This window comes from Pipra filicauda, unplaced genomic scaffold, assembly GCF_003945595.2.
Source record: "Pipra filicauda isolate LSUMZ 115617 unplaced genomic scaffold, ASM394559v2 scaffold176_size3548034_pilon, whole genome shotgun sequence".
Taxonomy (NCBI): Eukaryota; Metazoa; Chordata; class Aves; order Passeriformes; family Pipridae; genus Pipra; species Pipra filicauda.
In genome coordinates this window covers 1539320-1683498 of record NW_024104283.1, presented here as the reverse complement: position 1 = coordinate 1683498, position 144179 = coordinate 1539320, and the positions used below count along the sequence as shown (strand labels likewise).

General features: G+C 41.2%; 3 protein-coding genes across 3 annotated transcripts in view; all 3 read left to right on the top strand.

Annotated features, from left to right (window-relative positions):
* The first annotated feature begins 5714 nt into the window (after positions 1 to 5714).
* OSTM1 (osteoclastogenesis associated transmembrane protein 1) lies at positions 5715 to 15718 on the top strand. Its single transcript, XM_027747897.2, has 6 exons — positions 5715 to 6047; positions 8912 to 9026; positions 10488 to 10585; positions 11574 to 11738; positions 12555 to 12720; positions 13027 to 15718. Exons 1-6 carry the CDS (start codon positions 5715 to 5717, stop codon positions 13080 to 13082), a joined length of 933 nt encoding a protein of 310 aa, XP_027603698.1. The 3' UTR covers positions 13083 to 15718.
* A 25896-nt stretch (positions 15719 to 41614) lies between these two features.
* Positions 41615 to 102452, top strand: SEC63 (SEC63 homolog, protein translocation regulator). Its single transcript, XM_027747872.2, has 21 exons — positions 41615 to 41827; positions 60065 to 60164; positions 60995 to 61109; positions 64790 to 64902; positions 67194 to 67255; positions 70306 to 70364; positions 71082 to 71132; positions 73668 to 73776; positions 76286 to 76380; positions 79075 to 79207; positions 80350 to 80442; positions 86014 to 86168; positions 87983 to 88130; positions 89891 to 89973; positions 91622 to 91681; positions 91908 to 92066; positions 92906 to 93064; positions 93992 to 94093; positions 99167 to 99265; positions 100119 to 100223; positions 100796 to 102452. The coding sequence occupies exons 1-21, from the start codon at positions 41704 to 41706 to the stop codon at positions 100937 to 100939; spliced, it is 2268 nt and encodes a 755-aa protein (XP_027603673.1). The 5' UTR covers positions 41615 to 41703; the 3' UTR covers positions 100940 to 102452.
* A 13861-nt stretch (positions 102453 to 116313) lies between these two features.
* The window catches only part of SCML4 (Scm polycomb group protein like 4), a 79526-nt gene continuing 51660 nt past the window's right edge, over positions 116314 to 144179 (top strand). The window contains exons 1-3 of the mRNA XM_027748118.2: positions 116314 to 116575; positions 117241 to 117401; positions 140915 to 141115. Of these exons, the coding sequence (XP_027603919.2) occupies positions 140915 to 141115 (201 nt within the window). The 5' untranslated portion in view covers positions 116314 to 116575; positions 117241 to 117401. The remainder of the gene's footprint in view (positions 116576 to 117240; positions 117402 to 140914; positions 141116 to 144179) is intronic.

Sequence of the window (144179 nt, the reverse complement as noted above, 5' to 3'; positions counted from 1 at the left end):
AACAGCTTTGGATTGCTTCCTACTGAAGAGAAGACTAGGATGATAACTCACTGACTCCAGGGTTACTAAAAGCAGAATTTGGCTCACTGGGTATTTTTGAACATGGATAGTCATCCACACTATGAAAAGAATCTACCTTTTATATTATTTGCATCAATCAAGAAGTTATTCGCGTTAATTTCACTATTATGATGCTTCTAAAGTTTCTGCTGTGTTTTAAACATTATCTTCAAATGTCTCTTTTCCTTCCTTCATATTTCTTTTCCCTATACATTGGTTATTTCATCAGTATCATCCTGTTTTACTGCCATGAAAAATATGCAGTCTAACAGCTCTTCTTTCATTTCATAACAAACAGCACAATTAAGACTTAATTAGACTTAATATGAGTAAGGAAATGGCAATGCCACCCAGGACCTTAAATGTGATATCATTCAATTGCTCAAGCACAGCATCCTGGAAAAAAAAAAAAAGCCAAAGAAAAAACCCCATCAACTTATTTCTAACTATATCTTTACAGACTGGCATGATTGTCTACTGTCAATTATTGTTTTTCTAGTCATGATTCTAAAAATATAATGCACTTTTTTTTTTTTCCTTTCCACAGCAAAAAACTCTGACAGGTGCAAGGAAATGATATTTCTTTGTGCAATGGATTCATAGAGAAGATAATACGCAAACATTTAAGGTCTAAGCGAGGATCATACGGCACTATATATGATTTCTGAAGCTATCATGCTGTTATACACTTACAGAAAATAAGAGCCTTCATACAAAGATGTGGGGTTGTTTTCTCTCTTCAGAAATGTGCTGGTGTTAAGGAAGAGGTTTAGCTGATGTCTGTCTCGGTGTTCTCTCTCTGTCTCCTCGGAAATGGGGAAATTATTGATGGCTTTCTGGCTTACCATTACAGGTCACTTCAATGCCTTCTGATACCCTATCCACAGCGTCAGGACAGTGTCCAGGACTCCTTTGCTGAGCTTGTCCCAGATGTGGCCTGAGTATTCACAAGAGGCTACAAAAAACATAGGCTTCAGAAAAAGGTGGATATGGAAAATGGGTCCTGGGCAGGTCTCTGTGGACAGTCTCTAGAGGATATTGGGTGGAGGTTCATGATTCTCCAAAATGAGAACGTGGTGATTTGGCTTAGGTAAGCAAATAGTCTGCTTCACAATTTGCCATATAATTGCCCAAGACAAAAACATTGCAGTTCCTGGTTGAGTTGGACAGCCAGGCACAGTAGGTGTAGTCACACCTCTTTAGAAAACTGTGATGTTATTAGTCTTTCCTTGTTTCATTTGGCAATTCTGGGAATAAAATGATTTTTGCAGAACATTCTTAAAAAAGTATTCTGTATGAGTCACTGACACTCATTTTCCATAAGTCTAACATTGCTAAAGTTTTAGTTGGGGAAAGCAGTTTCTTGTACTCAACCAGAGAATGAGGTTCCTGAGTGTGTCTTCACATTTGGAATGGACTGCCAGGAAAAGTGGTGGAGTCACTGTCCCTGGACATGTTTGAGGAAAGACTGGATGTGGCACTCAGTCTAGCTGGCATGGTGATGATGGTCATAGGTTGGACTTGATGATCTCAGAGGTCTTTTCCAGTCTAAATGATTCTGTGATTCTGTGATTTCAAGTGTCTGGCCTTCCCTGATTCCCTAGCAGCCAATGTAACATTATTGCTCCCGAGTACTCAAGCTGGGATTTGGCATCTGATTTGCAAACTTCGGGGTTTTCTGAATTAAAGACTGAAATTATTGTAAATCAACTGTCTTTTTATTTTTTCTTGACTTTTGAGTTCTTTTGCTCATTCTTCAGAGATTAGTGCAGATGTGACTCTGTCTTCTTACCCTGAGTGAGAAGGCTTTCCTATTCTTAGCTATGCACATAGAAGAATAATGCTCCAATGGGTCAGTGCTAGCAGGCACAGTGGCTCAAGCTGGTCAGAAATGGTGCAGCTAGATAAATGTTTGTCAACTGCTTTTAAACTAAGATTACACAACCTTTGAAAATAAGAGTTGGCTCAGACCATTGTATGGTATTGCCAGGATGAGTCTGACTTGCAACTAACCAAAAATGTCTCAACATGATGAGTTTATTTAACATATATACTTCCTCTCAAGTTCATTGTCATGGGTGTGATGAAGATGCATTAATTAATTAATTAACTATTAATTACATATGTGGTACTGTTTTCTGGACCACTTTCCTATGCTCTGTGGAATCTGAAAAAAAGTCATTTTAATTGGGTTACTTGCTGTTGGGCTTTGACATCAGTCACAACCAGCACATGAGGGAGCCAGCACTGGCCCTGTGAATTAATAGGTACATGCAGAACTGTAATGGAGGTGGGGAAGAAAAACTTTCCATCGGCAGGGAATAGTTGCACAAAGAAGATATAATACACTGATCCTTTGTTCATGTTAAGCTTTGTCATCTTTGCAATGAAATTGGTCAAGAGATTTCCGTTTCCACAATGCCAGAAACAGCTCTCTGTGGACAACCTTCACACCTCCCTGTTCTTGCCAGCCCCTATTTCAGATGAAGAGTAGTCTGTCTTCTGTGCTGCAGTTTTGAATTTGGAGGCACAGCCTCTTCTCCCCTTTCATCCTGCCCTCTGAGCTGCTGCCTGCCCCAGTCTCCCTTTCTGAAGCAATACCACTCTCCAAGCACCCAGCCTCCCAGTCATGCCTGACTCCTTTCTCTCTTAGTCATCACTTAATTTTCTGTCACTACTTTGACATTTATGGTCTGATCCTCTTTTTCCAGCCCTTTGGTGAAAATGCTTTATCCAAGCCATGATCCTTTAAAGATAAAATAAAACTTGAAAAAAGAGTTCCGTTCTCAGCTCACAGTGGCATAAACCAGGAGAAAGAATACTGAAGGTAACAGGGAGACGATCAGAAGGGAGAACCAAGTTCACAGCTTCAAACTGTTAGTTTTCTCTGGTTCACACTGCCGTCTCCACAGATCCAACAAGATGACATAAGAAATCAATACTCATTTGCTGTGTTCAATTTCTGCACTGCTAAGGTAAGACTCTTCCTCCTGCTGAATGACATACTTTCTTGTAGTCAGGGCAGGTATTGAAACACTTGGATGTATTTTCAAGAATAATTGGGACTATAAACCTCAGAAGGTTTCTGATATTCTTAGATATTTCTGAGATTTGCAGGCCAAGGTCAAATTCTGCTTGCTTTATTTGTGAGTACAACCCCTTTGACAGGGTTGAGCAGAAAGGTAATGTCACCACTTCTGCCTGATAACAAAATTCATCTATTATCAGAGAAGGGGTCCATGCCTTCTTCAAGCCCTGGTTCTGAACCACAGCTGAAAAAGTTAGTGACTTGCTATTTTTACTTTGTAATATCATGTTTATTATTGATAAAAAGGAGAAGCATTTAATGACCAGACATCTTAGAGGTCTGCAGCAATGTATTTATTAATGCCAGAAATGTTTATACTCCAGTTATGCCTTGGAGATTTCATCTGAAAGTCTTGAGTTTGGTTGTTGGGGTTTTTTTAATTTTTCTCCCTCCCCTTTTTCTTTTTTCTATTTTTTCCTTCTCCTTTTTCCCTTTCTTTTTTTCCCTCGTCCCACCCCCCGAGACCAGTTTCCACTCGGAGGAAGAACACGTTCTCTCGCAGGAGAATATTTAAGTTTCTCAAGGCGTGGGAAAACGCATCCTCCTTGACCTGCGAAGATGAAGGCGCAGCTTTACGCTCTCCAGCCGGTCCTTCCCGGTGCCCGTGCAGACCCACGCGACAGATGCCTGTGGTGACGATGGTAAGCGACCAGTCCGGGGCGTTTTTCCATTGCTCCCTCGGGATGCGGCTGCTGTCAGGGCTGTATGGGACACTCCGAGGGCCCTTTCTAGCCCCCCGCCGCCCCTCGGTGGGCGATGTGCGGGAGTGCTGCTGCCCTCTCCCGGGGGGATGCGGGCAGCCCGGCCGTGTCCGGGGTCCGGGGACACCCCGCTCCCTGTGGCAGGACAACGGGGCTTTTTGGTCGCCGGCTGGGACGAGGGTAGTTTAGGGGCGGCAACCGGTCCCTGTTCCCGTCTCCGGGCTGCGGGCGCCGGCTTGCTACAGGCATTACCGCCGCCCCAGGCTTTCTCGGTGCTGAGGCTGCATCCCTGCTAGTGAGCTAAGGAAAGGTGACCATCTTCTGGCCCCGCGGCCACCCGGCCACACGCATCCTGCTAAGCAGCTTCAGGCTTCCACACGTAGCAGCCTTGCTAGACATGGTCCCCAAAACAGCAATCCCCGTGCAGGAGGGTACTGTCTGGCTTCGGACAAAGCCTCGGTGGGACCTGCTTGGAGACGGGGCAGGGGGGCTCAGGGAAGGTCCAGGACACAACCCAGGGCCCTTGCCCTGATCATTTGCAAGTACAGGAAATGTGATAATTTTTTGATCAACTCTCACATTTCTCTGTGTCAAACTCATGATGTGGTTTTAATTTGTTTTCATTCATTGCTTTGGAGGCCAGTTCTTCAGAGCTGAGGCATTCAGCCCACTCAGAGAAGTCAGATGCTTTCTGTTGGGTGCTCTTCCACTGCCTGATGGTATCTTTATTGCCTTTGTTGTTGTGTTTTCACAAATCTATCCTGGATATTTACATGCTGTGACATTTACTACATGGCTGGCACAAGTCAGCACTGGGTGGGCCAGGTGACGTGGAGCTGGTGGAGCTGGGTATGACTGAGGGTGTGGGGAGCTTCAAACAGTCACGAACTCCCAGCAGCTGCCACTGTTGTGGCACCGTCAGCCAGCACTGTCTACTGTCACCGGTGCCATGTGTGCAGTACTGAATCGGCTGCAATAAATGGATGGGGCCATTCCTGCTTGGCTCTGTTATTCCTGGAGGGACCATGCTATGGAATTGCAGGGCTCTGCTTTGTCTCTCTGGTGTGTCTGACCAGAGCACTATAAACCCCAGACTCAGTCAGAGGCCCATGGAAATGGCTGAAAAGAATTTTAGTCAGACGGGACTGGCATGGGGTCAAGGTCCTGCCAGATAGCCTGGCACTTCAACCCTCAGCGAGGGGTTACCTACTGCTCTACTCTCTTCTCCTGAGATGAGCAGAAGAGTTTTCCTTTGGTGGCTGCGGTTTAAATCAGAATCAGCCACGGGGAAGTTTGGAGCTAGGTACCAACAAAGGTGGTACCTGAACAAAGGTGTCCAGCTTCAGATAAGATGCGGGAAATACGTTGCCTGCAGAAAGTTGCAGTTTATTTCTCCATCATCAATTCTTTCTCTGTTTTGGGGATTTTTTTTTAATTGTTGCTGTATTTCAGCATATTTTAAAGTCACTTCCCATACCGCAGATACCCTTCGATTCCCTTTGCGGTGGGAGAGAGCGTGAAATAGATGAAACGCACGGCACAGACACCGCGCTTCCCGCGGAGCAGGACGCATCCGAGGCAGGTACATCCCCCGGGCACAGGTACAGCCCCTACCCGCTTCCGGCCCTGGGGACGCCCCAGCGCTGTGTCCCGGGACGAGATCCCGGGACGGGATGCAGGGACGGGATGCCGGGACGAGCCCCCGCCGCTCCCCGCCCCGCCCCGGGACGCGCCCCTGGGCCGGCCGGCTGCGGCCCCGCCCTTTGGGCCCGCCCCTTCCCCGCTGGGGCCAATGAGCGGCGGCGCCCCGCGGCGGGGGCGGGCCCTTCCCGGCGTGGCACTTCCGGTTCCTCGGCGAGGCCGCCATGGCGCCGCCGCAGTGCTTTTCTGGGGTGCTGCTGCTTGTCCTGGCGCTCGCTGTGCTCGGCCCTGCCGCCGCCGCCGAGGAGCCGCGCTGGGCTCCGGCACTGGAGGCGGCGGAGGGGCTGGCGGAGGAGCTGTGGGGCGCGGGGCTGCCCGGCGACCTGCCCGAGCTGGAGCCCGAGTGCCGCAGCCTGCTGGCCGCCTTCGCGGAGGGCTGCGCGGCGCTGACGGGCTGCCTGGGCCGGCGCGCCCGCCCGGTGCGGCTGTGCCAGGGCTGCCACGGGCTCTACCGCCGCCTGCTCACACTGTACGGCAGCATCGCCCGCGCCGTCGGGGTGCGTCCGGGGTGAGGGAGGTGCAGGGCTACCGGGGCGGGCTGAGGGCCTAGGCCCTTCTCTTGAGGCTTCCAGCCGTGGGAGTTCAGTGCCGGAGCACGTCGGGTGGAGGTGGGATCATCGGGAAGGCAAGCTAGAAGCCTCACCGGGGTGCGCAGGGCAGTTTGGCACAGGCTGGGAATGTGTGAGAATCGCTGCTGCCAGTGACGGCCACCTTCTGCTCCGTGGGGTGGCGTGGTCCGTGTAGCCAGCTCCTGGCATGGCCAGGGGCAAGTAGCTCCACCTGCAGAAAAAAGCTGTGCAAGTGGAAAAACTTGAGCTGTTCTTGCTGCTGTAGCAGTGGCTGAAGCAGTGCTCTGGCTTACATGTCGTATAGCACTAATGGGGAACACTGCCAGAGCTTAGTTGCCTGACACTTCTTGGAAAATGGATGGTCTGTGAAACTGTGGTGAGTGATGCACATCATCTGTAAGGAGCCGTGTCATGGTTTTCTTGGCTCCAAAGGTGATGGGAGTGTGTGGCAGCAAACTAGAAGTCTTGAGCACTGGCTGTAGTCAATGCACCCTCCTGGTGGGAGAACCTTGGCTGAAGCTGGGTTTTCAGACTTTAATCATACTTTGATTTGGTTTTGGTTTTCGGTGTTTTTTTTTTCTCTTTCATTTCTTAGTGTTGGATGTGGTTCATGGCTTGTTTTGTGTGTTCTCACCCAGTTTATCCATTTGTAAAAGTTAGTTCCTGGGACGATGCGAGGATGACATTAGTGGATCAGACCAAAGGACCTTTGATCTGTGATGAAGTGGGTGCCCCGGTAAGAGAGCACATTTATAGCAGTGCGTACCCTGGACTGTGCTTCCAGTCTTGGGATTTCTGAATCCCGAACTTTAGAATTGCCATGGACGAGAAAAATCTGTTGCTTTTTAAACGCAGGGAAACTTCAGGTGCTGCAGTGTCCAGCTGCAAAGCCTTTCACAGCTTAATTACCTGTTGTTGGAAAAGTGTTGCTTTTGGGTGATGTTGGGTTGTTTGCCCGGTTCTCCTCACCACCCCAGTGCTTGTATTGGAAAAGTGCATGGATGTTCACTTGGTAATTGCCCTTTCCAGGGCAAATATATAGCCACTGGTCTCGTGTTTTAGTTTGCAAACATGTAGTCTATTTTATCTGTTTCTCTTATGGAAGCTGTTTGTACGAGTGACTAGGTAGTGTGAAAGGGAAAAGTTTAGTATGCAATTCTCTTGGGTACTTTTAGCATGATATTTTGGCTAGGAATAGGCTGCCAAACATATTCCAGTACTTAGAATATGTATGAACACATTGTAGCTGCTATGCTTGAATACTGGCAGCTTGGGAGGACTGGTCCACTCTGTGGTCTGGAAGACAAATCTGTATGAGAGAACATTTGGCTTTCCTTCTGTGTGTGGATTAACTAACCAAGTAAATAAAGGAGATGACCTCTTGCAACCTCAATCCACATTTACAAGTGGTCAGGTATCTGATGTTTTTGTCTTAACAATAGTTAGAGTGCAGTGTGACAAGGGCAGCCAACTTAAGTGTTGGACATCTCTGAAATGTAAAATCCTCCTCCCTAGGCTAATTAAAGAATCAATTAGGCAAACATACATAAGGAATTATTTAGGTTTACTTGATTCAGTTTTGGTAAAGTGTTTTTTCCTACTCATGAGCCCAGGTGGTGAGGTAATTTCACAGTTAGAGCCTTTGTGAAGCAACTAGAGTTTCCCAGATAAGCAACATTCTTGTCTTCTCTAATTCAGTAGAAATGAAAGTCAGTGAATGTGGGAGTTACCAGATGTGGTAATATTTGACTTCTGCAGTTGAGCCTCCAAAGGAAAGGTCTTGTTTAACCCAGCCCCCACCCCATTTTAACAAAGAGAGGCAGAAAGTGGATCTCTTGTAAAGCTCCATAAGGAACAAATTTCTCATTAAAGAGATTATTTTTTTCTATGTTCCACGTCGCTTATCAAAGAGGCTTTTGGCAGCTTTGGCAATTTTGAGAAGTGCTTAAGTCAATTTAGCAGCCAGAAACCAGGAGCTAGAGCATGGCAGTCAGCTGACTGGAGGTCATGGTTCCGTATTTGAATTCTGACTGGGAGACTTCCTGTTCTGTAATTGCTTTTATAATTTATCTCCACTTTTTTACGAGCTTGGTCCAGAGAATAAGTTGCTATATGAGTTGTACCAGAGACTGCTGTGAGGTGTTGGGTGGCTCACTGAGAGAGATGAGCTTGGTGCCTGTGTGTGGGGAGGATGAGAGCCCAGCCTGGCCACAGGCCTGGGGGAGTGAGTGCAGGCACTGCTTTGCAGAGGACTGCTCCTGGTATTGCTGCACTGGGGGGAAGTTTGCTGTTGGTAGAGTACATTGGTACAGTGGTTTTGGAGGCTGTTTCTGTTGTTTGGTTTTGGTTTGTTTGAGACCACTTCATTGCTTCAGCTCCTTCAACTGTTCCTTCTGTCTAATGAGAACAACCCTGTCCTTTTCTCTGGCTGCACATGCCTTGAGCTGGCTCCTGTGGTAGCAACCCAGGAGTGGATGAATATGAGCCACCTGGAAGAGAAGGCCCTGTCTTGTGCTTGTTTTTTCTTTTTATGTTGTCGTGTGTTTTTGACTGACTTGTGTGCATTTCCTAGTAGATCTGCAGAGACCACTTGCAATAAGCTGTGTTGTTCACAGTATGAGTTGGAGGATCAAAAGATTTTTGTTCCATCAGTTCTGCTCTGCTTTTCTGGAAATATCGATGCGATGCGTTGTGTGATTGTTTAGCTGTGCTTGTGCAAACTGTGTTTCAAAATTTTCCCTCTGTATTTTTAACACTTGTTTGCTTCTTTTGTTGTTTCCTTTTGTTTCTAGAATTCTTCTGAGAGCCACAATTGTGCCAAAAGCATCTTGACCTCAGACAGGCTGCAGATAGTTGTGACCCTTTCGGAGTTCTTTAATGAAACCTGGGAGGCAGCCAACTGTGCAAGTATGTGACTCATTCTGTAGCTTTTGTGCTGCTGTTATGGCTTAGCCCCAGAATTTGCACAGGTCAGAATTGTACTTATTTGTTTGAATATCAGTAGATAACATGCAAATCCTAAACTATAGCCACTCCAAGAGGGTTTTCTTCTGTAAGGGCCAAAATTTGAGGGCAGTAATCTGTTGGAAAACTTAGTTGTTATATAAATATTTCTTTTAGATTAATCTTTCGAAAAGTAGTCTTGCTAGTTTTCCTTGTGATTTACTTTGCTGGAGAATTTTTTTAGCTTCATTGTGTTTTTTTGTCTGTCTTTCCATTTTTAAAAAAACTTGCATAAGAATCTTTTCCTTGTTTGTTAGGAAAGTTATTAACTCTGGGGTGCTTACATGTTGAACAGTATCTGCCTCCACAGCCATGATTTGATTTCCTTTTATGGGTGGAGAGTGTCCAAGTGCATACTTGCATCTCACGTCCCAATGCTGGTGCTGCTGTGCTGTGCTAACAGCTAAACTATGGCTGTTTGCTATTCCCCTGGTGTGCTTTGTGGGACTCTGCACTAACAGGTGCACTAGGAAAGAGTGGGAATACCACTATGGAGCTGAGTGTTAAAGATGCTGGATTTGTTGCAGAATCCCTTGAGAGCCCAGAAGAGTTTTGTTTTCGCTTGTCAGGGCTGGAAAGGCAGAACAGGAGCAGCTCTGTGGACTGTGCTGTCCTGCCATGCTTAGCCTGTGGACTGTGTGCTGCCTGCCCAGTGCCCAGCTGAATGCTTACCCTCACTGCTGCTGATGCTTGCTTCTTTCAGAAGAATTTTCTAGGATGTTGGCTTGCTCTCATGATGCTGTTGCTGAACAGCTAAATTCCCAAATACTCTTGTTTTCAAGGCTCTGGCTGGTTAGAGCACCTAAAGCAGGGTAGGATGGATGGAAGCAGTAACATGGTAGGGTTGAGCCTATGACTGGGAGGAAAGCCCCAGAGCTCCCCTCAAAGCTGGTGAAAAAGCTCAGCTCTTTTCTTAAAGAATAATAATCTACACTCTGATTTCTGCTATTGTGTTTGTGGTCTAGCTGTTTCCTGGGTGCTCACTGTTTCATCTCCACTGCTGGTGCACAAAATGGCTGCTACTGTTGCTGGGCAAAGCCAGATTTGCAGGCTGGAAAATAAAAGTAATGTCTTGTTTTATCTCAAAGTCCAAAGATAATTCAGTCCCCCTCTTCAGAAAGCTCTTGATGATAGTCTTCATCTTTCACTTAATCAAGGCCAATTAATTCTGAAAAGTGTTCTCGATGAAGAGTTAGGTCAGCAGGTCTGAGACATCAATGGCAGGCAGATAAGGAATCTCAGTGTTGACTAGACCTGTCCTTTATAGTCGAGAGCTCTTTTTACAGGAGTGGAGTGTCTGGGGCTTGCCAGCTGTGGAAATGTTAGGAATTAGAATATCCTGATGTTTTTCTTTCTCTTTGACAGATTGTTTAAAGAATAACAGTGAGGGATTATCAAATTCTACTGAAGAATTCCTGGATTTATTCAATAAATCTCTGACGTGTTTTGAACATAACCTTCAGGTACTTATGCTGTGTATTTAAGAGAAGCTCTAAATCCTCTAATTGCTACCAAAATCTTATTGATGTTGAATAAACTGCAGATACAAACCAGACAAATAAACTGCTGCTGAGTTTGTGAAAACAATGTTCTGTAAAACGCAGTTTACAGATTGAGAGCCTAAAATTAATTCTAACTGATACTTACCTTGACTTCATTTTGTATGTAATTGCAATGCTACTTTGCATCAGAATTTCTGGATTCACTGTAGTTGATAATTATACAGTAAGAAATATCATGTGTGCATGCTGTAAGTCTCTTTTTCTTTCTCTTTGTAGAATTTTTGTGTTTTGGCGTAGAAATTCAGTCTTTACATATCCTTTTGATAATGTGGACTAGTTCAGAAAGGCCAGATACCTTAAATTGTTGTAAAATTTCTTTTGACTCTTAAAATTACGAGTAGTTAAAATTTGGCCCTATTGCAAATATGGCCAAATATATCTTCCTTAGTGAAATAAATGCGGTAATCATCCTAAGAGAAAATGCCCTATATAGCCTGAGAAACTGTGCATATTCCATTTCAATCAGAAACTGGCCAAGTTACGGGATCATTCAGTAGTAGAAATGGGAAATGATGGGTACGGGACAATCTCTGAGGGAACTGCTTTTTTGTTATTAATGGTTTCTAGGAAATGTGCCTTTATAGGCCTTGTTCATTTTACAGGCCTTCTTCAGCCTACTGATCACTTCAAGTGTCTAAACTAGAACTTAACCCCGTGGTCAATGGGTTGCTGATACAGCCGTGACTGTGTTGAAATATCTTCAGAGATTGTAGTTTTGTTTTTGAGTGCATTGTGTTGCGTTCAGGAGGTGCTGAAGGCCACAAATGAAAAGGGTTGCTCAGTATGGCACCATCTGTCCCTGTCGATATAGCAGTAGCAACCTAACAAATCAAGCCAATTTTTTTGTAATGCCTTAAACCAGCATTCATGCAGATTTTTATAACCCTAGGGACAAACCGTTTATCTGTCACCAAATAACTACACAGAAGTGTGTAAAAACTGCAATGAAACCTACACAAAGTTGAATGACCTGTATAACAACTTGCAGAGGATGAACAGGCAAAGTGATGAGTCTGGGCACTCCGCACACTTATGTATCGACGTGGAAGATGCAGTAAGTGTTTATTAAGACTCAGCACGGAGGCCTTGTCATGGGGATCTTTATTAATCTCAGCCATTTGTGCTTGTCTTGCTAGGGATTGGCTTTTCCCTTTGGGTGTGGGGCAGTATGGGCAGCAGTGCCTTTGGCAGGCTGATGACCCATGGCGGGAATTTAGCTTGGTGGGGCTGCCTTGCTGGGTCTTGTCCTCAGCTGGGGCTGCAGGAGCGTGACTGAAGCTCCTGATCTCCCGAGTGCATTCCAGTTTGAGTAGCTGCACTTTTCGTTTCTTGTTACTGTGAAAGGGATGGATTTAAAAAAAAAAAATCTCCTAATCTTCTGGCTTTTAATATGAAGTTTTACTGCTATTGTTCTAGCTGGTGTATTAATTGATTCCTTATTGTAGCAGCTGTTTCTAGAGGTCCTCAGCACTGATGACATATGTTTGGAAAAAGCTTCTGTATATTGTGGGAGTTTAAGTGGCTGGGCTAAAGGAGTGCTTGTCAAAAGTGTGGGATTAGTCCTGTCCCCACAGGCTGTCAGTGAGCTCTTTGCCACATGCCTGTTTCCCAGTGTCTGCATGTATCTGAGTATAGTTGTGTTTTTGAAGCTTGTAAAAGTTTTTATATGAAATCTTGGCCTCGTCTACGTTGTCTGTTTCTACATTTCCAGGGATTTGCTTGGTTTTGGGGGGAGTTCTGTTAAAGTGCTGTTTTCTGAGGTGATATTTGAACACTTGAATGTCTTGAGGCCTGAGTGTTTGCCATGCCATGCTGCACAGAAAAAAATGCATGTGCTTGCTTTCATGGTTTGCTTATGTTTTCCTTTTAGATGAACATCACTCGGAAGCTTTGGAGCAGGACTTTCAACTGTTCTCTTCCCTGCAGTGATACAGTCCCAGTGATTGCAGTTTCATCCTTTATTCTCTTCCTACCTATTGTTTTTTATCTTAGTAGCTTCCTTCACTCAAAGCAGAAGAAACGGATACTCATTTTGCGTAAGTGGTGGTGTTGGCATTTCACTGTAAGAGCTGGGTGGTGCCAGGGATTTGCTTGGCTCGTGTGGGAGAGGAGCCCAGCCAGATCTGCCTGCAGCTGTGCTGACGGCGCTAATAGCAACTATTAGTCTGCTGCTGTCCCCTGAAGAAGGGTAGGAAAGAGCTTCAGCCGTATCTTTTCATTAAAGTTTCTGGACGTGAACAGAAAGCTGTTTGCGAGTCTGTGTCGGATAAATAGAGGGAGTGGAGAGACTAGTTTTAGGGAATTCTTAGTGTTTAATTTTCATATAATTTTTCCTTTTCTAGCCAAGCGCATCCAGTCAAATGCCAGTCTTGTGAACATCCAAGAAAAATACAGCTGAGCTGCAAAACAAAACCTGAGAACTGCTGCTGGTATACAGTGGGTACAATTGTGTTGGAATGAGGCCGGCACAAAAGAGGAGTTAATTATGGTTTAGTGTAATGATACAGAGCAACACAAGTTAAACAAAATGCTGTCTGACTTCTAAGCGAGGGTATTAACAAACATGACAAGGCAGGGCTGTGTGACACTGTATGGACTCTGGTTTTGAAAAATCTGTGGTGTTTTTTTTCAGTCTCGGACTGAAGCGGGTGTTTTTCTGTTTCTAAGCTTTTGTACTTCACATCAATAGAATAGCTACACTTTCCTTGCATGGTATTTTCCTGTATTCATCATATTTGTTTCACAAAAACATGAGATTTTGAATCTTTTTGAGGTGATTTTGATAGACAGACAAAAATTGAAATAATATTTGATGTTCCTGCTTAAAACATTACTTTTAATTTCACATAATATTCAGACTTAGGATGGACAGGAAACCTTTAAAAAAGAAAAAGTTCCCATCTTTCCTATACCACTGTAAAGTCATGCTGCTGGGATCTGTTAAAAAAAAACAACAAACCACAAACAAAAAGGCATGACAAATGAAGAGAAAGTGGTAATATGTAGTGTCCAAAACAGCAACAAAAGCAGCACAACTGCCAGTGCTGGACTTGAATAGTAATCGTTGATGGCTACAGTATTCAGTTATCTCTGGAACAGGTGGCATATTTAGTCTTTTGCACACTTTAACCACTAAAATAATTGCTTTTCAAATGCTATATTTTCAGAGGTTTATTTTACATGTCTGCTTGGGTTACAATGTTTCACTGTCTTTATCGTGCCATTTCCTTTCCTTTTTAATTATTAAGTGTTCAGGGGTTTTTTAAATGTTTTTGTAGAGGAGAAGTGAGGTAAAGTCAATTCACTGGAGATGCTGAATTTCCTGTTCTAGAACTTGCTATGGCTTAATACAGAGGTGTTTACAGGAACTTTGTAGGAGAGAAGTCGCCTTTGGGTTCTCTTAACTTAAAAACTGTTCTGAAGGACAACGAATATGCTGTGTTGGAAATTGGTGACTTTCAAGAAATAGTGTAAAAATATTATTCCTGTGAAATAGATGGATGTAAACAAATTTGAGCTTGCAGAATTCCAAAGCTGATGGAGAAATTCGTGCAATAACTGCAGGAATGGGTAGTGCTGCTGTCACTCTGTGGGCACAATTCAGTGGCTGCAGCAATACTGCCAGTTCGGTTTGTTTATTGTATTTCTGATTTGGGAGAGCGGTGGGATTGAAATGATTTATAGCAGTACCTGGGCTTAATGAATGCCAGAGTCTTTGCTCCAATTTTTAAATGTGTTTTCTAACCTTGAGATTAAAAAATAATGGCCATTACTAAATGGCTAAAAAAATTTAAATTTCTCTTGCAATCTGTGTCTGATGTCTGTCAAAACCCCGCATGAAATTGTCTTATGTATTTGATTTGCTTTGTTACATTTTTCCTTTATTTTAAGGCTCAAATAAATATATAACAGTGTAACAAAACAGTCCTAAATCTCTTCACATAATTGGTTTTCTTGGTTTTATTTTTTTTTTCTGTTAGGACATACTGTTTATTTTGAAGTCAAGTTGACAGTATGTTTAATAATAAGTAAAATACTGTGTTAGCAATTGGTCCCACCCACAATTACCTTTTTGTGTTTTATCAGTAAGAAGTATCTATCTCCTGCTACCTAATATGTGAATTATGAGATCAACAGTCACTTGGTTTTAGGTAGCTTACAACAATAACATAAAACTGTTTCTCTTGCTTATTGCATAAAGTTACCTTCATGTGGCTGGGAGAGGCGTGCTGCCTTTAAATTAAAAAAAGATTTTTTTTTTTTTTATATCTATTATTCTTAAACTTCAACTTTCTGGGACTTAATTCAGCTGCCTGCTCTAATAGCATTACATTGATTTGGGACATCATATGATTGAGAGCTGTTCAAAGGAATCTTTCATTCGTGCAGATAAAGCCAGTTTGAATGTGCAGCATTTCAGAATGACAGCTTTTATACTGTAAGCAGTGGCTTTTTGAGCACATTCATGTTAAGTAGGTCTGAAAGTCATTACTTTTGGATATGGTGCTTAAGCACTTTAAAAAAAAAATCAGCTTTTCTTATTTTCCTTGCTCCCAAGCCAAACGGAAATACTCATGTGACTTTTGTTTTTGATTTTAAAGCAGCAGCAAAGTTTACACTTGGGTTTTTTAATAATACATCTATTTTCTCCTTTTCTCTTTTTTTTTCCCCTGCCCCAAACTTTGTACTACTAACTTTCTTTACACAGTGTTATATTTTTGGTAGGATATTTCATATATAAATGGGTTGAATTCTCTTCGGACTCTATTTGCTAGAGAAATGTGGAAGCACAGAGACTGTGTTGAAAGAGAAATAGAATTCTTTTTGCTGCTACTCTTTCATCTTGGTTTATTTTTTACCTTTTTAGTATATATATTAAGTAGCATAAACTTTGAAATACTGATTGTTTGTATCTCTTTTGTGCAAATAAAGATTTCTTACTGTGGGATAGCACTTTGATTCATATTTGTACTTACTAGGAAACCTCTAAACATGGAAAGTCAGCTGTAATAAAGATTGTTGATAAACAATGAACAGTGTGGTTACTTACTTGCTTCATCTATAGTAGTTTTATACTCATGCTGTTCTGGGTTTGCGTTCAGAAGCACCTGCTTATTATTCCCCATTATTCCATTTGCAGGAGAACAGCATCAGAAAGATGTTTTCAAAGCAGTGCTGTACTGAATTACAGAACAAATGAATGGCAACTGCTGAGAAAGGGTGGAGTTTAGCTGGGTCAGAGCCTCCTGAAGTCTATGGAAAGGCTCCTGTTAGTTGCAATGGAGTTTCTTGGATGGGTGTGCCTGGCTGGTGGGGATAACTTACTGTCTTTGTGGGGAGGCTTCTGGTTGCCTGCACTGGCTGCTTTCAGTGTCAGCAGGCACGGAGTTGGTGTTGGATTGCTGTTGGACTGCAAGATTTTTTTAAAAACGGCAGTGCAGTGCGTCACCATGGAAAGAGCCCGGTGTCTCGCCTGAGGGCAGGAGCCTTCTGCACTAGTGGTGGGATGTGGATTTCTCAAAGGCAAATTTAAATCTCAGTGTATCCCTTGCAAGGGACTTCCAGGAAGGCTGGGGAAATTGTAATGCCGGTCCATGAGGTATGGCTTCAGCTGGAAAACTAGGGACTGTTCTGGTTGTCTGTATGCTTGGGGGAGGAGCTTGAAAGGGAATCAGCACAGGGGAAAGGCAAGTGGGAAGAGCGGAGGATTTACCTAATGAGTGGAGCAGAGGCTCTGAGAGTAATTGAGGGTGGAAATGGGGGTCTGTAAACACACATGGAACTAAGTGCTTCAGATGGAGACGCTGCTAAAGTGCACAGGTGGTTGAAATATTCTGAGAAAAGAGGGTATGAATGGGACCCTGATTGCAGCTGAGCTGGAAGGGGGATGCTCTGGCTTCTTGGTGGAGGTGGGCCTGGGTGAGGAAACAGTGCAGCTGAGCCCTGGGTCCCCCACTGGTCTGTGATGGGACATGCAGGGGGGCTGCCTGCATAGGTCAGGAATGGGAGGAAGTAGTAGGATGACAACAGGGACTTTCTTCTGAGTTACTTAAAAGCAACTGCTTTCTTCTGGTAGGACACCTGAATTGTGTGATGGTGTCAAAATAATCTTGGTTCGAAGGTTCTTTACAAAGCTCCTGTTCTATTTTGAGCTGAGTGAGGACTCTTGTTTAGTATTGAACAAGGGACTTCTTCAAAACAAACCAGAAATATATATTTTTTTGTGTAATGACTGTTTTTTCCATCTTTATTAAATACCTGCTACAATCACAAAATGGCTTCAGTTTCCTAATGTTTTGTTTCTAGTGCATTCTGTCCAGTTAATCAAGTACCATCAAATCTTTTTGTGTTTCTGCTAATTTATACTTTAGTTTTCGTGCCCTGAATATAGAGTTTCTCTGGAATGATAAACTGTGTGATTAGCAAAATTACTGCACTCCTAATCAGAATGTATGAGTAACTTACCAATTTTTGTTCATATTTCATTGTGAATTTTCCTTCTGAGACTGTTGTAAGCTTTTTTAGCCTGATATTCAAGTTTGTGCAGGATGCACATTCTCTGTCTTTGCCAGTGTAAAAAGTTACACATTGGAAGAGCTGATCCAGTAAATTCTGCAACTGCTCTGGAGCATTGCTTCTCCCAGCATTGTGATAGGTGTCTGTTGCTACTTGTTGGAGTCAGCCAGGATGATTTATGTGCAATTAGTGCGTTAATGTGGCCTTGTGTTGTGCTGAGAGTTGAAAAGCGCTTGCTGTCTTGGAGGCCCTGGTCTAATCTAAGGCAAAAATAGCATGGAAAGGAAGAAAACAAGAGGTGATCAGTGACCACAATCGGTTGTGTGATAACCTTTTGCAAGCACAGGTGTTTGTTGTAGATACTAGCATCTCTGTTGGCCATTGTGAGGGTTCCTGGCATGGTCTGTACCCAGGACTGTGTGTGGGCTTAGGGAGCTGTCAGACCAGTGTGTTCTGCTATTGCACACAGCTTCAGGGCTTTGCTCTGCTGGAAAGTTGGTGCTGCTCCAAGCTGGTTTCCCCCAGCATCTGCTTCAGGCCAGAGGTGGTGCTTGGGGCATTTCTGATTTGTGCTGGCTAAGGTGAGTGCATGGGAGCATCCGTGAGCAGGCACACTTCTCCAGAGGTGGAGTGGGCTAAGATGGACCTTCATACCTTGCACAGGTTGGAGGTGAAGGAAAAGGGAGGTTTTTGTCCTGCGAACAGATGTTGTTCCTTTCAGCCTTTTACAGAGAAGAAAATGCTGTCTTTTTTTTCCCCACAGATAAAACAACTTCCCACTGAATCCTTGCCTTGGTGTTTTGGTGTATGGTGTGTGGGACAGGAGCTTGATTACTGCAAATGTCATTGGTGTTCTACCCAGAGGTCTCCACTCTATGTGGACAAATTGCTGAGGCTGAGGGGAGGCCATCTGGCAATGGGGAGCCCTTTGCTCTTTTCCCTAAGCTTTAACTGTGTTTCTTCTCCTGCCAGCCCTACTTTGAGACCTCTTAAGGTCAACTATGTTGCTACTCAAATATGGCCATCGCCAAATGGATAGACTCCCAAAGGACTCATTTCTCTGAACTGTGGCAAGGATGCTGGTGCAATGTGGGAAAGCAATATGGGAATACTTTACAGTATAGCTTTGAAAGGAGCCTGTTGCTTGAAGTGTGAGATAGGTTTGGGCTTTTTGCTTCTGTGCATTGTTTGCAAAGGGGATTGGGCAGAATAGGGCTGACTGGGCACAGGGACTGCAGGGACACGGCTGCAATGTTTTGCAGTGTCAGAGAGGCAAAGTTGTGCCAAGTAAATGATAACAATTTTTAAAAAATAACTTAATTAGTTGTGATAGAAATAAGTTAAATAGTTACATGAACTCTGAAATCTTCCCTGCTCTCATCTGAAGTGAAAATATTGGAAAGCTCTTTCAAATATTTAATAAAAGGGAGATACTCGCTAGTAGCTTGGTTGAAGTTTTAACTTCTAATACTGAAAATTCCCCTCTGGTGCCAGCACAGTAAGTATCATGGATTGCTGCAATTAAACCAGTGCATTAAGTTATTCATAATACTCTTTCTGGGCAGTGTTCCCACCTGCTTAATCTCTGCTATACAAGCGTTTATTAGAACTGACTGTTGAAAAACGCCAAGCTAAATCGGACACTGAAAAAAAATATTGAAAAATCAATATGATGCCCTAAACTGGTTTAATATGTCTTTCCTCTTCAATAATCCTACATGTTACTGATTTATTTGCTGTAATGAACATGCCATTCAACCGAAACAAGATTAGCTGCTTAAACTGCAGCATTAAGCACGGAGCAACTTTAATGCTGCTTTATATTTCATTTTAATGCTCAGTGCTTACAGTGGTGTCTCTTTCTCTCCTCTGCAATAATGAGTTTGTGTGAGGATCATGGAAGGCTCTGGAATGATATTTTCATAAAGCATTTGAAACAGTAAATTTGAGTTGGGGGATTGCAGCGTGGCACCTCCTTCATCCAAACCTAAGTGGATCCAAACCAGTGAGCAGGATTAATGCACAAATTTATATTCCCTGCAGGATTTTTCCGGGGTTAACCATGAAATAAATGGCTTATGTCAAAATGATCTAGGTTAAGACAGAGAGAACAGCCACTGGCTATTCCTTTGGACTTCATTCAAAATTTTTTTTCAAGCATTTCAAAGGGTAGCAATTTACTGTGCTGCAGAAAAAAACAGACTGCAAGGAGCAGGCGTCTTGGCTTTGCAAGGAAGATTCCTAAGATAGATGTGGTAAAGACTTAAGGTTTTCAAAAGAGTCTATAGCAGGGGACAGGGAAATAAGGGTGATACGGGTATTTTATACCTGTCCCGTATTGTGTAATAGAAAATCTGTTCTATTGTATAATACTGGCCAGATCTGAAAAGCTTGAGCTCTCCAGTTTCCAGGTAAAACTGTGTGGTGTTCTCTTCCTTCTACAGGGGCAAACTTCAACTGGGAGTCTGTAAAGTCAGTGGGTTTTGGTTACTGTTTTGTTCTTTCCCTCTGTCATGAAAAGACATGCTTTAGATAATTAACTTCCCTTATTGTTGATTAAGAAACAAGTTGTATTTGTTAGGGCTTCAGTATATTCTCCATGGTTCTAAAAATTGCAATGAATTTTCTGTTTGCAATACAGTGTTACGTTTCTTTTTCTTTGAAAGATTGTGATGAGTTGCCAATATGTATTTCAGCAGCTTTTTAGGGTCTTGGAGTCAAACTTAGAATATCAAAACCAGAGAAATGGGTTTCAAAGTATTGCAGATGTGTGCTGAGTTGACAGCAATTACTTAAACATGTAGAAATGAGAAAGAATGTGAAAAGTAGTGCATTTGCACTGTGCTGGAGTTGGTTTTCAAATGCAGGTGGTGGTTCTCACTCTGGAAGGTGCACGTTATTTCCAGTGAATGCTGCTTTTCTCCGTGTGGTCAGAACAGAGAATTGAAAGTAATCTGGCAAAGGGAGAGTCGAGGGATTGAAGGAGGTTATTTCTGAAGAAGCAAATGCATTCTGGAAGTCTGTTAGGAGGAGCAGCATCACTTTGCATTTCTCCATTTAAAAAAAATAGCCTGAAGATGCTTTCAGAACGTTTGCTTGAAAGGTGAGTGCTGGGATGCACAGAAATTTGCTACGGATATGACACTTCTTCATGGAAAAGCAGAATCTCAAGGTGAATGTGATGGAGTGCCCTAAAAGGAATATGCATGCTTCAAGGGGAAAATAATGTCCTCAACAGCTCACATGAGCAACTTTAGGCCCACTCATAAGGTCCCACAGCCATACTTCATTCAAAGACTAAGTGATGTGTGCTCTAACTCACAGTGATGGAAACATTTGGACTCACCTGTTCGATGTCCAAGCAAGCAGCAGGAGAAAGGACAGTGAGAAGGAAGGAATGAGGGAGCAACAGTGAAACCGAGCAAGAGAAAGGAGGATTGAATAGTCCTGGGAAAGCCTCTGCCCTGCCTTGGCTTGTATAATGGGGGCTTATACAACACGTAACCCAATCTGACCCTGACCCTGCCAGTGCTCAGGGACTATATTTTTACTAAGATTAAGCTTTTCTTTTATTTTTTCCTGGAACAATTTCATTGGCTTTTAGCTTGCCTGTTGGCTGGCATGGCCAAAGCAACCTTGCCTGTTTATTTCTGTGATATTTAGCTGGCTGCTTTCTGCAAAAGGCATGCACACAGCTTGCCCCCTGGAGTTCCACAGCAGCATCTCATCAGGGAAGGCCGCTGGCAGCAGGTTCACTACCCACCAGAAATGCTGTCTGTTCTCTGCTGGTAACAGCATTGTTGGGGAAGGAAAGAAAAATGTGGTAAATATAACAGCACCCTCCAGTTTAGCAAAGCAACTGTAAACTCCCTAAATAAAATGGATCTCTTGTTCCTTGAAAGGCTACAGGAGTTGCCAGAGCTTAATTTCTCCAGAAGGCATAGGGTTTTCTGCCTCTTGGATTTTTACTCATGGTAACATGAGGGACTGGAGCCTCTGGCTTCAGCTTGGTGTCAGCAGTGCTGCTGCATCTTTCTGTACTGGGAAGCTGCTGGAGTCTAACACACTAATGGGCCATGCCAAAGCCCAGCAGCTTTCCCTGTGACAGCTGTCCCCCTATCTATTGCATCCATGAGGCAACAGCTAGGATTTCTGAGGGAACAAATGACAACCATTTTCCCCATTAGTGACTTGGAAGTCCACACCTAGCCTTCAGAAATGTAGTCAAACCCACTGACCCACAGAACAGTGTAGCATCCCAACAGTCAAGCCATTTTGAAAGCAGGACTTGGGCTCCTGTGAGACTTATTATTTCTGAATAATATTCCTTCTTTTTCAGCTGTAAGGTATTTTTGAAAATACTGGGTCAAGTTCAGCATTCAAATGGTCTTTAGTTTCTGTCTGTCAGCTTTATTTCAGTTGATAGTCTCCTGTTTTTTCACTAGTGGGGCTTTGAACTTGCTTTATTCAAAGTATGCTGTACAGGTATGTGAACTTGCTTTTCCTGGTCACCTCCCTGGAGACCTTCAGTGCAATGTGTGGCACTGCTGAGGCTGAAAACCAAAGCTCTAACTCAGTCAAGGCTGTTAGGGTCAATGCAAGGGGAAGCATCATGCCATCCCTGACTGGTGCTCCGTACCAGACCATCCTTCTCTGACAGTTTCTTCTGACTGTCAAATCTACAATCAACATCTTTCAGATGTTCTGTTCTCCCAGGACTTGGTGTCACATCTCCTAGGTCTAAAATCCATGATGTCTGGTGGTTCTTCTGCCTTTATACTACCACACTGCGATGGAGTACCCTCTACCATCTCAGAAAGGGTTTCTGCACCCTGTGATTACTGCTCTGTCTTTAAAATCTGCAATCCTGATTCAAGCAGGATGGGTGCAGCTTAGTACGGTTTCACCAGATGGGAGCTGGGTTCTCACAATGCTGCAAATAACTATGGCAGCATTCCCTGAGGATGTTATCCAGCTGACTGTGAGGGACGATTATCCAGCTGACTGTAAGATTCACGGTCACTAGGGTTGGAAAGAAAAGAGAAGCCCGTGACCTTAAAGGACAAGAAAGACTATTGGAGATGAAAGCAACTTTACACAGACTGTCTCCGAAAGACCATCTTAGAGCAGAATCCCTTTAACACTTGATGTTTCACAGCACAAGCAGATGGTGTTTTATTAAGAAGTGTTGTTTATCTCTGTCTGGTATCAAAATACTTCAAAAAGAGCTTTACACGTGAACACGGAGATTTTCTTCCCAGTAACACAAGTTCACAGCTGCTGAATGCTACAAGTCCTCAAGCTTTGCAGTGGGCTGCAGAGTGCTGGAGCCCTTAGTGAGCAGAGGCTGTTCCTGTGCACCCACAGGGCACAGGGCTGAAAGAAAAGCTGCCCACAAAGCTAGTAAGCAAACTTCAACATGGCTCTTCCTGAGCAGAGAGTAGGGAGGCTCTCCTCTCCTGCCTGTTATTGGTTCAGAGGCTGAAGCAGTACTGACAGATTCCATTTTCTCTGCAGAAGCACCTGGGCTCTCTTTGCAGTTTGCTCAGCTGGAGGTTCCTTTCCCTGTATGGCTGCTGCCAGGGCTCTAGCAATGATCCCACTGCCCATACATGAAGGAGGGTCACAAGCACCAGAGGTTCACTGTGCACTGTGCAGCACGTATCATAATGAGGTTCTGATATGTAAGCAGACGTCTCCAGGTCACTAATGGTAATGGTAATTGTTGGCTTTACATTTGAGTAGAGGCTTAGAAAGTCCTGAGAAGCTGTGCCATCACTGTACATGTTTATCTGCATCCTCTAAGAGCCATACAGCAGAGGCTGCTTTGACCCAGCGCCCCGTGTGTGTCAGCCTGGTTGGGGAGTGTGTGGCTGTCTCACAAAACAGCTGGCTAGCAAGGAACCACTCCAAAAATGGAGGAGGTGAAGGGGCTTCCCATGCCTAGTTTCTTTATATGGCTTCTCTCTCGCTTTCCTAGGCAGACTGTGTGCACAAGCTGATCCCCAGTGACTGGTAGCAGGGGCAGATTTCTGCTGCTTATGCATACAGATGTCAAGTGAAAGGAACCCTCTGTAATAGGAGGTTGGAAGTAAAACCACATGTTCTGCACTTTCTGACTATGATGCAGAGGAACTAGAGCTCTGCTCCCTAGGACAGGGAGCAGGCTTCTCCCTCGGGCTTGGGGGTTTATTCCCAGGTGGGATAACTGCCCTGCAGTGCACACCTTGCTGTACAGCAGTCAGCAGTCTTACATACAGGTAGGTGACCTCAAGGAAAAAGCAAAGCATATACAGTTGCGCTCTATCTGATCTCTCGCCTTCTCAAGGTTTTTGCTGCTGCCATGTCTAGAGGTCTGTAAGCAAAACGGCCACATCACAGGGATTTGGATACATGGCTGTTGAGCACAAGGCTGCCAGATGTGACCCATGTGCTCTGTGCTTGAACTAACTCTTCTCAATCAGCTATAAGATCTTGAAGGCACTTAAGCTGGGCAAAACTATGTTTTCTTCTCTGCTATGGTTTCTATTTCTGAACATTTTGATTCAAGATCCGCGCTTCTTTTTTCCCCCAAAAAATTTATATTCACCCAGCTGTGAGAGCTCAGTAAGGGAATAGCACCATCCTTTATGTGGTTGGGGCAGAAATCAAGCTGTAAGTTATCTTTATGGTCTGACATTATGAAATTCTCGTATTTTGACCCTGGAAACTCATTCCAAGGGGACAGTAAGCATAAGACAACATGGACAGGTATCCAAGTAACAGATGAAAATGTCTAAAATACATATATAAATATTTAGAATCTATTTCTTTTTCCTATTAAGTGCACCTTCTTGATTTCAGAGCACATTGCTTCATAGTTCCTATGCCATGAGTCAGTCTGTGAAATGGGGGTGCATAGACTGTCTCAGATGCTTCTGAGAGGGAAGATGAGGTAAAAGGGGAAAAAAAAAGCAGAGATTGTTAGACCTAAGACTAAGAGACCCCATCTTACTCACTGGTAGAAAAAAATGCGTATGCTGTTAAAAGAGGATAAAAAGAACATAAATTCCAGTCAGATGTGCCTCTTGTGCAAAATGACTAATTAAATGACATTGATAGCCTAAAAATAGACCTTGCTTTAATGGGAAAATAGTTTAGAGGTCATTTAAAAAGAAATCAAAAATCCAGGAAGGATGAAGAGAGTATGACTGCCTGCCTGGGTTTTGTTAGTTCTTAGAAGTAAATCTCATTTTGTGGGCAGCTTTCAGGAACAGCAGTTAAGCCCGGCACATGTACAATAGCCAAGCTCATACAAACAAGTGTGGTCCGGGGCTCACAAAGGGGCTGCAGAGGTCAGAAAACAAGTGCTGAGTCATTGGTAAATGAATTCAGCCTCTACCGACCTTCAGACAAACCCTACGGCACCTACCACTTTGAGAGAGGGACCCACACAAGATTTACCCCCCATGGAAGCAGGAGCCTTTCTGCCCTTGCCCCACTCAGGGAGGAGGAAAGCTGTTGGCTCCCTGCCCACAGTGGCAAACCCACACGGGCCTCAGCCTGGCATGAGCCCGGGAGCAGCCAGGCAGGATCACGGCTGCTGGAGCAGCCCAGCACCTCTCACACCACGTGTAAGCACAGTGGGGCCTCTGCGATACACTTCTTGTGTCATTGAAACATACCCCAGCCGTCTGTAACTTCCAGGGATGGGCTTTGGGGTGATAATGGCATAAAGACAATGCCCACTGAAGAACGTAAGAGCTGCTGTAGCGAGTCATCTCTAGTCCAGGAGCCTGTCTCCACTGTGCCTGCCAATCCTGGTACGATGGGGTAGGACTCATCATTTTTTGTTCTTGCTCTCTATGCTGGCTGGGATTTTCTAAACCTTTGCCGTTTCTTTTCAGTAGCACATATGCCCCAAATAACTGTTTCTCAAACCACGTGCTTGAACACCTGCAAGATGAGACTTTTAAAAATTAGTTTATATACTGAAAACATGAAAAGGATTAATGCAAAGGGGAAGTGTTTGATCTCTTTCACCAAATAACCATATCAAAAGCTCTTTTCAACGCCTTTTGTTGAAACATATAAAAGTCATGAACTCCTTGGCTGCTAGCCAATGCATCAGAACATTGCCTGGTGTAAACTAATGTTGCTCTGTTGATCTCCAAGGACATGAACTGACTCTTGCCATGCCCAGATTCAGCCTCTGGGGATTAACGAGGTGTTTGTATGACCGATGGTGCTGTATGTTCTGCAATGAAATGGGATAAATATGTATGAAAACCTGTGAATGTATTTGAGAAGACAAGCTAGCTCCTGAAGTACAACAGATATTATCTCCAAGAGACACAGATTGACAGACTATCTTTGAGGTGATTAATAAGAAAAGAAACCACACTTTAAAAAAAAAAAACCAACCAGAACTGAGAGTTTTTATTGAAAACCAGGCTTTGTTCCATATTCTACAATTTTCATGTCATGGTGTTTGCCAGGAAAGGCTGCTGCCCAGTAAAGAAGTTCCCTTCCAGTCTTGTTATAATAACAGCAAAACTAATTTATGGGAAATTCTCCTTCTCTTTGCCTAGGCTGATGGTTCAAACAGAAAGGAAAAGATTTCCTACTTTAATTTTTCACCCTGTATTTTACTTCAGTGCTTTTCCAGCTAATTTGGAGGGGTACTGCAAGTGACAAAGTTAAAATTACGGGGGTGCTTTGCAACTACAATGAAGTTTATTACCACGAGCAGGTAATGGCACGATCACTTGGTAAACATCAAGCAATCCAAGGAATCTCCAGAGTGCAGCCAGAAGAAGTTGGTGGGAGAGATTAACATTGATGGTTTTAAAGGTCCCAGAACAACCACAGTCACCATGGTCACATGCTGCCAGCCCAGGGGCTCTGACCAGGAACCAATGGGGAGCCCAGTGAGCTGTAATGCCAAGGAAATCACTGCAAAAATGGGCAAGCACACAGAGGGGAAGCAGAAGCTCTGAGAGGTGCACAGGTCACCCAGGATTGGGTGTCCCAGCAGTGTTCCACTTAGGGCAGGACAGCTGGCATAGCTCCTGGAGTCTGTAGGGTGGGAAGAACTCTTCACTATGTCCTATAAGCAGCTTCCTCTGCTTGCTTTTCAAACAAGTGCTTGGTTCTTCCCCCTAGTGCTTCCTTGCAGCACTTCAGCCATGTCTGTGAGTAGCCCTTCATTTGTGAGCACCCACAGTGGCTTTGAAGATTCATCCATCATTACTCATATGGTGGTTTGATTCTGGAATCACAGTCCTTACTTCATGCAGGCTATGAAATAAATCCACAGCTCACTATTGTTATACACATCAAATATGCACTGGTCCTCCTCACAGTATCACAGAATCACAGAATCCTTGATGATGGAAGGGACCTCTGCAAGTCACCTGGTCCAACCCCCCTGCTCAAGCAGAGTCATGCAGAGATCGCTGCCGCAAGGTAAGTCTACGCTGACCTTCTTAGTTACCTGCTTTTGCAGGGGCACCTCTGAAAGTGAGGTCAGTGGCTCCAGGAAGGTGCTGAGAAAGAACTGCTGGAGGTCAGACCCCATGCCCACCATGCTGGGGCAGTATGGTGTCCAATATAATCCTACAAAAATCTCTTCTGATCCACCCTGTGTCCTCCAGGAACTGTGACTTCTGATGCTGTGTCTGCACTGTATTTCTGATGACATTTGGCTCCAAACATAGGTGTCTCCAGGAAGGACACTGTGTGGGTTTGGTGTTGAAGCTCCTGCTCTGATCTCTGGATGTCTGGGCAGTCCACTGTGCAGGAGCCAGCAGCCCTGTGTCTGCTTCTGGCATGGCCAAACAGCTCCTTAAATGCTTGTTAACCCCAGTCCAGGGTGAGCATGAGGGCACCTGCATGACGGCATTCCTTAGTTTTGGGGCCAACCCTGACTCAGGTCCCTTCCTCAGCATGAGAGAAAAGCTGCTGCTGCTATTGCTGCTGAGCAACACAGTGCCTATTGTAAACATGGGATGGTTAAAATTGTGCTCTTTACATGGTATTTCAAGGAAAAAAAAGCTCTCAATGAATGGCAGGGCAAGCACATTCTGAGCTTGGCTTCCTGAGGAAAGTGAGCTTGTGTCTTATGGTGTTTGAATGAAGATTATGATCTCCTACATTTTGAATCTCTTGGCAAATCTTAATCAAACTGGACTCAAGGGAGAACATGCCATAGGAATTCTCACAAGTTTGATGATAAGGGCTGCTGATGAAAGAAATTACCCCTCAGAAAGGCAGGAGCCTGACCTCTCCATTGGTTAGCTATGACAAAATCCCACATGATGGAGCCTGCAAAAGCCCCAGCTGCAGGAAAAGCTACAGACAGATTTTGCATCTTCCTAGGCACCACCATCAATTGACCACAGAGCACAAATGTGGTTTTGTTAGTTCCAGTCCTTCAGGGCTACCTAAGCCAGCTTACCTGTTCTGATTTACCCCCAAGTCTTTCTGTGCCATGCTGGCAGCCCTGGGACCCTCCTGGCTTTGATGCAGCTGCCAGACTGGTGAGAGGGCAAAATAACCAGCCCAAAGTAGTGGTGGAACCACCTGTCTTTGGTAGGATCTCAGAAAGTTGCAGTCTGTCAGAAGTGTACGTGCCCACAGTGCTGACTACTACTGTGTCTCTCAAATACAAGAGGATTTTCTTTCCCCTTGGTACCAAGGAGTTCTATGCTGAGTTGACTGAATAAGACTTTTTGGCAGAATAATTTCCCTTAAAGAATAGGAAAGTCAAATATTTCTTAAGATCTCTATCACGTCTGAAATCTCTTTATCCCGCATATGAAGTACTGTTTTCCTTTTAAACTGACGCATGCACCAAAGCTGAACCCAATGTTTTCCCTCCCAGCTGTTGCTGTTTAGCTACTCCCCTCTCCACTTAGAAAATTTTTAGTTCATTTTTTTAAGGTGAGAGCCTGAGAGAGGTTAGCTGGAGCGCAAGTGCTCTGCTTTTCCCTTTAATTAGCAGAAGTGATGGCTACACATGGATTTCAAATTTGTTTCAGCTCTTACTGGGAGCTCTTTGCAACCTGAAGCAGAGATTGATTGTCTGTGAAGAGGCTCTGTGATAACAAAGGCAGAAGTCAGGCAGGGAAGGTCTGACATGTGAGCTGTCAGAGGTGGTGTCACTGCCAGCTGACCCATCATAAGACTACCGGGAACAGCCAATGGGTGCCCTGCTCGGGAGGTTCTAGTGCCCTGCTCCCTGCTAGCTTGTGCTTGGAAACAGATTGACTAACATAATAGAGTGATTTTGTAATCTGTCATAATACCATAAGCTACAGATCCACAGACTTTGACCCCTCACAGGTATAATGAGCTCCTTTATTCAGCTGCACATGCTCTCTCGATGGGGGAGAGAGAGGGGAGCCTTTTCCTAATTATATATCCAAAGCATATGTTTTGCCCAGAAACAAAGCATTATATTCATTAGTAAAATCCTATAAGCTAGGCTCTTTTTATTAGCCAGTTAACTAATTGACAGTTAAGAACACGTATTAATATCATGGTGTAACCATGCAGTCACTTAATCTGACAGCTTTATTAAAATCATAGCATTGCTCCTCTAAGTTGCTACAGTGAAGGGCTGTAGCATTTGCATTAGAAACCCTGGTGTTTGGAGATATATAGCTCAGCTGTGAAAAAAAAGTCAACATAACACACAAGTCTCAGCCTGGTGTTGGTCTCTGTTAATCCTTTCTCAGTGCTGGAGAAGAACGCTAAAGGTCCTTGCACTGATCTTTAAATATCTGCTCAATCAAAGTAAAGTAAGTTTAGGGGCATAAAAAACATATGTTAGTACAATATCCTTTTTCCTTACTGCATCAGAGAATTATCTTGCAGCAAAATGCAGAGCATTACACATCTGAAAGAATAATGTGAAACACTTGGTGCAGTTCGGGCAGGGTGTGTGTGTCATGCCAGTGAGAGGGGGAGCCCAAGTACAGCTGTGGTTGTGGCGCTGAACACAGCCCTTCCATTTCCTACGGGAGTTTAAAAAGGTAAATGACCTGTAAAAGGAAAAGCCTAGAAAATAAATAGCGGTAATGGAATTAATGTCATCACGGTATGACGGCATCATACAAATCAATCTTACATCCTCACCTCACCAAAGTAATAACTCTCTATAGTAGCCCCTGTCTGAAAAGGTTGAGGTAGCAGATTTTTGTCACGAAGTGCAGTGCTTTCATGAGGAATGATAATAAAAGATCTACAGAATCGCATTACTCCTTTCATTATGCTTGCACAGCCTCTGCATTTGGTTTACAGATCTTTATCAACTGGTTCCTGACATATAAGAAGGAGAGTACAAAACAGTTCTGGGTTTCTCAGATTGATAGCTACAGAGGAAAAAAAAAGGAAAAAAATTAAAATCAGAGAAGGAAAAATAAATATGAAAGCAGATCTTTACTTCATATACATCGATAGACATCAAGGCAAAAAAACCAAAATGCTTTAAAATGCACCCCTGCTAAGCAGCAAGGCTGCCCACTGTCTGAGCCTGCCTTCCCCATTGCAGCTGTGAGAGTTATGTTTGGCTGGGCTGGAGCTATTGTGTATTTATTGGCCCGGTGTGAATCCCTGTGTGGTCAGGACTGCCTGGAGTGGTGGTCTGGCACTATTCATAGCAAAGATATGCACTACCCCATCCTTGCTAGGCTGGGCAAAATCCCTCTGATTAAAACATTTACCTGCACTCCCCACCCTCTGAGCCTAAAATGCCCATGACCATTATTTTAGCTTAGCAAACAGAAGACCAGAGTCTGGCACGGAAGGCCATCTTACTCCTGACTCCCTGGGTGTGTGAGCCAGGCAGGCACTCGGTGTGCCCAGAGGTGAGCAGCTATAAGCTGCTCATGTTCTGTTCTATCACGTGTTAGCACCTCATCAGTAAATTACTGCTGCAGCTGCCCCATACTGGGAGAGTCACAGTCTGGTCTGCTGCTCTGGTGCACCAGGGCAGTTTTAGAACACTCCCTGGGTTCACTGCTTAGAAAAGAGGCTCCACTCCCTTCTTCATTTATTACAGACTTCCCATCTTTTACCGTGGGCATCACAGAAATACACATCACAGAACCTTGTAACCAGACTGATTTCACAGCCAATTCCTGTTGCATGAAAGAGCTCATCTGGAATGTTTGAGACCAAGTGAAAATCACGGTGGTTGAATAAGATGGATTTGGGCTGGACATTCCTGTTGCAGAAGCAGAGAAATCAAAGTGTTTACAAGAGATTATTGATTACACAGCAGACAAGAAGGTTGTTCATGAAAAAAAAGGTAATTTTTTGAAGCAAAGAAACCTCTCTACCAGAAGTAGGCTGAAGTCAGTGGGTACACACGGATACAAGCACACATGTCTGTTTTCACAGAGACTAACGGGAGAAAGCACGTGAGCCTTGCCATCTTCTATAGTCCATTGCCCCCCTTCTCTGCTGCATCTGGTGTTCCTGTGCTAGGGATATTCAGGGGTATGTCCTGGCCTAGTCCTTTTAGTATCCATCCATGGATCTATTGTCCATCTAATTCCTTTATCGACTTGCTGACAACATGTCCTTTCTAAGCCACTCCCTGTGCAGAGTCCCAGCCTGCTTTCTTGCTCCCTGTAAGATGATCTTCAGATGATCTTCTTGATCATTGCAGTTGTGCTTCCCTGTAACACTGTGACTCCTCTAGTTCTGCTTTCTGTCAAGAGTATATATCAACAGGTGTTTGCTCTAGCCACCAATGGTAGGTGTAGATCAGTTTAGCCAGAAGGTATGAATTTCAAAGAACCTTTTATTCTTGCCATGACTTCTATTAGGCATTAACTGCTTTTTAATCTTAATGAAAAATGGTTTTTATCCTTTGCATTCTGACATGTTCATCTAAACCCAGACACTCTTGCCTCTTAAAAATAAACAAAGACAAAGTAAATCAGGGAACTGTAATTAATTATAAATGGTTAATGAAAGCTGATAAAAACTCTCTGGAAGCCAGCAAAAGCCTCTGTGCATAACATTGGTTAAGAGTGACAAGACCTGAGGGAATGACATAAAGCTGTGTCAGAGGAGGTTTAGGTTAGATATCAGGAAAAGGTTTTTCACCCAAAGGGTGATCGGGCTCTGGAACAGGCTCCCCAGGGAAGTGGTCACAGTACCAAGCCTGACAGAGTTCAAGAAGTGTTTGGACAATGCTCTCAGGCACGTGGTGTGACTCTTGTGACTGTCTTGTGCAGGGCCAGGAGTTGGACGCTATGATCCTTATGGGTCCCCTCCAACTCAGGGTATTCTATGATTCATTGCACTGACGGTTTTATAACCATTTCTTCAACAAATCTTGCACTGGTAGCAGCCAGGCAATGGTATCAATGTGAATTTTGCCTGATCGCTGGCAGCATGATTGAGATTATTAAGGAATAAATAAAATGTCAAGGAAAGCCCCTCTTAAACATTCAAACAACATTCATCAACAAAGCCCAGATGTGGTGAACAGACAGCTGCTGTGTATTGGAAAAGGCTGGTGGGAAGGACCATAATATCACACTTCCTGAGCATTTTCAGAACAGCAGAGGAGTAAACAATACCTCTAATGCGAAATCAGAGGTAAAATGAATTAGGTGGTGATAACCCTTGAAAAAGAAAAGGTATTTTGTGAGTTTCTGTACAAAGACCTTTTGAGCTCTAAGCTTCATAATCAGCTTGGAAAATAGTTTAACTTGCAGGAATCTTTGTGACTTACTTCTGTCTTCCCCAGTTTGCAAGGTCAACCATCAAAACAGATGGTGTTTGGAGAGCTCTGAATGACAATTGTTAAGCATAATTTACAAATTATTTTCCATTTCTAAAGGCAGTGCTATTGCATCATTTTGGAGCCACGTTTAACAATAAGGCATAAATAGTTAATTTAAACAAAAATGGGAAATTCAGAGGGAAAAAGTGTGTGTGTGAACTTTTCAGATAATCCACTTACTGCATCTTTGTTGTGCCTATCCTTATAATACCCCTGAGTCCCAGTTGCTGGATTTAACCGTAACACCAATTTCCAGAGAAGCAGCAGCTGCGCTCTGGCTTTCATTGCTAATATTCCTGGCACTAGTGCCCTTGAAGCCCTGCAGCAAATCCTGCACCTCCTCAAGGGCAAAACCCTCATGTCCGCTCCCTGTGTGAAGAAAGAGGAGAAAGGGCAGCATTTTGGACCTAGGTCAGTGGAAACCCTCAACCTTCAAAGCACTGCTCAGCTTCAGTATTGCATCCCCACAGTTACTCCCTAGCATGCAACAGGAAAGAACAAAGTAGTCCAAAGTGCCAACCAGTTTGATTCCTGATGTAACTCAACCACTGGATTTCTGCTAAGGGTAAGAATCCAGGGAATCACAGCCCAAATGTCACGACGAACTTATGAGGTGTGTAAGCTCTTATTTTCCCACTTTCCTGGCTCTCTTGGCAGGACTTGATTCAGGAGCACTGTAGGGGTTTTGGACTGCCACTAACCTCTACAGTCTTGAGATACAAGCTGTCAGCAACTTGCTCTAGGACCTTTCTCCTGAATTTGTCACCTCTCAGCAGGAACAGCTAGTTTTATCCCCATCAAAACCAAACAGCAAATCCAAAGAGGACAGGTCCGCTGGGGTCCTGAGGTGGATCACTGGGCCATCAGTTTTAATCTGACTACTCTATGAGAAATAAATAAAATAGCAGGGATAAAAAGTGTCAGTGAGAAGTGGTGTTTGCATGGAAGTGGGTGCAGGCACTCGCCTTTGTGGAACTAGCTGCAGGCCTCTTCCCTCCCATAGTGTATTTCCCCTCATGAAAGTCTAATTGTGGTTCATGGCTCTTCAGGTTGGCCGCGTTAAACTTTTGTTGACTGGAAGTAATTGGAAGAGTTGACCATCTTGTGTCACAGGACAGACACAGAGAAAGAACATTTCTAAAATAGCTGGGCCAAGCGCAAAAGCTCCAGTATGATACTGCCTGCAGAGTGGACCAGGAGCAGAACAAAAGGGATCTGCGTGGCCACCCAACAGAGCCTGGCAGCCTGAGGTGGATCCCAGCCACACACACAGTGCAGATCCTGCTGCCTTTCTCATGTCTGTAGCTTTTCCACGGTGACAGGTTCTTCTGAAGCTCTTACAAAGAGCTATTTTGTTAGCAATGCCCATTTCAATGAAATATGCCTTGCAAACCTGTTATCTTCTCTCTTTCTTACCTACACACACTAAGAGCCTTCTTCTTTTGTTGCTTTTATGACCCAGATATACTCAGCTTAGGTAATGCCAGACATCATTTTATTAGGAACTAATACACCTATAAAAGTGGCAAATCACTGGAAATCTATCACCTTCTTATAAGAATTGTTTGGCAACAGGGTGAGCTGGAGAACATCCCAGCACTGTGTTGGATAGCCATTGTTGTAAAAAGACTTAGTAGAAATCTAGCACTAGCAGCTTAAATATTAACAGCTAGAGTACACAAAGCCTATAGAATGTGGTATATGAATTATTACAATCATATTACAGCATGCCAAGTAACTAACTACAGAATTGGACAAAATTACCCAAGAGGATATAAAACAGGATATAGAGCCACTGTATACTGTATGAGAAGACAACCACTTAATAACAAAACAGCAAGAAAATCAAGCCAATACAAAGCAAGAAGACCTCAGACCCCAATATTACCATTGGCCTGAACTGTTGCATGAGGGATGGGGAGCTTAGATTGTAAGGGAATAATTGCCCACGGATCTCTTTGTTCAGGGTCCCTCTTTGGAATTGCCCAGCTCTAGCTGCAGTGCTATTAATAAAAAGGACCTTATAGAAGAATTTTGGTTTACTGATTCAGTGGAAGCCAAGTCAAACCCTGTTATGGTGGCTGGTATCGGTAATTTCCATAGCAGTTTGCCAACCCAGATGGGACTCTAGGCAATCACCACTGGATGTTGGATGCTCTCATCTCCAAATGTCCAGCTGCTGGCATCGGGTGAGTTCACCTGGGAACTTTGGAGACAAGAGGCACTGACTGATTGTTGCCAAAATTCCGCTACTAAATTCTGGATATTCTGGCTTCAAGTGCGTTCAAGTCCCAGTTCAGAAGCATGCTAGGAGAGGTGTGCATGGCCTGACCAGAGTAAGGCACACAAATTTGGCATATAGGTATGGGGAACAGACCCAGAATAGAGAAGGGGATGCCCTTAATTGAGGTACTAGAAAACTGCAGGAAAAGTATCATTACTGTGGGAAACTTGGTAACTGGCAAAGAAAATGCCCACTTCATCCAAGGGGGCTTCAAAGGGAACTGGGCGTGGAAAATGTAAGACAGGAATCGTGAAGTAATATGCAATGACTGAAGGCAGGGAACTCAGAAGACAGTGGAAATTGAAGTCTATGGCATGTAGAAAGCTCAGCTGAATGAAAATGGGCATATAATTAGGAAAACAGAGGAAGATGAATTTTTAGTTGACACAAGAACCAACTTAAATTTTGTACCAAAGGGAACTCTATCACAGGACAAGGTGTTAATTCAAGGCGTAACAGGAAAAGCAGAACATGTTTTAAGTAAACCATTACTATCCACATAGGAAATAAAGGGGTGCAGGGAAGATTTGTAATACCAGAAGTGTTCCCATCTTGTCTCTTAGGAAGAGAACTCCTCCAAAACCTGGATGTATATTCACATCTATCACCCAGGGTTACCAATTTGACAATCGCAGGCATATTCGTAATATTCCCAACCTGGAGATACCTAAACCCCTGGAAGCTGGTGCCCACGGAATTGCAGAGTCAATCGGGAAATGAAGTGGAACTGCCGAAACACGCCTGAAAACAAAGGGAGGCGCGCCCTCTGCTGTGGAACAGCGGCCCATCCCCGGGAAGCCGGGAAAAGTATTCAAAAACAAGTAGCTCAGCACCCTGCCTGAGGAATCTTGGAAGTGTCTGAATTCCCATATAAAACCCCAGTGTTACCAGCAAGAAAAAACAGACAGGAAAAAGGCGGAGATCCTGACTTTTGATTTGTTCCAGATTTGAGAGCAACTAACCAGTATACCATTGTCTCACACCCTGCAGTGCCAGATCCCACTCCTGTACTCTTGCAAATCCTGCACTGGGCTATGTGTTTTACTGTGACTGATTTGACTGCAGTGTTCTTCAGTATTCCCACAGGTGGAGAAAGCCACCCCTTGTTTGCATTCACTTGGAAGAGAAAACAGTTGACATGAACTTGTCTTCTCTAGGAGTTTAATGGGTTTCCCACCATAAATTCTCAGATATTAAAAGATTTCAAGGATATTGAGTTACCTGGTGGATTAGTTTTAGTGCAATGTGTACATGATTTATTTACTAATAGGTAGTAGAAATTGTAATGACTGTTTAAAAGACACTATACATTTAGGCATTGCTTTAGCAACCAAGGGCGTATCTCCATCCAAGCTCTAGCCGGGTCAAATGGAAGTATAATATTTGGGATTCATTTCAAAGGAAGGACAGCAGGTAACAGATACAGAAAGAATAAAAGCTATAAATGAAATTCCTCTGCCAGTTACAGAAAACTCCCCAGCGATGAGCGTTTTGAGGTGCAGTTGGGTTTTGCTGACCATGGACACCAGGATTAGGGGAACTAACGTAATCTCCAACAGAAGCAACAAAAAAATTAAGAAATAGAACCCATTACATGGAAGCTTTGGCTTTGGCTCCAGCTTTAGGACTTCCAGACTACACAAAGCGTTTTGATCTGTATATACATATGAGAAAAAAAGAGGCTAGTGGCATTTTAATGCAGAAATTAGGACCCCATCAAAGACCTGTGGCGTAGTGTTCTGTCCAACTGGATCCAGTGGCATCTGAAGCTCCAACATGCACTAGATCAGTGGCAGTGGCAGCTGGAATAGTAGAAAAAAAGTCATTTTTTACTATTAGACCACTTCACCCAATTATGTTCTATGTGCCATATGAAGTTGAACTACTTCACGAACACTGTGCAACACAAGCCTTGTCTCCCCAATGAGCACATAAATATGAACTAACTCTCCTAAACGCAGATAATGTGACTCTAAACAGCTGCAACACATTGAACCTGGCAACACTAGTACCAATACCTGGAGAAGAGCATCAGCAATGTGACATGCTAATCCAGAGTATTAGTAAGGCACGAGCAGATCTCGCAGACAGAACTCAAATCTTGTTTTATTCACAGATGGATCACCCTACCATTTACATGGGCAATCAAAAACTGGCTATGAAAATGTGGACCAGTGGAAGGTTGCAGATGCCAGAGCTCTTCCGGACACAGTTAGTGCTTAAGGGGCAGAGTTAATTGTGTTAGCCCGAGCAGCTTGCCTGGCAAGAGTAACTGTCCATACAGATTCAAGGTGTGCTTTTGGTGTATGCCAAATGAAAGGTATCTTGTGGAAAGAATGGTGGTTTCTCACTTCCTCTGGAAAAGCTATGGCTAATGGAACAGAAATTTGGTACTTGGTGGACACAATCCCACTTCCCAAAGAAATTGCTGTGGTTTGCTGTCCAGTCTGTACAAGGGACACTATTGTAATCAGCAAAGGGAATGCCTTAGCTAATGCAGCAGCAAAAGCTGTGGCTCATCAACCTGTGGTGAACATTATGGCAGTTACTTCAGATAAGAGCTCATGGCCCAATGTTGACCATCCAAAAGAATTATACCAATTGATGTGACAAATGAAGAAAAGGAACAGTGGGAAAAGTGGGAAGCAGTGGAGGACGAAGATGGAACATAAACAGTAGGGGCAAAACCTGTCTTACCAAAGAAATACCTGATAACTGGATGGTTCCATGACCTTGTAAGACCAAGTAAAATTAATGCATTAATTACAATTGGACAATACTTAAGCAAGATTCCAAGAAGTATGGTCTCTTCTTCACCAATACTTCACCAAGAAGTATTGGGTCACCTCCTGGGTACCAGACTAGGAGCTTGGGCTAAATGAATTCTTGACGGATTATTCCTTTTTAAAACAACCTTTGAAATACTGTTTGTTTGTACTCAGTGTTGTAACAGTTGCTGTACTCAACTGTGCTCACACCTGAGGGACTACAAATATTCCGCTCCCATATAACAGGAATGTTAATAAAAACAAAAGGGGGGCTGTTGTAGAACGTGTTAGTTTAAATTTAGCACTATCAGCTTAAACATTAATAGCTAGAACATTCAAAGCCTACAGATTGTGGTACATGAACTGTAACAACCATTACAGCATGTCGAATAGCTAGCTACAGAACCAGCTGAAAACAACCTAAGAGGATGTGAAACAGGGTACAGAACCACTGTATATTGTATAAAAAGATGATCACTTAGCAACTACTTAGTAATGAACAGCAAGAAAATCAAACCGATAAAAAGCAAGAAGACCCCAGACCCCAATATTACCAACTGGGACGAACTGTCGCGTGAGGGGTGAGCTTAGATTGTAAGGGAACGATTGCCCAGGGATTTCTTTGTTTGGGATCCATCTTCAGAGGTGCCCAGCTCGAGCTGTAGCACTATTTAATAAAAACGACTTCACGAGAGTCTCTTTTGACTTACGGATTCAGCGGAAGCCGAGAGTCGAACCCTGTCAGGGTGGCTGCTTTGCATAATTTCCATAGCACCATCTGCCGGCCAAACATTACCTCTGGAGATCCCTGCTCTCCAGACTGTCAGCTGCAGGAAGGCAGTCCATCACCTCACGGAAGATTAAGAAGGTTATGACATGTGGGGCAAAAATTCCCCCAGCTGTAGGTGTATCTACTAGGTTGCAATTTCCATTTTACAATCATAAAGTTTTCCATTCTATTTGGAAAGCACATACCTGTTATGGCTGAATTGTTCTAAGTTTCATCAGTCCTATCCACTAAACCAGTCTGATGGTCATCTTTGGCACTATACCAGGTTTGTCATTGCTTTTCTTCCACAGATATTATGGGATCTTGTCAAAGCACACTTTCTTCTGCCAGTAATTTGGGTCTCTGCCTTGTGTTGTTAGGAATTAAGGTGGGATTGAACTCAGTCAGCTGCATTTTTGTAACTAAGCCTGATAAAAGCCTGAAGGCGAACACTCAGCAGAGGTGGTCAGCGACCAACAACCTCCCATGAGATCAGAAAAGTCACCAGTGGATGTGCAGGAGAGGTGCTGGTAACTGTGAAACCACTGAGCAAATGACCATATGTATAACAATGAGTAGTTTGAACCTGGTGCAGGGTGCTGAAGGGAAGCCAGGTGGATGGCCAAGTGCTGAGATGCTGAGGGTAGCTCCCACAGCTGCAGAACCCATCCCTGCTCCCACAGCTGCAGAACCCATCCCTGCCCACTAGTAGCATGGCAGAGCTGTGTTGCAAAAAATGGTATTTCTGTGAGTTGACACAACAGGTCTTTAAAGAATTTTGAGAGCATATGGGGAAGATCAAATTCCTCTAGGTTAGAAATTATTACCTACTTAGGAGATGCCATAATGCTATCTTCACCTCCAGTGTACCAAGTTGCTCCTCAAGTCCAGGCAACTGGGGTTTATTTTACCTGGGTGACCTTCCAGACAGGCCATGAGTGGAAAAAGCAACATCGCTTCTTTTTTCCTGGAACGCAAGACATCACCATCATTTTTTATAGGGAAATGAGTACATAAGGAACAGCACTCAAATAAACTGTTGGGGTTTAGGCTAGAATGGTCTCTCTTCACTACTATTCAATCATGGGGCATCCCATCTCTTGGCTGGGGAAACCTTCATACTGAACCTGACAGTAGGAATTATTTTTTTCAGGCCCTTCTTTCCAGTGGCTCCTGGCCTAATTGCTAGAACAGGCTGGCAGGGAGAAAGCAGAGACAGGATGAGGCTGAAAGCAGACTCTTAGGATTCCCCTGCTAGGTCAGTTCATGCCACAGGCAACCAACCCCCTCACACGACAATGGGACAAAAGAGTGATGTTGCCAACAATGGTTAGAAAATCTGTAGCTGGGTTCTGAAACAATGACATTAAGAAACCATCTGATTATCTGCAACATGAGTGATGCCTGCTTTCCTCCTGCTTGGGCTCCTGTGATCGGCTGAACGCATGGACCAGGGATTTTCTATAGGGCACTTACCCAGACTGCCTCCCATGTGGATTTTACCCTGTCTAGTAAGATCTTAGCTCACGTACTGCTGGTCCTTCAGGCTGGTGCACTCACAAGCCTTCCTCATATAACAGGCTGCTTTCACTAAACCTGTAGGAATGTAATCATCTTTGAGAGCTTTGTCCCTTTATCTGACTGAAGTAGCAAACTCAGCAGATGAGCACAACTGGAGAAAGAACATTTCCTCTGCTTACAAAATTGGGCTGACTATATGTATAGGTTTTTACCTGTCTTCTTATTTACTGTGCAGAAGCTTTTCACTGCCTCACTGTAAAACATTAAGGACTAGAAACCCAGAGGGAGGTGAGTTTCATGCGCTCAGGTATCTTCCAAAGCAACTACTGCAGGAGTTGCCATCACTGCAGAGTGTGTGCAATACTCGTAGCAAAGAACATAGAAAGAAAATATCTTAAACTTTGCCTGTGAACCTTAAAAGGATCTAACTGGAAGCAATTATAAAGAGTATCAGTGAAAAAAATTGGATCTTTTATTTTAAAACATTTTAAGTAACACAAAATCTTTTCCCAGAAAACAATTAGGGATTTCTTCCATTCATGGATTACCATAGCATGGCACCAGGACATTTGGTGCCACTCAGTGGTTGTGGCATTGTGTTACCTTTATCTCCACTTCCCACATCAGTCTTTGTTAATGTTGGGACAGAACTTCTTTCTAAGGAATGCCTAATGCTCCCTTTGCACACGATGCCATGACTTCTGTGTCACATTTTCCCACAGCCTGAACTTACAAGTACTAAAGCTGTGAGATCTGTATGAGATCATGGGCATATTCTCATGAATGGGCTTGATTATCAACCTTGTCTACCTCAAAGAGGTAACTTGCCATTAATGGTGTGACAAGTCACAGTACCTGCCTTTTGATTTCACACCTTTAAGGTCACAGCCCCTTGTAAAGTATGATGATTCCTGCAACTGAATTCAGAATTAGACACATTTTAAATGTTTGCTCTCACATGGCTGCTGAGGATCCACCCTCCAAATCCGGAGAACTTTATCATGTCTGAAATAATTTCTTTACCCCAGGCTCTACTCAGTTGTGCCAAGCAATAGGACAAGAGTTAACAGGCAGAGAAACTGATGCACAGGAAGTTCCACCTGAACACAAGGAAGAACTTATTTACTGTGTGAGTGACTGTACACTGGAACAGACTGCTCAGAAAGGCTGTGGAGTCTCCCTCACTGGAGATATTCAAGAACCATCTGGATGCAATCCTGTACTGCTGAATAGATTCAGTGGGACCTTGATAGGCTGGAGAACTGGGTAGAGAGAAACCTAACGAGGTTCAACAAGGGCAAGTGTAAGGTACTGCACCTGGGCAGGAATAACCCCAAATACCAGCACAGGTCGGGGGCTGACCTACTAGAGAGTAGCTTTGTGGAGAAGGACCTGGGAGTCTTAGTGGATGACAAGTTCACCATGAGCCAGCAGAGTGCCCTTCCAACCAGGAGCGCCAATGGTGTCCTGGGGTGCATTGGGAAGGGAGAGGTGATCCTCCCCCCCTACTTAGCCCAGGTGAGGCCACATCTGGAGTGCTGTGTCCAGTTCTGGGCTCCTCAGTAGAAAAAAAGACAAGGAGCTACTGGAGAGGGTCCAGCAGAAGGCCACAAAAATGATGAGCTATGCGGAGTACTTCTCTTGTGAGGAGAGATTGAAGGAGCTGGGCCTGTTTAGTCTAGATAAGACTGAGAAGGGATCTCATTAATGCATGTAAATATCTCAAAGGCGGGTGCCAAGAGGATGATGCCCAGCGACAGGACAAGGAGCAACAGCCATAAACAGGAAGTTTCACCTCAACGTAAGGAAGAATTTCTTTACACTGAAGGTAACAGAGCACTGGAACAGGCTGCTCAGGGAGGTCGTGGAGTCTTCCTCTCTGGAGACATTCCAAACCCACCCGGATGAGTTCCTGTGTCACCTGTTCTAAGCGACCCTGCCTTGGCAGGGGATTGGACTGAATGATCTCCAGAGGTCCCTTCCAACCCGAACGATTCTGTGATTCTGTGACATGTGCTCCAAGTCGGCCCTGTTTGAGCAGGGCTGCCGGACCAGGTGCCCCACTGCGCTCCCTCGCAGCCTTCCCCATCGTGGGGTTCCGCGATGGATTCCCCGATCCTGACGGGAGGGGCTTTTCGACGAGCCAACCAGCGGCCGGGGGGGGGGCTGCGGGCGGGCGGGCCCGTGACGCCACACTCTCAGCTATGGTGGCTGAGCAGTGACACGTCTCCTTCTGGCCCGGGAAGGGGCGGGGGAGCGGGAGCGTGGGATCTCGCGGGATCCCGGAGCGGCTGGATCGGCCCCGGGGCGGCGACACCGGGGGGCCGCCGGTAGCAGCAGCAGCAGCGGCGGCGGGGACGGGCGGCCGGCGCGGCCATGGCGGGGCAGCAGTTCCAGTACGACGACAGCGGCAACACGTTCTTCTACTTCCTCACCAGCTTCGTGGGGCTCATCGTCATCCCCGCCACCTACTACCTGTGGCCACGGGACCAGCACGCCGGTGAGCGGCCCGGCCCCGGGCACAGCCGGGCTCCTCCTCGCCCGCTTCGCCCGCCCGCCCGTCGTGGCATAGCGGGGCCGGGCCGGGCCCGCGGCGGGGCCGCTCCGGCCGGGCCGGCCCTGCCCCGCGACCCCCGGATGCGGCGGGCGGGAGGCGGCGGCCCCGCGGGGTGTTCGCCGTCAGCCATCGAGCGGTGCCCGGGGGGTCCGAGGGGCCGCCCCCCCGAGCCCGCCCGGCTCCGCGCCGCTGCTCCTGCAGAGTCATCGCTGCGCCGGGGTCCGGGGCTTTGTTTGGGGCTTGGGTTTTCCTCCCTGCCTTCCCGGAGTGTTTCAGGGCGGGTGACCTAAATTTTAGCCATGGAGAAGAGAATAAGCTATTGAGTTGAGGCCAGAGAGGAAAAGTTACCGAGCTCTGCTTTTGTGTGCCATAAGGTCACAGCGAGTGTGAAAAGAGGATTTGATATTTTCCCGCTACAAGTCGCGGTTAAATGTCCGAAGGGGTTCCACCCTTCGGGGTGATGCTTTGTGTCACCGAGCTGCGTTAGAAAGTTTCTCCTAATAGTTCAGAATTTCATTTCCAAAGTAATTTTCCTTTTTGTCTTTACTGCATCCCTCTATTCTTGGAAGGAGAAGGCGTTTTGGTATATGGGCTGCGCAGGAACACATTTTTAACTGCAGTTTTGAGATTAAAAAAGCTGTAGAAATTGTATTTAAAAGCAGGATAGTAAACGCTGAGTAAAACAGGGATGCTTGGTGTGTTTCCCATCGCTGAAACCTACAGACCTCTTAAGAACGCTTGTGCCTTGAAATCTGTGAAGAGTCCCTTTTGCTCCCTGCATCTTTTTACGTTCAGTGTCTGGTGTTTTTGATGCCGTTTTAAATGGCTTGCCAGGTTCTGCTTAACTTAGTTTCATATGTAAAAGAAATACTCAGCAATGAAATCTTAATCCTGTACTTTCTGTTAGGGAGTAAGACAACAAATGTTTTGGTGCTAAATAATAGCTATTCACGGTATTGATTGCTGACAGATGTGGCTTCTGACAGGGCCTCTTTGGAGGATTGGTCTCTGCCCTCCAGATACTACTTCTTGTCTGGCTGAGGAGTTAGTTCTTTCTGCTGAAAAGAAAGGTTTCTCTGCCTCATCTTTCTGTGTCCTGACTGTTGCAAGAGGGAGGTGTTACTGTTGAACATGTTTTGTAATCTTTGGGTTGTATTTAAGGAACAGGGGATCTGAGAGAGAAGATTACTTCTGTAACCTTTCTCCAAAACTCAATATTTTTATTTTATTTTTGTTCTGGTGAAGGGTGGGAGGCAGTGGGGGAGAAAATCTCTCTTTCTCTTGAATAATGCTTTACTTCCTCTGTAGTTCTTAGGAGCTGCTTCTTGGGAAAATGGTTGTGACTTACTTGAGATGCTGTGCAGAATGGTATGGCCAGCAGGGACACTGAGTGATGTTAACTTCAGTTTCAAGGGCTGACAGAAGCAGGAAAAGCTGTAGAAATGCTGTCAAACTTGGAAACACTTTACTCACCTTACATATTTGATCTTCAGATATCCTTACAGAATGGCAGGAAATGAAAACCTGACTTTGGAATATGGCTATATGGATTTTACTCAGTTTTTAAATAGGCCTGCCATTAAACATTAATAATTACTTTTCCTCTAGCCAGCATCGTCCAGAGTATGGAAGGCCTGTTGCATATTGTTCTGCAATTAGTGCTAGTTTCTTGCGAGGTTGTATCAAACTATACTTTCCAAAACAAAAGATAAATTTTATTATGCTGTTGGTACAAAAAAAATGAATCAACTAAGTGAAAATTACCAGGCATAGCAATGAATGGTTCTGCCTCATAATTGTCTTAATGGATTTTAAAATGTGAATATGGTCCAGTTTTTAGCATATAGATTAATAGCGTGCCTGCAGTCTCCTGGGTGAGTTCTGTTCTGCAGACTGTTTTTAAATGAAGAGTTGAGGTGTTGTGCAGATCAACACTGGGAACTAATGTTGATCTATTAAGTAAGATCTCACTAAGTCTGCTAAGTAGTAGAATGTTGTGTTGTTTGAGTTGTTTAAGTGTATGGCTCTTGGGTGGCTCATTTCCAGCAAAATGCCCTCAGTAGTTTTCTCACAGCTTTTTGTATTAATTCAACCATACCTGTCCTGGCATTTGAACCAGATTTCAAGAATAAATTAAAACCTTATAATGATGCAAAGTATGGATTGTTTAGCCATGACTTTGTTTTCAGAGTAATTCACTAGTTTAGAAAAACCAACAAACCAAGACAAAACCAAACCACACGTTTTAGAAGCTGAGAGAAGGCCTATGTCTTGAAGTCTTCCAGCGCTGCTAGTTCCTGATTCCTTTAGTGAGCAGGAATATCTGGATGTTGATATGAGATGTTTATTTTTATGCTCATTTAGGGCAGGGTTTCCAACCAGAGGGGCACAGTGCTGGGTCAAATTGAATAAGCTCTGCCAAGACCTCTGCTCTCTGTGTGTAGAACTAACTAGCATTTTTGTTGTGGAACTGTATTTTGCCATGCCTATGCTAGAGAACCCAGCCTTTGTGGCCCTGGGTGGACTTGGTGAAGTGCAGCTGGACAGGTGAGCTGTTTCAGCTCCAGCTCGAGGAGAGCCTGTAGGCAGTGAAAAGAGCAGGTCAGAGGGAACTTTTGAAGCAGAGCAGATGCCTGTCCTCCTTGCTTCAAGACCCTTTTTGCAATGTAAAGCAGAGCATCCAGAAGACACAGACCAGATTCCTTTTTTGGTAAAAACTAGGTTGGAAGATGAGCTTCAGCCACATTGTTTTGTAAGAGCAGACTAGAGCTAGTCTGAAGCAAGAGTGAAATGCTTTTAGCGGGGAAGTCGACCCTTCGGTGCTTGCAGTTGCCTTCTACAAATGCACTGCCATGGATTGCTGCTATGTGATACAGTAGAGTGCCAGTGGAGGAACAGCAAAAATCTGGGAATTGCTGATGGCCTGTAAAATTCTAGGATTTGTTCTGTGCTGTAGTTTTGTAGTAAATGCTCATAGAATAAATAAAACCCCCAAAAACTCAGTGTTTGTTTTTGCTATAGTGAAGATTGGAGAGTAAGACTGTGTCTGTATTGCTTTACTATATGGAGGAAACTCAAAATGTGTTACCTAATGTCAGATTTTTAGTAGGAGAGCCATTAACATTTTGCTGTTAGTGCTTCTTAAAATAAACTTCTGAAAGGCCTTTTCAGTTCTACTTTTGGGAAGAACAGCATGATTTGTGTCTCAAAAGTCCTGAGTAAAATTTGAGCTTCCTTTATTTCCTGAGTGTCTAAACCTGCCTTCTCCAGGCATTCTGAGAGAGTCCATATGAAGTGTTGCTGCAGCTTGCAGTAGGGGTTGGTACTAATATTTGGGAGGGTTTTACTGTGGTGTGCTAGTCACCCTGTGAACTGTCCTATAATTTCATTACCTCAGCTTTGATAAACCAAACAAGCAGATAACTGAGTTTTTAAACTGCATTTTTCCCGATGACTTTACCTCCTTGGTGTTCACTCTAGAGCTAATAAGGCACTTATAAAAGGTTAATTGTTCAGCGTTGTGTCTTGGGCTGCAGTTTCATAACTGCATCAAGGTAGTAGTGCTCTAACAGAGTAAGTCTTATTTCTCACCCTCCCTTGTGCCAAATAGAGCACCCAAACAGTGTGGGTGACTGGAATAAGCTTGTTTTAGCTGAGATTAATTTTTGGCTTTTTTTTTTTTTTCTTCTTTCAGTCTTACTTTTAATGTGTGTTGGTTTCTGGGTAGGACTTTATGGATGCTTGGGGTGGTGCAGGATTTGACAGTGAGGGAAGAAGATTGATCCTTTCTGTGGTGGTGATGGCTTCAGGTGATGGTGAAACTGCTGTATTGTTTATCCTTGACTGGTATCTTGAGAACATATATGTGTGTATATGGGTTTTCTTACTAGAGGAATTTCATACTTTTTCTGGATCACCTCTGTTTTGGGAAAATACTGGTATAAATTTAGCCTAATTACTGTGAGGAAAACTATTGCAAAGACTGCTCTTAATTGGGAACAAAAAATATGATTGCTAAAAAGTTATTCTGGTGCAGATTCACTTCTTAATGAGAAGGTATTTTCTGCAGTGGGAATTTTTAAGTTGTCTTTCAAAAACTTAATTGCAAGAGGTGAAGAAAAGATGTTTTTTTCTCAGCAATTTGTGGTGGAGGAGTGCCCATCAACGTATCTTCCTATTGTTGGACTTGCTTTGAACCAATTTCAGTGAAGGTTTGTGTAGATTAAATGTCAGAATCTAGAAAGGAAATGGAGAGCAAGAGGTGAATGAGTTTAGTTGGATAATTTGCCAGTTGTTGCACAATGCTGATGCGTTTGCTGAACTTTGTATACTTTTTGACTTCCACCTGTGTTGCTGAATGAAGACTCATAAAGCTGTGCCGAAACAGGTGGTCATAGGTTGTGATGTGCTTTGCAGTTAAGTGCATCTATCTGGACGTTCTTCATTTTACCCATTGTTTTTAGTTTATTTAGGTCTGCATTAAATAAATTATCCTGTTTTAGGGCATTAGGTATTCATAACGTATTACAAAGTTGCTGGAAAGAATAAATGTCTCTGTCCTGAGTCTTTTACAGTAACTTGAACAAAACGAAGATGTTGAAAATAGTTCAAAACCCCCAAAGAATAACAGCTGTGAATGCAGGGATACCGTTAATAAAAGTTTGCAGTCTCTGATAGAAAAGAGGCTGTAGGAGCTATTCTGCTTGGAACATAGATCTTCCTTCTGCAAGTGTAAGAACAGAAACACCTGCTGTAGAAAAGATAAAAAAAAAAAAAAGAAAAAAGATCTGCTGCATGTTTGTATGTAGGAAAAAGTAATTATATGAAATGGATAAAAGCTGTTCAGTGTACTTTCATTGTAATAGAGATCCATACAGAGTGTGTATGGGGTTTTTTGTTTGTTTGTTTTTAGGTGGTTGTTTGTGTTTAGTTTTTTTTGGGGAGTGGGGTGGGTGTTGCTGTTGTTGGGGAGCCCTGGCTATATGTTGTTCTGTTGCTCTTTAATCTTCTTCCCTTGCACTCTCCCCTCTCAAGTGTTTCTGTTTGAGATGTAGTAGAATTTTCTTGAAGAGCACTGGGTCAATACAAAGAAAACCTTTAAAAAATCTGGCTAAAAGAGGCTATTCCCTGCTAATCTTTGAAGATGCCATGCCTCTTGGAAGTAGCATAGGCAGTTTGAGAGCTCTGGTTCTAGGCTAACCTTTTTGCTTTGAGGCTGGGCAGAATGCAGAAATATTTCAAAAATACTGCTTACTAGGTGACCATTAAAAGGGGGACTATAATTTAATGTTGACACTTAATATTACTTTGTTAAATTTTTACTGTAATGCTGTTCTGAAGCAGTGGGGTTTTTTGCATACTTCTATAGGTAGCCAGTACTTGACACTCACTTTCAAAACCTTGAGTAGAAGACCTGAGAAAGATCTTCTGTATTAAGAACCCTGTTTCTCTGTGTACCTGCCCACTATACTGGATCTCTCTATGTAGTAGTGTAAATATTAAGGTTTCTGTGTAATTTTTGGTACACTTTTCATCTGTATATCTTGAGGCTGTTTTCAGAGATTTATATTAATCCTCTGCTTTAACTTGGAAGTATGGGAGCAGAGGCTATAAAGTTTATTTGGCTCTCTAAGGACAAACAGTGAGTCTGCAACTTAGATGTGACTCAAGCCAGTGCAGAGAACACAGGCAGTGATTCTTCTGTTTTATCTGTAATGGAATAATGAGCATTTCTACCCCACGGCAGCTGGGGGAGATGCTGCTTCCACTCCTGGTAAAATTCTTCTGTGCTGCTTCTAATCGTCTGGTGTGAGATAAGATTGGTTGGAGTGGGTTAATTGTGATGCCTGTTCTTGGCTACAGCTCACTGAAATCCAAAAGTATTTCACAGTATTTTGGTATTTGGTAATACAGGATAAAGTACAGGATACTGGTAAAGGACAGGATAAAACCACAGGATAAAACCACAGGATGCCATGCTCATTGGTGCTGTGGTGGATAAGCATGAGTGTGAAAACTTGATGTCTGTGAATATAAGCATTTTGTGCCCATATGTGTGTATGCTTATCCTTTCCTGTTAATATAACCTTTCATCATTGTGTCAGGAAGTGGGAGGAGAGTCAGTGAAATGCAGTTATGCATTTAAGAACTGTTCTTACGTACAAATTGAGATTTTTGAGGTACTGAGAGACTGAGTGTACCATTTTAAGTTCAGAAAAATACAGCTTATTAGGTAACTGTTAGAAGGCAGAATACAATGTAATGGTGATGCTTAACACTATTTTGATAGGTTTTTTTACTATATTGCTATTTTGAAGCAGTAGGGGTTTTTTTGAGAAACATTTGAAGAAGGGGCAAACGTTATGAGATGTTACTAGTAATGCCTAGCAATTATCTCTAAAAATATTTTTCAAAACAAAGCATTTGGATAGTTATCCAAACTGCTCTGTTATTTTGGGGGGGGGGGAGGGGGGAAACCTGTCATTTCATGGAGTTTTTTAACTATTGTAATATTATTATGAGCACTGTAGCTTCCTAGCAGTAAAATAAAATTAATAGCCCTTTGTTACAGATTAGTTGAGTAGTTTCAAGACTGTCCTGAACACTTAACTCTGAAAAGCTTTTTGTGGCAAGTTGAAGACCAAGCTGTTACAAGAACTTTACTTTCATTGCATGCACATGAAAATAAAGTAGTTTCTATTTTTAAAAAATTCAACCTTTGTTATGGAAGCTTATGTAAACTGTGTCCTAAGTTTTATTACACGCCTTGTTCAGTTAATATTTGCTGCGAGGGTATCTTCATTACTCACATAGATGATACTAAACTATCAGGATATACAGGCTATGTATTAGAGAATTCAAGTTGGTGCTATCTAACCTGATATATTCCGTAGTAAAGTGTGATGATTCAGTTATGGTCTCATGAGCAGCTAAGCCATTCTTGCAGGGTGAGCAGGAATTTTGAGAGACGAGCAAGGTAAATGGCAAAGAATGGAATCAACAGCAATTCCATAGGTTTTTTAGTGGTTGGTTGGTTTATTTTGTTTTGGTTGGTTGGTTGTCGTGGAAGTTTGTTTTTTTTTTTATTTGTTCTTCAAACTCATGCCTGTGAAGAAGGGTTCAGACCTGCAGCAATTTGAATAAGTATGAACTAGGCTTCTGCTACATCCTTGCACCCTGCAGTGCTACCTTCTCCCGCTGTGGGGTTTGTAGGCCTTTCCCTCAGTTATTAGCCAGGACCAGACATCCACATCTCCATTTCATGGTGAAGGGGGTCGTGCTGTCTAGAACATACTAAGAACAGGGAGAGGCCCAAAATAGGTACTTAATTTCTTTCCTGAGCAAAAAGATTAGTGTCTGCACCAGTTTTTAAATAATTGTACAATTAAGAAGATTGAAGAGGTGTTTTCAGATTTTCACTTAGTGTTTCCCTTTTACAGAAAATTGCTTACGAGCATTTTAAATTCAGAAGATTCCTTTATCTTGGTTTGCTGGATGAACTGTTTGAAACTAGAATATTTGCAAGGATTGTGGCTTCTGCAGAGGCTTACCAATAAAGTTTCAAATACCCTTTTTTCTTTAGAAACAAAAGAATGGATATACTGGGTCAGGTCAGGTGTCTTTTTTTATGTGGTATTACAGAAGTGTATGCCTTAAGGAAGGAATAAATAGGGGCAAGCATAAATGCTGCTTCCTTTGCACATTCTCCCTGTTTCCAGTGGTTTTCAGTTCAGCGACTCTTTTATTATAGCATCTATACCATCCTATGGTAAGGAGGTCACCAACTTGGCTGCCCACACTGCAAATAATCAGCTTTGTTTTGCACCATCTTCTGATGTTACTTGATGATCCTTATTTCCTCTACTGGAAGAGGCAGTAAACATTCAGTTCTGTCTGTCCTGGCTGTCACTTAGGTTTTTTTACAGCCTTCCATTACCTCTCCTTGCACTTGACTGTCTCCCAGCTGGAAGATTTGTAGCTTATATTTTGGACATAAATCTTCTCATATGTTTGATGACCCTCGTTCACCTTAATCGAATGTTTTCTAGTTGCCCCTCTTTGAGAGGTGGGGACTAGGACAGTGCATCATACTCGAGGTATGTACAGCCTCAAGCTTGTACATGGCTCAAACTTATGTGGTGGAGTAATATTGCCCTCCTTTCCTCATAGGAATGCTCTAAACATTTGCTTTGATTTTTATAACTAATAAGCATTCAGCTGAGGTTTATACAGAGCAGTTTTTCACAACACCAAGACTGCATTCCTGAGAGATAATGGTCAGCCTCAAGCTCATCATAGTACATATTATATTAGCATAGTTCCCATTGCTCTTCACATTTTCATACCCTGAATTTCGTGCACCATTCTGTATTCTACTCACTTGATCTTTACAATTTTTCAGGATAACCTTGTCTTTGTTACCCAGAATAAGTTAAAATCATCCAGAAGCCTTATTTTACTACTCACCCTTTTACTCAGGTTACTTATTAGTGAAATATGAGTGTTGTAGTTCCAGTTCCTACAGAGCTCCTGGTGATTTCCTTCTGCTGTGAGAATTGGCCGTTCACTCTCTCTTCTAGTCACATATTTATTTTTGCAATAGTTAGATTGTTGTCCTGAAAGACTTCTAAGAGGAACCTTTCAAAAGCCTTTTGGAAACCACAGACTATATCAGTAGTATCTCCTCTTCCATATGTTTACTTCCTTTAGAGGACTTTACCTTCACAAAAGCCCCACTGATGATAAGTGGATGTATGGTACTTATCCCTGTGTCCGCTAATTTGATTCCTTATTATAGTTCCTTCGAGGTGTGCATCAGAACAACACTGAACACAGGTTCAGTGATTGGTGATATGCTAAGTGACTTTTGTCTACATTTGTTTTGGATTGAATGAATTCTTGTTTCCTACCGCACTAAACTGATAAAATCAAGCTAATAATTAAGAATGTGTATTCTTGGAGCCCAGCGTTGTTGTATTCCTCTCAGATTCTCTTAAAGTTTTACAACACACCTGTAGGTCCAGCCCTACTATAAATGTGGTAATTTAGGTGATGTAGCTTAAAATTTAGTATAGTTATTCCCACTGATGGTTTTGTCAGTACAAATAAGACAGTATACTAATAGGAAGGACAAGGTTTGGAAATGGCTTGATTAGGAGTAGTGCAGTGTGGAACTGTGCCCTGAGACTGTAAACAGAAAGTTTGAGTAAGTAAATTCTGAAAACAAGTTAACTTGCAAGATGTTGAATCATCTTATGTTGCTGTTTATTAAAATTTTTAGGAACAAATGCTATCTTTTAGTCAACACCTCTGTGTCGAACTGTGTGAATGAAAAGTTAGGTTACTTTTTGTCCCTTTTAAGCTTAATGTAGTTGCTGCAAAACATGCTCTGGAGAGAGCAGCCGTGCTATTAAAGTCTTTCACAGGACTTTTTGTAGTTTATGGACTGCTTGGAGCTTTAATGTGACTCAAAACACATGATATTTTTTGGGTTATTTCTGTGAATATTTACTAGACAGAAAGAATCTCTTTGAAAACAACTAGGGTCAGATTATTCAGCTGTAAATGTTGTAGTGAAGAGGCTAACTTGGACATGACCTCATTGTAGCTAAACTCAAGGTACTGACAACAATTCTTACAATAATAGATGTTAAAGTTAGAAGGCATCTATTAGATTATTTCATTCTTCACTGCTATGGTCAGTACAAAGTCCTGAAACACTTTTTTTTTTCTTTTTTTTTTTTTTTTTTTTTTAAATCCTAACGAAAACACTAGTGGTCATTTAAAGGCTTCTGGATTTAAGCAAATGCATTTTAGAACATTTTAAAATTACTTTAATTTGCTTCATGCCTCTTTAATTTGGAGTTTTGCAAGTCAATCCTATTATAATAAGGTTTGAAATTACTTAGTACTTCAGAGGAGTTTCTGACTTTGTGAGTTTACTGTGAGTTTGAATCCTGCCTTTTAGCTGCTGACAAAGATGGGTTACTGCTTTAAAACATCGTTATCAGTGTTTATTAGTAGCTTTTTTGTAGAGTTTTTTCCTAACACTGTGATTTTTAAATTGTTCTCAGTTACTATACTGTATCCATGTGGAGTCTTATTTTATAATAATTATCAAGGAAAATGTCAATAGAGTTAAGCAAAAATGGCCTAGTAAGGCAGTAGGGTAGCCTTTTCATACTTGTATTCATTAGCTGTTATCTGAGAAATGGTTCAGTGCTTAAAAAGTAAATTTGTTCAGAGATCCTCAGTTCAAGACCTCAGTAAATAAATTGTTCATACAATTGTTTAATTTCTGTAATTGTTGAAGCAGGAAAAAGCCCAAGACCTCAGATTTTGTACATGTATACGTACACATAGCTGTTGAAAAGTAAATGGGAAGAACGTATTTAGTGCACAGTTCAGAGGATTAGAACTGTAGAACCCTGAATAAAAAACAGCAAACCCAGAAAGAGTGTTTCGACTGAGCCTGTTGCCCTCAGTTTTAGCAGAACAGATTTCATGTTTAGAGCTGCAGTACCCTTGGGTTGTAGCCTTTACTCAAGACTTGCATGCTGTGTGTATTACTTGCATCTCTTGATGCTTTCCACAGGTACAAGTTTTCCATTCGAGTGTAGAGAGAGGATGACATGCTGCAAATAATTTTTGTGAAAGTCTGTTTTTGAAGTGATCTTAGCATTTCCTAGGGCTGCAGAACTGTGTCACTCTGTGTTCCTTGCTGAAAGAAGTAATTTTCTTTTGAAACCAAACAGCATTCTCCTTTGGATGAATCGTCTGCATCTGGTGGGCAGAATGTTTCATGTGCACCTCTTCCTTCCTATTTCTCTTTCTCACAAAGTCCATGGGAGCTGTATTTTAGACTTTCTGCCTTTGCTTTTCTTGGTAGCCTGGAGGTAGAAAGGACACAGGAGGCTAGGATGTACTTCTGTTCTTTCCTGCTGTTTGAGGTAGAATGATGGAAAACCGGTGGCTTCCATGTATTCTGGGTATTAGGTTTTTTGGTAGCTTTTAGCTGTCCTACAAATAGACTATGATATTTTTAAAATTTTATATGCTTTAGTTATAAGTACTGATGACAATAGCCTTATTTGTGGTATTTTTTTCCCTGAAGCTGACCTGTGTTGCAGCTAGAACAAGATTCTGGAGATTAAAACTTTTCTGTACCTCTTTCCATTCTATCACTTCTAGAATTTCCCATTTCCAGTGAGTGTGTCATTCGTCTTTCTTTCCTGAGGAGAATGAAAAAGAATCTTCCTTAGGTTTTCTTTTGGATCACTTCTTGAGACCTTCAGAACCTGGAGGCTAGGTCTAGGTAGGGATCATTTGTCAAGCATACCTAAGGATTAAGTGTATCCTCCTGTTTCTTTGGAAACAAATATATAAGATGGGTGAACTTCAAACTTAAAAGTCAGACATGGCTCAGTTATAGACACAATCTATGGAAACAGCAAATCCAGCCTGTGAGTAGCTTCCTTCTGTGTTTGTGTGTACTGTGTTCCTCACCCATTGTGTGATGGGTAAAGAATAGAGGTTGAGACAGATATGAGAAAAATTGTTGCCTTGTGAGGATGATCAAACTGTAGAACAGGCTGCTCAGAAGGTCAGTGAGCTCTCTGTCCTTGAAGCTACTCAAAGGCCTACAGCCAGACCTTGAGCAGCTGCTTTGTTGACCCTCTTGAGCAGCCCGGTTGGATTAGGTGATCTCCAGAGGTCTCTTTGAACCTGAGTGTTTAGTTGTTCTGTTTTTACCCAAGAACTGTGTGGTCTAGGTTACTCACCCAGAAAAGTTAGACGCCTCTGTCTTACAGACCTGGATATTCCAGAGGCATATATAAGTTCTGACCAAGAGGACTCAATTGTTTACTTAAACATTCTCCGCTGATACCCATGTTGTCACCTGGAATACAAAGGAATTGACTGCAGTATCAACAAGGGAAGACCAGCCTATGTCATCTACCTAAATTTCACAAGGCCTCTGTGACAGTCCCACATGACGTCCTTATCTTCAGATTGGAGAAATACAAATTGAAGGGTGGACTATTCAGTGAATACATAATTGACTGGATGGGTGCAGCCAGAGACTTGTGGTCAATGACTCTATGTCCAGGCAGAGACTGGTCCCGAAGGATGTCTCTCAGGGCTCTGTCTCTTTAGTAAATTTATCATTGACATAGTGAGATCAAGTGCACCCTCAGCAAGTTTGCAGATGACACAAAGCTGAACGGTACAGTTGACACTCCTGAAGGATGGGATGCTGTCCAGAGGAACCTGGACAAACTTGAGAAGTGGGCCCATGAGAACCTCATGAGTTTCAACAAGTCCAAATGCAAAGTGCTACACTTGGGTCAGGGCAATCCCAGACATGAGTACAGACCGGAGAAGAACTCATTGAGAGCAGCCCTGTGGAGAAGGACGTGGGGGTTCTCGTGGATGAAAAGCTGGACATGAGCCAGCAGTGTGTGCTTGCAGTCCAGAGAGCCGACTGCATCCTGGGCTGCCTCAAGAGAAGCGAGGCCAGCAGGTCGAGGGAGGTTGTTCTGCCCCTTAGCTCCGATCCTGTGAAACCTATGTCCAGGTCTGGGGTCCTCAGTACAAGAAAGACATGGACTTGTTGGAAGAAGTCCAGAGGAGGGCCTTGAAGATGATCAGAGGGCTGGAGCACCTCCTCTATGAAGACAGTCTGAGAGAACTGAAGTTGTTCAGCCTGGAGAAGAAAAGGCTCTGAATAGACCTTATTGTGGCTTTTCAGTACTTAAAGAGGACTTATAAAAAGAGAAAAGAGTGACTTTTTATGCAGATGGATACTTATAGGATGGTGTATCTGTGTGTTTTTAAAACAAGGAGACACTTAGATTAGATGTTAGGAAGAAATTCTTTACTGTGAGGGTGGCAAGGTACTGAAGGAGCTTGTCCTGAAGAAAGTTGTGGATGCCCTGTCCCTGGCGGTGTTCGAGGCCAGATTGCACAGGGCTTTGAGCAACCTGGTCTAGTGAGTGGCATCCCTGCCCAGGATAGGGGGTTTTGGACTAGATGATCTTTAAGGTCCCTTCCAACCCAACCATTCTATGGGGCTTTCTGAATAAATGAAAGAGATGGTACACAGATTTTCTTTTGTATCAGTACTAGTTGTATTTCTCGAGAACCTGAAAAGTATGTTAAGATGTAGTTTTGGCTGGATATTTGCATACATTGGTTAAGATATTATACATAGGTACTTGTGAGAACCCCTGTGAGTCAGAATTGTATTGGTAAAAATCTGCTTGTGTATCTCAGGAACCTTGGATGCATCCGGAACAATTTGGAGGGAAATAAAGCAAGCATGGGATGCTTCCCCAGATTATTTACAGAAATGAACTGCAGTCGGCATCATCCTCTGAGAGGGTGCTTTAACAATGTCTTGATGCAATGATTATTGTTAGTGAGATTAACTCAAAAGCCCAGGGATGTATTATGCCTTTGCTTTTCAAGGCTGTTTAATACCTATTTTAAAAACGTAGGAGAGATTCACTATTGTTAAGGGTTTTGCCCGTTGAATGAGAAGTCATTTTGACTAAAGGAAAAGCATTTCCCCCCTCAATCCCCACCCTCCCCCCAACTTGTCTCCCTGTAAAGATGGATCATCAAAGGATGTTGTCAGAAGTGCTCTCATACTGTAATGGGGAGCAATGATCTGGACCAACAAGAAACAGGAGAACTCCTCTGCTTTTCAAACTCTGAATCTCTTTCACTGACAGAACAAAGATTCCAGAGCTAAAATCCAAAGAAGGTACAATTCACATTTCACTGCAGAGCTTTACCTTGAGCGGTCTGTAATATATTTACTCCTGTGCGATCAGGGTCTGCAGGATAATGCAAGGACAGTGTGCCAATTCTGTGGCATGGCAAATCCACTTGTGTAAAAAGGAATTTCCTTGGGAGACAAAGGCAAAGCAAAAAAGACCTCATTTATCCACAACTTTCTCATTAGGAGTATGTTGCTGCTTTTGTTAAGCACAGGTATTGTGGCCTTTGCTAGCCTTTTTAAATTTTCCTTCTTTTTCTTTTCCTTTTGTAATTTTCTTTTTTAAAAAATAGTCCTTATTTTCTTTTTTTTTTAAACTTTCTGTCCTCTTTTTTCCTCTCTTTTTAATTTTTTTTAAGTTTTTTTTTTTTTTTTTTTCTGCAAAGAGTGTCTTCCTAACAAGATAAGTATTTTCTTTGGTGCAATCACATACATTTTCTGTAAATAAACAGGAGACCTGTTTTTCCTGGATACAGTAGGAATATAGCTTTCTTACTCAGTATGGTATTTTGCCAGTGGCTTTCTGCCTAAACTGGAAGTGATGCTGTCTGTACTCCTTCTTTTGCCCAAGTAGCTGCCTGTTTTTGAATTCCACAAGTTTATATGTGTTAATGATGGCATGTGACAGAGGAAGTGCCTCAGGATGCCTCTGAAGAATTTGAGTAGCCTGGGCTTTAGCCTCAATTTGAGTAGGATTTTATCCTTTCTTTATGTTCTGAACAGGTAACTGTAAAAAATCCTTCATCTTTTACTGCCCTTTTTCCTTCTGGGATTGATAGTCAGATGAGACCATTGCCATCCCAAGATCAGAAAGGGATTAATAAACTGCTTTTGCTTTGATATTGTTTAATCAACTATAATTAGATTTGATCCAGAACCGTTCAGATGCATGTGTAAAAAATGCAATGGCTGCTTAGCATCCTGCCTTCATTTGGTATTTGGCTGAAGAGGTCCCCCTGTGCAGCATACCTGTTCCAGGACTCCCTTTGCCAGGGAGTTTACACCTGACTTAGGTGTGTGCTGTTTACATATTCACAGGGCTTAAATTTTGCTCATACCACTTGCCTCGGGTTGGTCTTTTTGTTTTTCTTCTGTTGCTGTTGTCAGACTGGTCACAAAATGTGTCTTCTGCAACTGTTACTGGAAAACTGTTCCAAAACCTCAATTCTCTGATAATTATAAACCACAGTTAGTGGTCAGTTTTTATTTGACTTTATGCCAAGTCGTCAGTTTATCTTGCACAACTGTTTTATGTTTCTCCAAGGTGCCTTTCTCTAAGGCACTGTTGGAAGGTTTTTGGCATGGTAAGGTAAAGGGTACTGGTGGTTCTTGCAGGGAGGATGCCGAGCGGGGAAAGGAGAGAGTCATCTGGTCCTTGCAGGGCTGGACATCAGGAGGTTTGAGAAGCAGGGCATTGTGGTGTAGGTTTATACAGACAAGGCACAGCAGCTTGTTAAAACATCCTAGCAAAACACTGAAAGGAGTCATATCCTATTAGGCATAGTTTTACATGATTAAGTAAACAGAGTTCTGTTAGTCACCTTCTGTTTCTCCAAGAGCGCTGGTACTGCATTTTCATGTTGATGTTAGGTATTTCTACAAGCAGCGTAGTCAGGTCAGTCAGGACGGTGACCAAACAGCACTGCCTCTTGATTGTGCTGCAGAAATGTTAGTGGGGCTGTGATACAGATTGGACCAGGCTGAACTGCTGAACAGTTGGTTTTGTCTTGCTTCAGCACCGAATGACTGAATTAATTGACAATATTTGAAATGAGGGATTTAGGCTTCACGTAAGCACATGTGTCTTCTGTGAGGCTTGTGATGCCCCATTTGTTCAAGTATAATCAGTGACTTTTTCATAAAAGCATCACACTATGCCTCATAGTTGTCCAGTGACCATTTAAAACCTTCTGAACACTTTCCTCCCTGTTTCTGTAGCAGAGCTTTTTAGTCCTCATAACTTAATTGTCAGTCTAGTCTTTAATGGTGTTATTTTTTTGGTTTTTTTTGAAATGCCAGCTTTATGTTTAGTTCTGTGTCTCTTCAGTTTTGCTTTAAAAATTGTAGTTTAATTCTAAGTAACAACTAGCTCACTTCTGGTTGTGCAGGATCCAGTTCTGAATCAAGAGAGATCTCCCACGGCTTTTGTCTTAAAAAAAAAAAAGTTGCAAAGAGAAAATGCCAGATTAATTTGCATTCTACCAGTAGGTAGTCAGTGTTGCATTTTCACTCTGTTTTCATTGTCTGCTGAACTTTTCCTTCACAGTGCTTTCTAAAGCCTTACATGAATAAAACTAACTGGGCAATTGCTTAACCAAATTTTAGTCATATTCTTTTTGTTTAGAAGTTTTCATGTAGTACCTGTTTCAGGTATGTGAAGAATCTTTGCAGATCAGGGGAGCTGCATAGTACTTGTGTGTGGTTTATCTGTTGCACAGAATAGTGAAGCAAGTTTGGAAGCTTGTTTTGAAGCACTGCAAGAGTTGGATCAGATGCAGGGGATTGAATTATCCTCCTCCATTTCTCCCTCTTTGGGGGTGATGGGACTACTAAAACTCTCAGGAAATGCATCGGGTTGTTTAATGTCATATTGAATTTTGAGGAAGCTATACTTTATAGAATTAAGTAGTTCAGAATAAGCTGATACGCTTTTTTTTTCTGGTTCTGGTGCCTTGTCTCTGCAAGCTTTAATTTTTGTCTGCTTTACTAGTTTGTGGGTGGCCACACGTGTCATCTGTGTTCCCACTCTCTGCCAAATCAACCAGAGTTTGAAATAACATCCAATGCTCACATCTGATCTGCCTTAAATCTGAACTCATGGTTGATGTGGTACACAGCATTGGCACTTATGGTCATGTTTCTCTGCCTTAAATGGTTTGGTGACTGCAAACTGGAGTTCTGCATTTTTCATCTAAATTACATTCTTGCTTAGAAATTTGAGTAGATCACTGAACACTGTATCCCACCTCCCAATACGTTCAGAATAACTAAACAGAGATTGTCACTGCCTTCCATAATAAATGTTTCCATGTATCATAACTACTATTTTAGTTGAGATCAGTTTAAGATCAGGGTGGGGCTTTGAGTAACCTGGCCTAGTGAAAGGTGTCACTGCCTATGGCGGGGAGCTTGGACTAAATGATCTTTAAGGTCCCTTGCAACCCAAACCATTCTATGATTCCATGAAGACATCACCTGGTCAAAAGGCCAAAAGTGGATTTAAGATTTAGTAGGACATGATTGACGTGTGCTTCAGATCAAAGTTGTTAATATAATTCCCATATTTAGATAATTCACAATTATCTTTCTAAATTTTGTTCACCAGCAATATCTAAATATATTGAGGCGGGATGAATTTTTTTCTCTTATTTCTTTCTCCTTTAGCCTGAAAAGACCCTAGTGGTCTCGTTCTTTTGCAAGTAAGGTAATTAATAGTGACCTCCTTAGTTCAGAAGTGTTGCAGGTCAGAGTGCATAGTTTATGGATAGACAAGTTACATAAACAGGATGAAGTGACTTTTTAACATGTAATTTCAGTATTTACAGAAATTCTATACAAACTATTTACTTTCCACTGTACTTTTCTTAGAATAAAAGAATTCCTTGACCAAGGCTAGATTGGTCTTGATTAACTCTGAAATACAATTAAAGCTCTTAACAGAGAGAGCTTCCATGCCTTATCATGATGAGTTTGACAGTATAAATACAATTTCCTTCCAGCCTCATCCTGTCCTAAAAGGACCAAGGGAGGAACTCTTGTTGGCTACTTTGTCGTTAATGTGGATACTCCGTTACCAAGGGCAGGGATTACTGAGCTATGTGGCTTACAAGTAACTATTACTTTAATCTTCCTTCCTTTTCCTGTTCAACGAAAAAACACAAATGAAGGCAACTTATAAAAGCAGATGTCACAAAGAGCAAGAAAATGCATCATATTTTGAATTGAGGAAGGAGCTGTTGTTCTCGCTGCACTCTTTAATTGTATACAAGCACCAGTTTGGATGTGGGTTAGGTTCTGTTTGTTTTCCGGGCACGCAGTAGCTGACATACTGAAATGGGGAACTTGTTGGAGTTGAGTATAAAACGGCAGAAGCAAAGTTTACAGGTGCATATTAGACATGCAAAGGCTGAGTTCACAAGTGACGGTTGCTATGTGGCATGTGGGAAACAGAATGTATTCCTTTTAGGTAGCAGCAAGTAATCCGACCCACTTCTTACGATTATGGGTGTGCAGTGTCACTTCAATGGATAAAAAGCATTCTTTCCTCCACTAATACTGGACCTTTTGTCAGTCCTCCAACTGACCTTGTACTGCCTACTCCAGGGTGAAGTGAGCATTTTTGTTGTTCTGTGTTTTGTCAACCTGGTTAATCACAATCTTTCTCTTTATTTTTATAGAGCAAATTCGATTAAAGAATATAAGAAATGTATATGGAAGATGCTTGTGGTATCGTTTGCGACTGTTACAACCGCAACAAAACATAATTCCTACAGTAAAGTACGTACATTTCATTTGCATGACTTTTCATTAAAGCAATTCTTACTGGTTTTTTAATAAAAATATATTTTCCGTAATCAAAGCAGCTGGAATTAGTTTTGTAACATTGGCTTTTGTGTCACCAAAAAGACATTTGCAATCTGCTGTATTTGAATAATTAATAGTTAATCATTGTAGGGCTTGAAATCAAGATGGATGCTGTTTGTACTGCGTGAAGTATCTTCTAAATGAAACCAGTGAACCTCAGCAGTAAAAAAAATACGTAAACAATGCATTTATTTGTTCAGAAAAATAATTCTCACTCACTGAAATTAGTAGTGCTAGGGATGTCTTTTGCTTTAAATATTTAATATCTGAACATATATATTCAAATATACAAGAGTAATAATTTTGTATGTTTGAAGTCAATAGCTTTATATCCATACTCCCACTCTGAAAATATTTTTCTGCCTGTTTCAGCTTTGTGTATTTTGGTTTGGTTTTTTATTTTTTTTAACACTGACTTTGTCTAAGAATAAGTCATCCTTTAAAAATAGGAAATAACTATTGTATACCTGCTGAGGACAGACAGTTATAGAATGGAAAGATTCTTTGTGATAGTGGCTTGCCTTTGTTAAAAACTAGGAAAAGAAATTAATTAGAAATCAGAGCAGCTCTTATCTGTGTCAAAGGTGGTATTGTAACTGGATTACTAATACCTGCTTTAATATTTTTTTGCTATTTTAATATTGTTTCTTGAAGACTGATAACAAATGGCTTCTAATGTTATTTGTAGAATGGTGCTAGAGCTAGTGGATTTGTGTATTTAAAAAATTCTTTCTTCCAATCAGGAAAATAGTCCTCCTTGCTGGCTGGGCATTATTTTTGTTTCTTGCATACAAGGTTTCCAAAACTGACCGAGAGTATCAAGAATACAACCCTTATGAGGTGTTACATTTGGATCCTGTAAGTAATAGCATCTTTCACTAGTCTGTACTACTGTTACTGTATATTCTATGTCTAGATGCCAAATTTGAGACTTGTTTTTTTGAAGTAAGTTAACTTTAGTGAATATATCTACTGTTTTTATCCTTTTTGGCCTGGGAAAGTTGCTGCTGCGTATTATAAAGTCAGTCATTATGGGGGTTTTTGCCTATATCTGTACTAATTTATAACTTTTGTATCTAGCTCCTTCAAAATTCTAATAACCTAATACAGTGAGGTGATTTATTTTAATCTATTTTGAATCTTATTCTGATGTTGTTTTCCTCTCTTGGTACAAGAAAACAAAACAAAACAACAATTCTGCTTCATATGCCCTGTGAAAAATCTTCTCAATAGCCAGTTTTAGGGGTGCTGAAAAAACTGTATAAAAAGAATGTGAATTCATTTAATTTACAGTTGTTGTACAGCAATATTTCTCTTCTAAATGAGAAGTTTCACTGAGGAGTGTTGGTGATGCACATTTTGATGTAGTAAAGGTTACCTTGAATCTTGCTTGTATCTGTGAATGCAAACAACAAATTCTAACTAGTGATATACCAGCCAATAGGTTTATTTAACTGGGGAAAAAAAAAGACATAATGCTTAACTAGAAAACAGATGCAGAGCTTTATTTATATTGAAGGACTGACTCAAAATGGATATAAAAAATTACATATCCCAAGGAGACAAATAGACCTTCTGAACAGCCCTCAAAGTCTTGTTTAATCTAGTCAAATTCTTCATCTTAACCGCAATACCTTGAGCAAATTCTCTTCTTATGTTAATTATTTCCTGATCCCAAGCTCCTCTTTTGAATAACAGTAGAATCATCTTTTCAATTCTGAAGTCTGAGGTATGTTTCAATCTCAAGTCTAAGGAAGAGCACTTGTGGAAACAGCTCAACACAAGAATATGAATGAACTTTGAATGTACCTGTTTTGATTAAACTTGATGTATGCTGTTAGTGTGGGAGAGCTTAATATGTATATAAACATTAACAAATACATCTCTTGCCATTAGTGATGTGGCTTGTCAGCATAGAAGAGCAGTACCTTATGCTACAAAAACCATTATAGCTGATAAGTAGTCTGTAGCCTGTTCCTAGCTAGACAGGTCTAACACCTGCCTACCATGTCTAGAGGCAAGTTATTTAAATTCAACCCCTGCTCAGTTCCTCCATGACTGACTGATTGCTGACTTGAGTTCTCTCACTGATGCACAGGAAGGAACAAGATAAATTTTTAGTCTCGAGTGGTATCTGTGGGACACATGGAGTTTAAATGTACGTATATCTGGGTTAAGTTTGATTAAACAAACCAGGCTAGGGATTAGGTCATCAGAGGATTTTCCTTTGTCATTTTGGCAAATTTCTACAAATAACAGCCCAGAGGGCAAAAAGGTATGTATGTAGTGAATTATAACTTTATGTTTATTAATGAAAACCTGTACACATGCGCAAGGCAAGTGCAACTTGCGCAGAGAAAGAAGACAATATTGGAATGTCTCAAGAATGGCAGGATGGAGCATACTGTCACAAGGACAAGCTGAATGAAAGCCAGAGATGTCACAAGGGGAATGAATAGATGGGTTTGAAGATAGTTGAAGTAGGCCTCAAAATAAGAGTCTGACATCCCAGTGTGTCTTATGTATTTCTTGCTATCAGGTGATATCTGTTAAATCCTCTTGAAAAACTTTTAATTTGAACTACATGAAAATTAGCAGCTTTCATTTGTTACCATACAAATGGAACCTTTAGAGTCATTGCCAACCCTCCTGATAAAGTGATACAAATGTTGAAGTGTTGTTAGATAATGAAAATGTTATTGTCGTTAAAAAAAAAAAAAAGGCAGCAAAAACCTCCCCAAACTTAAACAAATGAAAAGGTTGCAGATTCAAGCACTTTAAAGTTTTGATACGCAGTAATTAATTTGCTTCTTTGCATTCACACTCTGGTCAAGATTAGTTTTTTTATTTTATGTTAGCATATCAGTTTATAACAAGAAGCTATTTTTTCTCCAGAAGATAACCACAACACGGACAAAGTCAAGATAATGTCCATATACCTTATTTTGAATATAATATCAGCACTTTCTTTTGAACATGGTATAGCTCTTTTTGAAACACATCGCTTAAATTAACTAATACATAAGCCACTCAGATATTATTACTGATTTATTTAATAAATATCCGTACTGCAGTTTAGAGATGGGATCCAAGGCATAAAGATGAAGCTCAAAAGTGATTATAATTTTGATTCTCTAAGTAAGAAAATCGGCGCATTACATTTTTCTTTTTTTTGCGAGTAGTTAATATAGGGATGCTCTGTATTCCAAGCAGAGTGCTGACTGACACTGACTGTCCTAGGCTACTAAGCATTTCTGTAAGTCAGGCCTAATCTCTGTAGCCTAGCTTTTGAAAATGAGGAGTAAGCAATTAGTGAGAGAAAACTTGTCATCAGCTCATCAGGGATGCACCCTCTGTGTCAGAGAGAGAAAAAATTAGTTTTGTTTTTTTTTTGTAGACAGCATTCATGTGAGCGATGAAAACCCATCTCTACTCAACCAACTTGATTTCACCCCCCCCTACTGTCCAGCTTCTGCTGCTCATCTGGCATTCTTCATCTAGTCTTGAAACGCCTGTTTTTACTTGAAGTCTAATTTATTATGGAGTAAATTCATCCTGTGCATTAAATGAGGCAGGCATGCTGTTGAAAAATAGTGTTCAAATATGATAGACAGACTGCATAAAGTGAGATAAAGCAACAGCAAGTGAAGCCTCAGGGTAGTTTAATTCCTGGTTTAAATTTATTGAAATAGTACCATCATCTGTAAATAACTTCTTGTGTGTTTATTATGCAGTTAATGTCAGCATACTAGGCTTCTCTACCACAAAAAATTGAAAAGTCACCACGGCAGTGGTTCTATGTTAGCAGATAAAGTTTCTTCTAATATGTTACTATAAAGTTTTGTGGGTTTTCTTTAGTGAAGTTCACAGTCCAAGCTGAAAGTTAACACACAGGGGATTGTGTTGATAGCATTTAACAACGTGCTGTAGTAGAGTAAAAATCGATCTTTCTCAGGTATAGGTAATGTATTCCCTTTGTTCAAGAAGTTAGAAATAATTTATGGGTAAGATGATTCTAGTCAAAGGCATTCTTAAGCAGCAGGGAAACCCGCTGTTCCTGGTAACTGACAGATTTATTTCTGCAGGCAAGCTGCAAGTGAACCATCATACTTGATCTATGAACTCTTGCTTAAATAGAAGAACTCTTGCTTAAATATTCTCACTACAAGTGAGAATTCCTCGTATTCATGAATATGTTTTAAGGAAGATAAGATTTGTCAAACAGATAAGAAGTCCTTCCTTTTTTCTATAGATGGATGAGCAAAATAATCTGGAAAAGACCCATGCCCAGTCATCTGAATGTCTTTTTTTAGACTGTGACTTCTATCCTGATTTTAAAATATAATGGGTATAGGAATGTTATTAGAAAAATAACATAATAATGTTTTCATGAAATATGTATATAGTTTCATGATCCTATATTAGAACATAATTCTTTTATTCAGAGAAATAATGTGCAGTGTGTGTTACAATTACATATATAAGAATGGATTTTATTTAAGATATTTATTAATAAACTTAAACCTTTCCTTTTTAAGGGAGCAAGTATATCAGAAATTAAGAAACAGTACCGTGCACTATCGCTAAAATACCATCCAGATAAAGGAGGAGATGAAGTTATGTTCATGAGGATTGCTAAGGCCTATGCGGCGTAAGTTTCTTTTTTGCTCATAAAAAAATGGGAATGTAATATTATGGGGAGGGAATCCTTTGTGATAATAGCAAGGATGGCTGAAGCAGACAGGAAAAAGTGTATTTGGATATGGAATGCAAGTCAAAACATGTCTCGGTTAGTTCAGTGCGTGTTTCTCTGTAGGTGTTAGGAAGGATAATTTGTTTTGAAACTGTCAGAATACTATAAGGTGTTTCATCTTTGTTTCAAACTTCTGTGTCAGCTAGGAAAAAATGTTTCCAATGCAACACATGTTAAATCTTAAAGATGACAAAGAACAAAATGGGTGTTATGGTTTTTAACACCCGTCGCAGCAGTTTTGAAGCAATGCTTAGAAAATAAATACACTGTTCATTTCGTCTGGTGATAAAGCCAAGGAGTGACAGACAGCATTTTAACTCTGTTCCCGTCTAGTGACAAAGACGTTTCATTCTGACTCAGTTTTCTCTCAGCTTACCCATCTCCCGTTCCATTTGCACTTGCCTTACAGTCCTGATTTTTTATATGGTGACTGTTTCACATTACCTGTGTAGTTCTTAAAAGCTGAATCCTTGAATCTTCTTTTCCTCTAGAGTATTTTTTGGTCTTGTGTCTACTTACAGCTTTTTTTTTTTTTTTACTATCTGAAAGAAGATATCTTATATTAGAATTTTGTATAAAGGAAATATCTCTTTATTGATTTTTTTTTTTCCCCCATGATCAAGATGTGGTTTGGATTTTGTAATGCTGTTCATACATGGAATGTCAATACAGCTTTATAATCTTTTCTAGTCTAAATGATCATCTATCAGAGTCCAGTAGTCTCTGCTCAGGTTCTTTTAGATATTCCACATGTGGAATGTTTAATATCAAATTTACTTAGAAGACAGTTAATGTGATACGTGATCTCTGACTTAGTGGAACGATAGATTTATGTTGTGTCTTTAGTATATTTTAGTATATTTTTCAAGTTAGACTTAGCAAAATACAGGAATTTCAATACACGGTTCAATCACAGTACCAATGTGATTCCAGTTACCAGTGTCATACATTCACTGTCACAATGCTGGGTGTCCCCAGGTGATGGGAAGGCATCTGTGGGTTGAACCTGTTGTTGTCTTCAAAACTCTTGTGCTAGTTGTTTAGTTTTTAGACTCTGTTGTCCGTGTGGCTGACCTTACTGAGAGTCCTGTTTGGGGCAAGGTGAGAAGGAGAACCAACACCATGCTCACTTGAGCAGTTTTGAAATGATATTTCTGCTTAAACACGTCTGTAATCACTATGAGAGTCTCTTCAACAGCAAATTCTGGTATGGCTTTCTGAACTCCTGAAACATTTAAATTCTTTGCTTTGCAAGCTAGCACTCAAATGCTTGGTGCTACCGTTTGATACTTTGAAGACCAGTGCAAGGGCTGTGGCGGAGGCATACCTTGAAGTAAATGATGGTGAAGTTCCTAAGCCGTACTGTCTTGAAAGAATATAAAATTTACCCATTAAATGAGTCTGATTGTCAACAAATGTGAGACTCAGAAATGATCAGCAGATGCCTGGTTCGTTCACTGGGTTTCTTCCATGAGACAAAATCTTCCATATAGCAGATGCATAGTATTTTGTTTTCTAAAGCAATATTCTTCCTTCTAGTAACAGGGATTCTGTTGAGATGGCATACTATTGCCAAGAAACTGGCATTCCAGAACAGGCACAGAAACTGGAAGATTTAGAATGTAGTGTCTTGTTTAAGAAGAGAGAATTAAATTATGCAATGAGGGAGTCCCAGGGGGGAAAAAAAAACAAAACCCAAGAACCAAACACATGCTGTCAAAGGCTAACAGTCTAGAATACAATCATTAAAGGTCCATATGGACCACTTGTGTTCTATCAATTAATCTTTCATATTCACCTTCCTTCCAAAAACCCCAGAACATTTTCAACCTCTGTTGTTCTTCAGAATTTGCTATACTGTAACCTGGCATCTAAAGTGCTTTTTGCTGATGAGTATGCACTCACTCTCGTGAAAGGGAGATGTGATTGTTCTGTTTCCTGCACATGCATCTTGCATGTCTGATTTCTTTTCCTGTCAGAGTGATAAAAGAATTTGCCTGTGTATTATGAAGGAATACAGTAGTATTGTTTCATATTAGATTTCACACAGAAAATAGCAAAATCTGTTTAGCTTGCCCAGCCATCTTAAAAGGATAGTACAAATAGCACATTTTAAAGTTTCTGTATGTTAATGACTTAGAGAAGTATCTTTACTTCTGTATTAACTTTATATCTCTTCTTGTAACTAGTTTAACTGATGAAGAATCACGAAAAAATTGGGAAGAATTTGGTAATCCAGATGGACCACAAGGTAAGAATTATGAATGATAGAATTTTATATATTGAGAGCTAATATCTGATCAGTTGATTAGTATTCAGTTCTTTATATGGTTATATATGATAACTTTCTCCTGTGATTTGAAGCAATGAAACTTATCAATACTTTGCTTGTCAGACCGGCTCTGGGGTGGTGGTGGCATGGAAAAACAGGAAAGAGTTTGCTTTCATATTTCTCAAATTTCATATTATGTTAAAAAGAGAAGGGTTATTTTTTGACTACTCGGCTACAGTAGGTATCTAGAGAGACTTGCCAATGTTCATGGAGGTATAAGCAAAAAATGGAATAATACTTATCAGAAACTTGTCAGTTTTAAACCTTTCTTGTTATTTATGACCAAATATTATAGATGTATATTGAAAAATAAACAACTAGCAATAATGCAATGAACACACTTTGAAGGGATGTACATTGAAATAAATACTGTATGCACATTGGCCTTCCATTTGCTGAAAGCAGTACTATTTAAGTGCCTGTGCCTCCTTCATCTTGAGGAGTTGAGGTGATTATCCCATTGTAGATTGTTCCTGGGCAGGTATCTACATGAAAATAATCCTGATGATGGTGCGTTGAAGTTGTACAGTAGGTGATCCAAATTAAAACAATTTAAGACTGAAAGTTAGTAGTTTTTTTTGCGTGAGTTGCTTATAAAACATTTTTGTGACTGTTGTTTAAGTGGCTATTACAAGCAAAATTGAAACCTACCATTTGTTAGGGCAGGCTTCCATAGATCTGTGCTGTTGATGCCCTATAGTTTGAGGGGCTAAGTGTGTACTACGTATCTATGTGAAATGAGTTACAGCCAGCTTGGAAGTAGTAAATGGGATTTGTAACTTAATTATGAAATTATAATGAAGTGAGGGAACTCTGTGTTGTAAATTCTTCTTGTGAATTGTATCCATTCAATATGGGAAATTAATTTTTAAAGGAAAAAAAACCAGCCCCAGCCCTTGAACCAGTGTGTCAAAGAAACAAAAAATCAATCTTCCCTCTCCCTTCAAAAAACCAGCTCTGCCAACAGTCTGACAAAGGCATTTTTGATCGACTAAGGTGGTGGTTAACTTTCTGTAACCACTGTGTTTTGTAACATACCAGGTTTCTTTCAGCTCCTAGCTTCTTGTGGTTCCCTAGCTGTGCAAGTAGGAGGTATCTGTCCCTCTTGCTGCAAAGTAAAAATAAAATCTTTTGTCAGAAATACTGTCTTGATATTAGCAAAATGGTACTTTAAGTTTTAGACCAGTATACGCACAAATAGCTTTCCTAGGACTTTTCTCAACGTTAAATTGTTTTTTACATCCACAAGCTAATAACTTAATGTTGCCAAGGCATAGGATTTCAAGTTCAGCAGTATGTCAGCGTCCTTGAATGGACCTGAGGCTGTGACTTAAAAGAAAACTCTGCCAAAAGTTGAGGATTTAAAGGCATGAAGATGATTGTGCGATGGGCTCAGTGATTGTTTTCACAAACTTAAGGGACTTCGGATTCCCGGAGGGCAAAATTAAATGATACTTCGATAGGGCAGCAGTTCATACTGTGTGTGAAGCCGCCTCCTTTTCTGAAAACTCTGTCTCAGACTACAGTGAAATTAGAGTTCTCTGCTTTATTTCTAGACCTCTCATTACTGCTTCATCTGAAGAGTAGGAGAAGTCCCTTAAATTTTCTCTTTCCCTCCTCAATTCTGTAATGTTCTTTCCTTCAATGTTCCACTTTGAAATGTGGGGAGCTTTCTAATTTAATGAAATTCATACTCTCTTAATTTCTACATCTGTAGCATAAAAATCTGTATCCAAGCTCCATACTCTAGTTTTCTAGTTCTGTATAGTCAAAGAATGGATGTGGTCCCTTACAGAGGTATTTTCTGGGATGAGATGAAGCACATCCTGGTGTTAGACACATCTAACCAAGTTAAATTTGGTACATCCCCCCCTCTGTGCCTAGCAAAGAGGAACAGTGAGCAGTATTCCTCTCTGTCCAACTGTAACTTAATGTGGTAAATTCACTGGGAATTATTTTGTTGAACTGCTGTGCTTGAGGTGTGGTTAAGTTTGTCAGATGTTTAATTTCAATCTCAACAAATTATAGTTTTCAACTTAATTATAAAACATTAGGCTTGTGCATAACAACTGTTTGTCTGAATTGATGGCTATCACGATCTGCTGGAAATAGTATCTGAATAGTATCTAAGTACATAGGGATCATAGTCTGTCCTTATTAAAGGCATGACTCCTCATTGATACCTGCTAGTATTGAGGAAAGCATGTTGTTTTCCTTTTAAGCAGGTTCTAGAAATCTGTAGTCTTTTTTTTTTTTCCTTCCACCCCTTCATTTCATAGAACTTTCAGTAGTGGGAAAGATAGTGTTTGCAAAATTTAATTTATTACCACTAAAGTGTTTGAAGACAAGCTATTTTATGCTATTCTGCATTCAGATCTGAATGCCGCAGATGTTACTGTTGGAGAATCATGTCTTCCCCTTTGTGCAGCCTAACTCCTTTTGAATTGAAAAATGTTCCTTTCTCTTTCTTATCCATCACACAGAAATTTGAACTGACAGAGGGTTTTGTGTTTACAATTTACATCTTAACACACTTTCCTAAAGGTACAAACTAATAAAACTTCCCATAGCAGTCATTTACTCAGTCCGTTTTCATGTGTTTACTGAACTATATGTATTCAAACTGCTGAAAACTCTGCAATGTAAAACTCATAAATCTTTCAATCTGTGTAATCTTTTTTTTAAAATAGACAGACAATATTTATTAATATATATTTCACTGCAATATGTTAAGCTAAAATATTTGGTATTTCAGATGTTGTATTTAAGTCTTGTTATTTTGTTGCATACTTGAGTGTGTTTCTAATAAGTTTCTTGATTTTGCTATATTTGTTAAATTTTTGCTTATTGAAGTGGTAAACATGAAGATTTTTTGTAGGTTGGTTGTTTTGTTTGTTTGTTAGGCATAATGTGACTTTAGCATTGTTCTTTAATATTTTATAGTGAATTTATTTTCTTTCATCCTGCAGCCACAAGCTTTGGTATAGCTTTGCCAGCTTGGATTGTGGATCAGAAAAATTCAATTTTGGTGAGTCAGCTTACTTAGCTTAGGATTTTAAGGTGAACTTTCAAGTGTTCACCTTAAAACGTTTGTGCCTCATACTGCACATTTTTAGTCTAAACACGTAGTTAATAATACTTTGGTCCAAATGCATATCTTTGAAGCAAATTTCAAGAGTCATAAGTATTAGAGTAGCTTAAATCTAATGTTTGAGAGTATTAATATGCTTGGAAGGGTCTTATTCCAATGATAATGAGGCTGTACTATGGTCACCGCTGTTACAAAGTGTGTGTTTGCTGTTGCAAGAAAACACACATGGAACTGTTTCCTAGGTTTCTGTAGTTGCATTTGGTTTGCTAGCGATGCTATAATCATACAGGGACTAAATGTTGTATCTGTTGCATTTGTTGCTCTAAGGTATTTGGCTTAACCACTTGATTTCTTTTAATCATTCCTGTCCACTGCATCACAGTTTAGCTGCCAACTTTTTAATTATTAAAGAAACTGTCCTGAGACAATGCATGAATCATTTAAAAGATTACTCACACTAAACTGATACTCCTTATTTAAACCCTACCCATCTAATTATATTACTTGTAAGTTGTTCTTCAGAAATGATGACAGGTATTATGCAATAAACTTGCATTAATTTGTAGTAGGCTTGTGGTAATAATACTTGACTGTATTTTAGAATAAAGATTAAACAGGTACCTAATGCAGTGTGTTTCTTATTTTTTCCTCTAGGTTTTGTTTGTATATGGATTAGCATTTATGGTTATTCTTCCAGTTGTTGTGGTAAGTATTATCTGATTAATATTCTACCCTCTGTAAGCAAGCAGTAAACAAAGGTGTCTTTGATATAGAGTTGCTAATTCTTGCCTTTCATGGAGGGAGGGTGCAAGTGAGCCTTTTTTTTAATGCATGTGGTTTTTATTGTGAAAAAAGTGTAACTACTGTAGAGTTTCCAGAAAAATGCAGTGCCGTGATAGAGAGGGAGCTGCAGGGAAAATATTAGATATCACAGAAGTTACTTAGTTATGTAATCTGTCTTGTATCTTCTTTCATTCGTCTGAAGAAAATTAATATGAGGGGATGAGCTCAAGAGGATATTCAGTGGTGTTACAGTAGAGCCAAGACTGAGATGTCTGTAGCTGGTGGTGCTAGAATAATTACTGCATGTGGAACAGGTTGTTGATTTGATTTCTCCTGGCTCGCTTTGTTTTCATAACTTCAGTTTTTATTGATCTTCTGTACATCATGAGGTGTCTGCCCTTGAGATTTCTTTGTGTGAGGAATCAATTGCTAGATGAGTGTTATTTCAGGGATTGGGTTTGCCCTACAGTACTGCTTTTGAACAATGTCCCTTATCCAGTGATTGTGCATTTTGGGGTATGGCATGAAGAAAGACTCAGAAAATTGACACCCAAAACCCTTCATGTTCTGGGGAAGAAGACTCATTTGAGAACGTGTCCTGAGGTCTTGGCAGCTGCATGCATCAGTGTGTGCGGAAATTCAGCCAGACATTATCCCTTCACTTGGAGAGTCTTTCTGCGTAATTGAAGATTTAGTGTAGAAAATTGCTGAAATCACCACATTCAAGTTGTTGAATAAGATGTCTAAAATCCAGGGTGCAATGTCTACCTGTTTTTCATGTCTCTCCTTTTAGGTTTCAGTTGGTGTCTGTTGATGCTTTTTTGCATACATGTACTTTTAGTGATTTATACCAGGTTTATCGTAGCTCAAGTGAAAGTGAACATCCTTTGTGTTGGTACAAAGAAATGTTCTGAGCACAGAAAAAATAATTTACCTCTTCTTGCCCCATACCAGATGTAGGATTCTACATTCAGACTTGTCACTGTAAATTTCTTTTATAGTCAGTGAAGAGGAATAGTCATTTTTATGGAGCAAGTTATTTTATCATTTCATTCTAAAGTAGACATACAAGATGATTCATGCCTTTAATGGACCCCTTTCTCTTTTATGAATCAATAAAGAAGTGGAAGTTGACGACAATGTAGTCATCCTATAGTTGATAGACAACTAAAATAAAGTAAGGCTACTTGGACCCTTTGAATCCAGATCAACAAAAAGGAAAATACTGATATGTAGTTCTTTCCAGACCTCCACTGACTTAAATAATATTCTGTATATGAGGTAAGAGACATGAGCTACATCAGAAGCAGTTAGGGCAGCTTCTTTCATGTAGATTTGGACTAGCTGTAGTTACATTTTTCTTCCAGTATCTGTGCTTAGACAAAAATTTGATATCTGTGGGATCGTAATCGAAATTTTTCTGCAAAAAAACTTTTTATGAAGTTGTGTACTGTTTTGTGTCAGGGTTCATCTATTCATAGAAGAATCAAACTTAATTTATTGAGAAGTTTGTGGGGAGCCAGTCTTATAACATTTCCTAAATAATTAAGTAGATTGCACAGTTCTTGCTATAGTTGCCTATTAAATTAATAGTAGTAAGCATCACTTACTATTTTAATGCTTGTTCTCTTCCCTTATGGTAAACTTAACAACAGATTGAGAAGTATCTTCAAGGTTTTTTCTCATGTTAAGTGAGCTTTGGTTACAGGGAGAAGTTTAATAAACAGACTGCAGTTTATAACCCATCACACCATTTTTCTGAAAATATATTACAGAGTACAATCACTATAGAGTGAGTTCCATAATTTCAGGCACTGGTGTAATGCTAGTTATTCAATTCTTGGAGTGTTGCTGAAGGTTTGGAAAACTTTTTCTGTCTATCTGAAGGCAAATGGCTTAATTCTGAAAATGTACAGCAAGAGCACTGTGCTGCCTCCAGATTCCTCTTCTCAGAAGTGTTTTCTGATTAGATTATTTAATTTTTTTTTTCCAAATTTTCTCATAGTGAAATAAATCTCATATTTGTTCTTGGTTTGGCCTTGGTCTGACTAAAGTGAGTTTGATTTGCATGCTGTGTTGCACTCTAAGGAGTTACCATGTATATAGAGAGTGGTAAATCTTATGATGATTTACTGATGATTTACTCTTTAGTGAGTTCACTAAACAACATCAGAAATAACCAAAGCCGTGTATATGTGTGCAGCTTTATATCCTTGGGGGAATTCCCTAGGCTAGAGGTCATCCAAAAACATATAGCATCAGATTCTCTCAGATGAATTTATCACTGTGCTTTTAAAATTTGCATCAGCAAATATTTTTTTTCATTTCCCTCTCCTTTCGGAAATTCAATTGGCCTTAACATTGGTAAGTTACCTGATTGTCAACAGACATGAAGTCATCCAGTTTTGTTGTGTTTCCATATATCTGACATCGGCTTGTTCTTGTTGAATGTCTCAGGGTTCCTGGTGGTACCGATCAATACGATATAGTGGAGATCAGATTCTCATTCGGACAACTCAAATATATACATATTTTGTCTATAAAACACGGAACATGGACATGAAACGTAAGTAAAAGGCATCTTGCAATGCCAATGTGTTCATCTGGAAATGTCAGTCTGCTGATTTTTAAGTACTTCTAATTTATAAGCCTTTGTTAGGTTAAAATAATGGTTCTGGTTCTTCTAGAGTGTTTTTAAAGCTTCATTTTGTTTCAGAGGAAGAGTACTCTCTAAGAAGGCTTAAGTATTTGGGAGAGAGAGTTGTATAGATCTATATTTATGTCCATCTATACATTAAAAAAAAAGAAAAAAGGATATTGCATGTTGGGAAAAACATACTGACCTGCCTGTAGCCCTCAGTTACTATGTGGCCACTAGAAGCCAACCTCTATCTGTGTGGGTTTTTCTGTTAGTGTAACAAAATAGGCTTTGGGAATTTTCTAGGGGCTGTCAGAAAAAATTTATATTCATAAAGAACGAAATGGCATTTCTAGTTCTCTATTATTACTTGTTATACTAGAGCTAAATTTCTGATTAAAAATTTTGCTATCAATTTCATGTTAATTTATTATTTGTTTGTAGTTTTCAATATACTTATTTTTCTTCTCTACTCACTTTTAAAGGAATTAAAAACCCCTTTTTCTGGGGAAATCTGTTGATGCATTATGTTGGTGCAGAATTTTACCTTTCGATTTGGGGGCTGGCGTGGCCCTGAAGAATCAGCATAGTACTAGATAGTTCTAGATTGGATTTAACTAGATTGCTTGCTTAGAGCAATTGAAAAACAGAGTAGAAGAGTCCCCAAAACGTTCTAAAAAGGTTCATTAAAATATTTTCTTACTCCTTTGAATTGCACTGTTGTTCAACTTTAGATTTGCTGGAAGAGTGCTGAAATCTGCTCTTTGATACATCCTTTTCCTACTGAGCAGAAGTGCTTCACAGACAATCCAGGAGGTGTAGGAGATAAGAGTATGGAAATATGTTAGCCTTCTACTTACAGCACACATGGATTTATGTGTGGAATTAGTTCAGACCAGTTTATATTCTTTATAAATCTTATTCTTTATAATCTTATGCTTTTTTCTCTCTCCAGCTAGGTGAGAAAGGAGGAATTGGGAGAATAGGTGAGACGTTAGAAGCTTAGGGAGATCACTTCAAACCTGGTCTCTTCTTTCTCCAAACTTGTTGTCAACAGTAGATTATTTCATGTTGAACCTTGCTCAGAACCATAGTTTCAATGCTTGCCTTATCTCTCCTACAGATTTGGTTAAAAAGCCAACTCCGGGTTTAAGTGGCCTTATTTAAGGACTTAACACTTTCAGGTAGTCCTGGAATCAGAGGCAGGTCAGGTTTCTTTATACTGAGGTCTGTTGTGCAGTCTGAATTAAAAATGAGGTGCAGCTGAGGCGGCTTAGACAAACCACACAGTGATCAGGTAAGGCTTGGTTGTGAATTCCACAGTGGTGTGGTATCAGTGAAAAACTCAGGGCTTAAACCTGGGCAAATGTAGTCAAACTGGGCTAGCGAAATGGTGGGACAGACCTGCATGACTTGCCTTCTTTAAGGTATTTTTTCAGGCAAACTTTTTAAAATTTCCTTTCCTGAGGATCCACAGTTGTTGATCTTAAATAATGAGAAGATATTTATAGTTGTCTGAAACTCTTCAGTATGCTTTGCTCAGGAAGTGAATAGATAATCGAGGGCGGAAATGAAAATTGATGCTCAGGGAACTTGACTCATTTTTAGTAGCTGGAATTCACTGGGCACTGCAAGTAGGCATAAATAACTTTGATTGCTCAGAAGAAAACTTGCTCAAAATTTAAGAAAGAAGCTTGAGTAACTATTGCTGAAAATGTTATTTTAACTGGAGCAAATGACTCCCTGAGCTTTCTCTGACTGTCTATGGGTGAGGGGTCTTAGACGTTCATGAGCGGACTGATGTTACGATGGGACTAAAATACCCAGTTCTGTAGGACTTTTGTCTTAATTACATGACAGATTGAGTTAGTATGAATTTTCCTAATCACATTAGGAAAAGAGCAGTCCCTCATCTCTGTGCAATTTTTTGCAGAGATATTTACTGAACTGCTTTTCTAATAATTAAAAGAATCTTTTGGGGTGAATTTTCAATGCTTACTGAACAGAAAATTGAGTTGAAATTTTATCCTTTCTGCCTCCCCCTTCAATACACATCATCATACTGCTGCAGACATATGGATTGCTGAGAGGAATGGTTCTGTGAGCATGCAGTAGTAGTCAAACTGCTTTGCTGCAGTGATGTCTGCTAGTCCTAAAGAAGCCTAATTTTGTTTTTGTGAAGACATTTAGTGTCAAATGCTGGACTTGATGCCGTGCAAAATGGAGCGTTGAGTGATCTCCTTTGTCTCGTGCCAGGCATTGATTCTTTCGTCCTTTGCCCTGTGGCAGTACTTACTGATCCACTAGAGAATGTGGGTATTCATGGTTCTTGGAGGAAGAGTGGGAGTAAGTTTTATGGCTGAAGGTTCTGAAGAATCAGTCGATGGCTTAGGTTGCTGTTGACATTTTCTTTGTCTGACTCCAATTATCTTTGCAGGGCTTATCATGGTTTTAGCAGGGGCATCTGAATTTGATCCTCAGTACAATAAAGATGCAACGAGCAGACCAGCAGACAACATCTGGATACCACAGGTCAGTTATATCAGGAGATTTCAATAAATAACTGACCCCTTCAAGGGAAGAGGGAGATGGTGCTTCTAGGTGACCAGCTGACAGAATTCAAGTTCTCAAAGCATTAATTTTACTGAGATATAACTGTATCCCTTTAGAAATAGGAATTAGAAGCTAGACTTGTTTTAAACTTTTTAAAAGAAAAGATAACATTAATTGGTACTAATGCTTATTTTAAATGGAATCAGTTTAGTATGTAGACTGCTGGGTTCAGCTTTTGGGGAAGGGTAAACTAAATAAAAAATTAGAGTGTCAGTCCTTACAAATTTTGAGTACTGATATAAGGAAGTAATCACCCTTTGATAAGGTTCTTTTAAATCATTACCACAGATCTAGTTGAGTATGTTAATACTGAAATAAAATTATTATCCAATGTCTGAATTAATAATGTCTTGAAATATTATAAAGATTCCTCCATGAATGTCTGTTCCCCTCTGGTTTCCTTTTATATTCATTTCCACTAGGTGTTTCCAACAGAGATGCCATAGTGCATACTGTGGCAAATAATTATTACTAGCAGAGTTTTAGGTAGTCTTATTTATCAGGAACTAACACTTGGCTTTTAAGAAGTTTAAAGCACAGTATCCAAATGCTCCAATGAAAATGTTTTGAATTGGCAAAAGGAGGGGAGGTAGTCTCACAGATTTAACCTTTTATGCACACAATTGAATTTTCTTACTGTAAACATATTTTCATGACCTAAACATAAAGAAAATAGACTGAGATACCTCTTTACTTAGTTGTCTTTGTCTCTTTTACAAATTCTTTATGATGCTGTAGACTTGAAGAGTAGGAAATGGAAAGGTGAGGTTTTTCAGCAGTCATGGCAAAAGATTGGAAAAGATCACCTTGATCATCAGTTCTTTTCCCATGCTGTTGCAAGCACTGGCATTTTGCAAGCCCTTTACATTTAATCATTCATTATTTAAAAGGCAGTCAAGTCTCCTATAACCATATCCTACTGAGAAGTTGTTCCAGAACTTGCCGTTCTAGTGGTTAGGAGTCTTGTTTGTGACCAATTTATAGCCTTGGTTTCTATCATCACTATTCTGGAGTCAAAATGATTCTTGCTGTCTGTCCTCAATGCATCTATAGACAGAAGCAATAGCCCATTAGTTACCTTTTTGTCTTTATTTTGCTAAACTAGAAAAGCTGCTGTCTTTTATTCCCCTCTGTTCCAAAAGGCTCTTTATTTCCCTCCTCCTGCTGCATGCTGAAAGGGGTACTGTTCCCCAGCAATGTATTTCTAACTTTTACATTATTTTTAATTTGCTTAGAATTTTCCACAGTTTTCTATGTGAAATCTTAGCAGTGCCTTAGTCAGTGGCATTGAATACTGTTCCTGTATTTCTGCAAGGAATAGCTTTCAGTATACTGTTGTCCACAACTGTTTCATATGGTGGTTAATACAATTAGAGTGGAATCTCAACATTTTCTGGATTTCCCTTGTCATAGGGTGTCTATGTTTTCCAGCTAACAGGCTTCTGTCTTTGAGCTGCAGTTCTTGTTAGTATGCACATTCATTGCATTTTATACCATTGGATTTTGTTCCCTTTCTAAAGCTCCAGTAATCACTGTCATCTATGTTCTGGTTTTTTTTTCTGAATATATGGCAGTACAATTCTCTGAAGCATCAATACAGAAGGGTATTGCTAATAATTTTTGTTAGTGTATGCTTTTGGTGCCATCATCATTGTTCCCATTTTTATTTCACTATTTTATCCTCAACCCAGTATTGATAGTTCTTACAAAGTTTTCTTATCATTTTTATTTCACTATTTTATCCTCAACCAAGTATTGATAGTTTTTACAAAGTTTTCTTATCAAAGTTTTGCTACTCTTGGTCTAGTGTTATACCAGGATGTTCTTAAGATCTTTTTTCAAGAGTGGGGAAGACTGGTCAAAGGTTATTGTAGCTTAGCTGTTGATACCCAGACTTCTTGGCTGGAGATTTTGAAATCTCTGTCTCTCCTCAGGTAACCTTTTGACCTAAAAAGTGAAACTTCTGGGCCATATATTGGTGCTACTTTATCTAAGCTCCTGTTACTCAGACCTATTTGAGCTGTGGGTCTTGGTCTGGTTGGGATCAAGAAAGGTCATCCTGAATAAAGAACACCACGCTTTTTTCAAGTTGGTGCAGTTTATAAGCAAGTTAAAATACTTGATCTTCAGCCTAAGGGATTTCAGGCTTATAAACCTCCTTCCTGTGATAACTGAGAGTGTTTCTGGGGAGGTTCGCTGTGTCTTAGATGGGTGAAAGGTCTCAAGGTCATGCTGTTGCTTGTGTGTATCGAGTTTAATGTAAATACCTTAGAAGTATGGTTGAGTCTAGTAAACCTTGGCAATAAGTTGAGATTTAAAAAATATTTATCTACCAATACAAATTTACTTAAAGCTATTCAAGATAAGTTTCTTACTACCCCCTTTTATCCCCCCTCATTTCCACATTGAAACAATGCATGTAAAGACACTTCTTTACTTTGTGGAGCTGGGCTATGAATAAAAAGGGTGAATGTTTATCTCTACAGAAATTTCCAGGGAAAAGTTACTTAAAGGCTTGCTTTTGTGAACATATCTTTTTTTCCTTGTAAACTGTCTTGTACTTGCTTCTCTTTAGCAACAAAATAGCTGTTTGTGTTTGACTATTTATTTTAGCTAATCAGAGAAATTGGTGGCATAAATTTAAAGAAGAATGAGCCTCCTCTCACCTGCCCTTACAGTCTGAAAGCCAGAGTTCTGTTGTTGACTCATCTTGCCCGGATAAAAGTTCCTGAGGTCCTCGAAGAAGGTAATGGCTTTTCCCCTAATCAGATGTTGTTGGAAACAGAGCAAGATGTGGCATGCTACAGTACTTATGATTCTTGTCCATTAAAGAGTTGAATGGATCTCTGCTTAATAGCCTATATGCAGGGTACTTAGTTTTTCAACTTTAATGACTCTTTAGAACATTTACTTAGCATTTACTCATTCTCATGGCAGCCTTGTAATACTGATATCTTGTTTTTTAATGCCTTTGGCTGCAAATGGCTTAGATAAACTTTTTTTATCTTTGTAACAGGGTAAAAGGTAAAACAAATGAAGTTTTTTTGCTTTTCAGAGCAAAGAAATCCAAGACAAGCATAATGCTACTCTCTGTAACATTTCTATTTGTGTTTATTTTTGGAGTTTTTTAGCCCACTCTGTGAAACAAAGATGATAAGACAAGAACTATATAACAGTTACCTGTGAGCTTCAGTTTGTGTTTTGGAATTTTTTGTACTTGTAAATATTCAAACTGAAATGTTCCTAAATGTAGTTCTTAAGTTTAAACCGTGAAAGTCATTGTTTTAGGCTGAGAGATGTTCTACATTTTAGTGCAAATAAAAAAACAAACAAACAAAAAAACCCCCGAGCAAAGCAGGGAAGGTGCTTTGGTTCAAATTTTTCAGTTTCTTTCAGAAGAAAAATTATCAGTCTTACATAGTCATGAAAAATGTCTCATCTTCCTTGCCAACTTAGTTACTGTTTGTACTTACAGCTTCACAGAACTGTATTCAAAAGTAGTTGCTCCTTCACAAATAATGTTTTTCCCCAAATGGGTGTTTCGCTTAAAATTTAAAATTCTTTTTTTTAACTTGTGATTACTTAGAGAATTCATGCTATTTTAGTATGACTGGTAAATTGTCAATGCCATCCTGTTGCTCTTCTTAGTAGGATCTATTAAGTATTTCTTTATTTGGTGTGGAAGCTGGTATAAGCACTTGCTTATTCCTGTTTTGTGGAGAAATGCTGCAGATGGATGTGTCAGTGAGCATAAAGCGGTATTTTCAGTAATACAAGAATGAGTAGGAGTGAAGACCACACCATTAAATGTCCAGTTCATGTAAACTGTCTAATTTTTTTTTCCCCGTAAAGTAGTACAGCATAATTGCAGCCAGTTTTATCTTGCAGATCAGCAGTTTATCCTTAAAAAGAGTCCTGCACTACTTCAAGAAATGATTAATGTGATCTGCCAACTAATAATAATGGCTCGAAGCCGGGAAGGTAAGAAAAGAAACTATAATTAAAACCAGTAAATATGTTTCTTCGTTGTAATACTTCATAAAGTCTTTGGTTCTTGTGGGAAAATTAACCTGTGATATTTAGAAATGCCTAAATGCACTTTTGCTCTTTTTATTGCAATGAGAGAGTTCTCTATTTTGAGGATTGAAATGCTGCTGCCGCTGCCAGGTTTTGCTCTGAAATCCTGAGTATGTGTGTTCTGCGTGTAATTCATTCAATAAAGTTTCTCCTTAAATGCAATTGAAAACGTTTTCTTAAAGATCTGATGCATTTTCAGTAGCAAAGCACTTAGTATAAGACCTGTGTTCATCCATCTTTCCATTTGCACTTTTACAGTTTTTCCCTCTTCTTGCGAGTGCCACTTCTTTTTTAGATCATTTCTTTGCGATTACTTCATTGTTTGTTGCTCATATTTCTCCATTTCAGGATTCTATACCATTTAGCCTGCTATGTAGTTTTACTCTGAACTTGTAGGGCAGGTGATAAACTGTAATTGCCATAGACATTACAATTTAATTGAAATGTAATATTTAAGCTTTTTTCTTTTCACTGTAAAAAGTCAATTGCTCTGAAGGTAGTTGCTTGCAATGTAAAGAAGCAAAGAGTTGGATATCATTCCTTTATTGCAACAAAGATATGCAAGGCTTTTTTTTTATCCCAAACCACTGACCATTTTGTTTGCTGTCAAACAGTACATATTGGTTGAACTTTACTAGACCAAAACTCCTTCAGTGAGCATTGATAGCCTCCTAACAAGAACAGTTTTGGGAAAGATATTTCCTAGCACCATTGCAAGTGGTGCTGGTAGTTGGGCTTCATAACAAAATAAAGTGTGACAGGGGACATGAGCAGATAAGGATGTTGTGTCGAATGTGGATGTGCCTTTTTTGGTCTGTATAGTACTTTATAAAAAATACTTGAACCTTTGATACTGTAAAATACTTCAAAGCTCTGAAAGATGTCTTTTAAGATGAACTATGTATGTATTTGTAAATGCTTGTTTTCTTTTGTGCAAAATGAAACCAAAATAATACAGCCAGAAGCTTATTTTATGCAACTGAACTGGAAGTCTTGAAAAATTAAAAATACCTGTAGTTCTTCTTCTAAAAGCTGAAATAAGATGCTGAGCGTAGTACAGAATACATGATATACCTTGCAACTTAAATGACCTCCAAGTAGGTGTGTTCTTCTCCTCTAGTTCTGAATGTACGTGGAGATAGCTTTTTAATATGAGAGTAAAATGATCATTTATAGATGCAGTGTTTTTAATAAATTGCTTTGAAGTTCCAGAAAATTTAGATTTTAGAGTAAATTAAAATAAATAAACAGTTTTTTGGAAGACAGTAGTGTAAACTAATTTTCTGTCTGAATGTGAAATGGAAGTGATGGTTATTTATAAACGAAATCTGAACAACCTGTACTGCTAACAATTTCTAGAGATCATCATGATCTCTTCCAGCCTCAGTGAGTCTGTGAAAGTGGAAGAGAATTTATAGCTGTCATTATGTACAGTAGATTTGGAAAAAAAAGTAGGAATGTATCATAGGTATAGTGGATGACTTGTTGGGTATTTCTTTACAGCTTTTCTCAACATTATTTCCAAAGTTTGAAAGAGACAGTATTCAGAAATTTGGTCTTTGATCTAAAGCAAAATCACTGCTTTTACTATTTATCACTTAGCAAATGTAGCACATTGACCCTATTTTTGATGACTTTACATGTAGAGAGAACTTTGCTGCCCTGCTAACTGTTGTTGGGAAACAATTGGAAATTGTAAATGTTTGGTTTTGTTTAGTTTTTTTTTTGTTGGGATGGATTTGGGTTTGTTTCCTTTTTTTCTGGTTTTTTTTTTTTTTTTTTTTTTTTTTTTTTTTTTTTTTTTTTTTTTTGTTGTTGTGGTTGTTTTGATTATTTTTTATGATATGAGTAAAATTTAAGTTAGATTTTGAAATTTTTGAGAGACTATTTTGTTTAAGTTCGTGTATATGCCAGCATAATTTTAAGTAGCTTAAAACTTAACTGCAGATGTTTTTGGGGTTAGTTTTAATTTTCACTTAAATCAGCCTTGACATGGTACATAAAATTATCACATTTTATAACTAGCCGTAGTTTTTCAGCAGACCTGATCTGTGAAAATACAAAGATGATGGCATGTGTTAATACTATCTAAAGAAAAATTTTGGGGACAGATCTTACTTCGTGAAACCTAAGTTGGTGGTGGGATAAGGAGTCTCATTTTGTGCTGCATTTGTGTCTTTCAAATACCCTGAATTGTTTTTGTTATTATTATAAGCTTAGAAATATCTGCATCCATTTATGAATACTTTGTAATCCAGTCTTTTGAAGAAAAGCACTTGGGATGACTTTTCACCATCTTGGCACTTTGCTTTGTGGCATCCATTGCTTGCAACCACTGTTCTGTGGCAGTTTACTGATGGCTGATAATGAACAGGTCTGAATTATTTTCATGGCTTCTTTGAGATCATCTTTAAGTATGATAAGTAGATAGCTGTCTTGTCAAGTGAGGGATTTCACTGCCAAAAACATAGAATGTGCTCTAGTAACTGTCTGCAGAGAAGTTAGGCATCAGTTCAGCTGTCCAATCAAGGCACATTCCTTAATTCAAGTTGGAAGCTGCAGTGTAATGTAGAGGTTGTGGTTTAACCCAGGTGTATACCATTCCTTCACAAGCAATTATAATTTGCGTTTAAATTTGTGTTTGACTACTTTGATGTCATATGTCGGGTTTAAAGGATGGGTTTAGATAAGGAAGAAATTCTTCGCTGTGAGGGTGGTAAGGCACTGGCCCAGAGAAGCTGTGGATGGCCCATCCCTGGAAGTGTTCAAGGCCAGGCTGGATGGGGCCTTAAGCAACCTAGTTTAGTGGAGTAGGAAGGGGGTTGAAATCAGATCATCTTTAAGGTCGACCCAAACCATTCTCTGATTCTGTATCTTTGGATGATTTTATAACATTAGATTAAAGGTCATCCTTTATTGTGCACATTGACAATAAGGAGATGTCAAAATGTGTACAGCAAAGGCATTAATTTTATGGCAGGGGCATCTGGGGGATGTTAAAGGCTACACTCTTCTCAGGAAATAAAAAGACCTGTGTTCTTTTCATGAAACCAAAATAATATTTTCCAACTTTGTTGAAATATTTTTCTACTGTCATATGGATGATGGGTCAATCCTTTAAGAAAGAGAATATTTTCTGCTCTGACTAGTGCTCTGTGGCCTCAAAGCTGTAGGTAAATTTCCTGCAAAAGCCAGTTTGTCAGACAATATTTAGGATTCTTTTATTGAGTTGTTTTGCAGTGTGTTTTTTTTAATTTAAAAAATCCAGGGACTTTCCTTAGCAGCAGCCAAAAAATTTACAGGGAAGGTGAAAGATAGGTAAGAAGGAAAGTACATGTGGTGTTATTTAGTTGGAAGGTTAGTGTTTCTATTACTACTTTTTTTTTTTTTCCTGAAGATGGAAGTTACATCTTTCTCAGTTACCAGTATATCTAGCCAGGTAGTTCCATTCCTGTGTCTGTTTGCATTGCATATAATCTTCACAGTATTTACTAACATACTAGATTTACAAAAAAAATCCTGCCATGTAATTTCATTTGATAGCTGATTATATTTATAGCTTGGTGTAATTAGTGAAGAAATAGGAGATTTGAAAGGGAGAGGGGCAGGAGCAGAGGGAACAGTGATCTTTCATGTGCATTTAACATACCCTCATAGCTACTTAAAAAATTGCAGCAAGACAGTAAGTGGTGTAAAGGAAGAAGAAAACATACTGAACACATCAAATTTGGTTGTTTATTTTTGTCAGATTTAGTACCTTTCGTATTTCCTCTTTTAAATGTTTTAAAATTAATTTAAACTTGCTTTTTATCAAAATACGTGGCCATTGGCACTTAAACATTTAGGAGTTGTAGGTTTGGTACCCTTTTGGTCAGGTGCAGCTAATAAATAGCCTGTCTGCCTTCTCACCCAGGTGTCAGTAAATCCACTTTTATTTGCAACTCTAATTGCCTTCATAGTGTGCTGAGCTTGATCACACAGCCCTAGCAGAGTGGGCATACTCCTTCTGACCATTGGTCTAATTAATCTATTGAAAGATACCTCTGTGCCCCTGTGGTAGTGTCCCAAATATAACAACCAAATATGTCCATACCAAATATATGTATTTGTATACATAAATGAGTGTATTTCTGTATGTACACACAGACGTTTGTATTTATGCTTATATTTATATATTTGTATGCAGAATATACCTGTAACAGTCAAGGTAATCAAAGGTTAATTGTTTCTCAGAAAAGGTTTTAAAGTATAGGAGAAAACATATGCCAATTATTAAATGAAATGACAGGCATCATAAATTACAGGTGCCTTCTGTAATACTTGTTTAAAATGGCCTTCAGTTCTTTCATGTGCCACATGTAAGGTCAGAAAAAGATTTAAGTAGCTTAAATTCCACGTGGCTCTCTGAAGAGGATCTAACTTCTTTTTATGTTTCATGGTAAAGGATATATAGAATGACCCAAACATGGCCAATTCTGGACTTGCAGCAGCTCTTGAGCTGCAGGGGAACTCTGAAATGATTTCTTTAAACAGGGTTTATGAGAGGTTTTATTCATGAATGGATGGTTGTCAAACAAAGTTATATAGCAGTATGTGTCTGCTTTGCTTTTTTATTTCTTTGGAGATGTGATGAAGAGTATTAAATTACTACTTGTCTTTTTGGTTGGTTTTTTTTTTTTTGCTTCCTTTTGCTCTGTTCTGGCTAGGGCTTTCTCCTCATTTATCTTATAATTTAAATTATGTGCAATGTAGGCCTTTTTGTACTTTAAAATATTAAAATAATTATATGTAATTTCTAAAGGGAAAGTCAAATAAGTCTTTGCTCAAACACTCTTTTTAACCTTTGTAAATAAACCTAAAAGTCATGCGTTTGATATTTTTCTAGCTATTCTTGCTGCCTTGTAACATAATATAATATGCTCTGCTTAGCTTCACTCATACATAAAGTTTTTTCTTTAATGTTACCTGTATGTTCATCTCTCAAGATGAAAATCTTATAAATAATGTATTATGTTGTAAAAGATTAATGTTTAATGATAAACTATAATTATATGCTTACAAAATAGAGCTAAACACATTATACAGACACACATATGTAAAATAAACAAATATAAGCCACGTTTGTTTTGATGCTGCATTTTTTTTGCTTAATTGGTGGAGGTTTTATCCGTAATAATTGCATAGATAGAGTGTGCTGTTGTTCCCTGAGACAATGTGAGATGGAAGCCTTTCCCTTTCTTAGTGTTAGTTGTGACACTTAAGTAGAGGGAAGAAAATGTCTGCTGAGCTGTGTGATTGCAGTGAGAGTAAAAGGGCTGCCTGGTTAATTATGCTGAACATTTTAAGATGTCTCTTTTACTTGGGGGACTGAAAACAAGGTTTTCTGTGGCTTGTATTATAATACAAGTATACATTGTAAAAGTGTAAGAAGAAAAAAAAGTTTAAAATTATGTTGTTTGTTTCATTCTCCCCAAGAAAGGGAGTTCCGTGCTCCATCTTTGGGATCTTTGGAAAATTGCATGAAGCTTTCCCAGATGACAGTCCAGGGGCTTCAACAGTTCAAGTCTCCCCTTTTACAGCTGCCTCACATTGAAGAGGACAATCTTAGACGAGTTTCCAATCATAAAAAGGTATAAAACTACAAATGATACTTGTTAACTTCTTTCTGCTCCTTCTTGTACCTACTTTCCTGTAAGGAAGCAAGGTCATGAATTAGCTAAGAGAATAAAAATAGATTTATTTTGCAGCAATTCAATACAATACTTCCTAGATCTGTCTACTTTTTATTTCTTTGAAGTCCCTCTCAGTTAGGAGGTGGAAATTAAGATTAAAGATCTGGTAAATGTAAATAAATGTAAAAGGTCAGTCTATGTTGACCTCCTAAACAGAAGAAATTGAATTTCTTTATTAGTACAATGTACTGTCTCCTATTTAGTATTTTTCCAGAATGTGTCTGGAATATCCTACTGGGAGGTTTTTTTTTGGGGTGGCTGGGGGTGAACAGGGGAAGCTTGTTTGGCCTTATATAATTCTTAATCTATTTTGATAGAAAATAGATTCAGAAGCTTACGCAGAGGTGTTCATAAAAGAAAAAAAAAATCAATTACTGTGGGAAGTATTTCAGGTTTTGTGATCCATTTGACAGAGGGTGTCTTATAAAGCTATTGCTATGCAGTTGTAGTGGGGAAAGTGTTGGTATTTGTAGAATTTAAGGATGAAAAAGAATAGTCTTGTTTGAATACTTGCATGTGTTTCTTCACTTTGTTTTGCTGCCTGTCCTGTATTCAGACCTGCTTGTTGGTTTGACGCCAGTATATCTTCTACAAATGCCTGGTTAGAAACAAGCAGTTGTCTTCTACTAGAAGCTGTTGACTTTTCTGGTAGTTTTATTACAGTGGTTAATTTGGATAGATCTTGAAAATATCCTTTTTATCTGATGGAAGTTTTGTTTAGCTTTAACTACAGCCTTAGGGGGTGTTTAAATGCTTCTGTGTTACTGTGAAGACTAAGATTCTTAGGTACTGCTTTTTTTTTTTTTTTCCAATCCCTCTTGTTCATTAAATATTCAAGTAATGTTATCCTTTGGGTTAAGTAAAAGAACTATTCTCTTATAGGTATCATTAAACTCTTTTTAAATGCAGCCCTAAACTACAGGGACTGTAAAAAATATGCAATTTTAGATGTATTTTTTGACATGTGCAGTGTAACGAAGTACAAAACCCAAGAATTTAACCGTGTTATAATTCCATCTGTCCTTGCCCTGAAAGAGGGAAGAGACCAATTTATTAGGCTTTTTTGTACATGTTCCCATGCACTGAGCTCTTCAAAAATACAGTGCCCTAGATTGGAGGTATGATCAGTCTATCTGGATGCATGAAATTGTTTTTAATAAAGTATGTACCTTTATAGTGGTGAGGTAACCAAGTGTTCAAATCTGTGTTTGTTTTATCCCTTTAGCTCTGCTCTGCAAATCTTAAAAGGATTGGGTTTAGATTCATTTCCAGTTCAGTAAAAAAAAAAAAGTAACTTTTATTCAGCTGTTCCTGCTAATACAAATCTCAAAGCACTGAAGTACTCTTATCTAAATAAAAAAACCTATTAGTAAGATTTCTTGACTCAACTTTTAAAAAAACCTGGCTGAAATAATAGTTTGATAAGAAACTAAAAAGTGCCATTTCTAAGGGGTGACACATACTAAGGAACACATCAATGTTCAAAGCAGTGCTATTTAGTAGGTTTGAATGCAACTTCTTTGGTTTATTGTTTCTCAAAACATATGCTTGCTAGTTTCCTAAGGTGTGGGGTGTTTTATAAGAACAAATCAAGTGGTGTGTAAGTATTAGTAACGTGGGGACATGAGTGGTGTATTATCAAGAGTTTATTTGTGGACTGTGTTCTATGCTACCACATGACATCCTTTCCCTTTTTTTTTTTTTCATTTCAGTATAAAATCAAAAGTATTCAGGATTTGGTGAGTTTGAAAGGCTCAGACCGTCGCAATTTACTGCACTTCCTAGAAGATAAGAAATATGAAGAAGTTATGGCTGTCCTTGGCAGCTTTCCATATGTCACTATGGATATAAAACCACAGGGTGAGTGGGAGGTGCTTTTGTTCTGTATATGTCACTCTTCTGACATTTTGATAGTCTGTTGGCAGTAGACTTTTAGAGGATGCTGAAACACAACTCACTGTTATTTATGTGGCCTGGAAATTACATACTTTTTTGAGTGGCAGGTTCTTGTACATGAAATTTATAGTCTGAGGAGGTAAAGTACATTGAAACATTTCACGGATTCCCAAACCAGCCGTAGTTTCTCCTAAAGGAGCTTATCAGATATTTTGTCTGTTGTTTTAGTATTTCATGAGCAATGTGGAATTCTGGTTGAAATATCACTTTTATTAGCTATCTTTAAAAGTTGTGCTTATTCCAGAATTTCTGCTCAGCTTACTCCAGCATGAGGAGACGTTTGTGAGATTTTGAGTTGGAGACCCTAGTGACTAAATATTCATGGGTTCCTTTGTGATAATCCTTGTATAGTTTTTATATCTGGCAGAATTTGTCTGTGCTATGCTTAGCTACCTTTTGTGTGCAGTTTCCATGAATGTATAATGCTCTCCCCCTCTGAAGATTAAATATGTTATGCAGTTCCTGTTAGGCAGCTTTGCAGTGGGAAGTGAATTGATTCTGCATTCTTCTTTCCTTTGTAGAAGATCAGTGCTAGTAAATGTGTGGTATTTGAAAGGTTGTTCTAATTCTTGTTTCTAGTTTATGTTGTTACTGTGATAGCATTGATCAAATTCAAAATGTGATGTGCTTTGTTTGGGTAGCCTGATTTGTATTTGCCTTATGCATAGTCCTCTGTGAGAAACAAGTGTTAATGGAAATACCTGTTAAGGAAGCAAATGTCTCCTAATCTTGGTGTTTCTAAATGTTGTTTGTAGGTGTTTTTAAAAACAAATAAACAAAAGACTAGCACAGGATTGTGTACAGTCCTGTTAATCTGCTTAAAATTCAGTCTTGGAGTACCTTCCCATATTTTGGCAAACTCTCCTTTTCTGCCCATAGTCTTCATTTGTCACACAGCTGCACTCAGGTGTGGTATGAAGGATTAAACAATGCATATGCATTTCTGTTTAGCTCAGTATTACCATTATATAAAATACATATGTAAGACTAGTGAATATTAAAACTGCTTTCTCAGGGAGAAGTTGAGAGGGAATAAGTAAAATGTCTACCCTGGGATATAACTATTCCTTTCCAACCTGAGATCCTCCAGTTTATAGGTCAGAAATATAAACTCCTCAACGTCTGTCCTGCGGGGTTTATGTCTGATGTTTTACTTAAACTAATCATTGCTGTTCTTTTATTTTCCTTTGCCTTCTCCTTAAAAAAAGAATTAAATGCATGATTGTTAATGTGGCATTGAAATTGAGTTGTTAATCTTATGAAAGTCAGGAAAATGAAAATTACGATTCCCAGAACAAATATAACAGGGTCCCTTTGGTCATGTGCAGTATTTCATGTTTCTGAAGTTTTATGCTTTAATATATAATGCACAGTATTACAGGGTTATGGTTCCCACAGCAGCTATAACTTTGAATTTTCTAACTTTCATGCAATTAAAATTTCAAACTCAGTGTTGCAGTTTTATAGTTTGCTGAATTACCAACCCTCCTCCTAACAGTATATTTGAGGTTGTAAGAGACTTATTAAATAATATTTTGAAATTTTCTTTTGTTAAAAATTCTAGGATTTGTATGCTTATATTTAGAAATAGCAGAAACAATGTTTAATGGAGAAAAAGGGTTTAAAGAAGTCTAATAGATGTGTTGCTTTTCTTTTTACACTAGTTTTGGATGATGAAGACAGCAACAATATTACAGTAGGTTCTCTTGTCACTGTTCTGGTCACACTAACAAGACAGACCATGGCAGTAAGTATTAAGAATATTTGTTCTTTCAGGGTAACTGCAGGTATATACTAGTAAACAGGCATTTATGCTTTTCAAGCTAGCATAATGTTTTATAAATATAACTGTAAAGTTAAGATTTGAAATTGAGAACTTGTGCTCTTAATCCTTTCTATGTTTTTGTTTCTGAGTGAGAAAGTTTTCCTGGAATAAAACCAGAATTCAGTCTGACCCGTTGCTGTTGTCTAGGGAATGGTAAAAGAATATGGCAAGTGATACTGCTCTGAGGTTTGTAAATAACAGGAAAAGAGACATTCAGAGACTTGGTTCTTGAACTAAAATAAAGTATTCACTCAAGTCCTTAGGACAGGATTTGATTTCACTTTATGTGGGCTCATAATGTTTCAAATCTCCTGGGTGTTTTAGACACTTTTATGAAAGAAATTCAGTCCAGCAGAATGCAGAATATACATAACTTAATATAGAGGAAGTACATCAGTGCCACCTGAAGAAAGTGGACTGCTGAATAGGTAACAGTGTGGCATAATCAAAATAATACTACACCCTAGTAGTTAAGCTTCTGACTTGTGCTTATTTTTGAGCTTAAAATGCAGTACTTTCTTTGAACAAAAAAACCTTAATGCACAGGAGCTAAACCAACTCTGACGTAACAAAGACTACAGTGCCGATTTTTTGCATCTGTACTAATCATATAATTGTCTAAGTAAACAGAAAGTCTGAGTTATGCCTCTAAGGTCAGGCACACAATCCATGAGTATTACAGTTGAAGATCAGACTGAAGCCAGTTCAGCCGACAGTCTCTCTATAAAAGTACTGTGTGCTCATGCTGTGGTAGCTGAGGGTACAGTAGGTAAAATGTAAAAGCACCGTATCACTATGCTGGAATGAAAAAATGAAAGAACCCGAAAATTATGAGAATACTGGACTGTACTTAAAAATGAAGATGTCCAACAGCATATAGAAAACTAATTTAAGATGTTTCCTAGGTGACCTCCACTAGGCAGCCTGGCATTGAAATACAACTGCAAAACTAGAGCTAGCCTTTTGTACGGTGCTTTTTTTTTTGCAGTGGTATCTCCTATTGCCATCTTTATATAAGACAGCTCCTTATGACTGTTTTGTTTTTGGTGGGGTTTTTTTGATGGCATATAGTATGTTTTGAAGAGAGAAATGCAAGGAAAAAAGATCCATTTTCATAGAGATGTCCTAGTCTACAGAATACTAACATTGTGTTGTCTTAATGTTTCATATTTCTAGTTTGATTTGTTGTTTTGTGTCCCTCAGTAACAGAGCAGCTGTTGAAGTTTTTAATGCTCTGACAACTGGAGCAGAATTAGCATTTTACTACTGCTTGCTTTTGTGATATAGTATTTCTATGCTTTATAAAACAAGTAGATTCTTTTGAACGAGGTGACATGTTGCTACTGAGTTTCTTTATAATACTAATGATGGAAAAATCTGAGACCAAATGTTTGAAATAGTGTTTAATTTTGATCTGTTAGTCCCCCGTTGTGTCTGTCACTGATAAAATAATGAGTAAAAGATTCAGACCTGATTAAGCTGATTTAGTTCAAGTTCAAATACAAAATAATAATTTGCTCTTTTGGTACAGAGAGAGGCATTAGTAGTTTTCATATCTTTCTCTAACCAGGAAGTGTTTGAAAAGGAACAGTCTATATGTGCAGCGGAAGAGCAACCAACAGAAGAAGGGGTAAGTGAAGAGTGAATGTTCCTCTTGCTAATTAAAGAGAACTTTCTTTCAGATCTTGAGTTGCTAATTGTGTACTTCTCAAGCATTTTTTTTCAGAAATGCCTCCTGAAGTGTATCTTGAGCTGTGCCTTTTAATTTTGTTTCTCAGCTTAAATTGCTTAAACTACAGTTGAATGCCAGAAATCTTATGAACAGAATAAATATTTTAAATACTGCTTTCCTACAGCAAGGAGATGTCAACAAAGTTAAGAGCAAAGGATGGCAGCAAAAGAATAAAGGCACCAAGAAAGCTTCGAAATCAAAGAAAAAGAAGCCATTGAAAAAGAAACCTGTGCCACCTTCGTTGCAACCACCGAAACAGCAGAAGCAAAAACAAGCTAATGGGGTAGCTCATAGATTCAATGATATTTTATACTTTTATTAAGTTTATCACTGCTAATCTGAGGCAGGTTTTATATCTGTCTCTTACATTTGGGTTTGTGCTTTTGTGAAGTGTATCTTCTAAAATAGCATTTGTTTTCTTTACATTTAAAAATAACTAGTAAAGTAATTAGGGAACCACCATGGTTTCAGTGGCCTGCTGAAAAATGTGCTCAACTATTTCAGAAATCTGGCTTCGTAGTCCCTTCTTATTATTAGTTCTTGTTATGCTGCCTTCTGTGAGGTGAATTGTTCTGTAACTTCTACTTTTCCCTTAAAGGAAAAAACTGCAATGAAACTTTCTTCTGATAAATTAGTACCTTTGTGTTTCCACTGTATGGTGTTTTCTCCACCTCGTGGGCTGTGTTGTAGGTACTTTCTTAAGCTCTCTGTGATTTTTCTTAAGACTTCTTGAAATGCAGTCCCAGAGTCATATAGAACAGTTTGGATTGGACGGGACCTTGAAGATCATCTAGTTCCAACCCCTCTGACATGGGCAGGCATGCAACCCACTAGACCAGTTTTCCAAACTGGCCTTGAACACTTCCAGGGATGGGGCAAACAATCCAGGAATCAAAAACTGTTTTCTCCTATTCCTGTTGCGGGTGCCATAAGGAGAAGGAAAATTGCTTCCTTCCTCCTCTTAGCACGTGATGTGAGAAGGATTAACCTTCGTTGTAGACAAACTCTGTGATACAAGAAGAGTGTAGATCGTGTGGCCCTAGGACAGGTGCTGTGAATGCTGTGTACTACAGTAATGCAGACTAAGTTAGAGGCATTGTCTTTTTTTTTCTTTCCCATTAGGAAGTTGTTGTGAAGGAAGAAGAGGAGGAGGTCTCTGATAAAGGAAGTGATTCTGAAGAAGAAGAAACGAACAGGGACTCTCAAAGTGAAAAAGAAGATGGAAGTGACAGAGACTCTGATAGAGAACAAGACGAGAAGCAAAACAAAGATGATGAAGCTGTAAGCTTTACTTTGTCTTGAAGGGTAATATTGCCTCTGGGGTTGACAGAAGATGCATTTAATTCTTTACCGTCCCCTCAGGCCAGGGAACACAAGGATGAAGGAGTAATACCAGTTCTCCAGAGGTTTTCAGATCTCATTCTGGCGTAAGAGCTTTGTCACTACAAGTTTGTTTCAGAAAGAGTAGTGAAGGGTCTTTGCAGCATAGTCAGAAAACTTAAATGACATGAGAAAAATGGCTGAACTTCAGGAAAAGATTGTAGTGTTTCTTTTAGCTTAATTTGATTACTAGCTGCTACAGACTTTGTGAGATAGTCTCTCCCTTGAACTGTGTTCTTGACAGGCAGTGGCTGTTGCATGCTGCATAGTGCACATTCCAAGCTTGCAGTAGTTGAACAAACTTGTACACGTGCTTACTAAACTGTAGTCACTGTTAAGTTAGTAATTTGAAACTGTAATTGTAATTGAGAATGAGACATTGTGGTGGTAGATGATTTCTGCACCACAGGTCTTACAGTGGAAGACTTATGTGACAGCTGAAAGTCTCATACAGAGTGAGAATAAGCTTCTGGTGGGAAAAGAAACATCAAACTTGTAATCAGAACTCTTATGGCTCAGGTAGTGAGTGTTTACAGATAGTGCTGTAGAACTGAGTTTTGAAGAATGTGTGCAAGCCCCACAGATCTGCATTTTGGGGTGTGGTTTTTGTTTGTTTGTTTTTTTAAATAATTACTTAGATGGTCTCTAGTTTTACTATTGCTTGGGGGTTTTTTTGCCTTTGATTGTACTGTATAACTCAATGTGTACGTGCTTTTCCCTTTATCATATTTAGTGTAGCACAAGTCCATTTTCATGGACTAAAATTTCTGTCTTTTTAATGCAGAAGGTGGTTAGTGCACAGTTATTCTTTAACCTTATCTTTGGCAGGAGTGGCAAGAACTACAGCAAAGTATACAGAGAAAGGAACGAGCCCTTCTTGAAACGAAGTCAAAGATAACGCATCCTGTTTACAGTCTTTTTTTTCCCGAGGTCAGTAATAGAAAACATTACAGTTGTAAAACGTGAGAATTAGTAATAATACAAATTAATTGTTCTTTTTGTATTTTTGCTGTAAATACTGGGCTTTTAAAAAAGTCTAATACTTGAAAAAAAATCTCATTTAATTTTATAAGGTCTTAACTTATAAAATCCTATTAAACTCCTTCAGATACTTTTCTAAAAACTTTTTATTTATTATTCTTTCTATCCAGTTCCCAGAGACTTGCAAACTTGTATGAAATTTAAGGTTCCTTTTTGATAGCAGTAATGCTGAAGTGGGTTTTTTTCCTACTGATCTGTTACATATAGGTAGATTATGTCTGAAAACTTTTAATCTGATAGGGATCTAATTTATAGTCCTTTTCTTTACCTTTTTTTTTTTTTTGGTCATTTTGCTATGGGATGTGAAAGCACAGCTCTAAAAAAGAACAAATAGTATTCTACCCTTAACTCTATATCTAACTGCAAATACCTGTGACTGGGGGAGGTCCTGACCCCTCCTGTGTTAACAGTAATGACAGGAGAGTTTGGGAGTTATTTGAATCAGCAGATTGTTTTGGCTTACTGCTTGACTTCAAGTCTCAGTGCAACAACGTGGTGGCAGCACAGCGTGCAGATGTAGAAGATCGAGTTGGTTGGCAAAGCTATGTCTTTCTACCACAATGTAGTCTGGAAGTGGTGGAAACCAACTGTGGAACAGTCTTTTCCTATAGAGCTCAAAAATAGAAGTTCAGGTGTGGATGGGTATTGGAGGAAGGGATGTATTTGAGAGCAGCGACTCAGGTGTCCCTACAGCAGTCTTTGGCATTGAAAGTATGTTGTGATGTATCGGTTGTTACTTACACAAACAGCGAACCACTCAGTAGCTGTCTGAAAACCCCTTACAGCAAGAAAACCTTGAAAACCATGGGATTTTTCAAAGTGTGGTGTTTGTGTCCTGAGCAAATAAGTTATCTGGTTGGGGGTGACCAGACTGGAACCAAGAGGAAGGAGTATTTGGCTACATTTTCTTTCCAGGCCAGTGGTTCAGAGGTTTCCTTTGTTTCCTTGCAGTCTGACTAGGGAACTAATCTAGGATCTCTGTCATTGTGCTATCTCCAATAACAGAGGTAGGATGCAAAGCTTATGCTTCCTCTTGTGTTTTAAAGAAGACAACTGAGATGGGGAAAAAGAGTAAAACATGAGAAAAAAGGAAGATACTATGTATATGTGCTCTCTCCTCTCAGTCCCCAGAGCTCTTTATGTATATACCCCATAAAGCTTGTTGTGTGTGCAAACATACTCCATTGTCTGCACGCTTGTGATCATACTGTTCTTGCTGATTTTACCTAGTGTAATCATTAGAAAGCAAACTGTGGGAAGCAAGACCTGTTCCTAAGGACCTAGAGAGGATATACAAATAAAGCAAATACATTGTTTTCCTGAAGGCCTTAGCTGAGAGCTGTCTGGCCTTGTGACATCTAGTTTTGTAATGGCTGATCTTAATGCTCTATTTTCCTGACACTTAGGTATGCTCCCATCTCTCAATACAGCTTCCAGAAGTACACCAGCATAAAAGAAAAAGGTGTGCTGGCATTTTGCTCTTCTGGCTGCCTTAGATCATGTAAAATATGCTGCAGTCTTGATACCTCCTTGCTGCGAAGGCAGCTGGCTTTGGTCACCAGTCGAAGTTAAGAGAATGAGTATGTATTATGCCCAGTGCCTCAGGGTTGCTATTTGTATTTCTCTTTTGCTGCACTTGAGGGTTCTTTCTGAGATTTTGCTTATACTTTCTCTGTACCAAGCTGCATAAGCTTCAGCTGTGTCTACCCAAGCTACAGATGGGTTTTATGATAAAACCTAAATACAGTTCACTGCTAAAAAAATTCTAGGGCTGAATTGAATGCTTGAACTTGAAAGATACAGGCGTATTCTCTCATGGTACTGTAGCTGTAAATTTTCAACTTTTCTTTATGGATTTCATGAAAGTTGAATGCAGCTGTGTGTGGTGCTGTAGCTGCAGTTGGAGCATGTTCAGATAGAGTTGATCTGCAACATCCGAAGAACAAAATCTATCGTACTCGCTGGGGGTTTTTTTGCATCTGTTATTTAGAGTATTGCACGTATTGTGGTCATGGCCAGTTCAGAGATGCAGAGTTAAGGATAAAATGGTGTATTCCAGAACTTGCAGATGTTTGAGTGTAGCTGAGCCTAATATACTTGTTCTCAGGGGACAACCTTATGGATGTTTCATCCAAGTTTTGGGGCAGTTGATTACTCTGCCAGAGATGTGTCTTTAATCTGTGCTGGTTCCTAAATAATTATCTTTTGCTCCTGAATCCATGGATCCAGAAACTGCACAGATTGTAGTTTTGACATTTTTAGGTAGAAACTGGCCTTGATGTTCCAATTTCATGAACATACTGGTTCCCTGGCATGCCAAACCTTGCACCCATCTGTTAAAGGGCATTTTGCCCACTTGCCTGTTAGTTTGCCAGATTCTCACAGGCATAAACTTTAAATTCCACCCAATAAGAGAGAGGAAAATGACACTCCTACACAGTTGTCCTTTCTGTAAAAAAGCGATGGCACTTTGGGGTCAGTAGCTTTACTTCCAAATGATTTACTATATAGATTCCTTGATCATTAGATCAATGCATGTCATTTGCCCTGGTATTTCTTCCCCCCTTGGCTGTTATTTTTTACCAGTTTTTGTGAAAATCCACTTGGCAGTTTTGATCTTTTGTTCTTAAAAAAAATAAAAATTCCTTGCCATTGGGAGTAATGAAAATCTACACAATGTATAGCCAGTCAGCACAGTGTTTTGGTAATGTAAAAAATAATGCATTGATACAATTGCAGATGCTTTTTTCTCTGGTGAGAGTCTTTACAGGCCCAAAATGCTGAGTAGCCATTCTGTAAGGGATCTAGCTTGTGGCTCTTTTTCATCTGTACTATTTATACTGTTCATCTTTCTATTCCTAGAGGCCTCTTGACTAGGAAATAAACACTCCAACTGCATAAGAGCCTTCTTTGCTACAGCTGTCAAGGAGATTGACAATATATTTACTGTTGAAACTTACAGATAAAATAACTTATGCTTTTTAATCACATGGGGTGACTTTTCATAAAGAAAATCACTTGGAATAATTGTAAGAGTTTAGAATGCTATATATTGTGGTCTTAAATAGTGTAGGAATAGGTTTTTGTCCTGGTCACAGTGCCTGTTTCAAAACCAGGAAGGAGTGCTGTTGCTTTACTGTGATGCAGTTGCCTTTGCTTTTATACATTGTTAAATGGACATTTAACATATCGAGTTAATTTTACATTCTGTGTTCTGGGACTCAGCAGTGCTAATTCAGGGTGTTTTGGTTGTTGATGTGAGTGTCTTGCTGTTGTAAATAGTTGAATGTTTCAGTGAGATTGTGATAGTTATTACTAGCATAACAATTAGTCACTTCAAAAGAGAATAGAAGTTAATTTATCTTTTGTAATTTTTCAGTGTTTACATTATTTAAATTTCAGATCAGCAGGCAGTGTTTTCTGAAATTTTAAAAATATCTAGAACTACTGAACTTTTGACTCTTTCAGTGGTCACAAAAGTTCTTCAAATTCTGCATATTAACAGCATTTATTTCCCGTCCATGGAATTTAGAAGAATCTCAGTGGTGGTGTTAAAGTCCGCTGTATCCTTTCATTCAGTCCTCCTAATGCTGTTAGATTAAAAATTAAACAAAACAACCACTTTTTATGTGACACTGAAGCAACTACCTGATTGGTTTTGGCGTAAATATGTAAAAATTGCCCTCCTGGTTTGGAGCTTTGACTTGTAACTGTTCTGACATTCACTTTTGAGGACTTCAGTCTGTTATAGATGTGATCAGTTACCAAACAATCAGGGGTGGATAAAAATTGTTTTGGAACACAGATGGACATTTGAATTGTGTAAAAGGAGTGTGTGTTTTCCCCTTTTTCCCCTGAAGGGCAAGATTATGCTGTTATGACTATTACCTATCTACTAAAATACTTCATTATGAAGAAGTCTTCCCCCTCATGCCCCCACTATTCTCACTTGTTTAAAAAAAAGACTTAAGGAGATAAAGGAATGGAAACTTGCTTTGCAGTACTAAACTAGCTTTTTTGCAACAACAGGGTTTCGGCTTCTACTACAATAAGGTGGATTTTGCTTAAAATGAGTGCCAGAGGGTTAACCAAAAAGGTGTAGGGTTTAAATAAAGAACAGTTGATGCCGAAGAACTGTCTTTCCCATTTGAGAATCATTGTGTCTATGCTGCTGAACTGCACGACAGTCTTAAAAATTTGACTCCAATTGAAGAAAAAAAATATTATTTTTTACGGTGTTTCTGTCTTTTATGTAGGACCACACTCATTTAATTTAATTTAGGAACTCTGCTTTGGTGCCTGCAGTGGCAAAACCTTTGGGTCCTGTAGCTATTTTGAAAGCTGTGTGTGATAGGCAGCAGTTGTTGGGCATCCTTTACAAATACAAATCAGTATTGACTGATAGTGATTCACTTCCTCGAAGTGAAATCTCAGTACGTTCAAATTTCATTTTTCGGCAGATTCCGACTTCTTGGGGTGGGGGAGCAGTGGGTAAAGTATGCTTGCCTGAAAAAGACTACTGAGAAGAGTACTTTATCTGTCTTTACGTGTCCCTTGCTTTATATGTTGAAATTTTTATCCAGGCTGGATTTCTGTAGAAGGACGTAAAGGAGTAGTATATTGCATTAAGTTGCTCATTAACCCTCAGTGAACACAATTCTTTGGAATGGTTCCATGTCCCACATGGTAGTTTAAGTTAAATAGATGGAATGAAGTTTTTGGAGACCAGCAGTCACTTGTGATAATCTGTTTGCCTTCAGTGTACAGTATCTACTATATATTTTATTCATGCATATCCACGAGTTTAAAAAACCCACAAAACACAAACCGCCTCCTTTCTGTCTGTATTACAAGGACCAGCAATTCCTAATTACCTGTTATAAAGTGCAGGGGCATAATTTGCTATGACTTCAATAATCCTGGTGTTTTTGTTTTCTTTTGTTTTTTTTCCCCTTCTGAAAGGAAAAACAAGAATGGTGGTGGCTCTATATTGCAGATCGGAAGGAGCAGATGCTAATATGTATGCCATATCATGTTTGTACACTAAAAGATAAAGAAGAGGTAAAGTACTGGGAGAGTTTTCTTTTTGGAGTATTAGAAAACTCTATTGAAGTGTCTATGGCATGCAAATACATCTAGATTTTAATTTTTTTTTATACTTATCTATTAAGATGGAAAACAAATTTTACTCTCCTGATAAAAGTGGGGAAGAGTCTTTTAACTATGAAAATTGATAACGGAGAAAAAAAAAGTAATTTAAGATGACTTTCAGGTTTCTTTGCAGAATATGTTTGGGTTTTTTTCCCCTGATATCAAAAGCTGATGAAACCCAGTATTCATATACAATGTTATTCTTAAAGTTATTAAAATTTGTTAGAAATATTAAGTGTCCTCTTTCTTTAAAGCAGAGACTGTGACAAATTAATTAGCCTTGACTCACGTGAACCTTTCTGGGACTGTAACCTTTGGCTGTGTTCTTGATACTTTTCTGAAAAATGAAGACTTAATGTATTTGTTCTTCCGAACTATATGTTATATTCAATTTCAAGTAACAGTAGAGTTAAGATAATGCTTTCAGCAGACTAAATATTTTAACCTGTTTGAGTTTTTGAAATTTAGCATACAAGGGGGTGAAATTGTGTACTTAATGTAATTACTTGGTCTAACTCAGAAAACATGTGACTGATTATTCAGCTTTCATGGAAGGGATCGTTCCTGGGTATTGTGACTCTTTTCTGTGTCTATTTTATTACATAGAGATTTTCAAAGAAATGTCACTACTAAGAAACTAAAACATTTCTTAAAAAGGTATTATTTGGTAGTAGTATTTATTGTTCATTGTAGTACTCAGGTACTTATTTTAATGTGTCTTTTGAAAGCAGTAAGGACTTATGGCTTAAATTCTATTTTGTAGGTAGAACTGAAGTTCCCAGCACCAGGCAAGCCTGGAAACTATCAGTACACAGTTTATTTAAGATCAGATTCATATATGGGATTGGACCAGATTAAACCATTGAAGGTGATGTTTGACTGTGTTATGTATTTGTATTACATTGAAAGCTACTTCATATGGTTCTTAGAACCCCAGAAGTCCTGTTATCAATAAGAATTCAACCTGTCCTGATTTTAAAACAAGTGGGAAGGAGGGACTTATAAGTGGTTTCTGCCTGATGTCAGTAATCGCAATTTTATGATGGATTAAACAGGACTAAAGTTTGTGATGCTTTCCAGTGCCTATGTATTTTATTCACATTTTTCTAGCATTTATTAAATTTCTGCAGTATCGTTGGCTCTGGCTTTTTTTGCCTTGAGGTCTGCCATGGCATTTCTCTGCCCTTAGTCCTAGATTCATACAGTTAATGAGAAAAATCTGGCATGCCATATTTCTGGAAGCAGTTCTTGGTTTTGTTTTGGATTTTTGGGGTGAGATGGGATTTGTTTTGTTGTTTGTTTGGTTGGTTTTTTTTAACTGTCCTTTTTGTGTGGTGTGTCATTTGGTTTTGGGTGGGTGGGTTTGTTTGTTTTTCCAAATTGCTGTTTATTGTCTGTAACCTTTTCTTCCCCCTCTTCTCTTTCCTTATCCAATTGCAGCTGGAAGTTCATGAAGCAAAACCAGTGCCAGAAAATCATCCACAATGGGATACAGCAATAGAAGGTGATGAGGACCAGGAAGACAGTGAGGGCTTTGAAGACAGTTTTGAGGAGGAAGAGGAAGAGGAGGAAGACGATGATTAAACAGTACTATTGATTGACTACAATATCTGCACATACTGCAAACTCTTGGTCTGACTGTGGAACTTGTAAAATAACCAAGAAACACAGTACAGAAGCTTTGAGAAGGCTGAGTTTAAATTTTCTTTACCAATTAAGAGTGCATTATGTAACTTCTCAGTGGAGGTGAAACAAATCTGTTGCCATTGATACACCTTGGAATATGCTTATGGCTCATTATAGCCTTCAAAGTGCAGGATGGTGCATTTGTTTCAATTGAAAATAAAAGCTTTTTTATTATAAATGTCCAAAAGTGTGGGCTATGTATTGTCTGATCAGTTTAGGGTCCAATTTAAATAAAGGGTACTACTAGCTAGGAGCAAACTTTCACAATTTTTCTGCATTAAGAATTTATTTTAGAAAATTTTTTGGTATATTTGACATTATAAATCTCTGCTGATTGAAACAACATCTGCTCAACTTTCAAACTTGATTGGTTCTGTGGTATTCATTAGCTATTTTATTGTGATACTGCTCACATCATTCATAGCTTTAAAAATCTGTTTTACTTAACATGATCATTATAAATTGACATCATACCCATTGCCATGTTCCATATATTCTGGAGGGCTGCTTTTTTTAGGACTGTTGCCTTTTTATGCCCGAGATTATAATGGAAATCATAAACTTTCTTGACTCTACCATAGGATACTTCTTAATGGCTTAAAACATTTTTAAGCCTGTATTTCATCAGATCAGCAGAAGATCTGAGTCTTTTGATAAACAGAATGTCTGAAAACAATTTTGGGACCACGTGTTATGTAAGTAAGTGGCTTTTGTGTAATACCTTTATAAAAGGTACGTGCTGAAAGCCGAGGTATATTCTGAATCTACCTGACACCGTCAGAAACGTTCTAAGGGTAAAATACAACATGCGTAGAGGGCATGTTTTGTATCAATTTTGAATTCCCATGAATAAACTGGACAATTTGATGGCTGTTTGCATTTGTAGTAGTGTGCCTCTTTGTCTGAGTTGGTTTTGTTTTTTTTACCTCAGTCTCCTGCAGGGTTGTAAACAAGACTGATTGTTTGATTCTGTCACTACTCCTGTTTAAAAAAAAAATCAAGTCTAATTAGAGAATAATTTCAGGGAGGAAAGAATCAGGGCTGTTAGTGTATTGTATGACTTGACAAAAGCCATGGATGGATTCTTCCTTTTCTTCCTCCCAATAAAACAAATGAAAATTACTGAAAATATTGCATTTCTATACTTCAGAAATATGTATGAGTGTTCTGCAAGTAGGAACAGATGTATTTCTGTTCCCATGTATTGAATTAGGAAAATGCAATGCTGTAAAATATGACAAATTGCCATGAGGGAAAAATTCCATCCTATGAAATTTGCCCAAAGCCAGAATAGGTGCACACTGATTTGTGACCTTGTTTATTAGAAAGGGTTGTCACTTTAAATGCAAATTTACATTGTTATATTCTTTGTAATTGCAATAGAGCAAATAAAATTTGAAGATGTTCTAAATGAGATTGTTATCTTTCAAAGTACTTCTGAAGTGCACATTGTGCAGAAAAAACTCTTGTAAACCATAAGCAGTGTCAGGTGTTCAAACTCAAGAATGAAGAATAGCTTTAAATTAAACGGCTTCTACGCTTGATGGCTTTTAACTCCAGTTTTTATTTGCAAAATACAGTAGAAAAATAACAACAAAAAATCTCTAGTTGCATTCCATAGGCTTTTGAGTCAAATTCTGCATTGCTGAGAGAAATTATAGTAAAAAAATCTGGTGACCCTTTCTCAAGCAAGTAGGCAAAGTGAATGGTAAGATGACATCGTTCTGTCAGAACAACTCATAGTGAAATTCTACAATTGTTAAAAGCAGGGAAACTATTAGGAGAAATAGTTGATAATAGAAGCATTTTGGGATGAGGGTGAGTTGGGCTGTGCTATGACCATTGATCCCTAAATTTTACTGTTAAAAGTCAAGGTATATACTGGCAAGATGTGAATGCATTGAAATGATTTCAAAAAGAAAAAAAAAAAGAATCACGTCCCTGGTCTGAACACTGAACTATTTTTGTCTTAAAGATCAAAGCTGACATCTGAGATTACACTGAAAGTTGCAAACCAAGGATAATTCTATTGAGCCAACAAAGGCTCAGTCAAATCTAATACTTCTTCAAATGTGTCTCCTGTATAGTCAAGGTAACAATAGAAGATGTGAGAAGAAAAATTGTGGTGGTACTGGAAACCTTGATGACATGAAGAAGGCATGCTGATACTTTTTCTTTTAAAAATGCTGGCTGTGTAGTTGTGCATAATTTTACAACACCCTCCAAGACAGATGCAAAAGTGGGGCTGAGGAGGTATTTAAGAGCTTCACAGAGTTGAAACCACCTAACTGCAGATGCCCAGCATTACTGAGTTGTTGGTTCATCTGTTGTGTGGTGTGTCTATTAATAACCATTTTTTAATAAAAATTTGAATTGTCATTCAAGCATTGACCAACTCCCTCTTGAATAACAGTTACCAGGATGGGAAAAGCTTTACAGGAAGAAGCGGCATTTTGTGCTCACTGTTGTATATGCCTCACTTTCTCATAGGGTTTAGGAATGAATTTGGCCAGTTTTGCACCTTCTGAAACTCTGGGCTAGTAACTGAAGAGCAAAAACAAGTTCTAGAAATAAAATCTGCATTGCTGCTGCCTTCCCTGTGCAATGGTGACCCAAGCATAATTGGGAAGCAGCTAGTATTCTTTTGTGTGAATAGATTTATTTCTGCCCTGCTGCTGTAGCGCTCCTTTTTGTAGCCCCATGTTCTAGGTCAGAGGAGGCAACTGCAGAGCCCAAATGTCCACTGCTGCAAATACCTTCATGGCTTGCAGCACTTCTGAGGGATAAAAATGGGACTTTGCTGGAATGGGCAGGAGGGTGATGCAGTGTGACTGGCCGTGCTCCTCCTGGCCCAGCTCAGTGTGGGTGTGGGGTGCTGGTGCTGTAACTGCATTTGTAGAAAGAAGCACCATGAATTAGATTTAGGGCAGATAAATGCTGCTTGATGAAGCGGATGTGTGCAGATAGAAGAAAGAAGTAATAAAAATGAGATTTTTCTTGTTTGTTTGTGTAATGTGATTTAACCTTCTGCCCTGCAAAACGTTGACAGAGGTTGATTACTATTAAAAGTAATTAAATACTATTAAGTGTCTGTGAGTTGGAAAACCCTTGAGTTGCAGGGGAAGAGAAGATACTTTTCCCAAGGAGCGGGTGCAGTTCCCGGCTGTGCTCAGCAGGGGGAGGCAGGGGCATGGATTGCTTCAGGAAACCTTGGGATTCTTCCAGGGGATACTTACCGTATTTTGAGCTGTAGGTTTGGTTTTGTGTTCCCCGTCTCCAGAGGGGGAGAGGGCATAAATGGAGATTTATCTATTTTTTTTTTCTTTTGAAGAAACTCTACTATTACATTTGCATGCCCTTTCTTTCTGTATCTGTTTTTCTGGTGTTTTTTTCCCCCAAACTCCTTGCTGACTCTTCATTTAAAAACTGTTGAAGGAAACCCATTTTAATATTGGAATTATTACAATTACTATTATTATTAAATTATTTTGAAATAAAAACCTGCCAGAGAAAGAAAGGCAGAGCTTCCTTTTTTAGGAGGAAATGGGTTGTTAATGAGTCTGTTTTGAGCTATAAACGTTTTAGTTTCTGGAAAAGTGTTTGCATAAGATGGTCATTGTGAAGGTATCTCTGATTCAGCTGTATTTTAAGCTCTGCAAGGGGAGGTGCATTAGTTGGTTCTACCATGAGGATACCGTACCTTGAAGAGCCAGTTTGTGGGGTACCCGGGGTGCCTTGTGGGCATCCACAGTGTGCCGTGATCACAGAGTTTTATGCTCTGTGCACAGAAATGTGAAAATGCCCCTGGCAGTATCATCCTTAAAATCTATGCATGACGGTGGTGCTCCTTTTTCTCAAGGTTTGTCGAAGGCTTGGCAGAGCACCCAAGTGCTGGATTAGAGGTTGAGCATATGCTTAAACTTATTTCTATTCAGTAAGGTAAGCAGGTGCTTGTTGGCTATGCTGTGTTGGGAGCAAACAGAAGAGAGAGCTTTGTGTGACTCCTGTTCAGTATTGATCTCTAGCTGGGATACTAAATTCATACATCAGGGTGATGTTCATGGTTTGCACTTCATTTCTTTCATCTCAGTGTTTTGTTTTAAGATGCAGTTTGAGCCCATACTGACACAATTTAGATGGTAGAAATAATTTTCTGCCAGAATTGTTTATGTTTATCATTCATTTAAATAACAAAACTGTTACTGGCACTGAAACCTATTAACAAATCTAATTAGCACAATAGATTGTAAAGCTAATGATAGTATTTTTAAGTCAAATTGCATACACTGTACCTAGAATTTGATTTCTCATGTGTGCTGAATCAGGAAGCACTGAATAATTTTCAATCTTTCACTGTGTATAAGCCCTCCACATTATGCTCTAATCATTAAACAGGGAAGACATTACAGTTACGTTGCATGTGTGGAATTTATTGACACAAAGGGGACTGCATGGACCACCTTGAGCAATTGCTTTTAATTCATCAACCTTTACTTTAAAATAAGGTGTGAGTGCTTTTCTTTTTTGCAAGCAAGTTGCTTCATGGCATAACACTGGAGGCATTCTATGGAGAAACCCTACAAAACTGGACATCTTGCAGGTATTTTCTGCAGGGTAGTCCCTGACCTGGGAAAACCCTGATGTCCTGGGGAATTTCTGGTCTCACACAGGCCAGTGAGGATCACCCAGGCATTGCTTTTGGCTTTGCTGGGGCATGGTTACTAGATACTCCAAAGTCCAGCCTGTTAGGAGGCCACCTTTAACTTCAGGTAGCTGAAAATGAAATGCTGTCCTTGTAGCAAAAGGTTGTCCTGACTTTTGCATGGTTTTCCATCATTGGAGTTGTTCACGAGTATGCCACAGATACAGCAGCTTTTGTAGTCTTTATACCCTGTACCATGATACCCCATCAACCCACTCTGCTCTCTCTGATAGATACACACCCCAAACATAAGCAGGGATCAGAATGAGGCCATAGTCGCCAATATTCCAGGCTGATGTTTCCTGCAGGTGGGAAATGGGATAGCAGTGACAGTGGGACTTTGCCTTCCACCTCCAGGTATCCAAACTGAAATGTCCAGATTTATTTTCATGCCTTCCTCCCATTGAGGAGACACTCATGGAGTGGGAGGTGTGAAAAACCAGCGGCGTATTGTTTACTGTGTGTTTTATTTTTTCCTTCCCACCACACAACCCTTTCTCTGTGCCCAGATCACAGCTATGGAATTTCTGCTTTCTAATGTATGTGTGTACAGTAAATTAAACTCAAATTGAATGAGCAATTTCCTCACCACTGAATTAATTACTATGTGTAAATCACATAGCTGAGATAAATCACTAGCTGAGATTAGGTTATAATGGCTGTAAAATAGACAGTGTCCATGACAGGGTGGTGAGATTTGGAGACCCAGGTGACAATCACTTTGGCTGTTTGAAATGAACAGATGAAATGAGATGGCTCTTGCTTCATTCTGCACCCCGCTGTTGGGCCACCAATGTCACCCAGCTGCATAGGTCCTTCCAGATCAGTTCAGCCTGTTGCTCTCTCAACCTCATGTACAAGGCATGGGTGTCAGCTTCCCATCGTGAGGCAATTTGAGCAAGTTCATTTACATCATTAGCTTCTCTTAAACATCAAGGGGCAGAAGGGACTGCTGTGTACGGGTACTTCTTCCTGAAGTTATGAGGATTTGTTCTTCGCGGTTAACTTCCTCACGTAAGGTTTTATCTTCGTTGTATCTTTTTATGATTCCCTGCTGATGTAGATTTGTTAGGTGTATTTGATCTCTCTTATTTTTTACCTCCTTCATTGCAATTGGGACCGAGTTCATTCAGAAGATGAAAAGCTGCCCCATTATATTTTACATTCAAATTCATATTTAATCTATAGCATGTATGCTAAAAGTTACCAGTTATTTAAAATATGGGGACTCCTATGCATGGGTTCTTCATTCTTCTTCTTCTGGCCTACCTCTCAGAAAGCTTATAAGACTCAAAGGTGATCAGGCAGGGCAGCTGGGGTTGGACCTCACAGTGGGGTGCAAGTGATCTGTGTCACCTGCTTGTCCCCCAGCCCATCCCTACCCTGAGAACCAGTACCTCTGGATCCAGCATCCGAAGGGGGTCAGGCTCTTTTGGACAAGTGAAGAACATCTGCTCTCCTTTGGTGTTTTTGCCTGGTAACCATGGAAGTCAGGATGATGGCTCCCACCTCTCTTGGAAAGAGGGTATTGGTGGGGGATGGCTGGGTGCTGCTGCTCCTCGCACGATGACATTGTGTCCTCGCAGTGACCCCAGAGCTGGCTCTGCCAGGCACACAGCAACATACAGGGTGCTGCACTGAGCACTGTGGAAGCAATGAGACAAGCTGAGCATTAGAGGCAGGAGGAGGATGGGTAGCAAGGCAAAGGGGACCATCATTATGAGCTCAATAGAAGCACAAGGCTTAAAAGAGAAATAATCAGGATGAAAGCAACTTAGCTTGTCCAGTCCATTGCTTCCTTGTAACATCAATGCTGACATTATCCCTGCCCAGTTCACCTCTAACCTCTTCCAAATTTCATGTCTTGAGTGGTGCCTGTGAGATGTCACTGGGGCATCAGTACCAGGCAGCAGCCACAGGTCAGCTCCAGCTTCCCGCACACTCCCGGACAGCCCTGCCCAGCGCAGCTGCTTCTGCACTCACTGCTAAAAGCCCATTAAAACAAAAAATAGAGCAATGTTGTTCAAGCCCCAGTGTCTCTTAAAAGGGAAGCACAGACCTCTGGTCAAATGTGAGCCTGGGAGACTTGCAGGAGTGACAGCAATTAATCACCACACTGCTTTGAATCTTTATGTAAGTGCTCGGTGTTAAACATTTCAACGGCACTGATGTGGAAGCTGACACCAGCCTTTGTAAGCCAGGTCTCTGTAGATGTGAGGTTGTAGGCTAGGCAATAATAAAATAGTTCAGCTCGTTAGACGCAGGCAAGGCTTTTTGGTATGCACATCATGCCAGCCTCAAAAACGATGAAGTGTCAAAATAGCAGAGGAGGGAAAATATAAGGAAAAACCTAAAATCAAGCCTTTATTTAAAAGATATCACCACTAAAATTAGATTAGTTTTATTATAACCACAATATGATTTCTGAAGTTTAGCATGTGAGTAATTAATCAGCTAGATCAGATTACAACTGGGAAGTACGTTTTAGTTCTGGTTTTTTTTCTTTCCCTTTTTTCTCTGTTGGCAGCTATTCCACATCTGGAAAAAAAACACTTGTCCCTTCTCTGGCATACAGCAGAGGCCACTTGCAGAGTCTAAATCTCCTTTGCTAGTTCAGTTATTTGCTCACCTGTGAAAGGATTCAACAAGTTTCTGCAGAGTTACATGTGGATGAAGGACAATACAGCCTGTCCTGGGATTCCAAATTTCACTAGACTTTGGGGTGCTTTCAGGCTAAACTATACTAAAGTACTTCCCCCACTCCCTAGTAAAATGAAATTCAGATACAGATCATCCTCAGAAGCTGAGGATGCTGAAATTTTTATATATTTCTGATAATTTCTAGTATTATTATTATTTTTTTGTTAAAGAAAAATAGTGTATAGCTAAGAAATGTGGCTGGTGTCAGTTTTGTCAGCGAGGTGAACTTGTGTGTAGGCACCACAGCTGCCTGGGTGGCTGCAAATCTGCATTTCAGAGAGCCCTGCTCCCTGGCTCTACTCATGGATATTGCAGCTGATGGAAGTGTGCTGTGGTGCCCTGTGCCTCTCCCAACCATCACTGACCTCTGACATGCACATGGAGAGGGGTCTCTGTATTCCCTCCAGCCTGGGGACATGCATGATGTAACCCGGGCAGGAAATGGCCTTTGCAATTGGTGTTGGAGGTGGTGCTTCGACATACTGACCAAGGAGGGACGCCTGTCCCATGTGCCCATCTCTCAGGTTTTTTGGAAGCGGAGAGCTGCATTTATGTTCCTAAATCCATGCTCATCACTAAAGTACCCTCTTCCATCCAGGCCTCCCTTCTCTCCTCCAGGTGAGGAGCTGTGGCATTTGAGCCCTTGGTTCAACGACCGCTTAACTGTACTGGGGTTTGGCTCCTGGGAAGGGTGTGCCCCTCCTCGGTTGTACGAACAGATGCTGTGTAGGGAAGTTTCTCGACTGAGTTTGTATGCAAACAACATACAGCTCCTGACTGCTGATGGCTATCCAAATCCCCAGCTAATTAAAATCTATAAACTATGCTGGCATATGTAATTTAAAAAATAGCTATGCTATAGTATGGCTATGCATGCGTATTGACTAAAAATAGCACTTGCCAAGAGAAAAACAGAGATAATTACAGTGAATTTGGATAGCAACAGATTTTATTTTTTTATTGAATTAGGAAAAGGAGTATGCAAACATAGCTTATATAGAGACATATATCTTTACTGCTCTTTTTGCTATGGAGGAAAATATAGTGTACTGGACTTGTACATTTGATAAAATTTTATGATATGAAATTGCTACTAATGGCTTTCTCTCTGATGAGTTTGGCTTGAAGTTGGCAGCTAAGCCCACCCCAGCTAGTGAGATGCAGTGCTCCTCTGGCAGGAGGCAGGAGGTGGCACCATCACACCTTGTCTTTCTTCTGACTGGTGTGCGAGCAAGTGTTTAGTCTGGGGAAGAACAGCTTTCTGTGTGACAGGGACATGCAGTAACTGTTGGAGAGGACCTGACGTGGAAGCGTAGTTTCCTCTTTGCGGTAGTCTCAGTGACTACTAAAAGACAAACTTTTGGGACTGAATTCCTGGCTGGGAATGGCTTTCTTGACCTTCATCCTCCTCAGGTGTGTCATTCATTGGCTGTTTTTATCACCCTGCCTATCATCTTCAACACTATTTCTTTCAGAATTTCTGTGCTAACTTGCTCTCAGAAGTGTCTTTTCTTTTTTTTTTTCTTTTTCTTTTTTTTTTTTTTTCATGGGAATAACATCTGCTTTCCTAGTGCCAGAGAAGTTTTCCATGCCTAAAGAAAGGGAGGAAGCTAGAGAGAGTGTGATCCTGCCCTAGCCCCAGGGGGAAGAGCCCACACAAAGGCATGGCACGCACTGTGGCAGCTGCTGGTGAGGGGGAATAGCCCCCTCTGCTGAACAACAGCTTGCCATTGCTTCTCTTTTGAGCACATCCATGCGGCAAGCCCAGCAGCTCGGGCTTTGCACCTCTAAGGCAGAGCCAGGCTCACAGGGAAGCAGACCACGGACATGTGTGCTGAATGGAGGCTAAGTCAATGAAATCTGGTGGTATCTCACACAGGAACAGGGTTTGCTGGCCGTGGTCTCGCACTGGAGAGTGGGGAGCTGCCGGCAGCTGCCATGCTGTAGGTGTTTAATTGGTTAAGTGCCTGGAGAGACTCTGGGATGGAAATGACTGTAGAAACAGCAGAGTAATCCGAGGAACAAAAAGCCTTACCTGGAGGATTTTTTTTTAATTACTGTTCAGACCCAGTTATCTCTAGTGCAGAAAGTTAGGCTTTTTGAGGCAATTTCTTTGAGAAAGATGCTCAAGATACATCCCCGTGAGGCCATCCCTCTGCCACTTCTGTCCCTTCACAGGAGGGTTTGTTGGGTTGCTGACAGCATGGGTGAAGCCTCCATCCATCTACCTTCAGGTGCTGAACGGTGAGGCTGTGACCTCACAGGGTGACATGCACAATGCTGGAAGTGGGACCAGGGCTGAAGGGGAGAGCAGAACTCCTAAATATTTGCAGATAAGCAAGTTAGTGTTTTACACCCCAGCCAGCACTGATGCAAGCTCCTTGCTCCAAACCTGGAAGTGCATCACTGTTTTATCATCACTGCTGACACTGGCCAGACAGAGATGGTCCATGGCCAGCCTCTTCAGTTATATAAAAAACATATGACAAATGACTATGTGTGTCAAGCACCTTAACCTTAGGGGATGAATAAGGTTTCTTTGTTTCTTAGCTGCAGCAGATTGCTTTGAAGCTCCTGAGTTTTGACTACAGCTTGTTTCAGTTTGTTCTACCTGCCCACTCTGGGCATATGGGATTTTGCCCAGGCACTTGGTCTTTTGGGGGTAGTTGCTCTTGGTTTTTTTTGCTTGAAAGAAACTCAGAAGGGAAGGGAGAAGGCATGATTTCTGCAGCTCAAGGGATTATTTCTTTTATCACTAAGGATGCTGTGTGGCTTTATTGCCTTTCTGAGCTCTTTAACACAGCAATAAACGAGCCGTTAAAATATTTTAAAATCAATAAATGTAATAAAGAACCAAGCAAATTACAAAGCGGCTCCTGATGTTTAGTGATTTGGGAAATAATCATGTCCTCAAGCGAGCAGTGAGTTGGGGTGGGGAGGTAGCTGGGTGACCTTGCAGGGGCTGCTGTGCCAGGGATGAAGGAGGCAGAGCTGGTCCAGAGCACATCCTGGGGGCAAAGGGGGCTGTGGGGTAGTCGGTGGGTGCAGGCTGGGCTCAGTGGGGATCTGAGCAGGATGGGAATCCTGTCCTGCCGCTCCTTGCCCATCCAGGCTGCTGCCAGGCTTGTATTTAGGATTTCTCTTTGCCTTGGGCATGTGCTTAATTTTCAGCTCAGCCTCCTGCGCAGATTGCTGGAGTGTGTCTGTAAGTCTCTGTGGCTTTACTTCCATTTAGCAACAGTGCCTAAACAAAGGGTGACCTCCAGGGCTGGACTGGGCAGGGAGTGACTGGCAGTGGTGTGGGGCCCTGGCAACCTGGGGATTTCTTGCTTGCCCAAGAGCTGCTGTCACACATCAGTTCCTTTCCTGAGCAAGCTGGAAGGAGCTGGGGTGTGAGCAGGGAATGCTGGCAGCCAGGGCTGGAGTCGCAGCTCCTCTCACCGCTGTTTTCAAAGGTTCACGCTTCTAAATGACTTCTCAGCAGCTGTCCTCCTTGGAGACCTGCTTTCTTGAAAGATGATACTGCTCTTGTAATTAAGGTAATTGTTTAAATTCATTCCCTTAAACTGGACCCCATCATAACTTAACCAACTGTATCTATGCAAGCATGGGGGAGGTTGAAGAGGGTCAGGGTGGATGGCATGAGATTGATTCATCATCCGGAAAGATTTATAGGTAAAAATCTTATTAAACTGAAATACCTAATAAAGATGCAGGGGAAAACCACATAGAGGGCATAACCTGGGCAGGCAGCTGCCATTTGTGCTGTGGTGACTGACAGGGGGAATGTCACCCCTGCAGCCAGATGGAAAGATGTGCTCCAAGCCTCCCCTGCCCTGCTCATCTTCTGCCCAAATAGCAGGTAGGGCTGCACACGCTTCGGTTGTTTTGGGATATTTAATTTCCTTTCTCACTTACCCTGAATGCTTTCTGATTTTGTGGAAATCTGAAGGTAATTGAATGTAATTGTTTAAAGAATCAAGTTATTTAAATTATAGTGTAATTCTTGAAATAAAGTGACAATCTGTGGGAGTTTATTGATGTTGTTGGTGGATGGAGAGTGGTGGAGTGATGTGTGTCAAACTGCTCTGCACAGGGCTGCAGAGCTGGCTGTGCCACGGAGTCCAGGTCTCCAAGGAGTCTGCACAGGGCTGCAGAGCTGGCTGTGCCACAGAGTGTGTGGCTGAGGTGCGACAATGGTGCAAGGTCAGGATCCAGTATGGTCCTCTGTGATACTCAGCAAAGCCCGGATCATGGCCAGGTTTGTCTTCTGTCTGAAATGGCTTGGGCAGTTCAGCAAGAGCTGGTGGCTCAGTCCCAATTTGAGGCTGTTTCAGGACATCTAGGGGGAATGACAGAAATTATCTGGGGATAAGGGCTGTTCCCCTACCTGTTCTCCCTTGCTACATGGATGGCAGTGGGCATCTGAGACCCCAACCAATGGAACTACCGAAAGAGGAGCCTACAGCAGAGAGCATAGCAGGGCTTTCATGTGGCTGCTGGTATTTCAGATGTGATGGTAAAAGTTATTTATGTGGCACAGAAGATACCCACCTAGTCTGGAGGCAGGCAAGCAAAGCCCTTGTGCCCAGGAGATCAGACAAACGAAGGGCTAATCCAGCACTTAAAAATCTGTGTCCAAACTCTGAGTGTTGAGCTGCCTCCCTGCTGATCATTAAAACCCTGGTCCTTCATCCCTCACTGTACTATCACTTGCCCTAAAAGCCCACATCAGGTGGCTGTTCCTGTTCAAAGGAGGCTGTGAAGACAAGTAGTGGAGGGAGCGGTTGAAAAATAATCAGTACAAAATAGGTGAAATACAAATATCAGGGTACTGATGAAAAGAGCATGGAAGTGGATGGAGGACACAATGAAGAGGACTTGTATTTAAAAAAAAATGACTTTCGAAATTGATGATGGCCTGTGGCTCAAATAGTTGGGGAAGCAGCAACAGGAGGCAGGAGGCTTCAGTTGTTTTCCTTGCTCTGCTGCTGCCTGCCTCTCTGTGCAGAGATCCTTAATATTCCTCTGCAGTGTCATCTTCATTTGCAAACCTTATGCTAACAGAGGAAAGTATTTCAGTGTTTTTGAGGCTGTGACATCTAATGCCTCACATAAACAAGACCTTTTCTTTCCCTCCCCCACCCACTTTATCACCTTTTCCACTTTTATCTGGAAATTAATCAAGTGATTAAATTGCTCAACCGTATTTCTGGTGTTTGGTTGGCAGATTTACTTGGGCAGCAATTTAAAGTTCCCCTACCTCCTCCATCCACTCTTCTCCTCACCCCAACGTCAGGTAAGTCTGTATGTGTGTGTGAGGGTGGTGTGAACCAGCCTTGGGTGGAAGGGCCAGCCTTGGGTTGAAGCCACCAGTGGGTGACCATGGCTGCTCAGGTGGCCCCGAGACTCATCTGAGCATGCCACAAGCACACAGGCAGACTGTTCCCCTGCACCATCCTGGGCACAACCGTCCCCTTGGCTCCATCTCTGGCTCACTCCCTGTGCCCTTCACTCCTCTCTTGTGGGGCCTGAGATCTGGGAATGAGCCTTGGATTTGACTCCATAGCAGCTGTAAATACATTGAACCATTCCCCCAACACTAATTCACCTGCCCTTGCTTTCAGCTGTTAAGCTGCTCTCCAGACCAGCTCTATGTTTTAAACCAAAATTCAAGACTCTTTAACCTTTAAATTCAAGGGTGTCCAATGAGCCCTCCAAAGAGCACAGTCCAAGGAATTCTTCAATCCCTCACTGAGCAGAGCTTGCTCCCAAAGTAGTGGGTATTTTGCTGGTTTGACACCTGCAAAATTACACACGGCATTAACCACAGCAGTGATGAAAAAGCAAAATTTCCACTTTGGTCTTGTGTTGCATTGTATTAATATGATATTTTTTGTGAGAGGCCACAGCTGACGCCTCCATGCTGTGAGGTTGTGCCAGCCTGCCCGTGGTAAATGATATCAGTAACATGGTGTGACACAAACAACAGCACTGGGTGTGACAAGCCACAGCAGAAATGCATCTGTAGAGGCAATGTGACATGGTTAAGACTCATGCTCAAAATTTTAAATGGCTTACAAGAGAAGTGAGGTTTTTTAAAAGATCCTGTCACAATTTTTTGTAATCACTAGTACTTTTCCCCATTTATCCCGTTAGGGAACTTAAAACAGGAATTTGCATGGTGTTTCAGTTGCCTCTATTTTACTCTGGTGTGGGAATCCATGAATGCTGGCCCACTGAAAAAAAAGAAAAAAGAGAAGAGGGAAAAAGAGGGATTACAGATCTTTGCCAGCATGAAGGTTGGGCTGAGGAGCCTTTGTGTACTTCCTTACCCAGTGTGTTCACAAGCACCATGGGTTTCATACACCAGTAGCAGGAGACAGAAAACAGTTGTTTCAAGTCTGTGTGAATATGCGAATATATTTTTTCACACCTATAATGTCTGTCAAGTTTATAGCAGTGCAATCAAAAAAAAAAAGATAATAGATACCACTTTGTTTATCCTCAATTTTCCAAACCTCAGAGTTTTTTTTCTTTAAACGTACAGAGTTTTTCTCTAGCCATGACTGTAAGAAACAATACCCTGACCATCCTCCTGAACTTGCAAGGGACTGGCGGAATGAGCTTGAGCATCTCACCTTGGGCAGTCGCTGGTGGGCAGGTGCTTGCCCTTCTCCCCTCTGCCAGGGAGGGGCACCAGCAAAACCCAGGCGCTTATTCTACAGATGGTCCAGGATTTGTAGTTTCTTGCTTCTCCTCTTCTTCCTTGGTAAATAAAACAGGCTTAACAGTCATCTCATCTTTTGTGGTGGCAAGTCGAAAGTAACTCTCCTAAAATCCATAAAGCCTGAGTAGCACAGAACCATACAGGAACCACGAAACCAGCAGAACCAGTGGCTGTGGCTGCAAGCCTGTCTGATGAGGCACTCATGGGACTGGAAAGAAAGAGGTGAGGAACACATTTGGTTGCCATGAATACTGAGTAACAATATATGTGAGCATGTGAAGTGGGCAGCGGGGAGCTGTGCAGCACTCACAAACAACTGTGACAAGTCCCTTTGCTGGGATAATTTGATCTAGCACAGTCAGTGGAGCATGGCAGGATTATTATGATCATTATTTATCGTATGTACTGCAGAAATTTTTTTTTGATGGTGAGAGCTGCTAGTGTTGTGCTAAATAAGGGAAGATCTGGTGCCTTCTGTGATGAGTGACTGGAAATTCAATGAAAAGCCACTCCTGCGTTCTGTCCAAATGCCATGGCATGGTTGCGATAACTGATAGTTCTGTATATTACGGATATCATTGTCTGGCCATACCTGTAATATTCTCCACAGAGCTGACTCTGTGTGCTTGTGTACAAGTACCTATGTGTGTGAGTGAACAACACTGTACACACATTAGTGTTGCCAGCAAAAAGACTCCAAGAGCTATTCCCCCAATTTCCACGTAAATTATCCAAAACTAAGTGACTGGTCCTTCCCATCCATGGCACATCACATAAGCTCAGCATCAGGCCAGGCTGCTGCAGGAGTGGGACAAAGGGCTGATGCTACAGTCTGGTTTCCATGGCAACAGAGGAGGGGTAGTGAGACCAGAAATGTTGCAAACACCCCTTCTTCTCACTGCAGCCCAATGCACCGTATTGCAAAAGATAGTGCTGTTTTGAGGGGGGGTTGAAAGGTGGGAAGAGTCCAAATGCCTTTACCTTTCAGGTTGCAGAGTTCTTGAAATAAAAAGAAATGGCAATTTCTTTTCTCAGAGTAGTTGCAAATAGAAAGGAAATCCACCACGCAGGCCTCGTTTGCTGCGTGTTAAATGCGTGTGTTCTTTAAAAGGCAGTGGTTGGCTGCTTTTCCGGACATGATGTGGTTGAAGCTGTCATCGTAATGGAAATTCATTGCTGTAGCTATGGTAAATCGAGTTTTCTGCCTGTGCTGAATGCATTAGTCTAATGAGATGTTTGCAGCTGGAGAGCTGAGCTGCTGGAGACTTACACTATGCTAAAAGACAGGGAGAAGATGGCTTTTGCTGGGATCTCTGTGACAGTGCTGAAAGTCCTCTGCCCTTTGGGTCCCAGTGTCTGGGCTCTCTAAAGACTCTGCTCAGTGTTTTAGCCTAAGCAATAGGTAAGGGGAAAGCATGCTTCTTCTTTTTCTTCTTCTTCTTCTCTGCCTGGTGTTTGTCATCGAGCCTTGTGGGAGCAGTTCTTGTTCTGCCTGTCTGTATGTGGTAACTTTGCAGTTCCTCAGTTGGAGACTCTCTTTGCCAAAGCACACCCTTACTGAGCCCTGGGAACAGTTCGTGTGAGGAGAGGGGCAGCAGATCCGCCTATGCTGCCGGCTTGTGCTGCGCGGCAGCGGCAGCGGGAGTATGCCTCTGTGTGTGTGTGCGTGTGTGTGTGTGTGTGTGTGTGTGCATGAGGTGGTGAAGACTTCTAACTACAGAGCACTCTGCATGAAGTGTGGCTTCGGGCTTTTCCAAAAAAGTTGGTTCAGGCGGTTTTTTTTGCTGCCAGGTAAATGCCTCTTCCATTTTAAAAGCCATTTATGTTGCAGTATACATAGCAAACAGTATTTACATCACATATTCTGGGGTTTAGTATAGTTCATAGAGCAATGAGCTTAATTATAATCTCATATCTTCAAATCAGATGCTAAGTTGGATTTTTATCCTTAACTGAAAACTGGAGGGAGTGATACTGTTTATACGCTGGGTCTTTCCTTCGAGACTTATGAGATGAGAGATACCAAGGAGCACACTTTAGCACAGTTGTCTATGTTTGCATTTTCAGGTGTTTTAAAGCTAACTTTCAGAGAGGACGGAGCACAGGGATGCAATGTGTGGGGGCACCTGGCTAACCCTGATGGTCCCTCCTTAGCTCTCAAGCCCCTGCTGCCATCCCAGCCTGCAGCCTACTGCTCGCTGACAGACGGTGAAGCCTAGCGTGGTTCAGTGAGTATTTTTGCCTTTGAGATCTGGGCACTGTCTCCCTTTCCATTGCTGATGAATGGTTGTGAGGGGTGGTTTCTTTGCCTGGGGCTCCTCTGATGGCAGTGGTCTGGAAGAAAGAAGTTGCTTTTGGGATTGATGCATGCGGGACTTGTGGCAGGAATAAAGTTAATCTGGTGAGCTGCAGAAGGAAAGTTGCTTGAATTCGCAGCTTGGAGGGGGATTGCTGTTTAATTCTGGGTTTATTTCAAAGAGGCTTATGAAGACATTTTTCTCAAGGATAGACCAAGGTCTTTTCAAATTGAATTAAGGCATAGTGGAAGAGGTAAAGCAAAGAAAGAAATGTTTGTGGGAGCAGAGCTGCAGCCTAAAAACTATCTTTGTGCTACAGGAATACTTAGAGCATCCTCCATCCCATTGTGCCGCCAGTCCCTGGTGCAGCTAAGCACGAGGCAATCAGCTGTTGGTGTAAATCAGCATAAATTCCTTGGCTTCAGCCTCATCTGACACCAGCTGAGGATATGGCTTGGAGATTAGCAGATTCAGATTTTGTGATCTTATTTAGACGAGGTGCCTCCCAGTCCTCTCCAGGCGCAGGTGACTTTGTATTTTAATTCAGATGTCACACTGATTTTCCCAATCAGGCAGAGTGCCTCTGCCCCATCATACAAGTTATTTAGCTGATACACATGTTCTTCAGATTAGAAAGGCTGCCAAGGACACGAGTTTTTTAGTGATGGAGTGTGGAAGAGGGACTGGAAAAAAATCTACCAACAGGAAAAGTACATATGCTGAATGAGATCAGAAATTTTGCAGAAGGTATACCTTGAGAAATCCTTTGTCGGTGAGCACAGTAACTCAGATATTTCTGTTCTGTTTATTGGAAATGTTTAGTTCAAGTACTTCCCTATGTTTTGTGGAGAAGAGTGGGTAAAAAGAGGCAATTTTCTTCCTTGGGCAATTAGTGACTTGCCATGAGGTTTCTCACCTACTGGGAACACATGACTATAGAGGTGCTTGTTGGTGGCTATGGGACCTAGAAAGAAGAAATTGCAATGGGAAATTTTTCCCTCAGTTCCATGTTTGACACAGAAATTTGGGGTTTTTTTACATATTAAAAAGAAAAAGTTTGAAAGAGAAACATGATATAGCACCCAGTCATGGTATGTGGGGATACCCTGAGCTTCAGGAGGCTGAGATGTGACCTTACACAGATGTCTCCCCAGCATTTTCCCTCCCTCAAAAGTAGGTAATATTAAAAAAAGGGAAGAAAACCAAGATGATCAAAGGTTGCAAAGTGAAGTCACAAAGTGGGGTGTGGGACAGTTGTCCATTCAAGCCTGGTAACAGGAGACAGGCAAGCCGTGCCAGCTGGGCTCCTGCCCTCTCCCTCAGCCAGCGCTGCTGGAGGGAGGCAGCTGAACAAGGACCTCGCTGCTGGGACAGTGTCTGCCCTCGGTGGGGATGTGTCCATTCTTCTCATTCCTGGCCATGCTGGGACCTCTGGTGTCCTTGCAGACTCCCCCAGCACCCAGCTCTGGTAGGATCCAACTCAAACTCAATAATAGAAAATGGGATGATTTAATTTATTGAATCATCAAAGTTGAACTTTGATGATCCTCGTGGGTCCCTTTCAAGTTAGGATATTCTATGATTCTAATTCCTCAGCATCACCACTTCTCAGTGGGCTCTGCCCAGAGGTACTTAGGGGCTCCTTTCCTACTGTGAACTCACATCTCTAAGGCTAGCCCATGTTCCTAGCACTAGTTTGGAGACTTCCAGTGTACTTTAAATGGAAGACCGAGGCACTCCTCCTGCAAATGATGGGAACCCACACATACCTGGCAAGTAAATATGAGGCGTAAAAGCACAGTTCACGTAAGGAAGAGCTTCAGTTGATGAGAGTAAGACAGCAATGATTTCTGTTAAAAATTGAATGAAGCAAAATGTTTATATTTGATAACACTGAAGTCGGTAAAGCCCTGTTATCTTCAGGGGATTTTAGTTCACTTTCATAAAGTATACTCAATGGCCACATGTTGTCTTAAAAAAAAAAGAGAAAAAATACCCTAATTCCATAGAATCCTGCCCTACAGAAGTAGTTCTCTAGAGCTTTAAAACGGTGCAAAGGAGCCAGCTTTATTTTCATAAAACACTCCCATCTGAGTTCTCCAGCTGACCATTAAGAGCAGGTGCAGCATTTAGCAGGTGAATCCCCTTACAGTGAGAATGAAGAATAATTGGTTTACTTATACAAAGAAAAATATTCCAGGCTCACCTTGCAGGGAAAAATTATTACACGTATTAATTCTGCCATAACAAGTTGCCTTATGTGGACTTTTTTTCCTGCACAAAGGAAGCAAAATTTTCTCTTTATTTTACTGTATATTAAAGAAGAAACTTCATTAAAAATTATGTGTCAGGAGATTACACACTGTTCTGCCAAACAGAATCATGATATATGGGTGCACTAAAGGTACTGGCTAATTTGCTATTGACTAATAAAATTGAAAAGAATTTATACTCTAATCTAGCATCTTTGTACCAAATTTTTCTATGGATGGGAATGACTGAATGGAGAAGAGGCGATTTGCAGTGAAGGTGAAGTTATAATTTACTAATTAAAGATTTAAAGTTCTGATTTTTTTTTTTTAATAAAATCTCATAAAGATGATGAACCTGTAAGTCATTAAGATTGGCTGTTCCCTTTAGGAACTAATGTAAATTTGCCCCAAATAAAGGATTGCCCAGAGAGAATCTGGATGTGTAATTATGTTCCACAGAAGGATGAATAATTCCTCTTGAACTGAACAGTTTGCTGTTGCCCTGCAGTTTATACTGACCCCATCTTTAAAGGTGATTCTCATCATACAGAAGAAATGGTGCTATAAATGCTAGAGTGTTTCTCCCTGCCTAGGAGTTTGTTGCTCCGTTCACTTTGGGTATGGGATGCAAAGGATGGGGTTTCCTTCCCAAATTAGTTGGCAGTGCGGCCAGGAATATGCCTCTGGTTTCTTGCTCCTCTTACCTGGCACATGCATGGACACCAGCATGCTTGGCATGCAGAATGTCAGACTGACAAAAGCTTTTGCAGGAGCCAGCTGTTGCTCTTGTTGCTTCAAGTATTTATATATATGGGGCTCCCAGGAGTATTCCCTGGCACTTTCTTCATTTACAACGTGTGACTGAAATTGAGCATTCGGAGCTGGACCCTAAATTTCTCTGGATGCTTTGGTTACTCTTCTCCTCACAGAAGGTCTGCTTCCCTCTGCATCTTGGTGTGCACAGACCCTCAGTGCCCACGCAGATCTGCTGCAGCTGGGGGCAGGAGGAAAGGGGGCTGCACTGGGTACAGGGCAGAGGGAGGTCTAAGGTCTCACTCCTTTGTTAACCCTGTCCTCGCATGCAGGCGCTGCCCACCTTCCTGCCACCATGCTGCAGCTCCCAGATCCCGTCTTGGGAGATGAGCAGCTGGCTAAGGCCACCTGCAGCTCTATCCCAAATGCATTCTGGTAGAGATATATTTTTCTCTCCATCTGGAAGTGAAGCAATGACTGACTCTCTACGCTGGCTCCCATCTCAGCACAGGGTGCTGGAGAGTAGCAGCAGCTCAGCTGCTGGACTTCTACTGGCACCTGTGAAAGCTTTGCTTTCCCAGGGAGAGTTACAGAGGGGTAATCCCACAGCACATGAAAGGATAGGTGTTTCCTTGTGACATCATCCGTGATTTCTAAAAATTTGTAAAAAATCAGCTGTATTTCTCTGTGTCATGCTCCGTGGATGTGAGAGCAAGTGTGCACGTGCCTTTTGCTGCGAGTTGGGTCTCTGAGAGCTGCCCTACCTCTCTGTTATGTAAATACATTTTTCTAATGCTTGCTTTCATCTCTCCATGTCTCTGCTTGTGTGCCAATGGTGTGAAGGCGCTAAGACAAAAACGTGTCGTATTTTACTTGGCGGGAGGTGCAGGGAATGTACGAGATGCCTTCTTCTTTCAGCCCATCTTCCTCCATGTGTCACCCACCCAAGGTTTCAGTGTGAGTGCTTTTTCTTTGAAAAGTGGTTTGGATTTAATGGTGAGGACATTTAGGACATTAATGGTGATGACAGGCTGTCCCCTCACCTCACCTACCTGTCTACCTGCCTGCCTGCCTCCCTGCCAGGGAGGATACCACAGGCAGGTAGGTTTTAACCCAGACCTTGTCTTGTGACGTGGGCAGATTCATTGAGAATCACCGTAGTAGTCATCCTAAGAGGCTATAACAAATGTTTAGGCACTCTATAAACTCCCAGTCTGAGAAAATGTGTCACTCAAACACCTAGCTTATCAAGGCAGAAGAGAGGAAAAGTAGGAGTGAGACCACCACTGGTCTTGTTTGCTGGGTTGCTACTTCCTGTCCCTTTGCCCCAAAATCAGTGTCTTGGCTATCTCTGCTCTCCAAGTGTCTCCCGCTCCTCTCTGACCCCACAGCGCAGCCTGACTTTGGGGCAGAGTGGGCAGAGCTGAGCCATAAGGCAAGTACTGCGTGCTACAAGAAGCACTGGAGGCTCTCCTGGGGAGGCAGCAGGGGGGAACAGCAACACTGGGAGGGGCACAAGCTCCTTTGTGATGGGGACTCCATTTTACAGAGTTGGTGTGTAAAATGATTTGATTTCCAGAGTATAATCAGAGGTTTACAGCATCAGCACCTGTGGGCACTGCGGGGAGAGAAACATGACTGGAGGCAGAGAGCAAAGATTTGGGAGGGGGTCTTCAAACCTGGTCAGAGACAATAGTTGGACAGAAGAGATTTTGACAGGAGTCAGGCACTGAATGGCAGAAAGAGGAGTTCTGCGGTCTTAGATAAGGGTAAACACAAAAGGCAACATTACAAGAGGAGATTTCATGTTAAAGAACCCAAGAGATTGCTTGGGGGTTTTTTGGGTTTTTTTTTGTCTCTGCTACTATTTTTGTTTGAGGCTGAGCTGGCACCATGCCTGGCCATCCTGACCTGTCCTTCCAGGCAGCCAGGCAAGCACAGTGGTGGTGCTAGCCTCTCTGTCTTGGCTTACACATGGCTATGCAGGGAAGATACCCACATACCTTCAATGCTGTGCTCTCAAGCTTGGATAGATGCAGCAGATCAGAGCTAACATGGGGATTCTGGAAAGACTAGGCATTTTTTGCTGACTCCCATAAAAAACCTCACAGCACCAATAGGGTTGCAGCCCAATAGTGCTGTCGAGTCTAATGGTAGATAAGTTCTTTCAACATATGTATCTGCATATTTACATGAGCATGTATGTGCATGGGAACTACCCTACAGAACTGTGCAATATGGATAGAGAATTTTTTCTTGTTTTCCATCTGAAAGAATAAAGAAGTGAAACAGTTTTACTCCATTTATTACCACTAGGAAAAAATGTCTTGCGGAGGACACATCCATTTGGCATGGTATCCTAAAAATCATACACAGAGAACTGAAGGAGCACTTCAGTAATACCTTATCTGATGCATTTTTAAGATCTGTTTTCCAGAGAATATGTCTGTTCTCTGCCTTAGAAAAGCATAGACCTGGTGAGGGCTTTTGTTTTGCGAATGGCCAGTGCAGATTCTCAAGAGAACATCTGTGAGAAGAAAAGGCGAAAAAGGTCTCCCTCCTCTTTCCTGCACCAGATGCTGTTAAAGGAAAGGCTCATATTTTGATGCTGGGAAAGAGAGATTTGCAGTGGGTGGCCCATCAAGGTGAGCACGTTCCCTTCCTACAGCTGCCGAGGAGGCAGTGAGCGTGCGAGCTGGGGATGGGGCATGGCCCTGCTCTGGCCCCGAGGGATGAAAGGGACTCCAGTGCCACTGGCAAGCAACAGCAATGCAACAAATAGTGCTTCAATGCAGATGTGTAGTAAAGACACATACACAGAGTAAAAACAAATAGAAGAGAAGATGTCTTCAAGAAACTATTCATGATCGTTATTTATGTATATGTGGAGACTCAGTACCCTTTTCCCTGTTGCCTCAAAAAAGTGTTTACAGTATTTATCTCCCAGTTTCAACTGGCAGCCTCCATCTATTTCCCTATAAACGATGAATGAGATGTGCCTAGTAACTGTCTCTTATGGCTCAGAAAATACTTGAATTTATTTGCATATTAAGTTGGCCACGTTTATATTGTGCTCACTAAATGCAGCAACATGAACTACTACACAGAGGAGGCTCGTTGGCCATTAATGTGCCAAGGATTTATGTGAATGACTCCCTTTAACATTAATGGAAGTTATCTACACAAATCGCCTTCCGATGGGGGAATAGACCATAATCTATGTAAATACATGTTACTCACTGCTGTTTAGTTATTCAAGGGGATGCTTAGCAATCTAAAACACTGCTCTGGTGTTGATACTTGATCATTTTTCCTTAAAATGTGGGAAGAGAGGGTGCTGCTTGTCATGTAGGTTGTTGTGCCTCATCTGAACTGGCACACACTCAGAGGTGACTGCAGCCCCTCAGGCTTCAGTGGGACACAGGGGAAGGAAGTTTTCTGGAGTGGAGTCCTTGCTGAACTGGTGTTCCTTGTGGAGTGGGGACAGTTTTGCTGGGTGGGATGCAAGAGCCGGGAGAAGATGGGTTCCTCTGTCCCTTCTAAGCTCCCTGTGCAGCTGGGTGAGGTATTCCCCATTTCCCACCTGAAGACCCTGCTGCATGCCCCAATGCTGCTGCCTTTCAGGAGAGGTTGCAGTGACCCTTCTGGTTTTGGCAGGCTCGGCTCTCCTGCCTTTAGTCTCTCACTTGGGAAGCCCCATTTGTGCGGGTACGTGAGCAGCATGGCTTGGCTCTACCCACGTATGCAGTGTATGTCTGCCTTCCCAAAAAAATGATGTCCCTCTGCAACATTGGGAGTTTTGCTGCTGGCTGCCTGGAGCCCTTGGGGACTGCTGGACTGGCCCAGCTTCACTGTGGAGGCTGCAGGCATGGGCAAGCTGTGCTCTAGAAAGAAACTGGCTTTGCTCCACCTCTGCATAGCTCTTTCCCTCCTGTTCTGTCTGGGTGAACGGCAGCAACATGCCTGGGGGTGCAAGTCCTGATGTGCCCTTGGCTCAGCTCAAAACCCTTTGTGCAGCTGGGGCAGGAAGGGCATGCAGTGAAGGCTGAAGCTGGGTGTCTGGTGTCGCAGCTGGGAGCTGGGGCTTGTCTCTGGCTTCTCTGCAACACCAAGGAGAAGCACAGTGGCTTTGACTGAGTTTCACAGGGAATGTCAGGGAGCCCATGGTGCTGAAACTGAAATTCTGCAAGACCCAGTGAAGTGGATCTGTGCTGTTTCTCAGGGGAATGTTTTAACCCAAACTTGTCCTTTCTACAGCTCCCTGTGCCCAGATTGCCTCCTGTGGACCTTTGCTCTGTTAGCATGGAGCTCGTATTGCCTCTGGGCCAGGATGGAAGCCGTGCTCTCGGCTTTCTAGCGAGGGCTGAGACTGGGACTGACACTAGGCAGTCAAATCTCAGCTGTAGTTGCTGTCCCCTCAACTGTCTTAGATATGGGAGAGCAGTGAGGTGAAAAAAATGCTCCCAGCTTTCTGGCTACACTGTTCTCCTTGCCAGACCTCCCTCAACAACACTAACACACTGTGCAGAGCTGAGCGTATTCTTTTTCCTATTGGCCAGAAAAGACAGAAGCCTCACATGGGTACACATGGCACTGTTGCCCTGCTGCTCAGGAGGCACTTTGCAGGTCTGATAATCCAGGGATATTTATCACTTGTTGCTTTTTCCTTGGCTGTGTTTATTGGGCACACCCTAATGTGTTGTGTTCCTCAGGGGGTTGCTGTAGTTGTGTTAGGCAACTGAAGTTAAGCCTGTGCAAATATCCTTCCCTCTAAGAACATGGGCTTTTTGGGTGATGCTAAAGGAAAAACAGAAAACACAGCCCTTTCTTACATCTGACTAGATCCAAATTTGCTCTGAAACAAAAAATCAAGTGATTAGGCTAATGGGACCGACCACAATGTTGCTATTTCAGCCCACTTCCTGTGCAGACCCAGCTATCTCTCGAAATCCCTGTCTGATGCTGAAGATGGGCTCATTGTCTGGCATTACATTAGACAGACCCCAGCAGCCCTCACCCTGGACTCAGGGCTGTGCAAAAAAACTGTTCCTCATCCCAGAGCCAGCCGGGAAAACCTACGTTTTGATAAATGCTGTTCTGCTTAGGCGCTGGGGCATTTGCTTGGTGCAGCTCAGCTGGGTGGGTAATGTTTTGCCCTGTCCCTGCATGACCACAGGTTTATGTATTTGCTACATGAGCATTCAGGAGCTTGTATGTGTCAGGGAACTCTGCAGCAGACCTGATAAGCTCCTGGTAGCCTGTGGTGGTCCTCTGGTATGGTTGGCTTTGAGCTGTGCGGTATGGGGAGAGACACCTGGGAGATATCTTCAACTTCAGAGACATTTTTCTTAATAGGAATATTAGAGATGGTAAAATCCCTGTAATCTCAGGTGTTTCAGAACTTGTATTAAATTTGCCTGCCATGGCTGTTACCTATGATTTCTAATTAAATGAGATTATTAAACTGGGAGACAATACTGCAAAAATTATGATGGATTTTTTTATCCTTATCCATTATTTTTGCACACTTAGCAGTGTCAGCCTCTGCCGACAGCAGGGACCAATGCTGAGGTGGCAAAGAAACTCAATTCTTTGTTGAAAAGAAAGATCTGCTCAGGCAAACTACCATTAACCTCATGACAGGGTTTTTATCTCTCGGTCAGTGTAGATCATGTGGAGCAAGATGCTCTGTCCAGAGAAGGGCTGATGTTTAGTGGTGGACTTTGCAGTGCTGGGCTAACAGCTGGACTTGATGATCTTAGAAGTCTTTTCAGATGATTCTAAATGATTCTATGATGCAGTCATTTATTTACCTGTGCAGGCAGTAGGCTGCCATACGACAAGAAGAAAATGAAGGGTGATAAGGGTACGTGATCTGGAGGGAGGCACACAGGTACATCTTCCTCTGTGAAAGGGGGAGAGCAGGACTGATTGAGACTTCTGGTGGGTGATTTATTCTAATTAATTTGGAGGCTGGGGAGTTCTCTTGAACTCATTAATATCTAGCTCCACAGATACAGAGGTCTCATGCAAAGGGACATATGGGAGGGGATGATGAGCACACAGCAGCCCACCATCCTGCCTGGGTGAAAGCTTCAGAGCAGGCAGGGAGCTGGGAAAAGAAAAATGTGATGTCCCATCCCCTCTCAGTTGCTTTTGGGGACTCAGAGCATGACTTGGCGAGTGCAGATGACAGTGAGCCCTATGGGAGGTTGTCCCTGGGGCCAAAGAGGGGGAGAGCTTGCCAGAGGAGGCAAAAATTGCCGTGCATGCCCATCTGTGTGCTTAAAGACATCAGATGAGCTGGCTTTCCCAAACATCATGTGAGATTACGTGATATATCGACCTGATGGCAAACAGGGCTGTGCTTGCCTCTCAGTTATTTTTACCATCAGTGCCAGCACGCAGGTACATGTGTAACCATGGGGGCTCTTGTGTTTGGCACTCTACCAGCTAAATGAAAGTGCAGAGGAACTGAAACTGGAAACGATGGTCTTGCCCTATACTCAGCCTGTGTCCTAGGCTGTGACTGCAGTCTTAATTACTGTTCCATAAAGAAGTGTTGCTAGTCAGAAATATTTTAATTTTGTATTGTTAGTAAGTCCAGGAGACAGGGTACTACTTTTTTTTCTTTTTTTTTTTTTTTTTTTACAACAAAGAAATAAATGGCAACATAATAAATAAATAAAGTCAGCCCCTGAAAAGGTCATATTTGCCTACAGTCACAGTTTCTTATGCTAAGTTTGGGACAGTGAAAAGCCTGACACTCCGGACCTGCTGCCTGATGATTGCTAGAGAGGGTAGCTCAGGCTGGTCAACACAGGTGTATTAAAGCATCAGAAGAGAAAAGGTGCACTGGAAGGCCAGGAGAGGGTGCTCCATAGGGGAATGTATAATTAGAGCAAAGTGGAAGGAAAATGAAATGAATTAAGTCTGAAATCCGTCTAGGTATTCAGGAGGCTTCAGTCATCATGTGCTGTGGATGGCACCGTGCCACAGCCCCTTGCAAGTGTGGAAGATCTCTCTGAATGAAGTATGTTAAAATTATCTGTTCTCAGAGATGATAAAGGAGCAAAGAAAGCTTGCAGGGAAAATAGGATAAACTCTGAGAGAAAATGGCTTCAGACAAAAAATTTGGGGCATAATGATGACAATGGATGGTGTTGGATTCTGTAGGAATTACAACACAAGAGAAAAAAATCTGACCTTGGGCTTTAAGGTGCAGAGGGAGGAGTTTTCAGCAGGCCACTTTGCCAGTTCTATTGTGGGTATCTGAAACACACCTGACCCACTGGCATTTAGAGATTGCCTTGGATTTTCAAGAGAAACACAAGGAGCATTTTAATCTACCTTTTCCTTTCCATTGCAATATCAGAGAGATTTCATGAAGAGAGATGCATACCAACCGCCTAAAACACTGTGCTGCCCCAAAGACCTTATAATCTGTCCATGAGTGACATGGTCACAGACAAATAATACAAAAGGATGACTTACCTCCATCCAACTTCTCCATTCCCTACAGAGGGGCAGGCAGAGTGAACTGTGACCCGCAGATATTTTATCTGTCTCATAATGACTTGTGCTTTCTCACTGGTAGAAGAAAGGGATTAAAAGCTGAAATGTTTTACTGAACAATTTTGAAACGATTTTGCAGGGAAGTGATGTGCCCAGGGCCTGGAGGTTCTTATGGATTAGGAGGATTTGTGGGATGGGGAGCAGAACGGTCCACTCTCCTGGCCAGGGCTCATGCAGGCACCCTGAGTGCTTCTCACTGAGTGCTCACTGTGCTTGGCAAGTGTTGGAGGGAGATCTCCCTTCCTGAGGGAGGACAGGTGCCACCAGTCATGACTATGTGTTGCTTCTCTAGTGATTCATGTATTGGCATAGTCCTCAGACACCGAGCAGCTCCCAGAGCCCCTGCTGTCACCGCGTATGGAAACCTCTGTGGTACATTGGAATGTGCTGCAGTGGGTGGGTGTTGTCATTCTCAGGCTGCTGTGTGTTTCAGCCTGTGCATGGAGACATTTCTGCCTTGGCAGCCACGGGTATCTCTGTAGAGCTGTGATGAGTTATCTTTGTTACCTGAATTGTACTAATTAATTAGAAGAAATGTAACCAGGAATGGAAGACATTGCCATTGTACAAATCTCTTGCCAATTTTGTGATACAGACATATAAAAATGACAACAGCTCAAGAATCAGTAAGTAATTCAATACATTGTGGGGAAGAAATACCTGCATGCAGGGGATGAACTCTTCCCCGGTCCCACAGTGTGCTGTTCTGGAGGCTCAAGCTGTACTGCAAGAGCATATATGCCTTCTGCTAGTGCTCTATGTTTGCTCTCTCCAACCACTGTCAGAATTACACAGGGGCCAAACTCTGTGATTAGTTTCCGTAACATGCCTGAAAGCTTTCCATAGTTGCCCTGGGGCCTGGTTTGAAAGTGTATCTTCTACTGACAGGCACTTGCAAGCACAAACCAACTGAAAATTCATTCAATGGGACCTTTCATCTGGGTTGTGGTTTTTTTTTAAAGAACAGCAAAAGCAGACATTTAATCAGTACAATTTTGCAAAATCTATTGCCCAAGGTATGCAGACTCTGACACACAAGCCAGCTGGAGAGGTTTTGCTCTGAATATTGAGTTTCTAGGTGATGAAAACAGGGTTGTTGCCAAACACTATGTAAAAATCATCTAGAAAACAGAAAATGGTGGTTTGTTGGAGAGGGAAATGGATGAAAACAGCTCTGAAAAGTGAAGGTTAAATATTTATTTAGAAAACAAATTACAGATATAGTCAAATGGGCAAACTTTACTCTAGGTGCTATGTGCTTTAGTAATCAGCCCCAGTTAGCAAAGCTTTGCTCCCCAGTCGCAGTGAGCCACTCCTCGTCAACTTGCTGCATGATATGTCCATGGTTCAGTCTTAGGTCCAGAATATTTTGCAGTTTCCCAGCGTGTTTTTGTTACAGATGTATCCGCTCTGCATTTTGAGTGCCACCTGCAGACTCCCCCAAAGACAGATTCAGTGTCCAGGCAGACAGCAAGGCTGAGAGTGGCCAGAGTTCACCTTCCCAAAGAAGGGTGTGCCAGGGCAAAGTCACAGCTGATGGCCTGAAACACCTCCACCATCCTCTGCCAGTCTGCCTAGTGGTCACTTAGGCACCAGAGTTTTTCTGCTGGAGTGGGAACTAGAGAGTGGGGTGACTGCTAGTTCCCAAACAGTCCTGGGTAACACAGCAGGCACTAGCAAGTGATGCACATGCTGTTCTTGCTCCTGAACTTAATTAATAAATTAATATACTTTTATTTATGCTGTCCCATTACAATGTTAAAATACGTGGTTTGAATAGAAATGTATCTCTCATGTGTGGAAGCGGAAGCTTTCAGCATCTTCAAAATCTGTGGTCCCTGAAATCCCTATAGACAGAAACACAAGAGCTACTCCTGTTTATGCCAGAAAAAAGATGAATCTTTTATAAGTATTATTTCTCAAAATGTAATATAAAAGTGCATCACATCCCTAAGGAGTAAAGTTAAATTTATGTGAGAAATGTGTGAAATTCCTGCCCTCTGTCCAACAAAAGATATTTCCCTATTGACTTTTGTAATATCAGTTCTTCAGATTTAGGGGGTGAATTTATTTCTTGGGACAGATTTCTGTGGTAGGAACATCAGCTTGTATGTACTATCCAGTCAAGTGTGTTGGTTTTGGAAAGAAATCATCACAGAGTCAGTGGCTGGCTATTCTACTAGCAGAATGGGAGGCAGAACATGGGATGATGCAGGAGCAGGGGGACCAGACATGGCTGCTGAGCACCCTGGGTTCCCCAGCTGTGATATCACTTGTGTGCAGTTGCAGAAGTAGTGGGTTGCTTCTTCAGTACTCAGACTGCCCGGAGAGCACATTTTAATGGGAAAGGGGGTGGGGGGAGTTTATTCCAAAATAGGCACGTTAGCCCTGGTGATTTCATGCAGTAGACATAATCTGTCAAGGAAGGAAGAATGGAAGTTTTATCCGATATTTTGGGCTCAAGAAAGGTGGGGAATGATGGTAATTGTAAACAGGACAGGGGCTCTCTCTGTGTTAAAAGCATACTTACTTGACAAAGTAATTGAGGATGGCAGTATTTAAGCCATAATGAAACACCTAGAACAGCACAGGAAGCAATAAATACCAACACAAAACCAGACCACCTCAAACTGTTCATTACGACAATTTTCTCTTTTCTGATACAAAATTTGCTCATATTTCTTATTAAACTTAATCTGGGGAAGACAGGGAGTTTTTCAACTTGTTCCAGTTTCTGTGCTAGTGATTCTGTTAACTCCAGATGATCTCAGGGACCAGCCCAGGTTGTCTCCCTGGAGCCTTCTCCAGGCTGAACTCTCTCAGCCTATCTCCATAGGAGAGGTGTCCCAGCCCTCTGATCATCTTTGTGGCCCTCCTCTGGACTCTCTCCAACAGGTCCACGTCCTTATGTTGGGCCCCAGAGCTGGAGATGCAGCATGCCGGGTAGGGTCACACAATAGCAGAGTAGAGGTGCAGAATCACCTCCCTTGATCTGCTGGTCACATTACTTTTGTTGCAGCCTAGGATATAATTGGCTTTCTGGGCTGTGAGTACATGTTGCCAGCTCATGCTGACCTTCTTGTCAACCAATACCCTCAAGGGCTGCTCTCAATCCAGCTGTGTTGACTGCACCACACAGCTCGGTGTCATCAGAAAACTTGATGAGGGTGTTCTCAATCCCACTGCCCATGTCACCAACAAAGATGTTAAACAGAGCCCATCTCAATACCTACCCCTGAGGAACTCTACTTGTCACTTGTCTCCACTTGGACATTGAGCTGTTGACTGCGACTTTTTGAGTTCAGCTGTCCAGCCAATTCCTTATCCACTGAGTGGTCCATCCATCAAATCTATGCCTCTCAAGTTTAGCGACAAGGATATCATGTGGGAGAGCATCAAATGCTTTACACCAGTGCAAGTGATTAAAGCATTTGGCTTCTGCATAAGACAGAGAAGATCAGAAAGAAACTAACTGAATTCAAAAAAGAAGTTTGTGCTTTCTCTGCTAGTCTGAAAGTTATAGATAAATAAGGTATTGCTTTGTGTGCCTGTAGTTCAGGAATGTTACCTTAACGGCACAAGGTCCCTGGTAACAAAGCTAAAGGCAGAAGAGAAGAGGACTTCTGGAAAGCAATCTATAAATCACACCGGCAAAGTGTGTGATCAGAAACCAGGATGTCTCAACTAGCTTGGCTGAATGTGTGAAACAGGACCTGCTACAACACAAAACCTAATTTAAATTTAATTGCTGGCTCAGAATCCCAGCCTCAGTTTTATGGGCTGAACATTCATGTATTTTCAGAAAGATTTGTTCCAGTGTCATATAATTAATTACTTAGTGACAGACATACTGGGCATCTTCGAATCTCCAGCACTTGGGATTTGAGCTGGGGAATCTTGGTGTGGAAAATCACATCTGATAGTTCTGGGAGAAAAGAATGATGTGCTCTGCATTACGGTCTTCCCGTTCACTGGAAAAGTCACTTGGTCCTGACTGCACCTGGCCAGAGGCAGGGTAGCAGAGAAGCAGGTGGAGGTTGATTGCAGCCTGAAAATGCAGCAGCTCTTCACTACACCTCCCTGCATCCAGAGGGATCCTGGTGAGGGATGCAGGCTCTCTTGAGCCACCTAAGCAGGAGTATAATGGCTTGGTGAGGAAGTGGGGGAGAGGACCTACCACCTTCTGAAACTGCAGCCTGTCAGCAACAAGGGGACAATGCTCAGATGAGGTGGGGAATGTAAGGAGGTAAAGTGGAGGCGGGCTGATAGGAAGACTTGGCAAACAGAGCTTGAAAGTCTGCAGGAGTATCTACTTGTATAATAAATACCAAACTTATAATCCTCAGCCCTTAGCCTGAGATCTCCATCCTGCCTCTCCAAGGTCACAGAAGGGGTTTTATACGGCTCCTGAACTGCACCCCCAGCAGTCCACTTCATTTTACCACCCTCAGGATTTCAGGACAGGGGATTTTAAGAGGGTCTTTTTAGCAAAATGAAATGGCACCTCTGCATACACAGATGCTGAGGCAGGAGGTATAAGGGTAGTGAGAGGAGGGATCCAAGTTCTTTGCTGGGACCTTGTCTTGCAAATGATAAACTACAGTCAGAGGCAAAGTTCTGCAAGAGGAATCCCACTCTCTCCTGCAGCTCCTTGCAGTGGGAGACTAAGTCCAGGCATGTTTTCCTTGTTTGTCTTCAATATCAGAAGTGGTGATACTAGCTCGACATAAGAGAGAAGGAAAGAATTGCCTTTGCTTTCTCCCTTTTTTGTGCACATTTGGCTTACCCACCTCAGCAGAGTGATCCTCGCCACTCGCGTGGCCTTGTTGCATCCATTTTTCACATCTTTCCTTTGGTGCTCTGCCTGTGCTCACTCACTCCCCATAAAGTTTCATTCCCTCAATTCCCCGCTACAGGCTACTCATCTGCAAGAAAAACGTCAGGCCAAATGAAGAAAGGTAAGATCGGGAGGCGAGGCTGGCCTCGGCTGCTCCTGGGGGTCCCATTCTCACCAGGGTTTTCAAGTTCTTCTGGCTCATTAAGCAAACCTGAGTGAGAGAGGGCACACAGATACTGCTCTACCTGCTGTCACCAGGGTGCTATCCTTCAAAAGAATGCCTCCTCAAGGACAGCAGTGTCACTGCTGCTGAATTTAACTTAAAAAAATAATCAGGCTGTAAGAAGACACAAGGAACCATTTTTTCTTTCTTTTGCTCTTAGTAACAAGAAAAGGTGCAGACGCCATCAATACTTTTTGTCTGAATTTTGAAGAATCCTGTGGGTTTTTTCCTACTAGCTCCCTGCCTCTTCATTATGGCACCCAGATGGGGAGAGAGAGAAGAGGGTAGGGTACAGCTCTGGACACTGCCCAGTTCTTTCCCATCCCAGCACAGCAACTGAAAATACCAGTCATACTTGGTAGGACCTGCTCTCAGCAGTGGAAGAGCAAACCTGCTGCAGGACCCCTTCTGCCACTTGCAAGCCTGGGGAAGCCAGCAAAGCACCTGTGGCAGAGACGTTGCTGTGTTTTGCTGCGCTGAGAGAGGTTTGCCAGAGTAAAAAGATGTTTTCTTGCTTGAAGTCAGTTTGATTTGGATCCTATGGCAAATAATAAAGCGCTGCGCAATTGCCATTGTACTGTAACATTCAGTGAATGTTGGAGCTGGAGACATGCAGGTAGAAAGGACTGAAACCATCTGCAACAGGAAATGTGCCATTTTCTGAGATGTAAATAGCTAAGCAGCAGTGTGACACCCATGCCCAGACTGGCTGCTGCACCTTCTTCAGTTCCCATGAGGCAGGGCGCACAGTGAAGTACAGCAATTGAAAGAACAGCCTCAGGTAGTTTCCTGAGCAGAGGAGAGAAGGATGATTGGTTTTCTATTAATTGGTGCCCTGTAATTACCTGATTCTGGTGTCTGAGAGGGTGTCAGTTCTCATAAGAATTTTTCTCAGTATGGAAGCTTTTATATTGTGTATTCTGCTTTCATTGTCTCGTAAGAGCACAACTGGCATCTCACAGCTCTGTCTTTACACATTTCCACTACACCTGCAAACTTTTGCACCTCTTTTGTCTTTGTGCCCCATTAGATCTGTTTGAAACAAGTCAACAAGTCCAAAAATGAGGAGGGAAGGAGATCATGAGTTTGTGAATATATGAACTCCTACTCTGCAGGAAAGTAGACTAAAAAAATGAACCAACTCTTTGCCACGCATATCTCAGGCACAAAATTATGTCACTGAAGAAAAACTTGCCCATCCAGCCCTCTCTGGTGCTGCCATCTCCCACAGTGTCACTGGTTGACAAGATGGCTCCATAGACGTGAAGTCTATGCAGTGATGGATGTCAGTATACATTGTTTTGGATGCTGCTACTACTTTCAGTTCTATCAAAAAGAGTTAAATTTTTTTCTGGAGGGAGATTCATGATATAGGGCTACCACATCTAAGAGAGATTACAGCTAATTAGAAACCCATGTTTTTACAGCCCAACAAAAAACCCATGTTCACCCCTATTGTACTTGTACAGGCTTCCCTGTAGCACTAGTCTGTGTACGGGAATCTCACAAATACACTTTTGAATACCTAAGGATCAATCTTCTTGGGAGTGGCTTCTAGCAGAAGAAAGGTGTTTGTATTTTCTCCAGCATTTTCTAAACTGCCTGTAAGAATGGTTAAAAGATAAGATATCTGGCAAAAATAAACTTCTCTAGGAACTATGAGGGGAAACATAAATTTATCCAAAATACTGAATGTATTGAAATAGGAATGTACTGAAATATTTTGCCCACTTTTTCTTGAGAAAGAACATGTGGTAGTGGTTGGGGTGATGGGAGTGTGACAAGCCTGGACCCTGCTGCAAGGAGCTGGTCTTTTCCAAGGCAAGTTGCTTTGCATGTTTGGTTGTCTTCCAGCCCCTGGAGGAGGTGTTGTGGGGCATTATGGGAGAAGTGAGACATTGAAAGGGTAGTAAGTTCCTAACTTGGAGCCTGACAAGGAGGCTGAGGGAAACCCAGGAATCTCATATTTCTTACCTGTGAAACTTGAGTTTTCACTTACAAAAAGACAATTCTTTCTTCTGCAATGCAATGTACTATTAACCAGAAATATCGAACACAGAACAAGATAGAATTGGCCACTGTCATGTAGGTATGAGCGACCAAGGGTGGGATTCACATGAGCATTACGGATGCTATAGAGCATCTAGAAAACAGGTTTTTTTCTGGATTCATTTTATAAACAGAAGAAGCATGTACACAGGACATGATGAGCTTCATCCTAATGTTGGGTATAAAATAGACAAGTCAAACACAACTTTTAGAAATAAAATTAGTTCTAGCTTAAGACACCTAAATACAGGTGTCTGCAAGAAAGTGACAAATTGGACCTGATCAGTGCACCCTAGAGCCACTGAAGCCACTACAAACTACATTTATATCTGACTCCACACCTCCAACCATACGGGCCATATCTCCACTGGCACTGTGGGAGGTCAGACATCCAGCACACACACCTCTGTATAAGGGTTTGAACGTAGGCATTTAGGTGTCTTCATCCGTTACTGATTTACTCCCTTTAGCTAAGTCTGGTTGTCAAAATAGTCATCTAGTACCACCTTAGATGACCTGAAGCATCTAAGATTATTTTGGCAGATGACACAGGGTATAAGAGAGATCACAGCTAAAATGACCAGAGGCACCTATACTGAGGTGATGGATGAACTGGGACTGGATCCCCTTTTGGGTTTCCACGGCTAGCACAGATATTTGTGTTGTTTTTTTCTTTAATGATTGGTTTGGGAAAATAGGCCTTTCTACTTTTATTGCGTTGGCTGGAAAATCTCAAAGATTTACGTAGGAATACCCTTCCTAAGGTCAAAATGGGTAAGAGTCCTTCAGAGAGGCAGCTTCTCATTTCAATCCCCAGAGCAACAGGCAAGAAAAGAGCTTTGCAAATCGCTGTAGAAGAACTTCATGTCATAGATGAAAATTATTCTGACCTTTCTTTGAGCAATGGTGAGATGGGTGTTCACCATGCAAGGTCATTAGGCAATCACATTCAGACATGCAGAGAATATCGGTTCAATGCTTTTATTAGCAAAAATTCCTACTATCTGCTTCACTAAACACTTATCTTTCATTCACTATGCAGTGCTGCTTTGGTATTCATTATGGAGAGATATGTAATGCCTCATGTCCCTGAATAATAAATGTATAGAGGTATAAAGATAGAAGTATAGAGGTATAAAAAAACCCAACACCAGTATACAGGCATAAAGCTTGGCTTTCAGACCTGACAGTGTTTCTCATTTTGCTCACCTACTCTGACGACCATCATCTCTGAGCGGTCACAGTCAAAGGGCTGCCCTGCTGTGCACAGAGAAAGAGGGGAAAATAGTCATGTTACTGTCTGGAAAGTATCCTCTCCTTCTCATTCAATAATGTGATATTTCCCCATGAGTGTGCTTTCCTGAACAACAGCTGAAGAAAAGACACACAAGATCACAAGAAGTTTATAATTTTTCACACATTCAGCTGTTGGGTACGTAGATCTCTTCAGGAGTCAAGAATTGGAGGTGGGGCTTCAAATGCTGGCAGGGACTTCTGGGTCAGAGTCCTGAGGTAGCTGGGGGCAATGGCTGTAATGAGAGGGAAGGGCATCCTCCTTCAGCTGCTGTGAAATAGGCACATTTTCTACCTGACTGAACTCCTGCACCTTCCTTTGGCTTACAGCATGAAAATAGCTTGTTCCTTCCCTGTGTGTCATCCCAGTGCCAGTCTAGGCTCAGGTTTGCATGAGACCTGGTATAAATCAAGTTTAAATGATCATCCTCTGGAACTACTGATATAAAATTTAATGTGGTATTTTTACCTTCAGCCCTTGCAGTTACTGGAATGCAGGTTAAAAGCTGCATTTATTGCAGGCATTTATTTTTATTAAGAACAGATCTTTGCAATCCATCAAAACCACTCAGCTTGTGAGGAAGTGCACTGTAGCTCTCAGCTGTAGCTCTCAGCTGTAGTTGCCAGTAGCTGTGTTCCTAATCATACAGCATATACACCAACACATGGTGCAAAGCATGGATGGTGCAAAGCATGGGCTGTTGGAAACATCCTACAGGTCACCAGTGCTGGCTTAGGACATGTTTTCTCTCCACACCTGGCATCCAGCTGGGACAGACCACTGTGCACAGGGTGCTCCTCAGGATTCTCTGAAGTCCCAAGAAAACCTCTGCTGACAGAAGGGATGAGACTTCATCCTTCCTGCAGTGCTTGCACAGGTGTTGAGGTGAGGAGAGGTGTTTTCCTGTTGCCTCCTGTCTGGGATTTGGTGGGGCAATGTGGAGGGCAGGGTTGGAAATTATATTTCCAGATGACAGTGTTTGGGAGACAAGTAAAGAGAGGTTACCCTGTGCCTAGCTCTGCGCTAAGTAATGAGAAGCCATAAATGCAAAGCGATTTCCTACTGTTATTTTTAAACTAAGAATATAAAAGTGACAGACCCAGGTCAGAATGAAGCTGCACCATCCTTGGCAATCCAAAGCTAGTGCCTTTGGAAAAGTACAAGGACAGGGCAAACGTATACTGATTTCCCTCCCAAAATGCTCTCCTGGGCTATTTGTATTACAGTGATTTCCTGAACTGAGGCGGTGCCTTTTTTAGTAGCCTGTAATTTGCTTGCTTAAATTTGCCCATAAATTGCATCGAACTCTCGTAACTTGCCTTGAAGCCATCAAGCTTTCCAGCACTGAGCTGTGGGTCAAGCCCAGGCTGTGGCAGCAGTCAGAGCTGCCCTAGGAAAGTCATTCCAAGGTTACACACTGACTTTGTTGTGGGACAGTTAGGCAAGCCCTTGTGTCCCTCTGGCCTGTCTGGCCATCCTGCAGTCTGACTGTGTGTTTTTCCAGCCTGTCCAGGAGCTTCCTTCTGGCTGTCATGAGAGGTTGTGCTGTCATCGCCCACTGTCAGGCAGAGGCAGTTCTTGAGTGTCTGCTGTGCTCCCCTGCTGCTGGGAAACCCCCTTGCCTTCCAGGATCTACAACAGCATGACAGTAAATGCCACCAAAGGTGCTTGCATTTCCCTTAGGAACAAGAAAGGAGAATCAAGTCACAGCTGGACTTGTAATTAAGGGTAATAACAACAGCTTATGTATTGACGTTGTCTTAAAGTCTTTGCTGTATCAATTCCAGTATGTTACACTGAGATCTTTCCATGCTCAGTTCAGTTGGGTCTTGTGTCAAAGCACTGTGTCATAAGTGTCAAGAGCAGGACAAAAAAACTGTGATCGCTAACATTTAGTGTATTTTCTGACCATCACATATTTAATACTCCACCACTGCAAAAGAAAGCAACATTTCAGTCAAAGAAGTGCTCTAGGTCAGTAGCTGTTTTGTTTTGGGAGCTGGTAACTCAAGAGTTTCTGAGGTGACACCATCTACCTTTACCACCAAAGGAGAATCCGATACTGGCAATGCAGTGTGGTCTTCAGTGCAGGTCCATAGCCTCGTCTCACAGCCTCATGGCCACCAACAGCCTACTCTCCAGGAAGCACTCCCTTCCCCAAGCAGGAAGCAAACATGGGCTGGACTTGTCTTCTGCAGCCTCTGCCAAGTTCCTCCACAAAAGATTTATCTTGCCAGGCTTTGTTTAAAGCAGACTGAAAAGCACAACCTGAAGCACTGGGCTTTCACAGTGGGTTTTGGTGCCAAATCCAGCGTAATTGTTGCATTTCCTTTCCCTTCCGAACTCCCTCCTTGCAGATAGCCTGTAATGTAACTTCCTGGGAATGTTTTGTTTTGGGAGATGGAAGAGACACCGAGGGTGTCCCTCAGAAGCATTACAGGGAGGAAAATGCACACTGCTAAAGACAGAAGGATGTTCAAGATAGACAGAGCCTTTCCATTTGACTCCTGCTGTGTCAAGCCTGATGCTTTTAACCCTGAAAGGATACTCCCTGCAGTCACACAAGGCTTTTATTTGGTAAAGATCAGAGCCCCATAGCAGGCTTTCAGGGGGTTCCTGAACTGGCTGAGCCTGACTGGAGAGTGAGTGCAACCACAGCAACACTGGACAATATGGTAAATCAGGCACTGTAGGTTTGCTCTGATCTGATGTTTGACATTCAGTATTTGCATGAGAGTTTCAGGCAGGTGATGTTGAAGACTGGAAATTTTATAGTCCAATCTGTAAGTCCCACCATATGGAATGGATCTGTCTGAACAGAGCAGATACCTCTAGTGTTATTAAAAACACACAATTTTTAATATATTGCAAATAAATGCATTTACTGGAGGGTATGGCTGGGAGCCCTCTATTTTTTTATCCTACAGCACATTGTGTGAACTACTGAGACAATAAGACCAGCAAAGTGAGTTGCTTTTTAGTCAGTCACACTTACAAAGTTTTGACTAGGCAAAACATATTTGCCTTTGAAATAAAGAAGCTCCCAGCTACAGATATTTGTCACTAGCGTCCCTTATCGAGTGGTACCCTTCCCACTATGTGGGTAAGCAAACCCAATTTCATTCCCAGAAATGTCAGCTCCAATCAGTCCAATCACACTGGATTCTGAAATTGTGAAATTTGAAGTGCAGTGAAAAATTTGTATATTTGATTTTTTTTAGATTTTCTAAAAAAATGTAGTTTTATGTAGTAATAAACAAACCTTTACTTCCTTTGTGGGTTTTTTTGAGCTTAGAAGATGCTCCTGGACCACATCTTTAGGCTTTTCTCTGTAGCTGAGAGGGCTATGAGCCTGCTTTGTAAAAGTGGAGGGCAGGGAGTCTTCCATTATTACTAGCCTGAGGGAGCATGAAATTGAAAATATTTGCCATCACAAGGCTTATGATAAAAGCATGAGAATTGCTCAGACCCTTATGTCCGGTGAGGTATACAGGCAGGACTGGGACTAGTGTTCTGCCCACGAGCAGGAAATCAAATGCCTGGACAAATCAACATTTGAAAACGTATTTTAGCAGCTGGGGTTTTTTTGTTGACCTTTGTTAGTATATGACCCTTACTAGATGCTGTGAGGAATGTCATAGATTCCCTTGGTACTCTGTGTATGGTTGTATATTTTTTTTCTTTATTAAAATCTGGACAGAGGAAAATGGACCAGATTCCACTCTTTTACTCCTGCTCAACTCCAACAGCTGCATGGAGTGGTGGTGAAGTAACTGCTTTAATGGAACACATCCAAAAGCCCACTAATAACATGCATGATAAGAGATGTTATAAAAGTGCAAAGAGTAAATGTTTGGCAATTCTCCTCTAACATGGCTACCTTGTGCCAGCGACCTCATGGTCCAGTACAGCCTTTCCTCTCAAGTATGCTGTGTATAAAGATGATGGAAGTCCATTTTGGCATTGGTAGTACTTCTGAGGTGAGGCAGGATTTGCAGAACCACAGAATTTGGGGAAAAACATCAGGTTGTCAGGGACCTCAGTGGGTCATCTACTCCAAACCCCCTCTGAAAGCAGGCACTGACTGATGGCTGCAAGCTCATGCCTTCATCATGCTTATCTGCAGGATGCAGGTCAAGGTGCTTATTGTGGAGTTTACCTGTTGGACATCTGTAATAGGCACCTCAGCATCTGAGCCAGCTCCCTCTACTGTACTCATGGTCAACAGAGAGAAAACAGGAATCATGAGGGGTTTGTTATCTTTGGAGAAGCTGAGCCAGCTGTGGTCAGGTGAATCTCACTCAGGAACACACATCTGTGGTGTATTTCTTGCTCCTTTTTGATAAATGGTAACAGGGAAAATAGCAGCATTGAGAAAACTGCCTTTGGATGAAAAACCTAAAATGAAAACTAAACTAAAAGCACTTTTTTTTTTCCTTTTTTTTTCTCTCCCTGGGGCAGATGAGCCACCTGCCATGCCTGGACTCCAGCCTGGCCGCTGAGGAGATGCAGTCCCCCAGAATGGTGGGGAGGAAGAGAGGGCGGCCCCCGCTCCAGTCAGCGCCCATCAAAATGGCTGTTCACAACCTCTTCCCGGCACCGGCTGGGGCTTTGCCCATTGTGAAGATCCCAAAGAAGAGAGGGAGAAAACCTGGACACAAGGTAGATACGTGATTTTCACCGCCTCCTGCTGGTTTTCAATATATTTTCTCCTGGAATTTCAGTTGAAATGCAGGAATGGAGGCAAAGTCGTGCAAGCATGGGACAGAGCAGTGCAACATAAAAGAAGAAAAGATGGTTTCTCATCTACCTGAGCTGGCAAAAAATAGAGGGAATCTATTTTTCTGAAGTTTAAAGTTATCTTAATTTGGGTTGTGTGAAAATAAGTTGTCTCCCACAGTGTTGTGTGAGATGGCCGCACATCTTCAGGGAAGGGTTTCTCTCTCATTTGTCACTTTCATCTTCTCTCTCACAAACAGTGATTAGAAATTGAACAAAATGAATGGAAAAGGAAACAAATACAGGAGAGTGGAAATGAAATGAGAAAAAAAAGCTAATTTCCAAAGCAAAAAGTAAGAAAGGGACATTTTAGAAAATAACAAGATTTCAGTGATTATTTGTTTTTTCACTTTATGGGATAATCATGCCCAGCTCTCAACGCAACCTCAGTGTGCAGGCAGAGCTAAAGAAAGACAGAAACCCTGAGCACCTTAAGCCATTCCAATGCTGCCAGTTAGCTGAGTCTTACCTGCAAGTGGGCTCAGCACCAGTGGGAGCAGCACCACAGTTATGCCTCAGAGCAGGCAAAAATGGGACTGTGATGCTGAGGGGAGAATTTATCCTAGAGATTGAAACTTAGCTATGTTAGTGAGGGGTCTTGTGGTCAGCAGTTTGCTCTGTTAATCTCTCCATCTCTGTCCGCAGCCAACTGGGGGGCCGGTACATGTTTGCCATCCCTGTTCCTTGTTTTTATTGGGCACGGATACAGACATGCAGACTCTTACACAAGGAGGGCAAATTACTGACTGTCAGAAAATAATAGCTGCTTAAGTTCCTGATGTCAAGACAGAAAAGCGAATAGAACAATCATGGCATGCACAAGGCTGACCTAGCCTTTCCTAGAGAAGGTCTTGGCCTCGGGTGTTGCTTTGCCCTTCCCTGGGTCTCTCCTGTCATGGAGGGCAACAAGGTCCCATGCATGGTGCTGCTGGCTGAATTCCTTGGGTTTGGGCTTTATCTAGAGCAAACTACCCTCATCCTTGTATTTCCCTTTTCATCTCCTGCCAGAACTACTTCCTCCTATCCTCTAACCTCCATCCAGCCTCTTCTCTTCTTTCAAGGCCTGCCCTCTTAACTACTGCTCTGCATCCTGTTTCCAGAATCCCCTAATCCTTGGCATCCTGCTGTGCAACACCTACCCAACAGCCATCAGTACCTCAGTCTTTAGTGTTTTACCCTCATCCTCTGCCTTCTCCCATATCTTTCCATGCTCTCCCAACTTTATCCATACTCCTCTCTGATACGGGGACACATTTTGAAGTTTCAGTGTTATGTGTGCTGAGAACAGACTTTGCATGACTAAGAAACAGTTCCAGCTGGAGTTTCATATTTGAAAAGCTTTCACTTTGATAATGTGAATGATGTAACAGCAGCAGCCAAGCAAAGCCAACCTGACAGCAGTCAGGTGCCCCTTTTGGGATTACCATGGAATTTTATAGTAGTCCAAAATAGAGCTGCATGTCCAGAGAAAGACTGGGGCAAATTCCCTAGTGTTTTGTAAAATGTGAAATATGGAAATACTTACTATTTTTCACTTCTGTATTAGGACAAAACTCCAGGACAGAAACATCTGAATTGCTTTACTTGGGGTACTTGTTATTGCAAGTTCATTATTTAATATATTTATTTACTTTATTTGTTTCAAGTAATTTAATTATTATCAGCAAAGTTGCATGACTTGTAGGCTCTTTAGATCAGAATCATCCAAGTCTGGAATAATAATATTTTGGAGATCTGGTGAAATTAAGTCTTTGAGGTGATTAAGTGATTTGCCAAATACCACAATGAAACTTTGTATGCAGAGTTTCATCAAACACGATCCCTTCTGCCCCTACTTGTCCTGGTGACCCCCATTTCTTACTCCTGCATTTACATTTGATCTGTAATTCGACAAAAACAATGCTGGGCAGTATGTTCTGTTCTACCCCAAATGTACCCATCCACCCGTGAAAAAGTCTTTCACCAACCACCACATATCTGTAAACGGAAGAAGTGGGAGACGCATTCACTGAAATGCTGTTGTAATGCTGTGCTTTGGACCTACATGGCCAAGCACTTGATTGCTGTGTCCCCCTCTTCTTCTGAAAGGAAGCTTTTCCCCCAGCTGGGTACCACACACTCCTCCTCTCTGTGCCCAGGCACTTAGAAAGGAGGCAAAAGCATTCCTCCTTCAGCAGGGAATCTGGGATGATGCTATTTCTTGGTGAGTGATGGCAAGTAAAGAGGCATCCTCCTATAACCCGGTGGCTTAGGTTGAAGGAGCTGGCACCCATGAGCTGCAGTATCTGTGGCATCTGGCCTGGTGCTGTTTATTTGCGTTATAGGATTCATACACCGAAGTGATGTTTTCTGTGAGGCTCCTTTGTACGCTGTGTGACCAGCTGAAGTGAACCCCTCTCTGTCAAAAACAGTTCCCCAACATGAGTCAAAGATTACATTTTTTTGATGGGGAACTCTAGCTTGATTTAATTAGCTTGATAATTGTATGACTTTCAGATACCATGAGACTTAAATGCATTTTAAAAAATTATTCCCTGCCCAAATGGCAGACGACCAAATTCTTTATAGGAACCAGATAGCTGAATTATTACAGAACAGATGGGAAAATACTTCTGAATATTTAGGAAACTAGGAATTTACAGCCTAGATTTAAATTTATTTTGACTGAGATGTGAATAACAGATATTTTTCATCACATGCTTTTTATAGACAGGTGACCCATTGCCATTGATATTAAAGCAAATATCTGTGTCTTCCTAAAATGACACTTCATCACACTTCACCACCAAGAAAAGTCCTTTTCCTTGCTATCCTGTTTATTTTTTCACAGCTTTGGCTGTAACATTTCATCAGCTGTTTTTCCAAAAACTGTTTTGTACCTTATGTGGAGCCATTTGCCATCAAATATTACATCCTTTCTGATTGTCTGAATGTCTCAGAAAAAGCT

Excerpts from the sequence above, each read along its gene's own strand:
- OSTM1 (XM_027747897.2), top strand. The coding sequence starts at position 5,715 with ATGGCGCCGCCGCAGTGCTTTTCTGGGGTGCTGCTGCTTGTCCTGGCG. Across the intron at positions 11,739-12,554 it reads GTATCGACGTGGAAGATGCA|ATGAACATCACTCGGAAGCT; the intron begins GTAAGTGTTTAT and ends TTTTCCTTTTAG. Across the intron at positions 12,721-13,026 it reads GAAACGGATACTCATTTTGC|CCAAGCGCATCCAGTCAAAT; the intron begins GTAAGTGGTGGT and ends TTCCTTTTCTAG.
- SEC63 (XM_027747872.2), top strand. The coding sequence starts at position 41,704 with ATGGCGGGGCAGCAGTTCCAGTACGACGACAGCGGCAACACGTTCTTC. Across the intron at positions 64,903-67,193 it reads ATTGCTAAGGCCTATGCGGC|TTTAACTGATGAAGAATCAC; the intron begins GTAAGTTTCTTT and ends TCTTGTAACTAG. Across the intron at positions 67,256-70,305 it reads TAATCCAGATGGACCACAAG|CCACAAGCTTTGGTATAGCT; the intron begins GTAAGAATTATG and ends TTCATCCTGCAG.